Raw genomic sequence first — 135,695 nt, 5'->3', positions numbered from 1 at the left:
GGGTTATATGCCAGATTGCATTTGGACTCTCAAGGTTTACATGTATTTGTTATGTTGCTTTGATAAAATAGGCAATAGTGAAACCAAACTCAATCTTGTATTTTTCTCAAATTATAAATATATGAGCTCAGCTATACTTGTGGATTGAAATACAGCAATAATACATGACCTCACCTTGGAATTATGAAATTGAGAAAATAATAATCTGTCATCGTTTACTCACCCCGTTTTGTTTCAATTTCTTTGTTCCATGAACACAGAGAATGATATCTGGAAGAACGTTAGCAATTGTCAGTTCTGGGACATGGTCCACCTCATGTTTTATTCTGATGAAGACATAATGAGATATATGAAGTATTTAGGAAATCAAAGAGCTCTCAGGCACCTTTGACTACCATTTAATTCTTCCTACTATGGTAGTCAATGATGTCCCAGAACTGAATGTTACTAACATTCTTCCAAATATCTTTCTTTGTGTTCATTGGAACAAGTCATTTATACAGTTAAGAAATTACAAGAGCGTGAGTAAATGATGGCAGAATTTTCATTTTTGGATGAACTATCCACAGGTTCTTATTCTTTGATAACTTATTTACATTATGTGATAGTACATTTTACATTTTGTACATGTTTGGGTATTTTTTTGAAAACTAAAAGGTTTGGTTTAATTTTGTTTCATTGGGTTTCATTTGTGACTTTCATCAGCACTTTTAATGCACAAAAAGGACCAATCAGCAGTAGCTTTATTTGATCCCTATTTTATTTTTTTATTTTATTAATTAAGTTCTATATATGCCACATTGAGCCTTGGATGTCAAACAGCTAAAATTATATTAATAACAACAATAAACATTAGCATGTTATTTCAGCTATAGCTACTGTTGGTGTGTCTTCAAGATTATAGCTGGAATTAGAGACAGAACCCTTTATTTCAAAGCAGAACGTGTTTTCAGATTTAGAAGTTTCTATCTGCATTTGGTCTGTTCCAAAATCCACATTTATACATTTTTTTATATTGTACATTTAGAGTCCAGTACCTGTCCCTATTTTTTTTTGTTGTTGCTATATTGAGCGCAAAAACTTTAAAAAATCCTAAAACTGTAGACAGGAGTTTCCAATGGAACATTATGAATGTAAAGATAAGCATCAAGAAAGATTTGTTGCATTTGTTACAATGAGGGATTTTACAATTTATAGCAAATTATGTTACAGACCCTGGGTGCGGATTAAGAAGTCCTGCCTTAGAGGACAACAACAGGCCAATTTCCCTGAACATTGTGATGACAGGTGGTGGCAATAATGTGCTTTTCGCCTCCATTGAGATGACTGGGCTTTAAACACCCTCTATTGATTATTTATAGACATGTTTACTATGGTGTTAACGGCTTTGCATGAAACCTAAACTAAACCGTAACGAATCACTGGAGGTACAAACCGGATTCAGCTGTCTTTCCATTTGTGAGGCACATTTTTGACCCTGAACAACAAAACCAGTTTTATGGGTCGAAGTTGAGATCTATCATCTGAAAGCTGAATAAATAAGATTTCAATTGATGTATGGGTTGTTAGAATAGGAAAATATTTGGCTGAGATACAACCGTTTAAAACTCTGGAACATGATCTTTACTTTATGTCCTTATATTTTTTTTCCAACAATAATTTTGCCCCATACAACATATTTTTGGCTGGCTTAAAATGTTCCTGTACTACTTAAGACTGGTTTTGTGATCCAGGGTCACATGTGTGGTCATGTTTGGTGAAACAACAAATAAAGATCTCAATTGAGTGTAAAACTACACCTCATCGTATTTAAGAATCTGCACGATCTGGAGATGTTCAAATCACGAGAATAATTAAATAGCAGATGTTGAAAACATTTCCTCTGGTGTCATTTCAAACCCATACGACTTTCTTCTGCAACCCACAAAAAACACTTGGTTTGCTTGAGTTGGCAACCCAACAACACATTTCTCAAAATATCTTCTTTTGTGTTCCACAGATGAAAGAGTCATACACAGGTTTTGAGGCACATGAGGGTGAATAAATGATGACAGAAATTTTTAATTGTGTGAACAATCATGTTTAAACAGCACTTGCTGATGACAAGTTCCTCTGCATGGCTTTAACCATTCAGAAAGATTTCGTTTTTTCATGTAGACCTGACTATTGGTCCAAATGACTTTTAGATATTGCTGAAACCATGAAGCTTTCATGTGTATTTAACTTCAAATCTGTGCGGTTTAACAAATGTTGTGTGAATGCAATGCAGTTTTTCAGACACTCGTGCTCAGACTTTCTCACGTTTCGCATTCACACTCGCAAAAACACCTTTTCTATTATGCCGTGTTGACGAGCCCAAGAGGAAAAAACGACAAAAACACACAGATCTTCTCGTTGAATGCACCTCACTGCTTTATTTACAGCAGTTATTTCCATTGATATCAAGATTAGACATCCAAAGCCCGACACATCTACAATACTCGTGTGCACGTCAGGGCTGCTGGCTGATCACAGGTCCTGGATGATTAGTATGATTTTTGGATTAGAAAAAATAAAGATTCGAGACAAACATGTAAAAACGTTTCTACAACCTGCAACAGCTCTCAAACGACAACATATCAACTATGTACAAAAACATCAATAATAATATTTATATATACTTTTTTTCATCGTCGTCATCATGTATACACTAAAGTATATTAAAGCAGCAACTATTGGTCAATCTGAGGAACTCTTTTAGTCCTGAAAACAGTTTAAATATCCTTCAGCTGTAAATGTGTGAACACCAGGAAAAACAGAGAGAAAAGCACAGATAAGCAAATAAATAAAAAAATAGAATCCAAAATCTGTTCATTCTGTTTGTGCAGTCCGGAATACTGAGTAGCAGGTAGAAAAGCAGAGGCACCCCCGCAGACAGTTTGTTCTTGGAAGGACAGTCATCCTACAGTTCCCAAGTTCAACATGTTTGCCACCAAATCCAGACACGACTCCATGTCGCACTGACGCAGGCCACAAACAGAGTAAGGTCACTTTTGCTTAATTTCTTGTGTTTTCTGTTCATCGGCGGGTCGGAGAACTTGTTGGCGGGCGCGGGGAGAGTCTGAGGAGGTCGTGTTTAAAGCAGCCTTCTGGTTTGAGGTTAATTTCACAGTTTGTTCCATTTGACCAGTCCTTGAAACCTGACCGTATAAAAATTTGACGAGAAAGAAGCAGATGATGTGTATTTTCTTCTTGAAATACAAAAACCACGCCTGCACCCCGTATCGTCCTCGTACGGAGGGAGCGAAGAAGAAAACGAAAGTCCTGAGTTTGTTTTCTGAGGGGCGTGTGATATAGAGCATGATAAAAATGAATCTATAAAAAACATCTGATCTAGCTTGTTAGGTTTAGGTTGTATTAGGAGGGGTTGGATCGGGGTAGAGATAAGATGCGTCCGTTTTTCTTGCCGTTCATATGCGTGTACGGCACGTGCTCCTCGTAACTCCCTCGTAGGCCCACGGACGAGCCCTCGTCCCCGTCGAGACAGCTCTCCCTTTGCGAGTATGAGGACGGGTCCAGCGGGATGCTTTCCATGTTCTCCATGTCCATGTCAAACTCTTCCGTCTCAGGCGGCTTGTTCTCCTCGCTGTAGAAAAAGGAGACCTCCTGAAACGAGGGATGCAGGTCCTCGCGGAGCATCTCGATGATTTCCTGGAAGACGGGCCTCATTTTGGGATTGTAATGCCAGCACATCTGCATCAGACTATGCCTGTGAATGAAGACAGAGAAATTCACATCTTCTGACAACCAGGTATGTTAAGACTGTGAACGTTAGCGATATACTCACACTCTGTCTGCGCAGTTGTCTGGTCTGTCGAGGAATCCTCCGTCCATCACGAACTTAAGGACCTGTTCGTTGGACAGCCCCTGGTAGGGCTGCTCAGCCAGAGTGCTGATCTCCCACAGCACCACGCCAAATGACCTGAAACATTGAAGCGGACACGCTGTTGAAATCTCAAGATCGATTTGGCAAACGTTCTGCGTGCGCTTGTTTATGTCTGTGCACATGGCCGACTCACCAGCAGTCCGAGTGAGCTGTGAAGACCCCGTCTTTCAAGGACTCGGGGGCCATCCATCTGACAGGAAGCAGGCCCTTCCCACCCTTCCTGTAGTAATCGGTCTCGTAGATGTCTCTTGTCATGCCGAAGTCTGGCAGCCAAAGAACACAGGAAAGAAAACATCATTAGAAAGCTCTTACAATAACAGATTACACAATCCGGGTACGATAGACTGCGGCGCATCCTGTACTTCATTAACACTTTCACATACTTCGAGCGTTGTTTTCAACAGCTCGAGTGTTTGGCACTCGCCGAGATTGTGAAGGTTTAGATGGCACGCATAGATTTGAGCAGTTATGAATCCATCAGAGGCAGAGCATTTCAGAAGTAAACTATTAGCAGAGGTCCAGATTGGAAACATTCATATAAACAAACAACACGAGCTGCGCAGACACAAGTCTTTTATATACAAAAAGGGATGCTCAGACACAAGTCTTCTTTATACAAGACGAGCTGCGCAGACACAAGTCTTCTTTACACAAGGCAGGCTGCGCAGACACGCATCTTCTTCATACAATGCGGGCTGCACAGACACAAGTCTTCTTTCTACAATGCGGGTTGCGCAGACACGAGTCTTCTTTATACAACGCGAGCTGCGCAGACACAAGTCTTCTTTATACAACGTGAGCTGCTCAGACATGAGTCTTCTTTACACAAACACAGGCTGCATAGAAACTAGTCCTTTTTATACAGTGCGGGCTGCGCAGACACGAGTCTTCTTTATACAATGCGGGCTGCACAGACACGAGTCTTTATACAATGCAGGCTGCGCAGACACAATTCTCTATACACCGCATATGCGCAGACACAAGTCAGACACGCATCTTCTTCATACAACGCGTCCTTTTTCAATGGCAATACTATTGTGTTGAATGTTACGGCTTACCTCCGATTTTCACAGTCAGGTCATCAGCCACCATGCAGTTCCTGGCTGCGAGATCTCTGTGGACAAACTTCTTAGCGTTCAGGTAAGCCATGCCATCTGCTATCTCGGCTGCCATCTGAATCATCTCCTTCAGCGTCGGAGGAGGCCGGCCTGGATTATTCTGCCATAAAACCAAACGCAACATAGTAAAACACAAACCCTCAGCAGCAGAACAATGGGTGGTAGAGATGGTGAAGCTTTTACATTTTGATAACAGGATATTGTGATTTAAAGGACACAAGTTATCTCAAAGTATGTAATACTAAAAACGTCAAATCCGTGTCTAACCGCCAATGTATTAGTCTTCAGGTAGGGTTTGTTACCTCTGAGTCAGGTCTGAGGGACCGCAGAAAACTCTTTAAATCTCCACGTGTCATCAATTCCATCACCACCAGTGTGGGCTGGCCTTTAGAAACCACACCCAGCAGCCGCACCTAACCAATGAAATCATGTCAGCAACCGTGAGAAAACAGTGACACGGCACTTAAACAGTCAATGAAGCAGATCTACAAATAAACAGACTCGTTGTATTTATCTGGTGCTTGCAGTCTAAGGGTCCATTCACATTTCGCGTCTTGCGCAAGTTCGTAATTTAACTGTAAACATACGTCAGCCGCATGCAAATAGGAAGTTTCGTCACCGCATCGAGATGGAAATAGCTCAACTTGACAGAGTGCCGCATAATTTGTCTAGAGAAATCAGCGCGGCACACATTTTCTGACAAGAAATGTGAATCTCCCTTTAGGTTGTATTAACGTTGCTCGGAAGAAAGCCATTGTCAAGGTCACAGATTTTGTGTGTAATGTTTTACGCCTCATAAACTTCCGACACGGTCCAATTGTAAGAGCCGTGTGTCTCACCACATGATGGCAGCTGAAAGCCTTCATCACGGAAGCTTCGTTCAGGAACTCGATCCTCTCCCTGAGGCTGGCCGACTCATTAACGGTCTTCACCGCCACGCGGGTCTGCGGTTCGCCTTTAATGATGTCCTTTCCGATGCCCTCGTACACCATGCCGAAAGATCCTTGGCCCAGCTCACGCAGCAGATTGACCTTATCACGCGGCACCTCCCATTCATCGGGCTCGTACACTGCGCAGACACAACACATGCATTCTCAATACTATACTAACACAGTAATGCTTGAGACGAAGCAGAACTCCGCCAGTCGTTTGAAATGTCATCATCTCACTGAATCAATATGACTGTCGATGGGATATTAAAACAACCTGAACAAAATATAATCTGCATCGATCGCAGGACTTTCTGCCAAGGATACTCTCCTTCAGTGTATAAAGGGAGAGTTGCTCACCTTCGTCTGGGCTGAAATACTCTGGATTAGGAGAGGTGTAAAGGCGTCCCGTTGGTCCCTCTGTTTGCCTGGTTATATAAACACATGAAATGAATGAAATCCATATACAATGCAGTGCTCGACTTTTTTTTTTATCGAGGAGAAACGTCATACTTCTTTTTGAACATGAAGAAGCCGACGCCTCCCATCAGCAGCAGCAGAAGCGCACAGATGACCGGACCAATCACGATTTTCAGCATGTTGGATGGGTCCACACCTGTTCACACAAACAAGATCAACCTCGTCACGGGCTCACACATTAGATTAAATCTTTATTTGTTCGAAAGCAATTCAATTTAGTCCTATTCATTGCACGTTTCAAAGTACATTCTGTCCCCAGCTTCACAAATCCCCCAGTGACCAACACTTGAATCGTCGTCATGATTGATGAAACGGATAATTGTGATTCAGAAGCATGACAGACGTGTTTGTGGGTGATGAGAGTTCCTTACGTAGGTCCTGCACGTAGAAGTGTGTCGGCTCCGTCCATGATCCGTTCCCCGCCAGGGATGTGGCCCTGATCCGCACTGTGTAGTTCCAGGGTGCACCACTCTCAGCTTGCATCCTCCATCTGCAATGTAGTTCTTTCTGGACACGCAATGGTGCAGCTCCTGAGACGCAACAGAGAAATGCTTTTGAACACAGCGTGAAAACCACACTTTTATCATGTCCTTTATGTTCTAAAACCTATCCCCTACACATTACTCATCCTCGGCTTTTAATGAAACTGAAAGCGGTGCGGCCGAGTGCAAAAACAGTCGTGTTCCACTTTGCTTTCATCCACTGAACCTTTATATAATCAAGCCCTTGTTTATCGGAGGCTTTCGAAAACAACATTAGGAACATTTGCACAGTCTCCGGGAGGATTTCTCCATGGTTACGGAAACACATAAGTGACGCAACGACGCTAAAACAGTCTGTTGATTATGTTGATTTCAACAGGATTGATAAAAATCTGATTTAAAGTGCAGCCAGCGTTCACAGGAGCAAAGTGCCCGGGCTACAACGTCTCACCTCCGTATCTCCCAGTCTCTTGTAAAGGACTTCGTAGAGGATGATCATGCCGTTCGGGTCCTTAGGCTCAGCCCATCTTATGTGTACGGTGTATTCTGACAGCTCACAGGTAATCTTCCCCAAAATATCATCAGCCTTTTCTGTGAGACAACACACTGATGTCATTGCGCGACAAAGCTTTTTTATTGAGGAATAATACAGTCATTCAGTGGAGACGGTCATGTACCTTCAGGCATAGTGCGGGCGCTGACGTAGGCCGCCATGCTGCAGCGACTGGGGTCGGTCGGGTCGTTGCAAGCATGGATTTCTATCTGATAGCTGGTGAAATGCCGCAGGCTGGAGATGACCGTGGATTCCTTGCCGTAAACCTTGAATGAAATCTTATTCGCCTCTGCTTCCTCCTCCGGGCTACGAGTGGCCGTGCCGTTGAGCAGCGAAGAGGGCGTGGTGTAAAAACGAGACAAAGTCCTATTGGCCACGCCCACCAGAGATCTGCGTTGTCTTGACGGCCTGGGCACATCAATAGATACAGAGGCCTATTTGTTTACAGAGTCATGACTTGCCGTAAATATTTGTATATAAATCAATTCTCTCGTTCTTGTTCTTGATCTTTTCCCCCTTTAAAAAATTCACACGCTAGTAACGGTTATAATTCGCATGTAAAGCTTGTAAATCTGTTTTGTCAGATCCATCGTTACATTTGACCGTGCACTATTTTAATTATTTTTTCATGTCTGCATATATCTAGTTTAATGTCTTAAATACATCAGAGTAGTTAAACCGAAATGCGCTAATGTGCATTTGCATTAAAGCGGTAACTCGGGAAGTCTGGTCGCATCGTGCACAGATCAAACCACATGAATTCTCACTGGTTTTGGTAGCATAAAAAAATCCTCTGCCCAACAATCTAATGATCACCTGCACTAAACACAAGGTTGAGTGAAAGTTTACAACCCTTTAATTTAGAAAGTCAAGACCAAAAAGGATGACATCAATAGATGATCCGACAGACTCTTCTTCTTTGGCTTTGTGACTTGAGGTCTTAATTTCCTCTCAGGAGGAGAACAGTTCCCATCGCCACTTTATTGTGGCACAGAGACCCCGAATAAGTGTGCCAAACTATGGTTTAGGAAATAACTGGAGTCTTCTGAGTGAATACACAACAACTTCAGATGTGTGAGATAATACAAAAGCCACCTCTAGAGGGAGCAAGAACGCATTGGTGTGGTTGGATTATAATGATTCCAGTGGTAAACCACCACCAGAGTACCATGGCCTGCAGTTATTTCCTCAAATGTAAGATCTCAGACAGATTCAGCCTTTTACTGTGCACTTCCAAGGATCGTTCATGAAGGCGAATCCATATGATAACATCTGAATAAAAAACAAGAGGCATTTTAAAGGAACATTCCACTTTTTTGGAAATATGCTACTTTTCCTACTCGATACTCGATAATTAATAAGTTGAGTTTCATCGTTTTTGAATGTATTCTGTCGATCTCTGGTCTGGCAATAGCACATTTAGCATAGCTTAGCATAGATCATTGAATCCAATTAGACCAGTAGCATCGCGTTGGAAAATCACCAAAGACTTTTGATATTTAAAACTTGACTCTTCTCTACTTCTATTGTGTACTAAGACTGGCGTAAAATGAAAAGTTGCGATTTTCGAGGCCGATTTGATTAGGAACTAAACTCCTATTCCGGCGTAATAATCAAGGAAGTTTGCTGCCGTTACATGGCCGCAGCTGGCGCAGTTATATCACGCAGCGCCTGGAATAAGTCTCAAGCTATCTAACTTGTATTTGTTGAATGAAGTTAGCCTATTTCCACATGTGCTGTATGACATCAGCAACTTCCTTGATTATTACGCTGTATTGGGAGTATAGTTCCTAATCAAATCGGCCAAGAAAATCGCAACTTTTCATTTTCCGCATGTTTTAGTACACAATATAAATATCCACACCCGGAGATCGGCAGAATACATTTCAAAACGGTAAAACTCAACTATTTCCAAAAACAATGGAATGTTCCGTAAATGTCCGCACGGATCCACGAACAAACTGTCAGAGCCGCTGCATCAGACCGTCAAAATATTTACACCAATGGGGGAGGACATTCGTTTTAGGAGTCGTAGTAGTCAGTGTCCATGCTGTATGTCCCCACTTCACAAACAACATCTGCCCAAAACAACGACTGTAAAGCCTTACCCAAGGACTCTGGCACGTGAATGTTTGTGTGGACGTGGAAGAGAGTTCGCGCGTGGGAGTGGAACGGGATCTTTAGAGCCAGCTGTGAGCTTCTGAAGGCCAACGATACAAAACCCGGTGGAGACGCACCTATCAAAAACATGCACTCAAGGTCTCGGCTGAGTCAAAAACAACCTAGCGAGGGAACGTGGTCTGACCGCCGCCTAGACATTCAACCCTGAGCTGAGGACTCGGAAGAAAACAACAGACCACTGGAGAATCTCAACATGGAGGGTCACGTCAGGTGAGTAAAAGCATATCATCCGTTTATTCTGTACCATCTACATCACTAACACCGTATGTCAGACTTCACCTGAGTTCAAACACTTCATTGTGAAGGTAGTTCTCGAAGGTTTTGCGGTATTCAGACTCCTCTGCCTCTTTCTTCAGCTGTTTCTCGGTTTTGGGGCACGCGCAGCACAGCTTGGCCTGGCCCTGCTCCTCCGTCTGGTTCCACTTGTGCTCTTCTTCGTTGTCCACTTGGGTGGGGGCTCTGGTGGGCAGCTTCATACCTGAACAACACAACATACAGCTTTCTCTCCTGCCAATAAATGCTTAACGCGAGTGCATACGTGTATTCCTGTTTGTACCTTTCTGACAGTAGTCAAACTTATAGAGCTCGCTGGCTTCAGGTTGCTGCTGACAGAAGACCAGGTAGTGCGTGATGTTTCCGTTCGGGTCGTTGGGGGTCTTCCACTTGAGAATGATCTGAGATGAGGAGTTGGATGAAGATATAGGGTCCAGGGGCACGGAAGGTTCTGGATGGACAGAAAAGACACACACATAGGAGTAAATACAATTGCGGGAAGAAATTGAACCCAAAACAAAAAACAGGATTACGTCTCCATCGTCCCTTTAATTATTCTTGAAGAAATATGCACAGACTCAGTTCTGGCTAGACCACATTGTCATAGCGTGTCACAGATGAGAGGGATAATGACAGCTTCCTCCCATGAAGGAAGAAGAGAGGGGGCAGCGGCGATGTCACGGCGTGTGTAACCAACCCTCTGCCAAACCCTGAAGCGCTGCTCTCAGTCCCTGCCAACCAGCTTCCGAAACAATGTTGTCATTTGTGTGCTTTATCAGGAAGTAGAGACAAAATAAGCCTTAAAGAAAGCCAGACGGGCACCTTGCAGCATCCACCCAACTTCAATCACGGCCCGACCAGCGGCACAATGCTAGATGAGTTCACACCGCTAGACAGCACAAGTGACCTCTTATTCCTCTCGGCTGCCGATCCTGCACATGGTGCACTGGAACTGAAATCATCTTACTTAAGGTTGTCTTCAGAAATTACTAATGTGGATTTGATGGATTTTAACCTATTGCTAGCCTCAACAAATTGATTTGGATTTGCCGGCCATAGGCAACAATGAAACAACCTTTTTGAATACTTGAAACGTTAACAAAAAGTTGCTTCATTTTGCTAACGTACCGCATTACAGATTACTAGATAGAACCGCAACATATACAACTTATACATACTGTCTTTTCTAATCTTTCTATCAAAAAAATCAGCGAAAATTCTTTCAAAGTATACTGTGCTGGGCTATACGAGACCAGTTTTTACTGCACTTATGAATTTGGTTGTGCTTATGTTGTTCCAATTGCTTCTATTGTTTACCTCATTTGTAGGTCGCTTTGGATAGAAGCGTCAGCTTAATGACGAAATGTAAGAGAAAATATACAACTGCATAAAAGTAATTGTAGCCTATCTCCAGATCAAAACCAGGTTTTCTGTTTGTGATCGCGCTATGTTTCCCCACCCAGACAGAGAGAGAGACCCACATAATGTGATCGCTACATGAACGTTAATCAAAACACGCTCAGCCTCCCCCTGGTCCGCTTGCGACAGCGCTCCAGAGACGGTGAATGGAGGGGTGGTTGGTGCGCTGCTTTTGACCAAAAGGTTCAGTGTCCCTTTTTAGTCTGTAATCCACAAAACAGACTACAACTGACAGCAGCATCTTGGAAGTTGTGATAAAACATCCCTGCATCTCCGTAGGAGCTATCAGTGACGTATTATAATGACGAATGACAGTGTAGTAGCAATGTTTTTAGCCCTTTCCCTTGCTAATCTTTTTCAAGGGGCGAGGGGTAGGCGTAGGGGTATAAAATAGAATTGGGCCTAAAACTTACTGGTAGCATCAGTGCGGACGTAGACGATGTTGCTCTTTGCTCCGTGGACCTGATGTTCATCAGAAGCAGAGAGCTGGGTCTTCACCATGATGGCGTACTGCGTCCATGGCTTCAGAGGCAGGATGAGGTGACCGGGCTCCTGCTGATTCTTTACGTCCGTGGAGCGAGGTGGAGGATCCACGTCTGCTATGACCCAGCTGTTAGAGCCACATGCGTCTTGACCGTCAAACTCAGTCACGTTCTTGAATGGCCTGGAGAAGATGGCACGCAATTCGTTATACAGAAATCATCGTCTATAGTTTTTATCCAGTACATAATACATTAGGAAACTGCACTGAAAGTTTATTGTGTTATATTTTAATATATAATTAAGGCTATTAATTATACCTTGATATAATTGTAATAAATAAGGGACGGAAAATGAACGATAAACATTATGCCACAAACACTGAAGACTTAACTTAACTTGAACTGATTTGGGAATATCCCGATATTCTGAATGAAGAAGCAAGTCTGAACTGGCATAAACACTGTAGTCCCAGGCACTTCTGCAATGAACCGTACTACACTAAAGTGAAGCACACTGAACACTAAAGTGTGAGAGAGATGAAACTTACGCCTCCTTGTACAAAACCATGAACCCCAGAAGGTCTCGAAAATCCGGCGGCCAAAACGGTTCCCATTTAATGATGATCTTGTCCGAAAGAGTGCGGATGTTAGTGAACTTCAACTCCTGGCTCTCACCTGGACAAACACCAAGCAACTGTCATACCTCATACACGTGCTAAAAAATCATTGTGTGAGGTTTGATCTCAAACATCATTAGTCGTCCTCACATGACGCCTGATCTCCATTGGTCTTGGAAGCGATGTCGTTCTTTTGCTGCCGCTCCTTGGTGCCCGTCACCACCTCCATTCTCTGGATCTCCGACATGCAGAGCTTGGAGTTGTGATGGAAGAACAGGCGGCCCTGTAGGATGGTCAGGTTGTGTTTTTTCCAGTCCCACAGCTGACGCAGGTTCTGGTTATCGAAAGCGTAGAAGGAATACTTCCTGTTGTGAAAAAGACACAATACACGAGTGAAGATGAGAAGGGGACAGTATATGATTGTATTGAATAGCAACCGAAACCGCAAAGAATCCAAGCTCATCCTGTATGATGACACGTACCCAAATTCCTGTGCCTCTCCGTGGATGACTCTGAGCTTACGGAGGAAAGAGAGGGAGACGAGGGCGTAGGAACGTCGCACTGTCAGGTAACCCGTGATCTCCTCCAGCTGACCCAGGTTAGCTTCTAGTTCTGCGGCTATGTTATCTGATGGCGGGAGGAAATGGGAGAAACTTTAGTCTTGTGTAAAAACCTTAACTTGCTTAAATTCATGCGTGACGACTATTACATTTATAAAAAAAAATTTGGACAAAACAATTGATGAATGCTGTTACATAAAATGACAGCCCACCTTATCCGATAACAGGTCACAATGTTATTTTAATTTATTTATTTTTTTGTAATCTACTGTCCAGTGCATAGTGAGCCGCAGAGATGAAGTGTTTTTGTAGGTCAACCCGGAAGTAAGCACTGATAATATTTTATTAATGAACACAACATTTGTTACTTTTGAAGCCGAAATACAATCGGCAGAAGTAAAAAGCTAACACGATGCTTTAAACAGACTGCTCAAAAGGTAAGTTTATACTCGAGCGGCAGACCTAGGGCGTAGCCTCTACGTGTCGGTTTTCATTTATACTTCTACGTTGTTGTCTGGGTTGACAGGCAATGACCACCAGGTGTCAGTATACACGCGTGTTGCTTGTGTAACCAAGACAAGAGCCGAAGAAGAAGCAGCTCGCTTGAGAAGCATTAGCAGTGATAGCGGCAAGTAAACACTTTTGTTGCAGATTTGAGATGTTTTATACAGAAACAGAAATATTTTACTTAGATAATTGATTCGGAAATGCGTTCGAGTAAACATGACTCTTTCGCAGAGTTTCTTTTACCTGAAGGAGGGGTTCAAACAGACTAATCCCAGCACTTGCGGCCGGCATTGAGTTGAAGCGTTGTTACATTTTGGGGGAGGTGTGTGTCAAGCTTCGGAATAGGGTACGCGGCTCTGCGTTGGTGTGACACTCAAGTATAAACTGAACTTAAGGTCGCTCTAAATCAACGTCAGCACCACCAAGACTGCGACAACTCTTTCAAACTTTATAAAAAATCTGTTCCCTGGTGAGTAATAACTCCGTGAATGAATCCGCATCTTTGTGTTAAGAGATTTGTTCCAATGTACCATTATTTTTGAGCATTTTAAGACACAATTTGGCTTTAAAAAAAACAAGTGGGTTTTATGTCACAGAATAAAACGTGAAAATATTTTGAGGTTTTGTATACCATAGACCTTATTTCGGGCAATTAACCAAATACCCATAGACATTAGAGCGATGTATCCGGTAGTCCCAAAATGCTAACTCAGTTCCGGCTTTTGCATGCAAAAAGACATCATCTCTATGCGTTCCTATTACTTTGTCTCTACATTATAACTGTTCACATGCTTTGTTACAGACAACCCAAGCTGCTGATATTAAACTGTGATGCTGTCAGCAATCCCACCTTGGTACATCCGTCAACCAATCAAAATCATGAACGAAATCCAAAGGATGTTAAAAACATTTTGTTCTTACTCCCTCCGCGGATGTTGATGATCAAACTGCCGTTGAGAACGGTGCATCCTCTCAGAGCCTGAGCGGCTGTGACCGAGTCCACCGTCTTCTGTCCCATGCACACTTTAGGACAGAGGCCAGCGCAGGGCGTGCAGTTCAATCTGCGGCACAGAACACAAGGTCACATGTACATTAGCGAAAGTCATTCATTCAATCATTCACATTGTCGAAAGAACATGGAAACAAAGAAAGCGTCGCAAATATGAGGGAGCATTTCTATTTTCGTTGACGTGCGGGCAGATTTGCGGATTAAAGTCAATTATGAATTGTTCCTGTCAAGGACGCGTATCCTGTTGCGCAATCCGCCGCCGCTGTTGTTTTGCAGCAGTGACCTCGCGTGGCAGACCGATGATGCGATCAAAGACGAATGAGACGTTTTCTCAGACGGGTCAGAGACACAACTTAATCGCCGATTGTTTTTGTGGCTGCGTCGGGCTTGGCCGAGGGAACTATTTGTGCCCTGTTCTTTCCCCCTCCCGGTTCCTGTGAAGCTACATCATGCATATTTGTGTGACAACTGCAGTTATTGCCAACCTATGCGCAACCTACAGGTGTGGTCTTCACATCTAAACCATAATATTAAAACAGAACGTCAAAATAGAAACTTTCCATAATACCAAATCTGTTGTTAACCCAAGAACGTGGAAAATTCCAATATTGGCAAGTCGCTGTGATTTACAACCCGTTCTCAGTTTGACACCTGCCGAATAGGACGGAATGTGCTGCACTTCATCCAGCTAATCTGAAGGAAAGCTAGTGCGTGGGTGAAATTCGTATTGCAGACACACGAGAGGACCCAGACTGCTGTGTCTCCCTACGGCAAGGATGCAACTCAAGAGTCGTTTATCTGTCAATGGCCAGACGGCGCTCCCTGTCTACATGGCTGACAGACAGATAGAGACCAGCAGCAGAGGACACGGAGAGGACAGTAGTGTCGAAACTCCTGATATCTCGTTGGAGACTGGCTAACATACAGAGAGCGTAACCTCGGGTGGCAGCACGGGGCTAGAGACATGATCGCTACGTTGTGTCTGTACACACTATGATTTGTGTGTCTGTAGAGCGCACTCCTACTGTGCCCAACCCAGGGGTCATAAAGGGAAAACGCAAGACCTCGGAGGAAAAAACAATTTGTTTTTTCATTTCTAGGTTGTGTAAAGCGTCATCATAATGGGGCCTGACCACCGTTAGACCAAATCGATGTCTGTGTAGATAAAATCAGAAAAAACAATCATGTTTATGGCCAACTGTCCTTCCGCATAAGGCTATGCATGCACATATAGAAACAGCCATCTGGGTCGTATATATTTCTACACCAACAAACAATACAAAACTGTGTTCTGTAGACATCTATAAAATAGACACGCTCTTTGAAAGTCCAGCTCTTCCTGCTCTGACCTTTAAATAGAGACACAAACTGCACTGCCAAACCTCACAATGGGTCAGCGCAACTCACACACACATCCAGTAGATGTGCTTCTTACAAGTTCAAGTGATCTTTCGTGTGTACAACCAGTTGTTTGTGGTCAGCAGCGCCCAGATTACACTAAACCGTCTACAGAGAAATCCTGTTTTCCCAGCTATTTCCATTTAGTGGCAAACCTGCACACAAGGAGACGCCAAGCCTACCTTCATCTTATACAGAAACAGTGAAGTTCATTTCAGCAAAACAATGTAAAGTTTCGACCACCAAAAGTGTGCTTGCAAATCTGATATCGGCAAAAACTGACGATTGGCTAAAAAAGCGCACTACACTGACTTTTTGCTGTGTAGAAAATCTAAGACTGTCACATGGGCAGGCATAAATTGTAAAAAAATATTATTATCGTTTGAAGGGTAATAAAGTGACCAATTGCACCTTTCAGCATAAAGAGTAAATAAAAACAAAGTCAACACCCAAACAAGCAATTGTGTGAATATTTGAAAAAACATTATTGCTGCGTTGCAATTCGTATACTATCCGTCCTGCATAGTATATGACAGTAGAATTAGTATGTCCGGAATCGTAGCATGTTGAAAAGAGTATTCCAAAGATTCCCGAATGGTCTACTACTTCCGGTAGAAATTTGAAACTGCAAAATAATGCAAAATTAAACAGATGATATTACCTATAACTCAATGCAATTAGGCGGAGTTTAGTGGTGCTCGGATGCATTAATAAAATTATAATATATATAATAATTATAATTATAATATAACTGATGCGTCACTAAATTAATAAATGTAGGTATACAGTAAATATAACAAATGAAATAATGAATGAATACATACTTGAATGGAAAGAAGAGCTGTGTTTTGATATGTGTGTCAGTTAATGGGCACAATGTTGTCTAGGTAACAACGGCCACTTCCGTTTTCTGTTAGTATGTCCCAGTGTGTGCATATTGCTTTGCTGCACACTAAAATGTTTATATTTTCCCTTACAAAAACAGTTCACACTTTTAGTGATGAGTATAAGTAGGCGAATTGGGACACAGCTTATGTCTGCACGTAGTCTTGTGTATTTAGCAGGAAAGACACAACATAACAAACTGCAACGGGCGGGGCGTTCACGTTCTTGATGGAGGATGTCAGTAAGCAAGCGTTCAGTATTTTTTTAGGGCGGAGCAATAAAACCAGGGGTGTGTTTCTTTTGGATATGGATACAGGTATGCTTGTTTAAGTTTCGATTTCAAATACGAACTGTGTTTCTCAGAAATCGCTTGCAGTCCTTTGAAGGTAACCCCATGAAGGTGAGATGACGTACAGCACGGTCTTGTGACCAGCGCACCTCTCTTTCAACAAGCCACGCTTAATGCAACAAAAAAAATGTTTTTCAGGCCTTCGCATAGAGAAGTACCCTTCAAGACATCCGTGCACGTGCATTGATGCAAGAGCGCACGATAGCAGGTGACTTACGTAGTGGAGTTTACTGTGGTGTATCCTGAAGGGCACTCTGGGATGCAGGCGCCGTCGTGGATGACGTACTCGTGGCAGTCGCTTTTGCTCTGCTTGCACTTGTTGTGGAGCCCCTGGCAGAAGCTAAAGTTGACGCAGCGCCAGCCCTTGAAGGTGTAGTATCCAGGTGGGCATCGGTCCACACAGGTATTGTTGTGCATGTAGTGGCGGCACGCCACGCATTTGCTAGTGTTGTTGGGCTCCAAGCAGCCACCCAAACACTGTTCATGACAGCACTGGTTGTCTCTGCTGCAGGCACGGTGTTTGCATGAAGACGGACACGCTGTAGGAAGAGACAGAGGAAAAAAATGATTGCTTCTCTTGCATATGAACGTTAAGCAGGAAATTGCTGACACGCTCCCCAAGGAGCAAGCTGATATAGGGCTCGAGTCCTCTCGACCACATCAATGGCCTACTGCTGTTCACTCAAACCGCAGTTCATAAAAACCATCAGAAAACACATTTGCACGTACATAGGAAACTTTGCAGCGCCAGTGCTTAAGTACCTATTTTTTTATTATAGATGCTAAAACTTTATTTCTATTCACCCAAAGGAAAATGTTCCAGCTCAGATGTTGCTTCTTCATAGCTTTCAAAGATTTGATTGAGTTTTGTTGCGTTTCAATTTTCATGTATCTCTTGAATCTGCTTAAGAGTAAATAAATTAGAGAAAAATATTAATGTATATAAAAAAACATGTTTCTTATTTTGTCCCTATGTTTTTATTGTGTTAGTTCGCAGCATTTTTTTTATTTTTTATTTAACTTGCTCAAAACAACCCAACTGCAGTTTGATTGATATTATGTAAAATGCACAGTTAAAGTGGTGAAATTAAAGGAATAGTTCACGTTCAAAATGAAAATTCTGTCCTCATTTATTATCCCTTTGGTCATTTCAAACCTGTGCGACTTTCTTCTGCAGAACACAAAAGAACATATATTGAAAAATGGTGTTAACAGAAAACAGTTTGGTTTTGTGAGCATACAATATAGGTCAATGGGGACCAGTGGCTAGCAACATTTTTCAAAATTTCTTCTTTTGTGTAAAATTATGACAGAATCTTCATTTTGAAGGTGAACTGTTCCTCTAACATGGCTGCACAATCTGCCCATTTGTTCTTCATTTAATTGCATTAATATCAAGTGGGATGCTAAGAAAATGAGTTTTTATCTGTGACAGAAAATATTCTTTTTTCGTTTGTGTTGTTATATTTCACACTTGCTTGGGATTGAAATATCTGATAAATGTAAATGTAACACAAATGTTGTGTAGCAAATGCTTTCCATTCACAGTGACTTCATACACAGATCTCCTGGTTAATGCCACGGGAGAAGCTTGTGTTTAAACGAATTAGAAATATCTAGTTATTTCCCACCTGCTCCAAAAACTAGGAAACATTTTTAAACATTATAACAATGACAAAATGGCTTACTCTGATAAGCAGCTCTTAAAATGGTGTAACCGCATTCCTCTGCCTCTTATGTGATCCCTCTCTCTCTTCCCGTTCACAAACACAAAAACCTATAAACTCACAAAATATAAACAGAGCGGGACGCTGCTGCCAGCGGTTTGACGAGAGTCTTGTTATAAGTCTTTCTCTCCCACTGAAGTCAGGAAAACTCACTTTTCTTCATCCCACCGAAAAGGCGGAGGTGAAGTAAAGAAAGCATGTGTGCAAGAGACAGCAAGACAGAGGGAAAACCCCCTAATGATAAATACCGAGAGCGAGGTCACGGAGGTCCGTATGAAGACTAATGTGGCGGAGAGCAGAGAATATATTGTGACCTTCATCTGTCAAACGGCCACCGTGTCAACAACACGAGTTCATCTGGAATCACTGTATGTTACTTCACTGGCCTCTTTCTAACAACGTGACCCGCGAGCGATTCTCGGTTAAAAATAAACCATGCACTGCTAGCTGGAGCATGCGCCGCTTTGCATGCGCATACGAACCCGCTTGTGTGTGCGTGTGTGTGTGTGTTTGAACACGCACACAACGTCCCTCTTACAAACATACGCAGATAAATTGCAAAGCTGGATTGTGTGACGGAGCTGTAGAAGTGGTCAAGAGTGAGTCAACAGTGAGTCAATACAGAACTAGATTAAACCGCTTCAAAGAGAGACTGGCTTGTGACCACATAGTATATCATGACATGCTACAAACAGTGACACATGTCTCCTATACACTGCAATGCCATACATCAAATATCAAAAGATATTAAATCTGTATCGTGAACAGCACCAAATGTGTAAGAAAAGATTCTGTGGCATATTTCATCTCTCTCTGCTTCACTTTTGTACAATAAAATTGGCCAAACTATAGCAGTTTTCATAAAAATAAATATTATTAATAAGTTTCCTGAAGATTAAATTAATTCTATAAATTAACTACATTCAATTGTCAATTGTCATTAAGCTTCACTTGACATTTCTCTATTTTTAGATCTTTATTTGGACAACTTGGTTAACAAAACCTGTGTGTCCTATGGTGTGACAGCAAAAATTACAGTAAAGCTAAATCTCGCATATGCCATTTCATTTTATTATGTTAATAATTTAACATAATCCATTATTAACAGTTTGTGTTACAGCTTCGATACGTCACCCATAGGACACATGCACAGTATATTGTAAAAAAAAATAAGAATAACTTTTCTGAATCTACTATTTGTGCGTTTAGTTGAAATGATAATTTCTGTCTTATTCTGTGAAATACAAACAATATTTCTTCCAAATTTCATATTCAAATATTGTTTATATAATAATAATAATGCATTTATTTGCAGAACATGAAAACTGGAGAAACGGATCAAAATAACAGAAAAGATATCCTCAATCACTGCAAAGAAAACAAGTTCATATTCACAACACAACAATAATATTTGTACATGTTTTTAGGGCTGGGCTGATAAACTATATCATATCAAGTCGCAATAAAATTGATCTCAATAACGATGATAAGCCCTTGACATTTTGATATGGATTACTCTTACAGCCAATCAGACAGCAGAAATAAAAGCGACAACAGCCAGTCAACGTACGTTATTTACCGTGCACGCCAAACTTCAAAGTTAATTTTATACTGCCCTTTGCAAAGGAAACTCAACACACGGAGGAAAACAGCAATGAAAAGTGAAACTAACCACGCGACGAACGTGAACTCAAGCGAGTTGGCCTCATTGCAAAGGCAAGCACAAACCTTAATTGTTATATGTAACATTAACTTATCCGCTAACGCGAGCTCATACATGAAGTGAAATAAAATTCTCTTCTCTTTAAAGAGCCAACAGCGTTCGAGTGTGAGCAGCGACCGAGTGTTTTTATTGGTTAAATGTACTGAATGAATACCACCTTACTGAAAGAGTCAATTGAGATTGAATGAACTGTCGTTTATGGTCTTGGTATATAAGGTAATATAAATACCTTGATTTCATTTCATTCTAGTTAACATCTGCTTGTCTGCATTTGTTAACAAATAATATTTTGAAATATAATCAATGAACCTTTTTTCTTTGACTTCATTCATTGTTGGGATACTCTCAAAGCCGGCAACATTTACAAATTAAATGAACATTTGGAACGGTCTGTTAATTTTCACGTATTTTTTTATGTGAACGCAATGCACACATAAAACAATGGTTCAATAAAATTAACTAATATATCAAAGCACTTTAACACAAAACCGGTTATTACCAGACAAAACACACACACACACACACACACACACAGTATTAGAGCCGTGCACAAGAGACCAAAGCAAAACTCCTATTAAAAAGCCCAGAGGACAAAGAACAAGCCATTGAGGAAAAATTGTGTCTGTGTGTGTGTCGTAATGAAACATTGGCTCTCACTGTTAACCAACAATGACAAACACAATCCTGCAGTTAGTTTGGCCCACAAACAAGTACACCTCTGCTTCATCGAAACACTATCACAAGATCTCAACCTTCCTTCAGCTTATGGAGAAAAAGCTAACAGTCACGTTTAACAACACTTTTAATCCTCTGACAAGTCTTCAGCGATTTATGTAAATCATTTCAAACCACCAGAACAAGCTCTGACAAACCCGATCATGCAGAAATGTAAGAGACATGAATTTATGTAGAGCTTCGGAAAAACAGAAGGACTTGGAAAGGAAAAAGCTGGAAAAGTGGTCATGGAAAGTGAGAACGCTGGCAGTGATCTGAACTAAAACTCAATTAATATACAAGTTGGGCAGCTCGATGCATTTTTTTCCGAAATGGTAAAGGTGTTAAACAAAGCTGCTTTTCTCACAAGACAACCTTGAACTCAAACGTACAGTGAACTGCGCCTGACACGCTTTCATTCCAAGTAACGATACGGCGCTGGTCTGCTGCGCCAATAAATGTTGTTGGCCACTCTGATGTCAGGTGACGGCAGGTCAGCCCCTCAAGAGCAAAACAACATCACCCTCTGTCCCTTCATCAAAACAATCTGGGGAGGGCCACCTCAACACCCGTCGCCAAAGAAGGAAAAGGCGTGTGTGTTCATGTGTGCTAGCGTTCAGTAACAACAGAGATGCCAAAGTGAAAACAGACAAGCCACATGCTGTAAATCATCTCAGTCGTAAGCACAATAAATTAAAAAAGAGAAACGTCCTCTACTGCCCAGTGCCCAGTAAAAAAACAAGCATGTTGAAATCTCTTTCCATGAAAATGCATCACCGTCTATTCTTCGAAAGGCCCTGTATCTCACCCTCCCCTTCTCTCTCGCTCTCCCGCTGAACGTGGCTGTGAGCGAATCCGCGCAGGCCATGCGAGTCGAGTCCTGATCCAGAATCCGTTTCGTTTTACACTCCCAACCAGATATCCACCCTCGACATTAACCAATGTGTTTGCTGGCTGTGGAAGGTAACCATTCAATGGCCTCCGCCACCGTCTGTGAGGCAAAGCCGCCGTGTGTTAACCCTTTCATGCTCTGGGGTCTGCAACCTTGCCCAGAACGACAAGAAGGGGAGGAACAGTCAGAAGCACTAACTAATACTAGTTCATATGAACATGCTATTATATTGATAAATTACTGGAGCTGAGTGATTGTCGAAATACAGAAACACTGACTTCATTACAATAATAAGAATATTGTCATTAGAAGTCACTAATCCCTTACCCTAACCCCAAAATAAAAACCTTTTCACCATTCTGCACATTTAGGAAAATGTTGGTCTCCATTTACATCCGTCATTTAAACTTAAAAACCACCAAGACATTTCTAATAATATCTCCTTTTGTGTTGCGCAGAAGAGTAATAAAAAAGGTTTGAATGACACAAGGGTGAATAAATGACGACGGACTTTAGGGAGAACTGTCCCTTTAAGGGGTTTCTTTGCAGGTCCTTAAATGCCCTCAAAGCTGTTTCTTGCAGCACTGTGTCTCTGTGAACATAAAGTGTATTGAAAGAGGGAGCCAGAGACATATTTAGCGACTGGAACACCATTGGCTTAGGGGTGGGCTCTTTTGAACCGGCCCAGTTAGCAACCAAGCAGCAACGTACAGTACTAGCAACAAACGCACTAGCAACCGCATAGCAATGCATTAAAAAAAACACTTGCAACTCACAGAGAGAAGCGGTTTTATTTTAGCGGCTGACCAATATGGGTATTTTAATGACCAGCACTAATATATTTAAAAGTGTCTACAAATATTTATCATATAAGATTTACAATTTTAAGAACATAGTTAAATTAAAAAATCTCAAAATAGCCAATATACAGTTTAAATATACAGGTAAATATCTTGTTTCTTTATCGTTTGATTTCTCAGTGTAATTGCTCATTAGCTTTCATTCATTCATTCTGCAAACCAGGAAACACACTGGCAATGTCTTCTTGTTGGACACAGATCACATAACGTAAGACGGTAACAGAGCGTTCAGATATTGTCTTTATGACAGCCACGTCAGCAAGTGACAAACACTCTCCTTATTGACATCGCAAACACCTGGCCGTTGACAACTGAGGTAGGTTACAGTACACACGTAGATATTTGCCTCGTGTAAACCACAAAAACAACAGAAGAACGGGAACAGATTTTTTTCACACCTTGTTCTGTCATTATGCAGAAACAACAGATTTGGTTAAGAAATGTTTGCAAACTGGAAGTTAATTTTTTCTCGACAAGAAATAAAGCCCCCGAACAGATTATGGCAAAACAAACAGATCCCTTAACTGCTGAAGGAAAAACACACAAGCTAATCTCAACACTATTCGACGGTGAACTGGGTCAAAGACCGAGAGATAGATGTTCTCCTTAGACGATAATATTCAGTTCTAGGACAGAAGAACACAAAAGGAGAGATTTGGAAAAATGTTGTCAACTGGATCCCATTCACTTGCTTTGGTTTTGTGACCAATGGGTGCCATTACCAACTTTCTTCAAAATATCTTCTTTTGTGTTCTGCGGAAGGTTTAAATGACAGAGTGAGCAGATGATGACAGAATTTTCATTTTGGTGAAACTATGACTCTGTATACTGTCCTTTATAAATCTTTCAGGAGTTATCAATATGTGAAGAGTTTGGTTACAATGTGAGATAACTCCGTTCTTAACATTTTCAAAAATCATGATTTTTTAATGTTATCGTGTTTCAATTGTGTTTTATTGTGTCAGTTAGCTGAATTTTTTTAGATTTTATGGATTAAATCAAAACAAACCAACTGGGGTTTGATTGATATTAATTGGGAGGCAAATTTAAAAACATGATTTTTTTAAATTAAAAATAATAATATATATTGTTATCTCATCAAATTTTTGAACCAAACTCTTTATATGTACATGATGTAGGCAACTGTTAATGAGCGAATACTGGAGTTTTCAAAGCCATTACAATGTCATTATATAACAAACTTCAATAATGAAAACATTTCGTGATATAATTATTCTAAAATAGTATCATTATAATGTAAGCAGTGTTACAAATGCAAAACAAACTGTATTTAAACAAAAATGATTTAAATGTCGAAAATGGTAATGTGTTTGGATTATACTGATTTAAGGGCAAAATACATCTTGTGTTAATGGGTCAAGCAGGCGCAGATCTCAGCCAATGCGGATAATCTCATTAATGTGTGATTAATGGGCCCGGCCGATACATATATCAAGCTCTCTCAGTCTCTTCACACGGTCTCTCAAAACACAGAGGAGGACGTGCTGCATTAAGCCTCATCTACCATTCCGGTGTCTTCCTCCCATTGGTGTTTATGGTCACTTTTACCCCGACGTGTAATTTCTGTCCGATCTCTGCAAGTGTGATTCATGCAAATGATGCGAGATCAAACGCAGGGATGCAATATTGTAAAAGGAATGCCAGGGGCTTAATCTTGTTAGGTGAATAACAGCAGGATACCCAGCATGCACACGCACACGTACAGTAAACACACACAGACCTGGAGTACACCTCACATGTGTCAACAAGACTAATTCCTTTCTTATGGGCTTCTCCGCCATAGCAACCCGAGACTGATGAACACCTCCTGTCCAAATAACCCATAATTCCAGAGTTAGGCGTTGGATCGTAACATAACGGGATGTTCTGTACTTCTTCGGCTGTTATATTTCCTCGCCTGTCCGCTGAAGAGACATATTTAAATGCATAATGAAAACACAATGAAGAGGAATAGTTGTTGGACTATCAAGCAAACCGTAAATTAAATGACAGTTAATGTAACTGAAATATATGTGAACTAAGTGTGTTTATGGACATACACTACGATGAGGTCATGTTTCAATTTCAATTTCACTTTATTGTTGGAATTTCTTCCAAAATCTGTCTCACGTCCCACTACGCTTATAATAATTCATGTCCATACATTCATACACATCCACATCACAATAACATTGACCATACCCATAGACCCTAATACATTTGACATAGAATCCCAAGATCTATTTTGATTTCAATTTATTTATTGGTTTATTAATTTTTTTATTGACTAATACTCAAGGGATTTACGTGGCCAATTTAGCCTAGCGTAGAAGTTGGTATTCCTGGTACAGAATATGGGAAGGATCAGCCATGATATTAACCGTCAGAGATAGAAAAGATTGATCATACGGATTAATAAAACTTGGCTCCGTCATTTGCCAAACAATTTTATAACACATAGATATCAATCTGATCAGTGAAGTTTTAGTATGACCAAAGACACCTAACCATGTTTTGTTGCTTCGAGTGGAGGAGCCTGATTCGACAACCAATCTTCACAAATACGTAGGGCCCTGCAAGCCTGGGGGCCCCCTAGTCGCTACAAGCGCAAAATCATTTGACGCTTGATTTAGACACTCAGACATGCGCAATGAAGCGCACGTATCTTCTGTGCTGTGAGACAAGTAAAGAGAAGCAGTACGTTCCGCACGTACCCGCAGATGACTCTCAAATGAATGTGTAAACAGTTTCCAAACATGTTTGGGCATTAAATATGAATTAACACCTGCTCTTTAAATGCACGTAGTCCGTTACTTAGACTGAACTCTGCGCTGCATGATACAAATAACCAAAATCACTGCTTAAAGCAAGCACGGCACACACTTTTGGAAACTTGTCATTCTCTGCACTGAAAGCAAGTGTACGTGTCAGGAGGATTGAGAAAGAGTGCGCTGGAAAAAAGGTGAAAGGTACTTCTTGACTGTTTAAATGGTAAGATGCTTTAATGCATTCCTCCTTTAGATGCAGTAAATAAAGTAACTTTATTGCTTGCTCATTGGTTATGAGCGTGCTGTATTCCCTTTCTTTTTTATATAATTTTTTTTTGCACATTGTGACTTGATTCTGGCTTATTTCTGTTTTTTATTTATTTATTATAAAGGTATATTCTGTTCTAAACCAATTCTGTAAATTAATGTGTGCTTGTTTGTTGCGCTGCAACCCTAACCACCTGTTGTTGTCCCCACATGCGCACACATCTGATTCGACTATCAGGTGACTATAGGCAAGACGTGACAATTCTGATTCGACTATGTAAATCCTTAGTCAAGGACAACCCTAATACCACGCACATACTGTATGACACTTTGTATCGCCAATTGAAATAACTAAAGAAGGATCTGTTTGCTTGCACCACAGGATCTTAACCTCCTTAAACAGATTATACGTTGTTTTGACTTTGACTTTTTTAATTGTTACTTTACAGCAAACATAGTCTATATGTACACTCCATGATGAAACGGCATCTACAGACACCTAAATACTTATACGATGACACAATCTCAAACAGTGAATTATGTATAGTCACTTTGTTATTATTTTATAACAAGTGAATTCATGTCACACCACTCCGCTGGTCTGTTTATGCAACACTGATGCTTACTGGAGTCACCTTTAATCCCCAATAAAGACAACAACACCTTGTCATCTGAAAAATTAAATATGTGTTTAAACTGTCAGTTTTACAAGCATCTGTATACGGAGTAAAGAGAAAGGGGGAACCCACACAGCCCTGAGAAGCTACCGAATATGTGACTAAAGGATTTGAATACCTCTGATTGACTCTCACGATCTGTGTTCTACGGTACCTATGAAAAATTAGTAGTACCACTGAATAAATGGTAAATTTACATTTTAATAAAATTTCTCAATAGAAGCGTCAGTTATATCGTATTGAACGCGGACGTAAAATCCAATAAAAGAGCCCCTGTTATGGTTTCAGGCTTGTCGTATATGCAAGTATGTGATTAGTTTATGAAGCGTAGTATAAAATACAAACAGGTTCATAAGGATCAGCATGCTCATTAACTTGATGGGGAACATCAGTCTCTTTAAAGAGTACATAACATGAGTTCATGAAATGATCTCATGTTGCCGTTGCCGTGTTTGAAAGTAAGCAGTCTGCCAAGTTGTAAATCCGAAGGTGAATGAATAACAAAGTGATTGGCTTGGAAAAAAGGGAGTCGACTCCAAATCGCGCAAACGAGTCGACCCGAGAGCGATTCACTAACCGCCGTGGATTTACATCACTACATATAGTCCCCGCCTACGTTTTGCTAGAAATGCCAATGAAAACTTCTCTCCTCTTCCAAACACTGTAGCTTGTGAGCCTCATTCACAGTAGACCAATCACGGCAGACTAGACCATTTAACCAATCACATCAGACTAGGCTAGCGGAAAGAAAAGGAATAGAAGATGAATCACAGAACGAATCATTTGAGTAAATCAAGAAGTAAAGTAAGAATAACTGCCGTGTTTAACCCCTATGTACTTCAACTTGTTGTAGGACACTCCATAAACCAAACTAGGAACTTACAAATCCCTAGTTATGTACTCAGAGAAATCCATCACTGACAAATTGTCAACTGTATGCGGTATAGATCGAACAATCCGGGTAGCTTTTCTCAGCTACCCAGTCGATGTTGCACGCTCAACAGCAAACTATCTTTAAACTGATAACTGACAATATTGACATTTTAATTTAAGGTTTATAATGAAACATTGTTAACGTTATCCATTCACATACTTTGCGATTTCTGAAAACTGTTCCTTATATTATTTATATTTTTGGACTGTTCACAAATCTCTCTCACATTTTCTTGTGAAGCATTCATGTATGAGTAAATGACGAAAAAATACCCTTTTTACTGGTAAATGTATGTCTAAATGTATATTACACCCAGGCAGGTGTGGAACAACTAGAGAGTGAGTAAATAATTTTTGGGTGAACTATCCCTTTAAGTCTGTGTTTTAGGATTAATTGTGGCTCCAGATTGGTGACCGTGGTGTGGCACGTCACGACTGGTGTAACGCTGGTTAGCAGCATTAGCAGCAGTAAAGGGGGCGAGAGTAAAGGCAGACGCTGTAAACAGTTTCATTAAGCAGTCGGCTACCTGTAATGGACGAAAAACACTCCAACATCACGACCGCTCTCGCTTGCTCGCTTCCCCTTTTCTTATTGCCACCTAGTCTTGCGTTGACAGACAGGAAATCGAATTAAGGTATGACACGACTTCAGGATGACAAACAGCACTGCATAAACCGTACTGATTTCCTGATGAATAACAAATAATTATTTTGTTTTCTTAGAATTTGAATAGGCAGAAAAATGATGATCAAATTAAAATGGAAAACCTAATGTCTGCATGCGAGGCATCTGTCTCTCATTTTTTGAACAGCAGAGAGGAATGTTACATCCACAAACTGTACCACACCCCAAAATCAGTCTGGACAACACACCCCTAAGGCTACTGAAACAATAGCATCATTTAGGTGCGCACCAGTGTCATATATTAGTGATTTGAACCATTGAGGAAAGGATCGGTACAGAGTGAGAGCTAAACTCTGGAGCCAAGTGAGGCTAGTTCAAGAGGTTACAACATATTTGATGGACATTTCATGAACAAAAACCCACACAATCTGAATCTGAAGTATTTTTTTGAAAATCTTCAGATTTTTATGCCTTTGACACTGTGTCTACACCGGACGCGACCGACACCATACGCTTGTTCTAATGGGATTGACACATCCACATCCAGTGTGGACAAAATGTAAAATTATAGAGTTCAAATGCGTTTAATTTTATGTTGTAGCACCGCGCCACGTCCGGCTTTGACAAGTCATTCATAAAATTCTCCCAACCCTTCGGTACATCCTTCGGCATATCTTCTGTTGCAAAAAAGAAATTTACTATAGAAGTGAAAAATAACTGAATTTACATTTAAGTGGACCAAGTATTTATATGGGTCAAGTTTAATCATTACAAAATAGATGTTATGTCCATAGAAAGCACATTAAATGCAAGTTAAATGTTTACTTTATGGTTTCAACTAAATTTTGGAGAATAAAAAGGCTAAATTTGGTTGAAATTATGTTAAATTGTCACTAGTGTAACACAATATGTATGTACAAATTCAAATGCTTATTCCGACTTGTACATATAAAAAGGTAAAAAATAATATGGGAGCATATGACATTTTGTTGTGCTTTAAATTAGTCAAAAAATCTTATTGAAAAATGGCAAAAAGAATAAAAATAATAATTTAGGAATAAAATAATTTGGGTAATTAAAGTCATAAATTTACTTTTGTTGTAAATATGCCTGACCAGATTGTTTAACAGAATGACATTTTAGTGGGCATCTTCGGTAAATCAGGGGAAAATGTATAACATTATAGTTTCTCAGAAAAACAAAAATGCAATTCAATTAAACAGAAAAAGTTTTACTATTTTGAACAACAACAATTTAAAGCAGTATCACACTTTTAATTTTTATGCTTAAACCATTTTTCATTATTGACCCATAACAAATATTTGAATTCTGCAGGTAATACCCCAAAATAAATGGCATTGGGGCTTACAATGGCCTCGTAGAAACATTTACACTAAAAGCAATGATTAGAAGCAAAGATATAAAATTGTAATCGATAATGCTTTTAAGAAAACTATAAGATACAATGACAGCGAGCTCGTGAGTAAAAAAAGAAAGAGACTTGAACAGGTCTGTGGATCAGCAAAAACTCTACAGACTTAATATAAAAAAGAGGAAGCCTTAAAAATGTGATTACTGCTGAAGAATTTGGTTACTGCTGCTTTGCATTTAATCTAAAATCAAGTCACTAAACCTGAGATATTGTAAATTCAACCATCCCTCAGTTAACCTCAAATGCCCTAGATGCTCTGACAGTTTCCTGATACATTTCTCTCATGAACATTCAGAGATAACACATTAATTGTGGAAAATATGAGACTATATCTAAACACTAAATCGGTACTTCGTGTATCATGTTTTCCAAGAACTAAATCTTTTGTAAGAACACATAAAATATGGAAAAACACTGCCAACTCCTGGTCTAATATAAGACTCATGTCATCTTTCACAATTCTCAACCAAGCAAATCTGATTGGCACAATTAAGTTAAAATACTATTCATTCAGCATGAAGAGAATCTTTACAGAAGAGCGCTGAATACAACTTGAAAACTTTGATGCAATGCTTGTCTGCAGATGTTTAATGAATTCTTCAGATATCTGAGATTCCAGAGGAAGTGTCCGAGAACTTGAGCTTCACAATGAGTGAACACCTTTGGCACTTGGTTGGTTTGTTCACAGATTTGATTATCAGCCTATGAGAAAGACCCAAACAAGATACTACCTTAATCAAACCTATGTGAAACTGATTAATAATCAATAATCGTGAGAATAGCCAGGTTTCCATCACCCTGGTTTTACGCCCATTTTGAAGTTTCATGTAAGAAATGAGAGATGGAAAAGAATTAATGTGAAATAAAAAAACGTTGATTTGCAGAAAAGTTTTCACGCTCCCTTGTTGTGTTTTTTGGCAAAAAAAGTGATATGGAAAAAATTTGCCGAATAAATTCTGACGTAGCGAACATTAAAGCCACGAGACAAAGCGAGTCTTACCGTTGCTTGTGTCTTTTTCGTGTTTCCAGAACTTTTTCGTTTTCTGTTGGTTACTAGGTTACCAATACCACGTGATCCGCTTGATGAACTTGACGGAAACGCACCAATTTCGCATTAGTCTTTCCTCCTGTTATTGCAAACTTTGAAAAGATTACATTCGGATGGAAACCCTGGCTAATGATTCTTTCAAGTGGTCGAATCAAAAACAAATCCCTTCTTCAAGAACATAGTGACCCAATTATAAGTGGGAAGATAAATATATTCTCGGCTTAAAAGCGGAATAAAACTCTGTCTTATTTTGATCCACAACATGCTGCACAGACCATATAATTACAGTGGATTAATTCTGGCCGTAGCATGATTAATGACCTGATGTAACAGAGGAACTATATTTAGGAGGCACTTCTAGGAATGTTTGTCGAAAGTCATGTTCAGACGTGACCGAGGACAGATGTGATTTTCACAGTGCAGAAGAACATTTTTAGTGGGTAAGAAAAAGATCAAAAGTGATTCATCTAATGGCAATGAAGTACATTTGCCCGAGCTCTCTGACACGTGCCAAGTTTTAAAAGACAACACAATGTAATGCCAACTTTTGAAACTGGCATGCGCTAAAGTTTTGCATGTCTAATGCTCCTAAACAAACTTTTTAGACCCAAAGAAAAGGTCAGTGGAAAATCAAATGCTCACAACACTAAAAAGGACCCTGTTTCTTAACAGCCTTGCTTCAAATGTGTTAACATATTGTAAACAAATTCATACTAGCAACATCTCAATATAAGAGACAGTAGTGACACTACAAACGCTCAGTTGACTGTTTGGTGAATATGCACTAGCATATCTATAAACCAGATGAAATAAATGTCGATGGACTCCACCCATTCTGCCACATTTCCAAGCGTACAAATCCCAACATGTGCCTTTACCTTCCTCTCCAACTTTGGGAGAAAACAATCTTATCTAGCTCATGTTTTGTTGGAAAAATCTAAATGTTTGTTGAAATTGTACAGAGCCTCTCTGGTCATCTGCCGGGGGTCCTGTCTAATAGTGGCAGTGGTCATAGGGCCTGGGAGTTCTGGCTTTGGGACCATTCATAATTTCCTAGTAGGAAACCGTCTAACAATGGCCGGAAACAATTGGGACGAACATTCTGTGAAGTTCGGTGACAGCTATTGTTCCATGCTGAGATTGAATTGGCGCCAGTGTATCCTGTAGTACCGGACTGTCAGGCTACTAAGGAGGAAACGGGAGCCTCGATAGTGGACCATCCTGTAGTGTCCTGTCCTTCCTCTGGGATACACCCCTGTGTGCACTTTCCAAACACTTTCATCCCCCAAAAATGCGCACGTCACCCAGCCGGAATGAAAAACACTGTACTGTATATATCTCTAAAGGTACATAACACATAAATTCTGCTCTTGCGTTGACCCCTATGATCCCTGATGGATTGAATCGGATGGAGACATGTTGGAGACATGATGATGGTGTGTGTAAACCTGGAGTCGCCTACCGTGGATGAAGCAGGACGAATGTTCCCACTCCTCAAGGTCTACACTTGAGATTGTTAAAAATACACCAGCTCCATTAAAACACTTCCTCGTGACTTTATCTTTGTTTCTCATGCTATTTATACATTCGACTTGTTCTCACAGTGAAGAACGTGTCTGTAGGAGAGTTTGCCTTCCTTTTACCCCCTCAGACAACCCCACCCAATTCAAATTAGCAGCCCACTGGGGCCAAAACATTTTAAGCAAATGGAAATTTGCTGAGGATGAATCATGAATCCTAAACTCACGTTCTCTCTCTGTGTGTTTGTCTCTCTCCCTCAGCATTTAGTCAATTGGTTTGTGAATTGATTTACAGTTAAAATGATTCATATGAATAAACCAGTTCAAATAAACCATCACAGATTTCACAGTCTGTCATGTTGTAAATATCTATTATTGTTTTTGACTTCATCAACTGTTGTGTTTTGTAATTTTATAAGTACATATCAACTTATAAAACTTATTAATTTAATGTGGTCATAAAATGAATTGGGCGATTCCAGTGTTATGGATGTGACATTTCGCCATATGGATATGACATAGAAGCACTCAGAGAATGTATTTGTGACCAATATACTGAACCATTTGTTTATATTTTACTAAACCCTTGTTGATGGAGTTAAAAAATCTGAAATATATCAGTCTATGCACAAGTTTTCTACTTAAAAAAATGGATGTATACATGCGTTTTGATTTGACAAAAACTGGACACGGATTTCGGAAGACAACAAACTTTGTAGGAGTTCTGTGAATTAAAACGCACAAACCTGAAACAATTACACCCAACAAACGGAGAAAGGATACCTCTTCATAGAACATAAAATAGTTCATTAAATTAATTTCATGTGCCCATTTATGCGGAATATGTACCGTTGTGGGTGTGACAATACAAAAATGTAAATAACCTGACTATGAATAATCATTCACAAAAAAAATGCTTTAAAAACTTAGAGAGACAAATTATGAGTTAACTAAGCAAAAGTCGTAGTTAATATTTTACTAAACCGAGAACTGGACCTTAATATAAAGTGTGACCAAAATCAGTAACTGTTGAGTAGTTTTACCTTAATTTAATACAGTTAATATACAAGAAAATATTAATATAAATTAAATTGTTATATTATAACCAAACACACACCGGATGTTAACGGACCTGGTGCATGCCTCCGATAAAACAGTCTATAGTTTAGTGGAGACTAATGAAGTGAACTACTTTTTACAGTGCCTGTAACCCAAACTGAGCCGAGCCCCAACTCAAAGGGCTATGCAAAGCTCATTTATCCATTAAAAGAAACATACATTGCAAGCCAATTAAATAAGTCGTGTGCTCAAGCCAAATAAAACATCGCTGAGGAGGTGAAAATAAGTCTCAATATGTATTTATCGCTTGTCATGTCTGCACACACTCCCCATTGTCTTCACTCTGTCAAACTTTCTCCGACTCAGCTGTGTTTCTAATCCCCTCTGTGGACAGATCACAAAGATCATTTTATAATGCGTGCAAAATACTTTGCGCCTGGGGAAGCCCAGCCTCATTCCAAACTGGCCGGGAGCCCAAACAAAAGCCTCGGAGCTCTGCTAACGGATTTAACACAAAACGTGGACTTTACACTGACATCAAACTTCACGGGTCGAAAAGATGCTGTGAGAAATTGTTCACAGGCCAGCGATGTTCTCCTTGAAAATAGCTTGTACTGTACACTTGCATAGCATATGAATATCGCTGTTCTTCAAAATTCGTCCCGCTTAACGATTCTTTTCCTTTTTAATGCCTCAGTTCACCAGAGGACTTATTGGTGTGTCATTGTGCCGGACGGTCTTCTTTAGTTCAGCATAGCGAGTTGGGATGAGTATGTGGCAGACAATAAAAAATACCAAATAAGAACTGATTTACTGCCGGACTCGATTAGTTCCTCAACAGTAACGGACTGAAATCAGCGTTACCACCGGCCAAATCTCCTCAAGAAAAGCAGAGCCAATACTCTCAGAAGTATTCCAAATATGAAACAAAACCTCTTTTGTACAGCTGCCAATGAAACCAAGGAAATCTGCGAAAGAGATAATTGGCAGTGCGTCTTTGTGCAGTTACCACAGCCTTTTTTGCTTTGCTATCTGTTTCTGTCCCTCCACTGTTCTCTCCCCGGGCAGCTGCTCAGTCTAAAGGCCTGCTGATCTCTCTCTCTCTCTCTCTCTCTCTCTCTCTCTCAGGGTTGCAGTTGACCGCTCACAGCTGATCACCTATAGACAGAATTAAGCAACGCAACCCTGCAACTCAGTCCATGTGGATCAGGATCGAGGGCGAGGGACATGTCTGGGTCTCTGATAATATACAGTAGCTGGTCAGATGTCACCCAGAGTGTTAAAGGGATACTTCACCCAAATATTTTGTAAAAATATTGTCATTTACGCACCTTTGATTAGTTGCAGATCTTTATAAATGTCTTTGTTCTAAAGAACGCAGTGAAAGATTTTTGGAAGAATGTTTATAACAAGACATCGACTCCCATAGTAGGAAATATACAATGGTAGTCAAAAGTGCTTCGGAACCGTTTGCTGTCCTACATTCTTCAAAATGTCTAAACAGAACTCAAAAAATGTGTTCCTACTATGGTGGTCAATGGGGGGCAAGATCTGAACTGGGTTCATGAAACAAATACATTTATCAAAGCAAAACAGTGAGCTAGAAATATATCAAATGTACTTAGAGGAATTATTGAGTTATAGTTTAATCTCAAAGGGATTACTTCATCACACTTTTACTAGAATTCGTGAAGGTTTCTCAAAAGAGAGTTCACCCAAATATGTCAGCCACCCTTGTGTCATTCAAACCCCTCGAGGCTATTTCTTTAGAACCAAAATCAAAATTATTTTCTAGGCAGGGCTGCCAACTTTGGCCCTTGGGGTGCTGTGAAGGAAGGAGGCATAGGATTGTTTCTTATAAAGGTTTTAGACACCTGGGCGATCTTGTAAAATCTTTTTTGCAAATACATTTTTACTTTTTATAGCCTTACCAAAATTTATAAGCAGAGTTCACCATGTTTTAGTGAAGTTCTGTGAATAATTTATTTTAATTGATTCACAATATGCACACATTTATTCCAAATCTTATCCTTGATAAAATGCTGAAAACAGCGCTGTTACGGTCTCTTGTCTTGTCACACTTTTAATTGTGAATAACATTACATCACTCACATAAATAAATGACATTTTTCATAAAAAAAGAGTGTTTTGTAGTTTACATTAGTAGATACTGTCGGTCAACATTTCTATAGTTAAAAAGTTTTTAAAAATTGGATGTTTAGCCACTTCCTGTACGTTTTGCGTTGCACTCTGAATCTTAACTGTCTGCTTTGATTTGATTGGTCATTGCTCGGCCCTCTTAACAGTAACTCCCGCCTTCTTACATTTAATTGGCCAGCTTATTTTGACATCGATTTCCCCTACGAAACTGCTGAGATGTAAAAGTTTGCAGCACCAAAGCACAGAAGCATTTATTTAACAAATGTTTTTACAAACCACAGAAAAAAATGTCGGAATTTTTTTTTTCCTGAGAATATGTATGTGGCATGAGAGTCAGTTGGCGAAAGCGTTAGATTTAGCAGCCCTGTTAACTGCGTTTAAAAAAAAAATAATAATAACGTTTCAGAAAAATAGAACAGACACATTTTTGTGTTTGGTTTAACTAGCCTTAAAGTATAAAGCTGACAAAGATAAAAAAACTGATTTGGTAATTAAAAGAGCTAACGATAAAACTTTTCTAAACATCTGCCTGCTGATACTTAAGCATTAAGTATAAAAGCAATTGAAAAAATATACACATTCTTCTATGAGCGTTTATAAGAGGCAGTTTCAGCCATGAAATTATTATATGAGAGGTATTTCAAATTCTATAGGTATCTAAACGCATAGGGGAGGGGCCTAAATACAATTGTTTTATTTCATTGTTTTATAACATTCATCTTACAGTATCTCCGAACACCTTACAGTGCTCTGCGGTTTCATAACTTGCTGCAAATAGTCAGCAAGATCGGACCCCAAACCACAAGTTCTTCACCACAACACCAAGCACCAGGCCAGGACTCACTCTATAACTGATAATGCAGTTTAAATCACTGCCTTTGGCAAAAAACTATATCCTCTTTCTTGCTGTAACTTGCCAAACATGAATTACAGTAGCCAAAACAAGGATTTCATCAAGAAGCTTAGCAAGGGCTTCTTTCTTCAGTGCATATTCAGCTCTAGTTCATTTTGCCCCAAAACTTCTTAATAATCCACTATGGAAACAATATTAAACGGGACTGCGCTTTAACTGGCATCGTCTATTTTGTTCCACCACAGTCTTAAAACGGGCCAATTCTTTTTCTTATGACAATATAAATATTTCTAGCATTAAATTCTGCATCGTTGTTTCATTGCTGTGCCATTGTTCACAGCTAGACAAAATGCATCCCCCTCTCTTTTGCTTCAGCGCAATGTGCGCAGCACAAGCACAAACACAAACACGAACTATACGTACGCATGTTTTAGCTTTTGTGGTTGAAACGCAGACACGCAAACTGGCAAGGATTTGAGACATCGCCAAGCGTTACTGAATACAACATCGGTGAGGTAATTTTAAGTAAAATCTAACTAATGTTTCAGTATTCACTGCAGTTATCCACCACTACATACGACAATTTATCAGAATTCAAATTAAAAGAGTTCAGCTTTGTTTTTAATGGCAAATTAGTCAAATTCTTTTTGTTTCTTTATTAAGTTAATTTAGAAAAAACACGATTATACGTGCCACACAATTTCATGCTGCCTTGCGTCACCGTGTCCTAACTTGTCAATATATAAACTGATAGGTTTGTGCAATGCGCAAAAAAGTTGAAAACATAATCAATCACAAACTTAAACCGATTAATTTTGAGATTTTTTGTAAACATGCATAATTCACTTATTGTTTCATCTAGCAAACGTTAGAAAATGATTCACCATGTTATTACCACTGGTTCTTAATATATGGTAATTAAATTAGTTTAGCTGGTAAACACCTTTTTGTACAATTTTTTGATTGCTCATGCTCTACATGTTTTGACTGTTTGTGAATTTATTAGATTGAGTGACTAAATTTTGCTCTTAAATGCACCAGGTGGCAGCATTTAACTTTAAAATAGCAAAATTTTCATACGGGGTGCATTAACCCGGACCCCCCTAGATGAAAATATGTTTATCCGCCATAGTCTCACAGAATCCTATGGGAAACACTGCTCTGTTTAGGAAAGTTGGGATTAGAAGCCATATTCTAGAGCAAGTTTTTTTTACATGTAAAATAATAAAATGTGAATGAATTTTGCCCTTGATAAACAGTGATGCAATGATAATTTTTTCAAACCAGGTGGGCAAAAAAGCATCAGCTAGAGTTAAGGACGCTTAACCAAATAAAAATGTTCATGTCTCCACACACAGACAAATTCATACAGTTGGTTGAAAGAACAGAAGCTACATGCGTAACATGTGTTGCGTAATTGTGCTCTAGGGCTTTGCACTAATATGCAAAATTCTTCAGTACACTCAAACCTGAGCTAATTTGTACTGCACATTGACCAGATTTGTACTTTTACAGCTTGCCTCATCTCATTGGCGATTCAGCTGCGTGACCAGCTATTAGCTAACGCCTGGTTTTGCTACAAAAGCTAAAACATTCAGGTAAAAACACGCTCGCCCACAAACACCCCCACACACATCGCCGAACAACTGCACAAACAGGACTATTGCGTCATACTCTGGAGCACGGTTCAAGCTTTGACACAGAGAGTTGTCTTACTTAACAACTGAAGATCACCTGACTGTTCACTTCCAGCATGATTGTCGTTGCTGCTATTGCCTAAAAATCCCAGTGAAGGTGCTGCCAATGTTCACGACACACAGCCCCTGACAACTTTCCATTTACTTCTCCAAACATTTCAGGACTCTATGGTAATGTAAATATTATTACCCTACTGCACCAGTGAAAACAGATATGGCCATTTGAAACGATTATCTGAAAGCCAGCGGGATTCCTGGGAGGGTGTGACGGTGATGGGGTAAAGAAGTACAGCTAAAATAACAGAAAAACAAGACCGTATTTCACATTACGTACTTCTCTGGCAGTGCTTCTGGTTCCAGCAACGCTCGCCAAAATCCCCATTGATGGTGGTGAGGGGGCAGGTAGTTTTGCCCTGAGCTGTGCCAGGGCAGATGTCTCCACACTCCCTGTCGTTTTTATTGGCCACGATGTAGTTATCCTCCATGGAGTCGAGGATCTTGGACCAGTCCAGGGTGGAGAGGTAGCAGAGGTCGGGGTTCTTCTCCACACGCACGGCTCCTCGTGTGATGTTCATCAGGCTGTGAAGGCCGATCTCCTTTAGCTGGAGCATCTCGAACAGCACCAGGGCGTAGTTGAAAAAGAGGTTGGTGCCCCGGATGACCGTGAGATTAGGAAACAGGTCGCTGAGGCTCTCCAGCCCATAGACACGGAACAGGAGCAGATAGTCTGTCACCACCGTCAGTTTGGGGAAGGACAGGCCGCGGAAATCTTCGGGTTTAGTGGTGAACATGAGCAGGATCTTCAGGTGGCCTTCGATCACTGTGCAGTTCTCCAGCACCCGCAAGTTGGTCACGTTATTTTTGATGTTCTTACTCGAGCAAACTAGAAAAGAAAACAAACAAAGCGTTATTGACTTTTGTTAAAGTCTCCTGCATAAAATTGATTACAGATGATAACCTTAAAGATGACAACAGCAAACAAAAACACACAAAAATACAAATATTCCATAGAAACAGCAAACGTAAACTTTGCCATAAAAATGACAGAACTATATAAAGTTCAGTGTCGCAAAGGTTTCTTGCTTTGAGCTGATGTCTTCCATATGCCATTACATGCTTAATGAAGACTATAAAAACTTTTCCTGCAGCTTTTGACATTCCAGTCTTGATTTACTAGAACATGAGCGCTTCAGCTGTGGAGATGCTGTCTACGTTTGCTAATCGGCAAGTGAGAAACCAAAACCATCAAGAGAGAAGTGATATGGGAGAAAAACCTTGTTCGTAGTACAAGGAAAACCTTTTGAATATATTAGCTTATAATTCAGTGTTTTAATAATGATAACATTATGGTAGGAACTGTGATCTTGTGGTATAAATTACATTTTCATTTATGCATTTAGCAGACACTTTTATCCAAAGAGACTGACATTGCATTTAAGGGATACATTTTCATCAGTCGGTGTGTTCCCTAGGATTCAAACCCACAACCTTTGCCCACAAGTACTAACTTTTTAGTTCTGACAACATCAACAATTGTTATATTAACTCAATTTTTTTTTTTTTTGTCAGTCGATAAGAATCCATGGAGGACTGAATCGCAATTCATATGTGAATTGATTTTTTCACCCACGTCTAGTATTCATGATCCCAAAAAGCACAGCAAATGCAACTGTAATCAGCCTAAAAAACATTGAAACACTAAAAATGTAACACCAAATTATAGGGATGTAACAATATGATCAAATTCTAGCAAAAAGTCTCAATATTATGGTTGTCACATGACTGTATGAAATGATTGGTCTTCCGGGCCTTTAACATAGAGAATGTTAAATGATATAATTGATATTACATCTATCAAGGTGTTTTTTAAGTTAAGTTTTTAACTCATACCTCAAAGCAACAGTTATGATTAGAGGATAAAGAAATGATATGACATGTACAATGTTCAACTAAAGCAATAAAAAGCAGTGGGTTATAACATTCACTGTAAACCACTACTTCCTATAAAACGGTTATTCCAGGGTTTCATAAAATAAAGTAAATACAATTATATTTAGGCTATGTAATCCAGTCAGCTGTTATAAATCGGTGTATTTTATAATGGCTCAGAACTCGGCTCAGCCAATCGGAATCAAGGACCAGAACTGACCGTTTTCTAAAATTGTTTATTAACACTTAATGGCACTTTTTCCAAGTCTTCATTTGTCATTTTAAATATTGCAATAAATATTGCACAGCAGACAATACACTGAGGTATTATCGTACAGTGTGATTTTGAAATCGTTACATCCCTACCAAATTAATTTTAAGTTACCACATATAACATTTAGGGGTCGACCGATTATCGAACTGGCCGATTATCGACGTCGAGATTGCTTATTACGAACTTATTACGCATAAATGTTTAGACACACAGGTTATAATTCCCGTCTTGGAGTGAATACACGTTAGCACAGTCGGTTGTCTTCAGTAAGTGTCTTCAGATCTGTGTAATAAGTGTTTTTCCTTTATGCCTTAACGCGCAGCCACATTTTTTTTTTTACTGCGGAGAAAGACTAAATACGCCAGTAATTTTGTTCTTACAAATACGACTTATACTTGATTCAAAAGTGTGACTGGTCTGCTGTTATTTGTGTGTGCTCATTATCGACAGTATGTTTTGTTTCTGTAAAACAAGGACAATATACAGGCTGTGTTTTCAGCCGTCTCTCTCCACGTGCATCTCTCTGAAACATGTCATTAAAACGGATTTAAAACTCAGCGAATACTCATGATAGAAACATAAAGCATATGTCTAACGAAAGCTTAAAGTGTCTACTTTTAAATTATCCAATTAATATTAATATTTTAATATTAATATTATATACTATGTATGAAAGACAGGTGCAGTTTCTCCCGCATCAGCTTGTTATACGATCACATCCCTGCGCAGAGCGCTCCATTTCACATGATCCGATCAAGCCAAACAATAGCACAACAAAACAGCAATAATCTTCGTTAAAATTTTTGTTTATTTCCTTACCGTTTACCATGATGTTACTATACTAAACGTGTAGGAACCATGGTTGTTGGGCAAAGTTTTTGTCAGAGCTATAGTTATTCTTAATTTTGAACATATTTTTCATTTTTACATCGGACATATATATCGGTTAAAAATATCGGTTATCGGTTTATTTGACCTGTAATAATCCATTATGACATCGGCCCTGAAAAACGCATATCGGTCGACCTCTAATAACATTTTACATCTGCCAAAACATCTCCAGAACAAATGCTGTCTTTATCCTGTTGGTGGACGCGTCCCCTTTAAAAGGAAAATGGCCCCTGCTGCACGTGACTTTAAAGATTCCACGATGGGATTCATGAATTACACGCATACATGAACTTTGATGCGTGCACTGCATCCCCCCCCCCCCCCCCCGTCTCCCACCACCTTCTATGACTGAGACCTTTTAGACGCAGCCAGAGCAGACGATGCATACCAACAAGAGGGACCAGAAAGGTTGAAAGTCCCCTGGCAGTTGTGCTACTCCATTTCATTCTAACAACGACCTCACCATAGGGATTTGTACAAATCCCAAAAGTTTTGGAGCATGAGTTGGAGCTAAACCATGTAGAGTAAACCTACTGACTTGTTTCTTCCCTATCGCACACACGCACAAACCTCATCTGCAATACCTCATCGCTCCCAGCCGGAACCTTATTTTTAGCTCTGCCCTCCTGATCAAGAAACCAATACACGATGTACGAATGGTTTGCCAGCCAGCAACTGACAAACTGGAACAGTGTGGCAGTAAAAGGACGGCTTTGAACTGACCTAGGTGAGGGGAATTCTGCTCGACTATGTAGTCAATTCATAAACGTCAAAAAAAGAATCACACACTGTTCAACCCTCAACATCAAATGTTGGGCAATGCAAGCAGTTGTTAAGGACAGCTGTTCTCAGATTTCAGTGTGAACGCCCACAAAACATCCACACAAGCTTCTATCCTTAGGCAGAAAGGGAAGACAATAATATTTTAAATCACATTTTATAAATTACGTGCTTAAAAAATGGCTTTACTTTCCCATCTGATGATCTATTGTGTAAAAAAAAATCCGAAATCAAATTGATCCTAACGTTTAAATCTTAACTTTAACTTCAATCTGTGCTTGAGATCGAATGGTTTTATAGTGACGTAATGAAATCAAGCAATATCGCTATAACATGAGATAGTTTGAGCAGCTACGTCCACTTCATTACAGACCTGACACATGTTATTTAGACTAATGTGCAAATGATGATGACGATGAAGATGCAGCGACCGTATATCGCAGTACAAAAACAATATAATACATATCGTAGCGCTTTTAAGATATGTATCGTAGACCATAGCAATATATATATTTTTCAAATTTATCTTAATTTTTTTGACAAATCTATTCATTTTTTTTAGTTTACATAATTGTTGAATTAAGCCATGAATAGTGTCAATTCTTTCACAAAATAACAAATGTTTTTTTTTTTACTAATATCGTGATGCAATCGTAATCATGAACCCATTTTTGTGTATCTCATTGAATCGTGAGCTAAGCGTATCGTTACCTCCCTTATAAAAAGTGTGTGGCACATGATGACAAGATTTCTAATGTAAATGTTGCTTCATGGCAAAAAATAAAACGTGAGTAACTCAAAAATAAGTGTGCACTTCACACAAAAAGAGAACGAACAAAGAGGAACGTTTGAAGCCGGACACAGAAAATAGTTTATGTGCGAACTGTTTACGTAAAACCAGAAGTCTTCAGAGGGGGCGTGTCTCCCCAGATCTTACCCCACTTCCCTTCTGAGGTCGTTTCACCAGTTTGTATTCATCTGCTTCTTGTTTTTATACCACTAAAAGGAATTGCAATTGATCAAGCAAATATCAGTAGCCTACTCAAACATATTTTGCCTCAAAAAAGTTCTACAAGCATCATACTTAAATTTGCACGATGTAGATACTCAATACATCATATCCTCCAGTTTATTGGACAAAAACACTACTATGATCCTCTCACATACCTTTTGCGGGACAGTTTTACAGCATATTTTTATTGACATGATATATGGGTTTTACTTTTGGGGCATAAAAGTGACACATATAGTGACAAGTTGACCACTTCCTTCCACGCCTCACCCCATACAAGAAAAACAGCAACGTGGTCACAGGGAATACGTTTAGCACAGAGGATGATATTGGGCAACCAATAAGACTCCACAGAGAAGAGAGTCTAGACACAGGATGACTTAAAGATTCACCTGCACACCAGCTGCTCACACCGAGAACAATGTCACCGCTCGGGTTTCCACCTCTCAACTGTGTAAGTCCCAGCCCACACACATGAAATTAGATTTAAATATAAAATAGGTCTAGCGGATGTTGCTCAAATGAATCGAGAAAAAGTTTTGGTTTGAGTCTGTGCATATTTTAAAACTTGTGCATGTGCGACATCCCACTCGCTTGCAGGTTGAAAGTAGGGCTGTCACAATTATTAAATAATGGTCTCATCACAATTTTTTGTCGTCATTACAAGTATTTCCGATAACCGCAATTATTGTGAATCCTTAGAAAACAAGGGTGATCTGCAGTATCTATTGCATTTTACATCCAACGTCCTTAACGTGCATTTACTGTTACGCTCAAACGACATCTCCCCATCATCTAAATTGTATTACTCTTGTTTGTTTTTTTGATAGATTTTTATTTTCAAGACTCAAGTCTTCTCTTTTAAGGTCACTCAACAGTCAATAATATTAGTTATTTACAAAATGTTCATGTTTCTATAGTATACATTTTCGTCAGTGAACACATCAATAGCTATATTGTCAAAGCCTTATAACAGACAATTATTCGCTATAATATGAATTATTTAACAGACAATAAATTAAAATTTCATAAGCGCAACTTTGCATTAAATGCGTGAAGAAGTATAATTGCCCACAACTGCACTATTAGAGACAAATGCGCTTTAAAACCTTAAGCAATTTAAGTTAAGATAGACAGACATTGGAAATTTCATAATATATTTAGCTAAACCAAGAGAGTAAATTATTTCACGCATGAATGAACCTATATAATGAAATATACAATGAAAGTGAACACTTCACAAACAAACCACACTTTTAGAGTATAAAAAGGATGTGGCATGCATTGTAAAAGGATATGCTTTTAACCATTCACAATGTGTGTGCATTACTTCGCAACCACTTGACGGACAATCAGACCACCTGAACAGCCATGACAGACTTCAAAACAGGCCAAACAACAGGCTAACTGTAAACTACACTTGAGGGCAAGGTTATAATCGTCCATCTGAATGATTCACAAAAGGAATTGTAATGAAAACAGACAATGTAGAAAAAACATAATGGGACGCAAGCTGCGACGACGTGTTGTATGCGGTGTTGTAGCTACAGGGTGTGGCGGATACATTTGAAATGATTTCTCACAGTTTTAATGGTCGCGTCAACTAGGACTTGACAGTCTTAAAGTAGCAATTAGGAAATTACGTGCGACTCGCTGTCGGATACTAACAATGTAAGCAGGGTGGTGACCGCGTAGAATAGTTTCAGATCTTAAGTCTGCAAAGGCATAAATTATGTTGTCATGTGCTGTCTTTAAAGATACACAAGAGACAAAAGTGCGTTGAGGGCTACAGCGCTCAACAGGTTAATCAAATGACAGATAAATCGACTAGCAAAACTAGACAGTCACATATCACTTTGTAAGTTAACACAGAATTTATAACATGGATTACTAAAGCAAAACATCGAATTTGAAGCTGAAAAATGCTCCAAGAGCTACGATTGAATCCAAGATCAAAAAGAGGAATTTTTATATGGATTGTAAAATGTAGGACAGACGTTGAACTCCGTGTTAATAAATGTTCCGAGATGACTTGAGCTCTGTGCTGATTTTCAGTCCTGGCCAGGCTGAGCGGAGGCCCCAAAATAGTTTCACTCTTCCCTACAGTGGTTCACTAAAAGTCGGAGAGGAGCAAGAAGGGGGCCAACTTAGCAATTACACAACTTGTTTATGTTCAATCGGCCCTCAGAATCTCGCACAAACTGGTTTCACGTGATTACTCAATATTATCGTTTTTTTTTTTATTAAAAGCTGCCGTACACACACCCTCAGGTGTCAACTATCTGCTAATAAACTACACCTGAACAAGACAAAGACGCTGCATTCTTAATATATGTTCTAGATAACTGAAAACAACTCCGTATCTTGCCAATGTGACGGTTAAAGACTCTTAAGAATGTAAGCAAATAATATTTTAAAGACAGAATGCCAACAGGCTACTGATCTGAAGCATATCTTCGCTGCGCTTTTGAAACATTGGAGGTCCAAATTCGCTGTTTTTAAAGTAATTGAAATTACTGTACGTACTTTTTAAATGATTGAATACTTTGTGGTCAAAGTTGAAGCACTTCTTGTTACCTTTTATTGGTTCAATGTTTGCAAAACAAACTAATAATAACGTGATTTATGGCAAAAAACAAAAGTTCGCAAAATATGGATATACAAGGTTTTAGAAAGACAGAAGCGATATGCGTTTCATAGGTATCTATATCTGTAGGCCTTAACTTAGAGCCTAGCATTTGTACACAGTACTCTAGCATACAGTAGCCCAACCTTCAGACACATGGAACAGAGTCCCAAAATGGAAACTGGCAGAACTTTGAATGCATAAATTTAATCCAAAACAAGGCTATATTTAGCAATCTGCAAAGCAACAAGATTAGAAAAACTGCACTTGGTTTTACCAACAAACAAAGCCCAGACTCACTTGAAATATTTCTTACGATGGCGTAAAATCTCAAGGATTTTTTCATAAACCAGTTTGGGATTCACTTGAAATGAGGACAAGACAATGATCTGGTCGCAGCGCAACACAACCAAGTGTGTCAAAAGCATGCTTTCATGTATTTAGCTGATGCAGGAAGTATTTCAAGACCACCGAGAAACAAAACAAGTGCTACTCGATTACACAACAATGCAAATGACTAAAACCAACCAGCAATCAAGAAGCATTCAAACAAATGTAAGTGTCCTGAAATAAAAATATTTACCGAAACAACATTGCAAGACGACAGTCTTCACGTAAACATGAATTAAATTACGATTTGTTCAATATGTTTGTCATGCATTTACAATTTAACAAAATATGAATTACAAAAAGACGTTAAATATCACATGTTCTGCTTCAACTCCTATGCAAAAAGTTGTGACCTGATGACATGAAACTATAATGACTTTATTGTGTTAAATGAAAAACTTTAAAGGTCATAAAAGGACTTGCAGCACTCTGTTTGCCAAAATAATCAACTTTATTTATCTACTAAAGATGGGATAACAGGTCTTCAGCGAGTCTGCGACATTAAAGCTTTCCTCGTCTGCCTTTACGTTGCATTGATTTGATGGGGATGGAAATGCTCGTGTCCCTCTGTCAACGCTGCAAATGGCTGCAACGGGCCTGGCTAAACTTGAAAACCATTACCGAGCCTCACTAACGCTAGCAGTTTGAGCTACAAATAGATCAATACTATCCTCGAACGATCGCTAATCTGGCTTTAGGGTCAAATGCACGCGCTCTGCGCCATTAAAGCCCTGACGAAAAGATGAATCTACACCGCAACGACCGAAAATGTGATTCATTCGGCCCTTGCCCTGCAATGTCCTTCTGTATGTCCGTTTTACCAAATGTGTCACAGTGGTCAACATCGTTTGCCTTTCACGGTAGCCAGTTAACATTTAAACGGCAGAAAAGCGTCCGCGACCTCACATCTTCATGCGCACGCAAGAAAGAAGCAAAGCTCCATAGTTACACTTACTTTCTCCATTTGTTTGTTGACAATTGCAAACGGTGTAGACAGACGCGACCAAAACAAGCAAAGTCCGCAGCCGCATTTTGACCTCAGGCGAAGCCAAAAATCCGTCCGAAGTCCCCTCAGAATACCTCTCGGTTGAGATAACGCTCGGTTTTAATACACCGGCGTTGTTTTGGCAGACAAAATTAAAAAAGAAAAGAGGAAAAAGGGGCTTCTGTCAGCCCTCTCAGACAAATGGGCGGAGAAGAAAGTCCAACGTGTTCAATCCGCTCGAGCTGCTGCCCTGCGGTCGCGCGCACAGAATGCTGCTGATGTTATGCACGCGCACCGAGCGAGAGACAGCTTTCGTCAGCACTTTAATTCAACGTAAAACAGTCTAAAGGAGCAGCGATGTGTCCGCATGGCATCGCGTAAAGCGAGCAGTTGAATCTTCATTTCCGATCGGTCGCATATACGTCGAGCACTTGCGCAGATTGCTTTGAGCCGTGAAAAAAAAGGAGAGCGGCCGCGCGCGCGGAGCGCATGCAAAACTGAGCACTTGCACAAGGCTCGTTAACTTTGTCCAATCTTGGTCCTCTTTTCTGTTACGCGGATTTAAAGATGCACGCAGACTTGCGCGTTTCCAAAATGTTTGTTTTAATTCAGCAGTAATTCCGGGAGTCGCAATAAGGTGATTTGACTCTTTCCAGGTCCCTGCTGACAGAGCACTCGCCGTTATACGAAAGCGCAGTTTTCTTCTTCGCTACGCGTTTTTGTCACACGTTCGTTACTTTCGATGGGTCTGTTAAAACAACACAGCAGAGATTTCGGAGAGATTTCCAGCTCCGTTGCTCCAAAGACACGCCGTCCTTCAGCGTCGCGTTGCCGACGAGCGGGTGCGTGGTACTGTGGTGATGAATGTGAAAAGGAGCCGTTTCAGCAGAAGTCACCAACGCGTCTTTGACATTCAGTCCCTCGTGGATCGCGAAGAACAGGAAAGTAATATTCAAAGGAGAAAGTATGATTTTCCCCACGCTGGTGAGAGCTAACGTTACTAGTGATTTGACATATAACCTCTCAGCACGGATCCCCTTTCCTGTCTGTGCGCCAGTAAACAAGAGCAGGCAGAGAGCGCGCGGGGAAACGCGGAGTGGAACCGCGGAGTGAGCAGAGAGCGCGCATGACGACAGACGAGCGAGCTGTAAAACAACCTTCGTTACAACCTTTTGAACCATCAAACATTAACATTTTTAAAATGCAGGTTATTGAAAATTAAAGCGCGTGATTATCATTTGGACTATGTATCAAATTACGCACATAATATATGAGGAAATGTGGCATTAGCACTCCGAAAAAAAGATGTTATTGATATGATTAGAATATTTTTTTATATTAAGTATGTGTTCTTCGACACTATGGCCCATAAATGTTTGTATTTTAATTACTTTAATGCTTGCTTCATTGCTTTTCTTTCTTGCCTGTATTTTTGTCCACTGTGTTTATTTATTACCTGTATCAGAGTGCTCGGTTATGATGTTGTTGTGAATGGTGTGTGTAGATAGTCTAAACAATTGCACCAAGGATTTCTAGGAAAACACTTTTTTTTCTCTTCCTTGCGATGAAAAATTGACCACAAAATGCTTTTGATAACTGACATTGGTATATCCAAAGTGCATTAAACATCAAATAGCAGCTCGGAAGACATTTGGGAAATGATTTGTTTGCTTTTGAGGATGTAGTGGCATAACTGTGTTGGTTTAACCTGATCCAACAAGTTACCAGCCCGGTACATTTCAAACGATTTGGTGGACCCTTTAAAAATGTCTTCATTGGTTTGGGGTAGAGTTCATTCAGTCTTTATGGATGAACTATACCCCAATTTGATTATACGTATGTGGTCCTTAGGAAAAGTGTAGATAATCTCAACAAACATTCTCGCCACTATAGAAAGTTTATTGTACATGCCAATAAATATGTTTCGTGTTGCTGAACATTCCTGAATGATAAGATTAACATAAATTATACAATGTTGTCTACAGTCAACACGCATCTTTTTTTCTGTGGTCTATGAAGCTACTCTATAGGACTATTTTCACGAGAGACATTTTTCAAAATATCTAAGACATTTGAAACTTGCACAGCAAGAAAGAAATTACGCAACGGACGGATGTCTTCCCTTCCTAATGAACATGAGGCAGGGCAAAAGGAACAATAGCATACCCAATCCTCTCTGCCGTACAACCTGTTTACATCCTTGGTTTCTAGCACAATGTGTTAAACCCTTCCAAATGTCAGGTACACCGCGGACAAAAAACACCTATCATCGTTTCCAGTTAGAGTGAAAAGAAACACCAAAGCCATTATAAATTCAATCAGCAAATTTATAGAAATTGTACCACATTTAAATATAAGTGACTTCTCCCAAGCAGGCAACATCCATTAGTCATAAATGGAAATGTATTCACTGAATAAGTGACATAATCAAATTGTTTGTCAGGAAATGTCATTTATGAAAATTTTACATCTCACGACGGACAGGGTTGGATGACGAGTACCTCCGCAAAGAATCAACAACTGTTGAGTAGTTTTAATTGAATACAAGTCCTATACAATAATGCAAATTAATCTAAATATAAAATAAATTGTTATATTAAAACCATACACTGGTTAACTGCGTCCGATAAAAACCATCTGTCATGAGATTGTGCGTTGGTGAAGCTACTGACATGAAATAATCAACACTCTGCTGACCAATCATCATGTTATTGATTATCTGAGATTACTGTTCAAGGGGGGTTATGTGTTTGCCTGTAAGAAACAATGCGTCACTGTCAGACACGGTCATGGTCTTATTAAACTGTTGTTTCTCATCAGACAAGAAGAGCTGTGGTGTTTGTCATTATATCCAGTATGATTTAAAATAATCATTTCCGCTAAAATGATTCTCTTACCTTTATAAACATTTATAATAAGCATTTCCACAAAGAGGGGAACTGTGAGAGTAAAAGGCTGAAGATTATTCATAGCTTATTTACTATATTTGATGTAGGGTCTCTATGGCAACAAAAGTGCATTTGGGATAGATTAGATGATGTTGTGCATGAAATGGTCAGAAAAAATACATGATGAAATCGGTCTAAAAATGAACATCTTAGAGGACAGGGTGTTGGTTTTTTTGGTCCTTTTTCACGAGACAGATATAAAATCACAGGATATGTCCTTTTAATTGCTTTATTAAATCTGAACTTTCTTGGGTAGAAAGAGAACGTTATTTGTGCAATAAAAGTGACTTTAAGGCCATGTCTTTGATCTTCTCATGCTTGACTTCAGATCTTCTGAGCTTCCAAGAAATGAGTTGGTGGGTTCGAGTCTTTTAAAGGAGTAGTTCGCTTTCAAAAAAAATGTTCATGATAATTTACTCTGTCATCCAAGATGTTTATGTTTTTTTCTTTAGTCGAAAAGAAATGAAGGTTTTCGATGAAAACATTCCAGGATTTTTCTCCATATAGTGGATTTCAATGGACTCCAAATAGTTGTCAGTTTCAAAGGACTGTAAACAACACCATACGATGAATAAAGGTGTTATCGAGTGAAACGATCAGTCATTTTCAAAATAAAATAAAAATGTTTATATACACAAATGCTCACCTTGCTCTGTTCTGCGATGCGCAATCATGACTTCACAAAATACTTTCTAATTTTTTTTTGAAAATGGCTGATCGATTCGCTAGATAAGACCCCTGTTCATCATTTAAAGTCCTTTGAAGCTGCACTGAAACTGTCATTTTGACCTTCAACCATTTGGAGTCCATTGAAGTGGAGTGAATATGGAGAAAATTCTGGAATGTTTTCATCAAAAACCTTCATTTCTTCACAACAAAAGAAAAAATTATTTTGAGTAATTATCATGAAAATTTATCTTGAAAGTGAACTACTACTTTAACTTAATGCGTGTTATTACAGTGAGAATCCAGCTAACCACCGACTCAACAGAGTGTCACAGCAGCTGTATCTGAGTCAAAAGTCCAATAGCAAATGCTTGCCGTCTCTAGCAGGTATGATAAGGTTTAACATCCAAATTAAAACCTAGTTCAACACTCATAACTTCCATTATTTGGAAAATTTTGTCTTCCAAAGAAAATCACATTTTTATAGTGGTTAGGAAACATGATGAAATGAAACTATGCAATGAGAAGAATCAATATTATTAAATGATAAAGAAATGTAAATGTAAATGTTGTTCTCTGGTACAAAATAAGGCGCTACAAAAGATTTCTTATTGAAGAACGGAAGATAGGGTTAAATGGTTAAGGTTAAACTGAATCACTTCATTGTGTATATGACTGATAAATTGCATGTTGAGACACAACCAATACATATCCTGATAAATCAAGCTTGTGAACAATTTATCTGATAAAACAAGAGTCCCAGGAGCTCTGGCTTCTGTTGTCAAGCAGACAATACATGTACTAATGGTTAATGGGCAACCTCTGCCCCTAAAGGGAAAAGGGAGAAATCTATACATATCTGCTTATAGGACAGGAAAGGACCCAGAACAGGAGGAGACAAAAGACAGGTTTCCAGATTCACATTTAAGGTCCTCCATGCGTCAATATTTTTAATGTAAATACATTCGTTGGGGCTGATGCTGATTGTGTTTTTATTACTAAAGTTTCCTCTGTGTACAATGTGGTCTGCTGAACAGATGACAGCAACCTCCTTCTGAAAACAGAGCGTATCCTGTTCCTGACCCGCTTTCTATAGCACTGACCCCAAAGCTCTCTAATAGGACTAATAGGATTACATGTGCTAGACTGGCTTGTTGTGCAGAGTTCAGACGCTATATCTGCCACGTCCAAAACCTTCACAGCGTGCCATTCTCATATCATGCCGTCATCGACCATAGTACTCTATGTTCCTTTAAAACATAACACTTCAAATAAATGAGACAATAAATCAAAAACAATCTTGTTCTGTTGTTGTTAATTCTTTCAGATTAAAGAGGTACCAGCAGGGTAAAAGGGGTATATGATGGGACCAGCAAGGTGACATTTATTAATTTTGAATATTTGTTAAGACAATAACTGCAAAATGGGACAAGAGTTAATTTATACAACACAACGTACAAGCATTGCAACAATTTACCAAAGAAATTGATTTTAAACAGTAATACTAGTCCATTTGTTTTTAACTTAGACAAATATTAGTCAAAGTAGCTTCCCAGAGAACACACAAACTGGCAGTAAGAAAGAAAGTACACATTAATGCACTGCAAATGCGTAAACGTAATTATGTTGGAATGATAAATACACTTTTAATGAGATAATAATGTGACACTGCTGCTCCCTGGTGGATAAAATTGGCCCATGCTAATGCAAACATGATACACAGTTTTAGTCTGTGGTCCCTGACAGGTTGATTGCAAATAATGTATAACAACAATTCATAAACATTATATAAATACTGAGAAATCATGCAAAATCATGTACAAGCAAATGCATATCAGCTCTCAAACATAATGTTACTTCAAATATAAGGCACACAGAAATCAAGACACTGGGTCCAGGTTACGCTATCCAAAAACTACAGATTTAGAAAAGATGAATGTGAAAGATGGTTTATTTTTGTTCTATCACATGTTAACAACTGTATCCACACTAACCACCGGATCTTTTCCTTTAAATTGAACAGTTGCTTATTCCCCACACTTTTAGACTTGGAAATGCATATATTTAGTTACTGAAAATAAAAACAAAATTATAATACAAACAGTAAGTTAAAAACTCATTGTAGTGTCTCTAGTTTACAGTGTGGATCCTTCAGTAGATCATAGAGCAGCTTCACTCCTGAATCTCCTGGATTATTATAGTTCAATTTGAGTTCTCTCAGATGTGAGGGGTTTGATCTCAGAGCCGAAGCCAGAGCAACACAACCTTCAGATCCAATACTGCAGTTATCCAGACTGCAGAAAGAAGAAAATAAAATGATACATTTTTATAACATAGCTTAAATTGTTTATTGTTTAAATGTAATAAAAACAAACTCAGTCTCGCCACAATCCTGCATTTACATAAGATTTGTGTTGCACAAAGAAATGATGAGATCTTGGCTCGTGGTGTAAACAGACTGACAGACAGTCAACGTTTAGGATCTTTGTAGGAGTTCTGTGTTGACTTGTTTTTGTCATGTCTTTTATTTTGAAGTGTTTTGTAATTCATGTCGAAGGTCTTTGTTTTGGGTCTTTGTTTAACTTTATGAGAACCTGTGAGACTTGTGCCATCCAGTGGGGCTTCATTATGACGACATGTAATGCGTTCAAGTGGGAAAACAATACAAAAATATTGTAAACCTAGCAAAAATTTAACCACCAGAACAAACTAGCCAAGCGTGGGCCATCCACCAAAACTCACGGACTGGGCAAACAAGGCATTAATCAGAGAGGCAACAAAGCAAAGCCTGAGGGGTTCCACAGTGGACTGGTGTTTCTGTCCACCACACTTGTTTGAGCCATACATTCCCCAGTGCTGACCTTTATGGAAAAGTGGACAAAAAAGTGACCAGAAACACGTTTGCCGTTCACCAAACATGAGGAAGATGGTATTGTGGTCAGATGAGGCTAAAATTTTGTATCTAATTTGGACCTGTCATTACCCACAGAACACTATCCCCACATTGAGACATGGCAGTGGCAGCCTCAAGCTATGTTTTTCTTTGGCAGGGACTGGGAAATGGGTCAGAACTGAAGGAATGATGGATGAGGAAATTCTTGAGGGAAACCTGTGTGCCAGAGACTATTGGTGAAGGTTCTTCCAGCATGACAATGACCCAAAGCATACTGCAAACAAACATGAAGAGAGGAACCCAACATACATGAAGTAAGTGGAGCAGTTTTGCCTTGATGGGCAAAAATCTCAGTGCCTAGATGTGCCAAGATTATAGAGAAATAGCCTAAGCACCCTAGGGAGCGTCTACAAAGTATTAGCTGGAACTAAAACAAGTCGATATGGACATAATAAAGAATGGCAAAGAGAAAGTCTCATTCCCTTCTTAGGAACCAGGGTTACAGTTGAGACATTCCCTCATTACTCAATACTATACCATACCATATGATGACACTGGGGAACGAAACACACACTGCGCCATACTACTTACTACTAGTGATTGACAACATGTCAAGCACTGTTCAGGACAAGAGTGCCAGGGAAATCCCTTCAAAAACCCCAGGCCAAAACTCTAACATGTATTGCATGCCTCATCCTCAAAGTGCCACTAAAGAAACAAGTTATAAGCTCCCCATAGACCCAGAGATGAAAGGCAACAATGGCGCCCACATAAAATATTAAGACTAGAGGGAGAAACACCAGCAGAGAATTGGTCTTATAGGAACTGCAAGAGACCTATGAGGTCCAAAATCACTGTAGCATCACATCCAACCCTAATGACACTGGATGTCTAAGAAGGAACCATAAACAGTCAATGCATCATTTCTAGATATGCAAATTGATTCCTGAACGCCCGAATGTTCTCAACATAAACTCCACTGTCTGAAGATGGAGTTTCCATTCTCCTTAGCACCTTCCTTCGCAGGATGTCTGCTCTCCATTACCGTCTTCAGGAATGAACATCACTCTGAGCGATAGGAATTTAGAATACATTTTACATTGACAGGGAAAAAAAGCCCTTTGCCCTTTAACCCCACAGACTGGATTTCCCCTAAAAAGGACAAAACCCCTTGGTTCTGAGCAACCGTTGTACAAGCCTCATGTGTAGAAGAGTATAATATTGGGAGCGACTGCTATCGGCTCCAAAACCTTTTGAATACATTTGACCGTTAAGGCCTGGCCTTGCTTGATTCTGGAATTCAGATATATGGTGACAAACCAGTCCTCGGGACTGAATTGGCTCAAAATAATAGGCATCATGAGTCATAAATTTTTTTTTTTTGGAGGTTTAGATGCCCTAAAAGAAAGTGATAAGCATCAGTAAAGGCAAGGAGCAGGTGTTACAAATACAAACCTTATAAACAGTATACATTTAAGGATTGTCTTACTGTAATGTCTCTAGTTTACAATTTGCATTCTTCAGTCCAGTAGAGAGCAGCTTCACTCCTGAACTCTGCAACTTATTGTAACTCAGGTTTAGTTCTCTTAGGCTTGCAGAGTTTGAGATGAGAACTGACGCCAGTGATGAACAACTTTTCTCTGTGAGATTGCATGCACTCAAACTGAGAGAGAAATAACAAGAAAACTGTGTTAAACAACAGATTTTATTATCACACGCAGATATCTAAAAGTATGAATGGATTTATAATGAGAATCAATTTTATTAAATTATGAATCATAATAACATCAAAACCCTCTCAGTAGCGTAGTCTGGTGAGTTTGACTTAAAGGGATATTTCAGAGGCAAAACAAAATTAGAATGGGAGTGAGTTAATGGGGTTAATAAAGGCAGTCTAAAGGAAATCGATGCATTTGTTTAAAATAAATATAAATATTTACAACTTTATTAGCTGTAATGTTTAACTTCAATTATCCCTCAGCCCGAGTGAATGAGGTTGTTGTTTCGGCAAATGACACAATCATGTCATAAATTCCAGTGACGAATGCAGCATTTTTCTTCTCTAAAGCAGCTCAACATGTGCTCGCCCCCTTTATTGTGTGTTTCTGTAGGCAGGCTTTATGTAAATTTAGGGGTTTGTGATGTCACTAACCTGGGAAGAAGATAATTGTAGTCCCCACGAGCTGTTTACTACAGTCCTTAAAAAAGGGATTTCTGCATCGTAACTTTGCAGATCTTTATGACCAAACAGCTAAATTGCCAACTTACTAAAGTTAACAAAGAGAGATCCCACAATATCACCCCTTTAAACCACTTTAAACAATTTTGTTTTTGCAAATGTGGGTCGACTTTCGGTATTAAACGATTGCCTTTCTTACTTTAGCACATGTTTTGGGATTTTCACCCAAGAGAGAACAAAAAATCACAACTGCAAAAAATAAAATAAAATAAATAATGACATTTTCTTGCGAAATTGACACAAATGTTCACAATTTTTCAACAGATATTTAAAAAAGTAATTAGAAAATATTAATTAAATAGTAAATAAATAACTCACAATATTATCTATTTTAAAAACAGTAAATAAATAACTCACAGTAGTGTCTGTAGTTGACAGTGTGGATCATTCAGTAGATCAGAGAGCAGCTTCACTCCTGAATCTCCGGGTTTATTATAGCTCAGGTTCAATTCTCTCAGATGTGAGGGGTTTGATTTCAGAGCTGAAGCCAGATAACCACAACCTTCAGCTCCAATACTGCACTGATATAGGCTACAGAGAGAGAAAAAAAATAGATAAATCAATGTCATAATAGGTTGATTTGGTTATTATTCAAATTAAACAATACTGTATCATGATTACAGTGCCATGATAATGATGTATTTAGGCAATTCCAGTGTTATGGATGTGACAATTACAGTGAAAAGTTGAAATACAAAACTCTCGGAGACTGTATTTTTACCTATATATTGAATTAGTTTATAATTTACTAAACCCCTGATGATTAGTCCAGACCTCATCAGAAATATGCACAAATTTTCTATTTAAATGATTGCGTTTCAGATTTGACAAAAATGGACAGACATTTTTTGAGAGAAGGATTTCTGTGAATTAAAATGTTTAAACCAGAAGCAATAATTCCCCCCAAAATGGAGTGCACATGAACATGCACGACATTGCCATTTGAAATTAGATTTGTATGGTAGGTTTTGCATCAAAGTTTGTAAAAAAAAGCTACTGTTTATGCTCATAGCTCTCTATTCTGTTGAACTATGTGGACAAGAAGCGAAATAGTTTGTGGACAGAATCCGGAACATCCTGGCTGACGGTCCAAGCAATACAGTCTTAATAATAAGTCACCTCTGTACCTCTCTTTGACAGTACGGAACTCTGGATTTTCCAAGAATTAACAAATATATAAAAATCCAAGCTGGAGTTTTCCTGAAACCAGCAGACTGACACATCTCCTTCAAATACCATGCCATTAAGCCCTATTCGGACAAGATTAGTTTTACCCGGGTAGATGGGGTAACGTTATAATTACCAGAGCTTCTCAGTAATAGACCCACAGTTCTAAGTAGCACAAATAGAGATTTCTGCCAGTCAGTTTGACCCATTGAGTTACCTTGTTCCTAACACAAAATGAGCCAAGATTATTGTACAGCAGTTGTGGACAAAAAATGTGAATGCAATGATCTGCACTTGCCCAAAGACTGAAAACTTGGACTGAGCGTGAAGACTTACTACTAACCTTACGTCACATTTTCTCCCCTCTCTACAACTCAAGCCCTTCCAAAGACAAAAATAAGAAATAAGAGAAATACACATTTTCTGCAGCGCCTCTGAACAAACAAATTTGAATCAGTTGCCTCAAATGGATGGGTAAGTAGATGTTATTTTATACTGACAAGATCATGTGTAGCATGATGAAAACATTCAAACTGAACCACTGTGCCTACTGTATGTACTAAACATACCGCTCAACTTGCTCAAAACAGTCCTTAAAACAGAATTGACCTTTGTCGACTGACCCCACTACTGTTATCACTTCGCTGCAGTCCAACTCTTGCCAGTATTTGTTGGAACCCGTGTGGAAGAAATCCAAGACCTCACAGAACAACACAGTTGCTGTTTTGTGCCTTCTGTAAATATTTCAAGGAGCTGTACAACAGGAAATTTCCAAGAAAGAACAGCTCAATAGAGAGTCCATCTGTGATGCGACGACGCCAGGCAGTGAGTAGATACGGTAGCCGGGAAACAGCAGGGGAAAACTTGCTGCCAAAAGAGGTGGATATTCCACCACTCTCTCCCTCCTGCTTATCCTCTGCAGTCCCCGCCATGCTCCCTCCCTCTGAACAGATCCCTCTGTTGAATACTAACCATGCCACAGACACTCTTTGCTCAACACTACCTTTTTGTTTAGACAGCCTATGCCCTCTTACATCTAGGCCAGCCCGTGCATCCCCTACCACCCCCTGGTTATCTGATGTTTTCTCTGAGCATCGCACCAACACTCAGGTCTGCTGAGAGAAAGTGGCGCAAATCTAAAGACCCTACTGACCTCTGTCTCAATCAGTCTCTCCTCTCTTCTTTCTCTGCTGATGTCTCCTCTGCGAAAACTCAGTACTACCACGCAAAAATCAACAACTAGCCTGACTCTTCTTTGCCTGTATGCCCCCTCTCCTCCTTCGGACTTATCAGCTGATGGTTTTGCGTCTTTCTTGGTAAAGAAAACATCCACCATCCGCAGTCAATTATCTGCACCACCGCCTCTTGAACACGCCCAACCCCCTTACACATGCTCACTCCCCTCTATCTCTCTCCTATCTTAAGATGACGGTTCAAAGGTCATATTTCTAACCACCCGACTACCTGGCACTCATCTCCTCCAGGCCATCTCCAGAATCGGCTGCTCTGAACCACATTATCAACTCTTCTCTCACCACTGGTACTTTTCCCACAGTCTTCATGGAGGCCCGTATAACATTTACATTTACATTTAGGCATTTGTCAGACGCTTTTATCCAAAGCGACTTACAGTGCACTTATTACAGGGACAATCCCCCTGGAGCAACGTGGAGTAAAGTGTCTTGCTCAAGGATACACTGGTGGTGGCTTCTGGGATCAAAACAGCAACCTTTTGATTTACCAGTTCAGTGGTTTAACCCACTAGACCACCATCTCCGTATAACCCCGCTACTGAGGAAATCCACTACATACCGGTATCTCTCATCCCCTTAATGGCCAAAACTCTTGAGGTTGTTGTATTTCACCAGCACTCCTCCTTTCTCACGCAGAACAACATCCTGGACAGCGACCAGTCTGGTTTCAAGAGCGATCATTCCACTGCGCTGTTCTCGGTCATTTAAGCCCTGAGACTGGCAAGAGCAGCCTCTAAATTATCTGTCAATGGTTCAAGTCTTACCTGACAGGCAGGTAATCTAGAGTATCCTGGAGAGTTCTCTTAGTCCAAAAATCTCAATACAGTGGTGCCTCAGGGCTCAATGCTTGGACCGTTCCTCTTTTCCGTATACATGACATGACATCCCTAGGTTCTGTCATTCGAAAACATGGCTTTCCTTTTACTGCTATACACAACTCCACCTGTCATTTCAGCCTGATGATCTGACTTTTTGTCTGTGTTTCTGCATGCATTTTAGCATTAATGAGTGACCTTTCGCTATGAATGAAGGACCATCACCTGCAGCTGAATCTTCCAAAAACAGGACTGCTTGAAATCCAGGTCGACCCGAAGATTCATCACAACTTCTCTATTCAACTGGGCTTATCAACCATCACACCTTCCAGAGCTGCCAGAAACCTGGGAGTGGTAATCGATGATCAGTTATTCTTCACAGATCATGTTGGCCTTACCACCCGGTCCTGTAGATTCATCCTCTACAACATTTGGAAAATAAGACTTATCCTGTCCGGGGATAATCAGGGGATTATGAGCGGAGTGAGGGAGTGGTGTGAAAGCCTGGCGATTCCATGACAAAAGTTTGGCATGCTGAAATGACTTAATTTAGAGCAGTGGTTCTGAACCTTTGCATGGTCCACTGTAAACACATATAAAGATCTAGCGTCTCCCCCCATTCTGTATATTCTGCATAAAATAATCTGTAAAATATTTTAGACATCACCATAACAATAGAATCCAACACATACCAGAAGACACCATTATTGTTTCCAATAAAACCAATACAATTCCCATTATAATTAGATTAATTAAATGTTCTGTTGTGTTTTGGGCAGAGCTCTATTGTCTTTTTAGCAGGAAAGGTTTAAGTAGCTCGGTCTCTATTGTGACTTCCAGGCTATTTACTGCTGCTGCTCCTTCCTGTTTTCCTTCGCAAATGTGTTGCTATATTATAAGCGAGTGGCGCATAGAACTACATCACTCTATGGTGCAAGTTTGATTTTATCTAGGGCTGTTAACGTAAAAAATAAAATATTCGGAAATAAAATATTTATGGCAATTAACGCAGAACCCGTTTATAGTGGAGTAGGCGGGGCGCGCACCGGTCTCGAACCACAGTCTCGCCCCGCCTACTCCACTACACCATTTTTTTGTCATCCTTTGTCTAGCGATACTTTATATACTCACCCACTTATTCATGTGAAGGCTTTGAAACAATTTAAGCACGATTTGAAACAGTTGCAACCAAATTTTATAGCTCAAATCTATATGTTATTTCCTGGCCTAAAATATTTTTTATCAATTGTTATTTAATATAGGGGGAAGTTGTAAATAATTTGTAGCACGCATGTGCACTTAAGCATTTGGAACCAGCCCGGATCAAATTACTTCAAACCAGCTGCACAGCATTCTAACAAAGTTTCATCTTATAGATATGTTCTACCATAATATGAAACTCACACTTTAGTCATCAGCTTCTAAACATAAACGTTGCTTAGTCATCGCAATGACTAAGTTACAAATACTTAGGATATGTCGTTAAGGGAATATACAGTTTACAGCTAGATCCATAAATATATGGACAGAAGGACATTTTTCATGGAGAGTATAACATCATCATTCAATACTTTTATCTCATATGGACACCTTGTTTTGTTGCTGACAGCAACAGCGGTGTGATTTTTATTCTCAGAATGTACCAAATTGTTGATTTGGCCGCTCTTAATGTTCCTGGCATCTTCCTGATGGATTTGTTGTGTTTTTGAAATCTAACTTTGGTCTGTTCCATTTGCATCGAGACCTCCCTGATCCTCATGATGTGGGTTCACAGCAAAAGCTTCCAAATGCAAACACCACACATAGAATCATCTCCAGACCTTTAACATGCTTAATTTATGAAGAAATTATTTAAGGAAAAGCCCATACCTGTGAATAAAACAGCTTTTGATTCATCTGTCAAGTTACTTTTGGTCCTTTGAAAAAAGGGGGATCTTAATATTAAACTGCTGTAATCGCTAAAGCCTTCAGCTAATCTGGATGTGAATACACTCAAAATAAAGCTGAGAGTGTGCACTTTAAGACCTTATCCATTACAAAAATGTAACTTTAATACACTTTGATACACAGCTAAAATAACAAAAAATGCTTTTTTGTCCAAATATGTATGTACCTAACTGTACATATACACTGTTGTATGCTCTGTTCAAACTAATAAATCAGCGAGAGAAGTTTCTGCGTTCAGCTCATGCCCTTTGGGTGTACAAGAATACACATTAAAGCGCTATATAAATCCCTAATTTATTCATTCATTTATTCATTAATTTTTTTTAAGATATATCATCTTGCGTAAACATAGGTTGCATTGTGTAAGTGCCTTTTTTGTAAAGCAAGAATAATAAAATGGTGGGTAAATCAATCATATTCATATGGGGCTAATCCCCTCAATCCCTTTCAACCCTAGCAATGCACCTGATTGGATTAGGTTTGGAGCTAAAATATTCAAGACACTGGCCCTCCACCAGGACCATTGACTAGTGCTGGTTTAGGAATTTTCTTACTTTAATTTCTCCAGTTTACATTGTGGATCCTTCAGTAGATCAGAAAGCTGCGTCACTCCCGAATCTCCTGGATCATTTCTGCACAGATTGAGTTGTGTCAGATGTGAGGGGTTTGATCTCAGAGCAGAAGCCAGAGCTTCACAACCTTCTTCTCCAATACTGCAGCTTGACAGCCTGCAGAGAGAGAAAAATGATATTACAATGTAATTTTAATAAGAAAAGTTAGACTTCTGTCCTTTTTAAAGTTCACTTTTCGTTAGGTCACCCGCCTTCACCCGTCTTTTCCACTTTTTTATGTCATGTGGCTGTATACATTGGCTCTGGCAGCTCCCGGGATCACGTGACTGCCCGGCCGTATGTGGTGGTCTCATTGCCGCAAGGGATTCCCATCCCTTCTGTGTCGTTTTCATGCGTCCCTAACACACTCAGGAAGCTATCGATTTCCCCGTAAATTGTAGCCGTTGCCGGTGCACCCTGCTAAACTCCTGCGCCACAGACTAAGGTGACCGAAAACAGAGCGAGTTGGGATTTTCTGAGTCTGATGGCGAAAATGGCGATGCTGTTGCGTGCCCTGGGACCTCCCGCAGTGCGATCTTCCTCAGCTGGGCCGACTGTATCGACCAAGTGTCCGGCTCCGGGGTCGAGGATGGTGCAGCCCTCCTCGGTTCAGATTATGGGGTCTCCATCCTGTCGTCCTTAACTTCTCAGTGGTTTCTTCCGCTGCCTTTCTCCTTTCTCTGCCCGGCAAGCAGTCCAAGTTTGTGGGCTATTTATGGCTCTCTCTGTGGTCAGAGAGCGCGGACTGTGGCTTAATCTGTCAGGTGTCCCTGTTTTTGAAAAGCGACGCGTCACTGGTGCATCTTGCTTTGGCCCATGTGTTCCCCAAAACACAAGAAACACTGTAAAAGCAAACAAATGCACTACATTTGTTTATGAGAGAGAACTTCTCTTCTGTGAGAAAAAGTGTACAAGCAGTGTCACTGCACAGCTCCCTACACCAGTCTCACTCAGATTTAATAAAAGCTTCGGCCCATGTGTTCCCACGTGTTGTCTGTGTGCGGATGCTGGGCTAGCTACCCTAAGAACAGCGGGTCTCAGAATCTTCACTTAAAGAGGAAAGTCTGATTATAGCCGATTCCAGAGAGAAAGTGGTGATTTATGTGCATGGTGTGCTTGCTCACATATTCTCCATCAGCTTTAAAGTGAACCAGAGCAAAAGCAATCAGTCTCAAGCCCAGAATGCAAACAACCCCTTTGAGCCAAGATTTAAGATATAAGATTTTTGAAGAGGAGCCCCATCCAATTTACATGATACAATACATTGTCTTACTGTAATATCTTCAGTTTACAGTTTGTATTCTTCAGTCCATCAGAGAGCAGCTTCACTCCTGAATCCTTCAGTTTATTATGACTCAGGTTCAGTTCTGTCAGACTTGTGGAGTTTGAGCTAAGAACTGATGCCAGTGCAGCACAACTTTCCTCTGTAAGATGACAGCCACTCATACTGAGAAAGAAACAACAAATCAATGTATTAATTTATAATGATTGGTTAAGTCACATTTAAAGCCATTGTAGATAGATCCAGAAACATAATACCGACTAAAAAACGTACTGCTAAATTAACTGCATTAACTTACAGTATGTTTCCGGGGACCTCCTCGCTGTGTAGCAACAGTGCTAATCTCTGACCCATTAAAAAAAAAAATCTAACTTAACTATGCATTAAATTAGGCAGTGCCATCAGATCTCTGGTAATATTTTTCAGAATGCACAGGGATGAGGTTACAAAAGCTCCTCCAATGGGTGCTTGAGACAAAAAAGCTCACAGCATTGGACTAGTAAACCCCGCAACAGGACAAATGGGTGTGCTCTTACATTCTGGCTTAACAAGTTTTTCAAAGGGAGAAGCCCTTTGACCAGGCATAATATTACCCTGCACAGCCTCTGAACGTGAGCGGGCAGTTTGAAGGGAATGGACAGAGCAAGGTCCACGAATGGAGTGTGTACTATTTCCACAGATAAATGTGATAAGTGATGTTGAGCAAATGGGGGAGTGAGCCTAATGGGGATGTTGGGCATGTCTTAGGCTTGCTGATGGTTTACCACCGCGTTAAGACGCAGGCGGAGGACCCAGCACTGCTCAGAAGGAGAGCGACAACCAGCAAGATGCAAGATCTTGTGCCTTTCTCACTTGAGTGAATGAGATGGAGGCTAAAGAAGAAAGGTTAGTAGACTAGATAGAGACCTATGGGTCATGTTTCTCGGTTTTATTTTTGTCTGAGTTTAACAGTGCTTTTCTCAATGCTTTAACTGTCAATTTTTCTGGATGGGCCGGCGTGGAAACTGATGCGGAGGAATATGGTGGGCCTTGGTGTCTTGGCGTGGAGAGGAATCAGCGACAAAGACAAGTGCTTAACAGGGATGCCAGCTGGAAGGGAATCACTCATTGGGCCAACAGATTGTGGAGGAGCTTCTGAAAAGATGAAGGACTCATCTTTGGCAGGGTCAGATGCTACAAAAATGTCAAGAGGTAAGCGACGCGTATATATACATCCCTCTTCTTGTACTTATATTCAAATTACATGCTAAATTTCATGTTAAATATTTAGGTTAAACTGCATTTAAATGACTCACTCAGCTTTTCTGGATGCTTTGATAACTGGCAGAAGCCTCAGAAGACATTCATCTGATCGATCATATTTACTCAGTATAAACTCATTCAGCTCCTCTTCTGAGTTCAGTAACACAAATGCCAGAGCCGACCACTGAGCAGGAGAGAGACGGACTCCAGACAGACTACAGTTATATCCTCTGTTCACATATGTTTGTACTTCCTGCACTAGAGAATGATCATTGAGTTCATTCAGACAGTGAAACAGATTGATGGATTTCTCTGGAGAGAGATTCTCTCTGATCTTCATCTTAATGTACTCGACTATTTCCTGTTTACTGTCAGAGCTTCTTCCTCTCTGTGTCATCAGATCTCGTAAGATTGTCTGACTGGACTCCAGTGAAAGACCCAGAAGAAACCTGAGATAAAGATCCAGGTGTCCGTTCTCACTCTGTAAGGCCTTGTCCACTTCACGCTTCAGTAAATCAATCACACTTGTCTTGTTTTCTTTATCTTGAATCGAAAATAAAAACTTGAATAAAGCGGCGATAAACTCCTGAACGCTCAGATGCACAAAGCTGAACACCTTCCCCAGGTTCAGTCCAAACTCCTCTCTGAAGATCTGAGTACAAACTCCTGAGTACACTGACGCTTCTCTGACATCAATGTCACACTCTCTCAGATCCTCCTCATAGAAGATCAGGTTCCCTTTCTCCAGCTGTTGAAAAGCCAGATTTCCCAGTGACTCAAGACTCTTTCTAGCCTGCTGAAGATCTACGTCACATTTCCCATCATACTTCTGACTCTTCAGTTTGATCTGAAACATCATGAAGTGTGTGAACATTTGAGTGAGAGTCTTGGGGATCTGTGCTTGACTCTCTGCTTCACTCAACATTCTCTGGAGAACAGTGGCTGAAATCCAGCAGAAGACTGGGATGTGACACATGATGTACAGACTTCTGGATGATTTCATGTGTGTGATGATTCTGTTGGCCAGACTCTCATCATTGATTCTCTTCCTGAAATACTCGTCCTTCTGAGGGTCATTGAATCCTCGTACATCTGTGATCAGATCAACACACTCAGGCGGAATCTGATTGGCTGCTGCTGGTCGAGAGGTGATCCAGATCAGAGCAGAAGGAAGCAGATTCCCCTTGATGAGGTTTGTCAGCAGCACATCCACTGACGCTGATTCTCTGACATCAAACAAACTCGGATTCTTTGAGAAATCTAGAGGAAGACGACACTCATCAAGACCATCAAAGATAAACACAACTTTATAATCATCAAAGTCTGTTGATCTCAGATCTTTTGTATCTGTGAAGAACTGATGAAGAAGATCCATCAGACTGATATTTTTCTGTTTGATCAGATTCAGTTCTCTGAAAGGAAGTGGAAATATGAAGTGAAGATCTTGATTTGTTTTTTCTTCAGTCCAGTCCAGAATGAACTTCTGCACAGAGACTGTTTTTCCAATTCCAGCGACTCCTTTAGTCAGCACACTTCTCATGGGTTTGTTTTGTTCAGGTGAGACTTTAAAGATGTCATTACATTTGATTTGTGTTTCTTGTGTCTCTGATCTTCTGGATGACTGTCTCAATCTGTCTCACCTCATGTTCATTATTGATGTCTTCACTCCCTCCCTCTGTGATGTACAGCTCTGTGTAGATCTCATTCACAAGTGTTGAGCTTCCTTGAGCTGAGATTCCTTCATTCATTCTCTGGAATTGCTCTTTAAGTCTGGATTTGTGTTTCTTCATGCATACAGGGGCAAGTTCTGATAAACCACAGAAATATACTTTATGCACAAATAAAACTACACTTATTTTGAAAATACTTTAAAATGTAAAACAAATGTAATGTTAAGATCCCTGGGATCAATACACAAAAATATACAGTACTAAATGTACATTGTTTCTTTATTCAATACAATATTTAAATATTTGAATACATAATTTAAATATGTTGCTATACATTTTAAACCAAGGAAACATTTGATTTAATTTGTCATCATATTTAAGATTGTCTTAAGAGTTTGATGATCATGACATTAGATGAAAACAAAAAGCTTCATGGTTCTATTCTGTTGATGTATTAACTGTAAATGTGTTTTCACTAATAATCATCAGTAAATACAGACACTGTGTCTGTTCGTCTGAAGGTAAAGTGATGTAATAGTCACATGACTGAGAGCTCTTACTGGTCTGTAGTTCGTTAGCGAGGTCTGTCTGCTTCATCTTCTTCAGGACGTTCAGTGTGATCTTCAGAAACATCTCTCTGACTCTGATCTGATCTTCATCATCCTCCTCTTCTCTCTCAGAGCATGATGGGTAATCTGGACTCAGTAGACTCTTGAAGATCTTCAGCTCTTTCTTCATCAAAGAGATGAGCTTGTGCTCAAGCTCCTGAAATCATTATTTAAACCCACAGGGTTGAACTGAATTATTAATGTCCGCATAAAGTGTTCTAATGCACAATTTCAGCAGGATTCACAACAGGTGCACAAACACATTCAGGTAAGAAGCCTTCTGAGATGAGATGACAAAATATACTCAAGCACATTATATAAACACAGTATATGAAATTGAGTATGCACTAATTCATATTGACATTTCATTTGAGCAATATTGTGTTAATGTTATATATAATATTTACGTATTTTTGTGTCTAAATAAAATGCTCTGGGAAAAACGACAAATACTTCTTCATTAAGTGTGAATGGCAGTCAGTTCAAACACAAAATAATGAGCAAGAACATTTGAGGCAGAAGCCCTTCTCTTCTATACTTAACTAGAAGCATATACAGTAACATAGTACCTTCCAAGAGGTGCACAGAAGAGGTGGACCCAAGGGGGGAGTCACTACATTTGGAGCTCAGCTATTGGGGTTCACCTTGTGAGGGAAACTTTACCTATACTGGGCTGGGAATACAGGGCCGCTCCACCCGGCTTGTAAACCAGAAAAGTGCTTAGTGATTGATTGGATGCTAGTACTTCGTCCGTTGTGGGAAGTAGGGAATGAGGAATAGCGCACTGACTTACCTGATGAAGGGGAGAATGTTTTTAGCAGGTGTACACCCAGCCGACCACCATTCTTACTGCACGACGCGGGCATAAATAGGGCTCTACACGAAGGTTCTAGAATTTCTTAGTGTTGTTCATAGCCCAACCCGCAGCTCTGCAGATGTTTGCCAGAGAGGTGCCCTGAGCCAGTGTCCACGAGGAGGCTACACCCTGGGTGGATTGAGTTCACATTTCTAGTGGGCACGGGTGATCTTGGGACCGGGATGCCAGAGTGAATACACGTGAGGGGTCACACGGGACCAAACTCTAGTCACTTAATGGACACAGAGAGTGCATGCAGATCCCTTACCCTCTTGATGGAAGCGAGTGCCACAAGGAGAACCGTCTTCATCGTGAGATAGGGTAGAGCGGCTTCTCGTTGAGGCTCAAATGGGGCCCTTCCCAGGCCAACAAGAACCCCATTGAGGTCCCAAGAAGGTACGGAGTGCTGAGGGTAGGATTCTTCCTCCTCGCACCCCACAGGAATGTGATGACCAGGCCGTGCTGTCCGAGAGACTTACTGTCTACAAGTGTGATGCAGGGACATCCTAACCTGTCTAACCTGTCATGGAGGAAGGACAGCACGACATAGATCGCACAAATCTGGTAAGAACACCAGGTCGAGAAGAGGCACAAGTTGAAGGCATTCAGTTGCCTAGAGGCTGGAGCTCTTGCCTGAGTGATTGTGCTCATGATTGTGGGAGGCAGGTCACTCAGCATCTACTCGTACCGTCCAGACATGAGGTTCCAGAGGTCTGGTCTCTGGTGCCAGACCATGCCATTCCCCTGAGAAAAAAGGTCCTTCACCAGGGGAATCGGCCAGGGGGGAGTCATCGTCAGAAGCATCAACTCTGAGAACAGAGTCTGGTTGGGCCAATAGGCCGCAACTAACAGGACTTGATCCCCCTTCTCTGACCATCCACAGGACCTGACCAAGGAGGCCCATTGGGGGGAGGAGGGGTACTTCAGTTAGTCCCACGGTCAGCTGTGCGCTAAGGCGTCCGTGCTGAGGGATGCCTCTGCCAGGAAGTACCGGAGCAGGGTCTGCCCGAACTGCTCCCAAATGAGCTGGACAGCGCAGTGGTGGAGTTGGCACTCTCCGCAGAGAGTGACCTGCCGAGAAAGTGCATCAGCTGTTGAGGTTGCTCTGGATATGAGTGAGATGGGACCGGAACTGTCTCAGTGCGACTCAACAGTGGTGTTGTGGCTGGAGTCATGCCCGAATTCCTGGGTCTCCCTGGGCTGTCCCCTTCAGAGCCGCTGCTGACGGTGAGTCGATGCTCTCCTCCGCAATGTTCTCCGGCCACGGGGGGCCGTCTGAGGAGGGGGTGCCGGAGCAGTGGCGGGAGAGGCGTGGCAGCTGGGGAGCAGATGGGACCTCGGCGACCTGAAGGCGGCGGCTCACATTGTTTAAGCTATTGAAATTCTAAGTAAGTTTCGAGTATATAAGTAAAAAATTGAAATTGGTTGGGAACTGTAAACTTGTATGAGACCACAATAACATTTCTATTTATTAACCAATTTCAATGGCTTATGATCTGTGGATTAAATGTATATTTATTTTTTTAATCTAGATTAATCTAGATTAATTCCAAAATTAATCTAGATTAATCTAGATTAAAATGGCTCATTTCAATTCTGCCGAAGGCACTCAGAATATGTGTGCTACCCAAATAATGACTAAAAGTAAGTCTTTTAGAACGGGTTTCTCAAGCCAGGTGGCGCATTAGACCAGGGGCTCATCTCCTGTTTCCAAAATGCATCACAAACTGCTTCAGAAAGCTGTTCTACTATGATAATTGGTGATGAAAATTAAATTATGTTCAATAAGATGAACTTGTGTTTACTTCCGCATTAGCTAAGGGATGATTTCCATTTAGGTGGTACTTGAGACTGGAAGAGCTCCTATAGTACATTTACATTTAGTCATTTAGCAGACGCTTTTATCCAAAGCGACTTACAAAGAGTGAGGGAGCAACAAGCGATATGTCATACAGGAGCCATAATACATTAGATCTCAATACAAAGTTACTGGTTTCAACTAAAGCTAGACCGCTACCTGTTGAGAGAAAGTGTTTTTTTTAAACCAATTCCGCATTGCACAAGCTGCAAACAACCTTAGTCTTGTCGATGTTTCTATTGGGAAGCTTCTTAAAAATTAATATTCCCTGAAGCAAACCCGGCGGCTTCGTAGCTGCATCCATGTTAGCACGTCACGTTTGATGAGGTAATTTCACAGTAACGTTATGTTGTGTTCCGACCAAACGCGAATGGCGCGTCAAGCGCGAGTGATTTATATGTTAATGAAAAGAGCCAATAGACCTACTTGCTGCGCGAATCGCGCGAATGAAGCCCTGGTCATGAGATGATGAGGCTGCGCTAAGGACGCGAATGAAGCCCTGGTCATGAGATGATGAGGCTGCGCTAAGGACGCGAATGAAGCCCTGGTCATGAGATGATGAGGCTGCGCTAAGGACGCGAATGAAGCCCTGGTCATGAGATGATGAGGCTGCGCTAAGGACGCGAATGAAGCCCTGGTCATGAGATGATGAGGCTGCTTCTGCTTCCGCGAATCACGCGAGTTGAAAAATCTCGTTCTCGCCCCGTACAGTGCAGTTAAGCTGGTATACATCCGCGCTAAAATATCAGGTGAAAGTCATCATAGCTTGCGTAGTATAGACCCAGCTCCCAACCCAACTTTGAGAATAGATTAACGGCGACAATTTTTTTAACGCGCGATAATAGTCTCACTGCGTTAACGGCGTTAACGCCGTTAACGGCCCAACACTAATATTTATTCTTTCAAGCGGATGCTTTTAATTACAAATGAGAGTGTTTGTCCCACCCTACACCTATCTCTTCACAGCCCTGTCTACACCCCAGCAATGTGTATTAAGCTGTCAGATTGGTTTTGGATTGCTCTTTTCGTTATCATCATAATGCTCTCCACCATTACAGTCTGCAGCAGTAGATCCTTTAACACTCCTACCTGGAAAACAGAATCCAGTTGCTTCTTTTTGAAGGGATTTGAGGCATCTGTTGTGTTGCTGTAATTTAACAATTCATGAAAAGTGGGTATTTGTCAGTAGTGAAAAGATGATTATGTGGACATCATTAGAGATATTCACCAAATCAGAGAATACAGACTAATGAAGTGATTTATTCGTCTAAAACCACCAGACAGTCCTCACCTCACTTCGGCACAATCTCCCGAACTGATGTTAACTGGTTTATCCATTGATTCATCACTCTTCATGGACACACAGCTGGATTCAGGAGATTCTTCATGAGTCAAACTGAAACAGCATTAAACAGAGGGCCAACCAAATTTACTGACTAAATGACCAAATTAGATCAAATGGATGAATTGTTTCTTCTGCAGGCTCACATGACAAATATGAAAGCAATTTTTGCCCATAGTTTGTAGTTAATTCACAGCTCTCCAGAACGTCAGTATTTTAAAAAACAATCTAGTAATCGTACGTTTTTCATACAAGTTCAGGCTGGAGGTTTACAGCACTGTCCAAAAGTCTTAGGATCGTTAGTATTTTTACCCATTAAAATACTTTTAACGTAGTTATTTACATATTTCGATGTAGTTAAATAAATAAAACAGACATTATTTTCGGTGTTCGCAGTACTGCAGCTTTGCATGTTTATTCAAGCCACAGGTCTATGTCTCAGTTTTTTTAATAAAAAACAGACTTGACGATGATGATAATGACGATGATGATGAAGATCTCTTTGTGGACAACCGGCTGTCGTCAGACTTTTTACGGATACAAAAATTTCACTGGATTATTAAAAAATGTCAAATGGAAGTGTAAACTGATATTTCCCACTGACACACTACAGCGGAATATATAAATAACTAGCCTGACACCATTTTATTGGGGTGAAAATACTAACATGACTAAGAGTGTGTGTAAGGTTCAGTGTAGAAGATTTAATACATTTGTGGTCCTGGGCAAAAACACAAATAAAATAAATTACACATTTACCTTGGTTGTCCAGCTGTGTTTTCTGATTGTCTCCATATTCTAGAAAGTGAGTGATCATGTTTTATTCGATGAAAATGGTCAAAACTGTCATACATTTTTACAGTGTTCTGAAAACTTTTGTTTTTTTTAAATCCTTAAATGATCTTACTTCTTTATCTGTCTGGAAAACATAGTGAACACTTCTATCTGCAAACAAAATACTTTGTGTTATGTCATCTTGTAACAATGGAAGCCAGGAGGAAAGAGGATCCAAAAGCAATGCATCAACTTCGTAATTGTTAATCAATGGAACAAACATTAAAATCAAACGAGAGAGAGAGAGAGAGAGAGAGAGAGAGGTCGAAGCGTTAACTGTGCCAGCAATGAATTAACTTTCAGTTACCAAACCGGGGAGCACGATCCGTACGGATCACATCATCCGCGATCAGTTTCACAACTATACCGCAGTGGAGAGGAAAGGCGATTTGTAGAGTTGTTTGTCCGTTTAGGGCTGCCGTACAAAGCATGGCGGCGTATTCAATGTATGTAGGGCCGCTCTGTATGAGTGCTTTCTCACCTGACTCATTTAGTACGGTCGAATCGCACTAGAGTTCGTTTTTCTTGTTGGGGCGGTACGTTTGGGCAGGTGTGAATTCAGCAATCGGTGCGCACCAAAAGCAGACCAAATAAGCGTCCCCTTTAAAAGGTGGTCTCGGTACGGAACCCTGGAGCGGTTCGTTTGTGGTGAGAACGTGATACGATCTCGAACAGACCCAAATGCAAATAGTAGGCCTACAGCACTTTTCTGAGCTAAACCAGTTATTATGGAGTGAGGAATAGTATTTGTTGACAGTTTGCACTACATGGCAGCTCGTGGAGTTTTGAAGAGGTGCAGAGCCTCATAGAAAGCCTCAAAGAAATTTGTCTGATGACCATATTCCATCCTAGGGATGGGCATTTTTCAATAATTTCATATTCGAACATTTGAGATGTTAATGTTGAAAAAAAGGACACAATAGAAAAATACATAAAAACTGCACTTAAACCTGTCGGAACGGTAAAATACCAGAAGAAAACACACAAAACAAAACGCAATGTATTCTGCAGTCTGTGATATATGGTTATCTTTTTTATTTTGTTTCATGTTCTTGATAAGAAAAACAAGCATATAGGTCTATTTTACTCTGGTGAACGTTCCTCAGCCGGTTAACAAGCTGACAGCGGAAAAAAAATCCATCTGTCAAGAATATCTGCCTTTATTGTTTATAATGTTGATAGTAAATAAAGTAAAGGGCTTGATACCTCCATGCCGACTGTTCAGATCCTAAAATTTACCCCACAAAAAGACTCCATTGTAATGCTTGTTTCCCTGTTAAATGCGCGACCGAGCACATTTATTCACAGGCTGTAACTTGAAGGCGACGACCCCTAGTTGAACTTCTTAAAAGGAAAATTCTGGCTTTAGATTTGGGAAAAGGTGCCAGTCTTATGCTATGGCCAAATTGATTAATATTAGTGGCAGTGAAATGTACATGTTCATGTTTAAAGATGTTGAAATTAGCATTATTTCATATATTTTTAAAGAACGAATATGAATTGACCAAAAACAGCCGCTCCGAACAAGTTATGGTAATAAATTAATTATTGTTAATCATCTAATATTACGTTTGTATTTGTATACCTTATTATGTAAGTAATGTTAACTAACTCTGTGTCTCACCAGTTTTTAAACATTTTAATTGTGAGCCGAGCATAACACGCATCCGGTGTGTAAACTTAAAATAGTTAAACTAGCTTTGCGATCTGAGTGAACAAAGATTTAGGAGCACATACGTTTATTTTTTATATTTTCTTTATATTATAAAATCATTACAGTTGAATTGGAAGAAGCATTAAATAAGACGTGACAACTCTAAGGTTTTCTGTAGCGGTAACATCCCTGTGGTGAAACATTCTTATGAAAAATATTCGAATGGCATTTTGTAATTTGTGAATAGTTATTGCAGATCGAATATTTGAACATTCGAGCACATTCCTATTACATCCCAACTTTCGAAAACACACGAACAGCAACATATTTTCATGGCTTAGCAAACAACTAATGGAAAGGGGGTTTAATAGATCTGTGGAACAGTGCCGGGAGCAGGTAAAGAAACTCCGCCAGCAGAACACGCAACTGCGGGATGTAAGTTCCTTGTGTTGTCATGTGACTGCATTTTGGTTCGTTTCAAAGTTACAATGTATCATTTTTTGTAATTGGTCCTAACCAATCATTATGTAAGGTCGTACCTCTGAAGAAATAGTTTTGTATATTATATTGCATTTCCGTCAATATATCCTCCTAATAACGCCGTATTGTTCCTTTAAATTACTTTCCATTCCGCCACAATTCTGTTACATGGCTGTATGCTGAACTAATCTCACCCCTTCATCTCCAACTTTACCTTTAACATGAAGATCTTTCTTCAATGATAGCAGTACTTGTCTTACTTGTTGTTAGGTCTACATTGTTATCATTCTTGTGTGTTTTGCCTCGTTTGCGACATGTTGAAATGTATTAATTGTAATCATGCATGTTATTATGTTCTCTCTCTCTCTCTCTCTCTCTCTCTCTCTCAAACCCTTTCACACAATAACCAGTTGGCCAAAAATGTAGTACAAAACAGTTTCAAACAAAAACATAAAAAATAAAACCACAAAACTAAACTAAACACCTGACAAGGCTACATAAAAGCTATGGGCAAAATAGCTATGACGTTTGTTTATAGTAGCATGTTACAATATTACATGTTAATGTTTTTTGTTTTAAACACACTTCCTGATTTCAAATATAACACATTTATTATATTCTTAAAACCAATAAATTGATGTGAACTAAATTATAGTAACATTGAATAATCGATATGAGATTTGAGATGCTCACTGTATTTATCTCGAAATGTGATTTATGTTCTTGTAGTTGTAGTCTGGCTCCTGCTGTAATAGTTTCACTTTGTCCTGTAACGTCACCTGTGGAGGAGGAGCCTTTTAAAAGTCATGTACCTGAAATCTAAATCTAAAATCTGAAATGGGCACTTCCGCCCTGAAATGACTATCCATCTGAAATGACGTAAACTAGACGGCTTCCGTTAACTCCTCCCCTTCAAATATCCGTCTAATGAAAATCAATTCAACAGCTGTTATTACGCATCCAATCAATTCGCAGTGAAAACGCAAACCACGCCCACTCCTTTTATTATTTGAAATACGGAAGTAAAAACGATGCCAACTTCCGGTTCACTCACTGGGACTTCATCTTGCATCTTACAAGGTCATTTTTTTATAAAATGAAAATTTAATAGAGGAAGACAGTCTTCAAAAAACGTTTTTTCAACATCGCGTTATATCACGTCACGAGAGGGAGGAGTTTGCCTCTACACCGAGTAGGTTGGTAGTCAGTTAGTTATTGTATTCTATTTACATTATTTACACAACACACACGTATTGTATATTTCTGCATGACTATTTATTAAACGCACTGTTGCTTAAATTATGTAACGTTATAATATCATGTTATTTAAATGTAGGCCTATATACATAAAACTAAAAACTTAAAAAAAAAAATAGTACTGTAACTTCAGAGTAAACAGACACAGAGATAGTGACTTCAATATCAATAAACTTTTAATAAATAGTTTCTCATTAGTTCCTAATATTTACAGCCCCCGTTCACATATACACTTTGAGCACATTTTAGGCACAAATTAATTGGCTTTTTCTGAGGCAAACACCAGATTTCATTGCAAATTAGTGGCTAGTGAAAGTCATTATGCAGGAGAAGCATCATCTGCTCCATACTAGGATATATTACAAAGAATTGAATTCAAGTTTGGTCATACAGATCAGTAGAGAGTGATGAAACTTCAACAGAAATGGTCCAAAATGTAAGTTAAACATATTACAATGACAAAGAAACCCGATTTGTCTTTAAAAAAGCATACAAATCCCAGAAAAAAATAAAATACACAAAGAACTAAAACGCACACAAACAGAAATAAAGTAAGAGGTATGGCACCTAAAACAAACAACCCAGATCTTGATTAAAAAACTCAAAGAATGCAGTCTGAATGCACTTAAGGTTTGCTGGAGGAAAATCAAACACTCCTGTTGAGATCTGATAAAAATATCTCTCGTACTAGAATGAAAACGCACCACAAGCAAAAAGCGAAATATGGGGGTCATAACGTACACGGAAAAAGCGCCGTTCTAATTGAAACATCACATTTAGAGTCTAGTATTATACCACAGAACCTTGTACATCCTACGATAGCAGCATGTGAGATATTACATCACTGGATCTAGTGACACTCGTCCAATCACATTTCAGCTATTCCACACGCATCAGTGCTCGCAGTAATATAAAAACCATGTATGATGAGCGAGAGCCCTGCTAGCCTGTTGTAACGTGGCAGTGGTGACTTTCACAGGGAGCTCTGGAAGTGAGGCGGACGACAAACAAGAACATCATATATGTGCAGGCTCACACGGGAGCTACGCGATTACTGACCCTTCTCAGAGCGTAGCCTTCATGTGGGATATAGCAATAAAAAGTCACTAAAGGCAACTTTTTCTCCATCTACGTTTGACACAAACCAAACGTAGGAGAGAAAGCATGAGCTAATTCGTGAGATGTAAAAGAAGAGAAACTGCTTGTTGAGGTTGCAATGATTCAGTGAAGTGATGACTCCGTTTGAGGCCCTCCACATCTGCACAACATCCAAGCTCTCTCTCTTTCTCTCTCTCTCTATCTCTTTTTCACTCCTGTTAAATACAAAACCCACAAAAACCAGTAAAAAGCAGCACATCAAAAGTAAGCCCCTGACATCTCACGACAGATACCTCCCTACAGTTACCAGGTTTCTTTGGATGAGGAACATTTGTGTCATTTACGTTGGAATTCTGAAAGAGAGAAGCGCAACAATAACAATCTATCAATAAAAACCAGGAAAACCTTCACACAAAGTCCTTGTCGGCATTTTCCTCACGTGTGCGAGGCAAAATGTCCGTAGCCTCACTTCCTGTCCCACGAGGCCAAGGGGCAGTTCCCTGTTGGCCATTTGCGCACGTATAATGTGCACCGGTTCCTCAAGTGCCCGCAGCAGAACCTTGACAGGCGTTCGTCAAGCTGCGGGGGACCAAGAGGGGCGCTGCTTTCATCTTCCTTAAGACTTTGGAAAAGGTGCACTGCTCGTCTGCGCCTGGGGACGTGGGTTGGTGAGTGTGAGGGGGTTTGGGGTGTGTCCCCGCCCCCCTCGTCGGTAGGGTTATACGCTGCTGTCCTCCAGGAGAGGCTCTTTGCCATCGCAGGGTCCGCCCTGTGAGCAGTGCGAGTGGCTCTGCGCGCCGTTGTTGTGCTTTTTGTAGCTGCCGCTACGCAGGTTGGGTCCGTTGTGCTCGGGAATGAAGAGGGCAACCAGCAGGGACAGCAGCACTGAGCATGCTCCGAACAGGAAGGGAGGACCAGGGATGATTGCACTCTGAAAACGCACATATAGACAGATTCATGATGTTTTATAAAACAGAGGCTCTGAATAAACCATACAGGTTGTAATCTCAGCCCTAATGCTGAGATTTGAAGCGTTACCTCATCTGTGGGGTTGGCCATGTTGGGTTTGGCACCCTTTTCCGCGTTCTCTGCTGGGTCCATTTCGTTGAGCTCCACATGAAACAGGTAGAAGACAAAGCCATAGAGTGCTGGACCAAGACCATTACACAAGCCTCTGATTCCTGTGATCATGCCCTGAACCACACCTGATACACAAAAAAACACTACTTAGGTACCTTTTTGAGCATACAAACCTTTTGCTTGACTTGAAATTATTCATCCAGGCAATCTAATTGCTTGATATAAATTCAATTGCTATTTCACAGTGCTTATGCTCTGTATTCAGCAAGAGTGATGGGCTTGTGATGGTAGTGTGTGTCTCACCCTGTTGGTCGGGGTCTGCGTTGCGGGACACTATGGCACTGATGGCTGGGAAGGTGATGCTGGACATGGCAGCTACTGCTCCAGCAGCCCACATCATCCTTAAAAAACAACAACAACCATCACACACATACACACACACCGCTGTTAATACATTACAAGTATATTTCAATGTCTTTATGGCTTTTAAATGTATGGATATGTTCTAGTACCCCTCATTTGTTTTTTTTTATAAAATTTATTTTTTATAATGTTTAGTAAGCCTGGTGAATAACAGGAACATAGATTTCAGAGGACTTGCAGCTTCCATGAACTGAAAGAATGAGTTTTGGGGCTTCAGAATGAATATGAAATATATAAACTATACAAACTACGGACGTTATGTTACCATATTAACCACAGAGGTGTTAACGTTTACATAATGGCGTGAAGAAAATGTTACATAAGCAGAATGTAATAGCTTACAAGTGTGCTAGACCCATTTAGGTTTTGGAAAAACAACTACATTGATCAAAGAAGCCTTTGCTGCCCTCTGGTGGCAATACACGGATGTTACTCACCAAGGCTGAGAGCCAAAGCCGTACCACGCCAACTGCAGGATCTGAAAGCCGAGGCCTAACAAGATAGTGTTCTTATTCCCTATGGAGCGCATCAGGATTCCCAGGACAACCGTCTGCACAGAGAGATGAAACATGAGTGTTTTCAAGTAAACTCTTCATCAGGATCGATCAGGATCTGTAGCTTTGGATAAAAGCGCCTATTAAATGACTAAATGTAAATGTGACAAAAGAGATATAAAACCAACCTGAGCCAAGATGGAAAGAATTCCCACCACTGCAATAAAGGCAGCAACCGTTTCTGGTGTGAAGCCAATGATCTGTGAGTTTACAAAACAAAAGATAAAAGCTGAAAGCTAAAACTGTGTCTGCCTGGGAAAACAAAACAAAGGCAGCACACATTTCTCCTCGCAGGCCAGATACAATAATGGTCAAATATTTTCCAAACATTTTTAAACTTTTTAGAAACAAACAGGGGGGTAGATCCATTCAGTTCACAATATGATACAATATACCATAAAGGGTTCACGTTAAAATAGTATCAGACTGTATGAACAACACAATCTCCCATAAACAAATGATTGACTTAAGGTTCTAATAAATCATGTATGCATGTTGCATAGCATTAGCCGCTCGTTTGTCTTTTACACGTCTGGCAGTAGAAATAAAATATTCAGTATAAATCTGATCCGTGGCAATGTGAGCGCAAAGTTGTCCATATACTTCGAAACACAGGCTGAAAGGCAATTCACAAAACTGCAGCCTCACCGTCTGATTTCACAGTGCTGTAATGGTTAAAGAAAATCACATGACCCATGTTTATTCCTAACCGTTTACTCAAAGGGTGAGGGAGCCTATTATACTCGGTGTCAAGCATGACTCACTTTTGAATGTTTGCTTAAGATTTCATGCTTTCATAAACATCCAAGTGTCAAAGTTTCATTCCATATGTAATAACTATCCGATTGTCCACAATGTGGATGTGCAGGTGTCAACTGTACCTGTCTGAGATACAGGAAGAAGCTGGAATATTGACCGGCCTCAGGGAGGTAGGACAGGAAGACTGTTATACAGATCAGGAGGACAGTAGAGTCCTGACCCACCTTCCTCAAAGACTGTGAAAGAAGAGTGAAAGAGTGATGCGTGTAAAATGGTAGAACGACATGGAGAGGAAACAAGAGTGTTTTGTTGATTTTCATTTCTGCTAAGCTCGAGTTCACACGGACAGTAATTTGCAGCAAGAAAGCTGTCAAAAATCACAAACGCTATTGCATCATGTGTGAACATCAGCAATGCAACTTAAGCAACGCTAACATTGAGCGTCATGTGCATTTTTATGCAATGATCAACTTTCCAACTTGAAACAAAACTGAAATGCACTTTTCTATCACATGATTAAGTTCCTCCACCTCCACATTTGACGGATGACACAGGTGCGTGCTCGCATCACGTGAGCGTGTTAGTATTGACATCATAGACTCACAGCGAACGGGTCGGCCTGCTCCCAGGATATGGGTGCACCCCAGGACGCTGGTCTCATCTTCTCAGGCAAGGACTCGGGAACGGCCACCAGGATGAAACAGATGTCCAGCAGTGCTATAGCCGTGGCGAGAATAACCACCAGAGTATCTCCATAAGCCACAGACAAGTACGCACCAATCGCAGGGCTCGTCACCAGGCTGGCTGCGAAAGTGGCCGACACCTACGGAAAAAGATTCGACAACATAAGTCATCTGTAGCAGTCTTGCGATTTATCTGCTGCATCTACAAAGGAAAACATTTTGTTGAAGCATTCGGCCCTGTTGATGATCAGTGTTAAATACTAAACCGCAGACAGGTGTCAAAACCAATTTCCACTGAGTTATTGCTCGAGCATGTACAGTTGCAGCATGCAACAGCTTAACATTCACAGGAAGTCATGAGTCATGCTCTTCTCACCAGGCCGTACGCTGTGCTCCTCTCATGCTCCTGGGTGATGTCAGCCACATATGCAAAAATCACTGAAAAGGTGACCGCAAAGACACCAGACATGGAGATCACTGCAAAATACCACCTGCAAAAAAACAAACAAACATATAAAGTAAGAACCTGCTGAAATAGCCAAGCATCTACAGACTTTAAAAAGCTTTCAGTCCGCAGGCAAACAAAATTCAAGTATGAATATAATTAGCCCTCAAGAACCTAAAAAAGATCTTTAACTTATGGCAGTTGAATATAATCGTTTTATGGTACATTGGAAAGCTTTTGTGAACAATAACTGCATCGATGTAAACAAATAACCAAGTATTAAAAAAGCAATTAAATATCATGCGCAACAGTTACATTTTTATTGTACATAAAGACTTCTTTTAATGTCTTACTATCCCAAATGAAAACGTTGATTTTGACATAAACTATATAAACACATCAACACATAGACTGTAATTTGTGTGGGCAGCGCTTGCGCATCTCTCTCTCTCTAACATAGGAATGAATAATGATGTATTTATATAATTTATTTATTTTATGCTGAAATCCTGTTAAAAGTTGTTTAAGATGTAAAGCTCTCAATCCACACATGTAAGACGCCACATTATGTTGGAGCGAACTACTCCGATTTAATGGGACATGCGCGCCTGGACTGCGGTTAACTTCCAGTCTGTGTGTGTTTATCAGTCAGACATGTGTCTAAAAATATTATTTTATTACTATATAAAGAGGCCGATGTATTATAGCCGATAAATCATTTCCTCTGGTTAAATTTATTCAGCTGCATGCTGCTCACAGTTAAAACAGTGCAGTTCCTGTCTTGATCATTCACTTACTGCTATTAGCAAAACATTTTTGATTTAGGTAAATTATGTAGATAGTATTTATAGATGTGTAAATTATAGGAACAAAAGCATATTGTTTGAATCAAACTGTTGTCTGAATGCTTTCTGTGTTGATACCTGTTAGACGTGTGGCTGTAAAAAACATTTTCTGGGTTGCTCTGGAAGAACATCTATCATTTGTTTATTAAATAAAAAATATACCAGAAAAGTTTGAAGGTTAAAGAAACGTTAACTAGTGTGAAGTAAACTTGGTACATGATTTTCAGGGTAAAACAATAGAACCTTGGATTCTGCAGTCAATGTTTTCAAATAAAAGCAGTTGTCCACTTTTTGCCTTTTGTTTCAGTCTTCATTAATATGTAGATACTGTATATCGGCCATGTATCGGTTATTGGCTTACAATGTTAAGGAATTATCGGTTATCAGCCAAAAGTTACATATCTGTGCATCCCTAATATAAATGTCAACTGGTTATATGATTGTCTGGATCTTCATTCATGTGGAGGACTCACCAAGGGCTGATCTTCATAAGAGGGATGGGAGCGCATGTGAAGAACACCGTGAGCAGCAGAAAAGACTTCCGGCCCCACACATCTGACAGAGCACCGATTAACGGAGCGCTCAGGAAAGACAGCAGACCCTGAAATCCCAATGAAGAGAGATGAGACAAAACCTCTTCAATGCCACCTTCACCATAAACAGCCTGCATACTAGAACAGACCTTTCTGAACCAGAATCTCATTGAGTTTATAAACATCACTAATCGAACACGCCTGTCTGTAAATATTCAAGTAATCCTGAAGGCCTTGATCAGCTGGTTTAGGTGTGTTTCATTACAGTTTGGTTTGCATCATGTTGAGTGTTTTCAGGAGATTGGAGAACTTTGCAATGGAGGTTGGTTACCTTTGCCTGACCTGGGGCCGACGTGACCCTGGGGGGTTCACTTGTTTATCGGTCATATACAGGCTTTAGTTCGAAAGATATCTCCCCTTTCAAGGTAAGAAGGGCACGTTCTGTTCGTGTTTCACTTTATCTAAGGGTTTGACCACGTGACCAGGATTTATTATGAATAAACAGCACCACCGTAAGAGCGGCGTACTACAATCAGGGCTATCGCGGCCCTCATTAGAGAGGAAGGAGGAGTATGGAGTAAAAGGCAGGAGGTGATCTCTTACCTTGACTCCATGAATGAGGCCGTTCATCAGGAATGTGTGCTTGGGGAATGTCTGACGTAAAACCTGAGACACAAACACAGATAAAATGAAGGGGTACGGTATAACCACACACTGGTTTATGATTATCTGGAGTCTATACATTTACTGCGTATGGCAAAGCACCCATATGTATCTATGCTATGTTCAGATAAATAATAAGTGTGATTTACAATAAAAAAAAATATTATTACAAAAACAACTGCTGATGGTTCGACTTCAGAACATTTCTCTTTGACTACAGTCAGATGCCATTACTCATATCGTGTAGTGATTGTTTATCAGTTCAGTCTGGGAATAAGAATAAGGTTCACACAGGTGCACGTCTCTAGCTGGAGCAATGACTCTCACTGACCGGTTAATCATTAAATTCCATGTATACAATGAAGGCAATGGTTTACACAATTATAGGACTGAACAAAAAACAGCTTTGAGTTGGTACACAGTTGAATAGACTTGTTTTTAAGGTCAAAGACTTTGTTTAAATGGGCAACAAAATCCGTTTATGGAAGTCGCATCGCTCGACGGACATGTTTGCAACGCCTCCGGGCAGCTATTTACGTCATAGCAGGTCCACAGTCCTGTCTACTTGAATATGGGAAGGTAGATACGTCTAAGATCGCTGGCAAAGACCACAATTAAACAGCATATTTCCGATCAACAATTAAACATGTCATGAACCGTATCATAACTTTGGTGCGGGAAGCTTAAATTGCGCTAAAAATCAAATTTTTCGAAGTCGCCTCATCTAATGCGCCTGCGCACAGGTTGGGAAGCGCCTCACAGAAGCCCCGCCCCAGAGAATCCTCAATCTTTAATGATTGACTATTGGCTTGTTTAACTGAAAGGCGGGACTTCCTTCGTTAGAGCGGCCATACTGCGTTTTGCTCTTCTCTCCATTCATTGTAACAGAAGTGGCGCATCTTGTTCATAATAATCTATTTGACAAAATTCAGATTTTTGACATTTCCAGTTTGAACTGTCTGAATCTAAACATAGAAATAAACAAGTCATTTTAGGTTTTTTAGCCAAGTGCATACTGAATTTTCCGGCATCGGTTTTGGCCCAAATTTTTTATTTCAGCCGATCACTAAAACAAACCGATTTTTTGTCCTTTATTCCACAGTACTGATCTAACAGAGCATCATGAGACCAAATTCTCACTCACAAATAAAGAAAGCTAGTGCTGGGAACACATTAGGTTATTAACGCCTCTATATAGGCCAAGATAACAAAGAGCAGTTCTATTCAGTGTGTGAAAATAAAACCTGACACTATTATTATTATTACACTGCAATCTCTCACTGTGATCACCATGGAAATATAAACACCCCATGATGCTCTTGTGACAAAACGGTTTAACTGAAATAAACAAAAAGAGGAACCTAGAACTGAGCATTACATTCAACGGTCACAAAGAAGTGTTATAAAGAATTCATTAGTGATTGTGAATTATTTGAATAACTGATCCAATTTACACTACATGTGACAACATGAGAGGATAAATAGATCCGAAGAGATGTACAATGGTAAAGCTCAGGCTACTTTATCCACCTTAAATCTCAGACTGAATGTTATAAACAGATGAAGTCTGTTGGGAGATGAGGGAGGTGTGTGAACGCACATCACACCTGCTGTGATAATCTGATACTGTATTCAGATATCAGGCCATTGTGTAGAAGACTGAGCTTTAGTTAACACTCGACGGTTAGGAGCATTTGTTAGGCATGTTAGCACTTTAGTAATAATATAAAACCTGAAACACAAGGTCACTTTCTATCTCCCATGCGCTCACTACATCCATATTTTTCAAATGAGATGGGTAATGCACCAAATGATGCACATAACAATATTGGAATGGGCTTAAAAAAAAGAAATTGGAGGAATTATATATAATGGCCATGACGTTATTTTAAGACCTTTCCCTACAAAAATCTCATCTCATTTAATACAGTCAAGTAAATAACACTATAAGGGTCATTGGAAACAACCCACCAAAAACTGAAAACCAGTGAACTGACCGCTGTTGCATACATTAAATGCACATTCATAAAAGAACACGACACGGCTCCGAGGGACGGCTGACCAGAAGGGAAAGCCAAACCCAACGTCTGCCACACTGCTTTCAACTCATGCATTATTCAACGCAAGGAAACTGCGATGCCACTTTGCATGCAGTGTAAATCTCAGGGAGATGCTGGTTGGTCTCAGAGCCACAGCTGACTTTGTTGTGACAGGTTTTTTGGAATAGCATCCTGTGACTGGGACAGAAAAGGGTTTCAACAATGCTGATGGCTAGAAAACAACAGACCAAGCTAGAAAATAAAGCAAAGGCTTCATTTGCACTCATGTGGTCTGGCAAACCCTCCATTTAACCTTTCGAATAAAATAGCGGTTATTAGCAAGACACAATGTGATGTTGTGTTTATTTAACAATCCGTTATCCATCATCAAAGCCTTCACTGACACAATTCACCACTCATCAGCTAAGACCGAGTGCGTCATCCTGCTCCTTCCACTTGATCAGGATTCATTTATTCGTGCATTCGCACAGTCCGCTTGAGTCCGAGCGATGGGAAATGTCACTCCTTGTTATGGACACAAAAGGAGCGGAGACAGAGGGCGGCCGGATGAACGCGTACATTCACGTCTGAGGCTTTCCATCATTTGTTTGGATGTGTTAATGTGAAAGAGGGTGGGGGTGTAAAACTGGTTTACCGTAAGCATCGGGGTGGTGAGCAGTCCCCAGGCGAAGAACTCCAGGAAGATAACCACCACTGCATGGTAAACACTGGGGTCGCCAATCCCCTGTGGCTGAAAGAGGAGCATTTACATTACCAACAAGGCTATTACAAACATAACCGTTTACAGGAAGTGTCAACGTGAACAAAGAAATGCATATGGTGTAAGATCATACAAATGGACCCACATTGCAGCCGATAAGGCAGAGCAAACATCAATATTCAAACCAACCATACACTTTAATAATATATGCATTAGATAAACAATATCATACAGGGCACAAAGTACCTCTATGCATCTCACAGGCTTAAGCACTCCATATTGCATCTGTTAAACCACATAAGCTTTGAATGCTGGGTAAAAAGATTGTTGTGTATCACTCTGTGTGGGATTAAGTTGGCGCTCTGAACCCTGAATGCAAGTTATTGTGTTTAATAGGCAACAGACTTAGTGACGAATAGAGAAAGAGCGGTGGCCTGTGTCTAGTGGTTAACTGTGCAGTTTTGTAAGCGATGAACAAACACACCACAGAGAGAAGGGCAGGTTAAACAAACCCCGAGAGAACATAGAAGTTTAAATATAGGAGTCCCACAGATACCACACCCTTAAAGGGATCGTTCACACAAAAATACAAATCCTATCTTCATTTATTCATTCTCATGTCAGTAAAAACCTATATATGACTTAGGGCTGGGACGATATATTGTGCAATTCTTATGCTCAGTTTCTCAATGAATTACGTTTAAATGCCGACGTTTAAACGACTCAGTGATTACAGATCGAGCAGTATTTTCTACTGATCACTGTTCACGAAAGAACTGTGCGTGAACACAGAATCGAAGCCTTTGCGATTTCCAAATCGCCCTAGACAGGTATAAGTGTGAATCGCGATTTATCAAGTAGAACACAAAACAAATATATTTGTACAATGAAAGGGGTCCGCTGTTGTTTAGTTACCAACGTTGTTTAAAATATCTCCTTTTGATTTCCTCAGAAGAAAGTCATACAGACGATGGTGCAAAGACGGAATTTTAATTTTTGGATGAACTATCACTTTAACACAATTCAACTTCTCTTTTCTTCTCTTTGGTAAGGCGGGATGTGCAATACTGAAACTATTGAGGAGCTGCTGTTGATCAAGGAGCTGTACGCCATCGTTTCATACAGAATCAGAAAACTGTCAAGTCTTTTAGCTCACTTTTGGGATTCTTGAGCTTATCACATATAATACAAGTCAATGATACCTTCTGGTTAAATTCTTTCAAACATTTATGTCAGTTAACCCATAATGTTGAAAACACAAGTGTTGTGCTCACATTAGAAATGACAGGTAATGTTAAAATGTGTACTTTTAGAGCAAGCAGCTTTGCAAAACATGTCATTTGGACTGCCGTGCGTTATTTTCCACTCGTGTCAAGTATAGAAAATAGGACAATAAATCATCAAAATACCACGAATAACCTCATTGATGTCTATGACTGGGGTGTTAAAGTGCATACATTTAAATGCTTGTTTGTGGTTAGTGACAGCAAAAATGTAGAAAAAAATACTATGAAGTTGCTATTTTTTATTTAAAAGAAAATTATATCATAAATTGTTTTTTCCTTCCATAGATTTCCTTCCTGTAGATCTGTCCATGTGAACACACACCCTATTAACGTTTCACGAAGTTTAAGTTGACAACCCCTCACCATCTGTTTTAAATCATTTAGTACATAGTACACAACTAAATCTACAAGACAGGACTAAAAGTCAACACTAAAGACTTAAGTTAGAGTCTCGCTGTTATTTCTACTGTCCAAGAGGACACATGTCAAAAACACATGTCTGGATAAGACAAACACTTATATAAACATATGGTACTCGTGATACCATATAAGTTAGTCTGTTTCAAAAGGCCAACTGTTTATTTTACTGATCTTGCATTTCCAAGCATTAAGGTTTCTTCCAAACTATAAATAAGGACGCAAAACATGATCGATCCGCTTGGGTTTCTAGCCAGCTGGCTTGTCATCACTGTTGTCTAATGCAACTGTTGCCTTTCCTAAATCACAGATCCAAGTCCGAAAGTCTCTCTAAAGAGTCAAGATGACGCAAATATACAATTATCTGAAGCTGTCTGACAAGTTGGCAACAGAATCGAACAGATTTCAGACTTGTTAAAGCTCAACGTTTAACAACAACACAGTTGTAGCTTGCTAGTCCATGCTAGCATATGGCTAACAGTGACAGAGAAAGGCTTTACTCACAGTGCCTCCATCTTTTATGATGATTTTCTTAGCCAGAAGAATGCTGCGGTTCAGCCGCTTTTTCTTCTTTTTCTCTCCAGTCATAGTTAACTTATGTCCATTCTTGTTCGTGGGAGATGGACCCGCGAGGTGTGGCTAAATGTTACACTTTAACGTTAGCATCCGCGCTAAGCTACACGACTGCCACTTCCTGTCCTGTCCTCACTCCTCTTCGACAGACCCCGCCCACCTTGCACACAACAGGCGATTGATTTGTCTATGTCACGAGGGAGCGGCCCGCCTCGTGATTTGATTGGCTGATTGCGGCATCCGTAAGAATGCTCATTACCATAATAGGGTACACAAACATATAAGGAATCCCCTCAAACTGCTGACGGGTGTTGTGTTTTTGTTGTTGTCCAAGAGAAGACTGTTTAATAGATGTTAAAAGACGAATAAATGAACACGATCAAATGAACGACAGGAATTCACAAACACATTTTGAGGAGGTTTATATTGGACGTTTTATATATGTGACAACAGCAAAAAATAAACATTTATGATTTTAAGGGATAATAAAACATGTTTTGCAGTGAAGATGTACAGAGAAGACAAAATTGTATGTTAACAGTTTGTAGTATTACAACGCCAGGTAATTTTAAAACACCTGACGTAGCCAACTCTGGCCATAAACTGGCTTTATGGTGTCAATCATTTTTATGACACCAACATGCATCTCTTGAAAATTATAAAGTTGACCTTGTATATAGAGCTTGGCATTGTGTTATCTTAAACGCTTGATAAGATAAAACTTAATGGACACTGATACAAATAATCCTAGAAAACAAGAACTGTATTTAAGGAAATGGTGTACACATGTGTAAGAAGGACGTGACATATGGCAGCAGCTTCACAGTATACTTAAAAAAACCATGCAATTACATACATTATAGCCTCCTATTCCTTTAAAAAAATCTTCAGTAGAATATAGACATTGATATTTACACATTATATAGGGGATAAAGACATCTTTTTTTAACATTGCATTTACTATACAGGAATTTCACAAAAAACAATATGAAGGTAATGATGCCTGTGATAGTAAGCTTATGCATGCGTGTACGATTTCTCAATTAATAAAGGGTTACGTTTATTTTTTAATGCTGCATGAGATACTATTACAGGTCTAAAGCATTGCATATTGGCTTTAAAAAGTTGCACCAGACAGAGACAAACGCATGCAAGTAAACGCCCTCCTCCAAATGTTGTCATGGTTAGACAAATATTTTAAATAATCCTAACACAACATAATACGCAACACAAGTAAAAAATTGGCTTTAATGTTATTTTACAAAAGTATTTTTATAAACAGAAAAGGAAAACAGCAGATCTTAGACATAACCGATTTAATCCATCATTTGATTTATTACTCAAAACAAACTGAGTGTTGATATGATCCAAAAGGGATAATTCCCCTTGAACGGCAACAGAAGAGACAATTGTGGAATGTGTTCCTTCTGGTGTTTCTCAAGCGTCCTCCTCATCTATAAAAGGAATGTCAAGGTCAGACAACCGTCTTTTGCCCTGACTGCTTGGAGAGGAGGAGGAGGCGAGGGATTTTGGGATGACACACATGGACTGGACTCCGTCTCGACGCGATGCAGACTGGTTTTGGTTCCGGTTCCCAGTGGGTTTTCTATTTTCTGTTTCGGGATGACGTCTTGGATCGGGAGGTTGAGGGGGTTCTTCTGACCTGGAGGTCTTCAAAGCAGTGCTCACTGAAACAGATGCACTGGATTAGCCGTTGAAACAAGACATAAGAAATAAAGATCAAAATATAGTTCTGGCAAGGTCACGTTCCTCAAAAATGATTGACAACTAGCATTTAGTTAAGATTGGCGGTATGGTTCTGTTCTGGGCAAAAAAAAGTGTAGCGACAACCACCCTAAGGGCCGATTCACATTTTGCATCTAAAACTTTGCGGAAAACACGAGCCGCGCTCTTTCTCTCTTCAAATGACCGGCGGTGCACGCGTGACACTCCGAAAAGTTTAACTATTCCATCTCGATGCACCTCCAGCGCACCTAAAAAAATGCGAAAAACATGCAAAATGTGAATTGGGCCTTAGAACAAAACAACACAAGTCATTAGTTCTTAATGACATTTAAGCGTAAAAAGAAATAACAAAAGTTGAATCCTGATTGAAAATGTGAAGTGGAGCTGGGGATGGAGGAGGGTAATTTGCTCCTGAGCAAAGCGATTAGCTCCTGTTAGAGAAATTAATTTTAAACGGAAGCTGTGTATCCTATTTCCATAGCATCCTATTTCTGTAGGTAGATGAGGATCAGCTAGCTTGGCTCAAGTGACCTACCAGAACTGACACAATACGCTTGATTAATATTCAAAAATTGAATATAAAAGCAGCACAGCAAGCCTATGGGTAGAGAGATGGCAACTATCTCTAGCTCACCACAAGACCAGTAACTCCAAGCCTTCTGATGCACAGCATGCAAGACCTGCATGTTCTCAGTACTGACCTTCAGAGTCCAAACTCGCATTTTCCGGGAAAAGACTCTCCGCACTGTCGAACAACTCCGAGTCGAAGTTTTCGACATCAGAGCTCTCCTGGATGAGCTCAGGTAGTCTAATGGCCAAAATATTCCTGAACAGCAAACAGTATGAGATTTAAACTGAACAACGTGGTCACCACTTAGCAATTTTAACACACACAACTTATATTATATATAATGCTAGCAATGGAGAGACGAATAATATGCCTTTGTCAACTCACTTGTCCTCCTTAATAGACCTGATCCGCTCGAGCAGGAACAGCTCATCCCTGTCTGTTGGAGAGCCACCTGAATTTGATTTGGGTCCCTCAAACACCTGTTTAAAATCGGAATCATGTATAATGAGAGGCAACATAATGGCACACACTTTTTTTGAGCATTTTAGATAGCCAAAACACTTATCGACCAAAAAGCTTCCATAATCTGTTTCCTAACGGTTTCTCGTTTGATACAAGTACAGTTTATTGCAATTCCAGATTCTCTCACCGTGTTCTGTCTCTTGAGCTTGAGCTGTTTGATGGCCATCGCTTCTGCATTTTCCAACTGTTGAATTTCTTCCATCTTCAGGTCATAGCGCCTTGTTTGCTCTTTAATCAGAATCTCCACACAGCTGCACACACAAACATTGGCAATGAGCTCCATTTGAACTTTAATGCTGTATTTACATCAAACGCGAACAATCGCGTTCCACGCTCTATATAACTTGCAGGAAAATTTCTTTATTTTCATGTGAGTGACGCACAATCTGATCTGACAGATATTTTCAACCTTCGCGGAAGACGAGATTGACGAGCGTTTGCGGCAATCGTGCCACCTGATTCGCGCCATCCGCACCGCCTGCCACGAGTTCACATCTATTCGCGCCTTTGTATTGACTTTGTCTGCAATTCACTTGCGCAAACTGCTTAATTCGCATAATGCTGGGTTTACACCAAACACGAACAATCGCGTTCCACGCTCTTTTTTACTTGCTGGAAAATTTCGTTATTTTCATGTGAGTGACGCAATCTGACAGATATTTTCAACCTTCGCGGAAGACTAGATAGCGCGTTTGCAGCAATCGCACCACCAGATTCGCAGCACCTGCCTTGATTTCACGTCTATACGTGTCTTATATTGACTTTGTATGTAATTTAAATGTGCAAAACTCTTCATTCGCGTTTGGTGTGAACCCAGTGTAACGCAGCGGCCACAATGTTCTTTTTTTACATACTTGTGAAATAAAAGTCATCTCTATACTCATCTTTACTGGAAATCACCATAAGAACTGTTTAACAAACTAGTCCTAAATTAGGATACAAAGAAAGCAATGATTCTCACAGGGTGGTCTTGCTGATATCTTTCATGCTGAGGAGTGGATCAATAGAATCAGGGCAGCGTAAAATGCAGGGCGCAAACACAATAGCCAGGGCGCTAGCTGACATCAGATTGTGGGCTCCCTCTTTCGCCACTCTAAAAAGAAAAAAAAGTTGGTGAGGCAATCGATGCAAGATGTATATTCAGACAGTAAGTCATACCCAGTTGCTTCTTTTGTGTTCCTTACCTCACAAGATGAAAAATAAGCCTTTCAAGAGTAGAGAAGTTTGAGGGAGGTAGCTCGTCTAGCTGATTGTAGATGGCACGTAATCGCTCTGATGGTTCTGGCAAATCTGGAGGAAGGAGAAACGTATTTGTAACATATGCAGCATTAATGAATAGCATTAAAGCTGTGTGTAATTTGTGTTAATGTATTTTTTATGTATTGAAAAAGGTTGGGTATATGAAGAGCTTTAGGGTTTATGGCACAACAACAAAAATTCCAAAATGGATTTAAGTGTATTGCATGAAAAGTGCACATGACCATTAACTCACCAGCAGCATACAGGAAGTCACTGTAGAGTCCGTATGTCATGAGCGGGTCAGGTAGTTCCCGTAACCACTGCTTGACCAAACCGGTGATGATGTGGATGGGGTAGTTTTCAAGGGAGACAGCCTGAGGATCTGAAGTAAACAACAACAAAAATCAACTTCAAAGAGGACAGGCCCGTGAACTTGAAGTTCTGATAGTTTTAAGTGAAATGGGATTTTGAAGGAGAAAAATAGTGGGCATGACTTTCGACTTTCTCTGCGATTTGATTGGATGTTTAAAAACAGCTGTTGAATTTTGAACTGGAACTGGCAGCAGAATGACAGCTGAAGGGGAGGAGTTAACAGATGCTCCGCCCAAGCCGTCTAACATACGTGATTTGAGATCATCTAGTCATTTGGCAGACGCTTTTATCCAAAGCGACTTACAGTGCACTTATTACAGGGACAATCCCCCAGGAGCAACGTGGAGTAAAGTGTCTTGCTCAAGGACACACTGGTGGTGGCTGCTGGGATCGAACCAGCAACCTTTGATTTACCAGTTCAGTGGTTTAACCCACTAGACCACCATCTCCAGGTGATGGATAGTCATTACAGGAAGGAAGCGCATGTTCAGATTTTAACTGAAGTTTATAAGGGCACATGAATTTAAAAAGAAAATGACCCTCATTGATAAACTATTTAACTGAACCTCGCATATTTCATGAAAAAATAGGCATTGTAATTTTTATTTCACTGGGACTTTAAATAATTAGAATTACCAGTAAATGTACACCGAAGTAAAATATACATAATAGTATTAATGCATGATTATACATTAAAGAGATAATAAAAGATAGCAAACATGTTTCAAAAGCAGAGGTGGATGGTACGTCAGAATTTATACTCTCAAGTACATTTCCAAGTATTTATAAGTTCTCATGGACGTTTTTACTCTGGAAAAATTTGTAACCAAATTTCATACATACGTGATGATTTTTTACCTTAATTATTTCTGTACATAAAAAATCTAGTACTTTAAGTATTTTTAATAGAAATGTACAAAGAAAGAAAATGCTAGATTATAATGTAAATAAGTTTAACGGGGGAAAACATTTCATAAAGTGTATTTATATAATGTGGTGGAGCATGAAGTCTGATATACAGCTGCGGAAAAAATGAAGAGACCAAATGTTCATTCAGCATTCAGCATCAGCACTTCCAGTCCAGTGTCAAGATGACAAGAAAACTGATCAAAAATCAAGGTTATCCAAAAAATTATTGTGAACTTTTCCTAAATACATTTACAAATATTACTGCTGTATTGCTTAAAAGTGAAAATAAACTATTAAAGGTCTAAAAAAATACAGAGCATCTTGTCTCTCGTTTTCATTTTCAGAAAGTAAATGCAAATAGAAACAATATTTCTATCTGAAATATTGTTAGACGTTCACAGAAGGAAACGACAATAATCATTTTACCTAAACACAAACACATACGTAGCTGTAAACATTTAATTTTAAAATGTCTATGAAATGGTCTCTTATTTTTCTACCACCTGTCAATCAACCACTGTGCTGTTACATCATATTCTAATATCTGATCATGAAGAGCTACCTTTTTCCAGTATCTTGTGAAGCTCTTTGACTCGGCAGGCTGAGCCTGACTTGCGGTAGATGCCCTCTGTGTACAGTCCGTTCATTTCGACGTGCACCAGCATCTTTTCTATGACATACGGCACAGAGTTGGCAGTGTCGACCAGGCTGCATAAAGCCACACCAAAGTGAAGAGTACTCTGGTCACCCTCTCTCTGAAGAACAAAAGCATACATTAAATATGAACCGTGTCTGTTAGCTGACATCAATGTGCAACACTATTACTTTAAAGAACTCAGATGTAAGAACTAATTCTGGAGTTCAAAACCTGATCAGGTTTGGGACGGTTTCTTTTGGCACAACGAGCCAATAACGGACCGGATCTGTTTTTGTCATATGAACCAGCACTGGGCCAGCTCCGGGCCAGCTCTGTACCACATTTGGACCGAAACAGTGTAGAAAAACCAGAGCTGTTCTAGAGTTGGCCCGGGGCTGGCCAGATGAAGAAAACGGATCCGTGCTGCTATTGCTCCATTATGCCAGAAGACACCGGCCCAGATGATTCTTACTATCTGAGGAATGACTTTCTTCTGCAGAACACAAAACAAGATATCCTGAAGGATGTATGTAACCAAACAACATTGACCCCCCCCCATTGACTTCCATAGGAAGACACAAAACCACTGAGACATTTCATGTACATGTTTTTTATTCGATTTTTTTCATTTATGGACCGACTGTAGAAGGTTTCAAAGTAAACGTGATATGGAAATAAGGAACACCACTAGGTACATCAGTACTGTATAGCAGCAGTACTCACCTTCTTGCCACAGATAGTTGTGCAACGTGTTGTTATCTTGATAATACACTTCCTGTGACACACCATTTTACAAACTGAAACAGAAAAAACAGCTTTAAGTATGACTGAATCCTCCGCACCATGCACCGAACGTTTGATCGGTTGATGCTTACAGCTGCACATGAAGCCCTTTTCCATGGCCCATATGTATGAGCTGCACTGGTCACATGACTGCATGATGGTCACCTGGTATGTGCTAAGTGCGTGATTTAAAGGGCTGTCGGGCTTAGAGATAGACAAAGCAAAAGAACAATTGAAGTTGCAACAAATATATATCATAAATGTATGCAATGTTATTCAAACAACTTACATATTTTGCACCGCCTTTAATAGATTTTCTTCTGTTTCTTTCCTTAATCTGAAATAAAAGTTTAAATTTAATTAATGTCAAACAAAACCCATTGTGTGGAATCGTAAGGAATGTATTTTGTTACACTGTACTTGTTATATGTGTAATGACAATAAATTGAATCCAATTTTGTTACTTCTATTAAACAGAACTGGGACTAATAGAAAAATGTGGCTATCGTATAAACAAATGGGTACAGGGCTAGGGGATGTGTCAAATTCTATAAATGTTGACTCTTTAATGATGGACATTCATATGGGCTTGAAGATTACTTGCTTTACATCTCAAGAATTAGATTTTGCTGAGATTCTGTAGAGACCTCAAGAGCTTGAGAAGTTACCTTAAGAGTGTCAGGGGCCTCTAAACGTTTGAGCTCCCCCCTTATAAAGCCATCCAGCATTGACTGGAAAAGATTCACCACCAGAGGCACCTCAGACGCCTTTTTCATCCCAGCCAGATAGGACACCTTCATCTGGTAGCCTGACATCAGCGTCTTATAACCAATACTGGGATTCTTTTGGACACAACAAGCGCACAGTTGTTTGATATCAAAATGTGATACTAGTAAATCAAAGCCCAGATCTTGTAAAACCAGATCTGGCACCATTGAAGGCATTGCTCTTCAAAGAATTATGACGGTAATGTAAATGATCAGGTAACGTGAAACTAAATTGCATTGTAGGCCAACATGTGCACTAAACATTGATTGTCAAATCTGGCTCTTGCAGCTTTGGTTATAAGGTCAGTGATAAGAAGGGCTGGCCAACTTACGGAGTTGGAGTACATGCTCTTGATGGTTGCTCTGAACTCTGTGGTGGCCGTCAAGAAGATTTTTTCAGTCTCAGAGTGTTCCTTTGATCTGGTGCTTAGATCATTCATCTGGATTCAGCATCACAACAACAGAGCAAATAATTTAACATTACATCCTGACATTACTTTTATCAAATAGATTCGAAGGGAATCACAACTAGAAATGCACATCAAAGCTCACAATAAGAGGAAGATGGAGAAATATGAACATCGACACAAACCTGATTGCCCAAGAACTCATCTAGGTGACGAAGTTCATTAATGTCATTGATCTCTCGGTCCAGTGATGCATTCCACTTCTCCTGGACACGAGTGGCTCTGCTGATCTTAATGGTGGGATTACGACGGGGTACAGTGGCTGCTGAGCCTTTGGCACGAGGGGAATAAGGTTGAGAGCCACTGTCTTCTGGCCCAAAAATAACGACAAGTGAAAGAGAGGCGATTCAGAGCAAAATTCAATCCTTGTAGATTTGCACATGGAATATAAGGACATAATGGATCAAATGGCTCTGTGATATTTACCTAGTTCATCTTTTGCTGCCAGAGTTTTTGCCATGGTAGTACTTCCATCCAGGGGAGTCAGACGCTTCATAAAACGTTGTAGGAATCCCCGCCTGCAGCACACAAATGACAATTCATCATGATGAAAAACACATATAAATTTTAAAATAAAAGCAGTTATTTGCCTTTTGTTTTAGGCAAATTTATATTAATCTTTAGATCATGTAAACGATATTTGATCGTTTTGCAGAAAAATCAAAATCTATGAAAATGCACAAAGTTGATAACTAGACTGATCACCTCGGAGGTATCTCCTCGCTTGTCTGACGTGTCTTGTTTGGGCTAATCGCTGACCCATCACGTTCCACAGGTGACAAAATCTGAAAGACCCAAATAATGTTATAGTCATATCAACAAAAGTAAGAATCAAATATCTTTTTAAGTGATCAAATTTATTTCACCCAAATCTTGATCGGTCCAATCAAATCTGTACATAACATTAAGTCACATAAGCAGCATATACAAGTTTGTTATCTACACTCCCAGCATGCATTGCAATTAATAAACCAACCAACCACAGCCAATCAAGAGGAAAAAGACCATTGTCCATAAGCAGATACAATTTAACTAATTAGCTGATGATCACGATCATGAAGATGTTTTTAAAAAGTTAATTTGCAAAACAGAAGAGGGTCCATTTATGATTTTCTCAAATAAGTGCCACCACCATCATTAGATCTCCCATCCTGCGTAACAATCCCTTGACCTTTTTTGCAATGGGTTACAAGGAAATTTTTGCGATATTTATTTTCTTATATTAAGCTTAAACTGAGTTACAGGTCTTGGTGGTTTATCCATAATACCTGCTGTTGATAAAACATTAGTACACTGGAAAATGAAAATTTCCTGTAGATGCATTACATTTTCAGGTCACTTAAGATGAAAGTGACATCTTCTCTGAGGTAGAGCAGTAAATAAGATAATTCGCTGAAACCGTGGCCCGCACGTGTCATGTCTCTGGATATTTACAAAGCAGATCCAGGCAAAACAAAATGTAACTTATCCCCATAACTCCTAATATTATACAGCGCTATCAGAGCAAATCATTGATTGTTTTTTTCAACATTATAACCATGCGGTTGCCAAATGGGCTATGGGTGATATGGGCTTCAAAAGCGTTGAGCATTTTAATTAATAGAACGTCAATATATTGTCAGGAGGCGCTGGGATTAATTCTGTGTTGCGCCTCTTGAAGGACTTTTATATCTTGCAGAGGACCACGGTTTCAGCTAAAAATCTCCCTTACTGTTGTTTACAGAAGAAGCACTACCATCATATCTTGGATGATCCAAGGTTGAAAAAACGACATTTTCCAGTGAAATAACGATTTCCAGCTCTTACCAGCCACAGTATCTACCAATGTGAGATCATTGGTTTAAAAACAAAATAATGAATAAACCTCACAAAAACAGATACTTCACAGCCTGGAGCCAATTATTAGTGAGTATTACAGAACAAGAATCCATGTTATTATTGAACAGGATGTGAATATGATTTATTATCCGTTACACAGCAAAGTGAAAATAAACAGCTGAATCGGTCCTATAATGATACGAACGGTTAAAAAGACATGAATACCACGCTGTGGTTTTAGATATGGAGTCAAACATGAAACTGATACGGATCAACGCCTCAAAAAACATTCACGCTTATGTCGTTCAAAATCTGCTTATAACTCTTTCTTCTGTGGAACACAAGAGAAGATATATTTGTGATAAATGTCTCAGTGGTTTTGTGTCCATACAACGTAAGTGAATGTTCTCCAATGTTATTTGTTAACAAACATTTTTCTAAAAATCTTCTTTTGAGTTCTGCAGAAGAAAGAAAGTCATACAGGTTTGAAATGACATTTGGGTGAATAAATGTTTTTCTGGGCTGATCATCCACCCTTAACTACAAACCTCTCCATCCCACATTTACAACATTAAGAACACATCAGCATCACTAGCGACAGTTTCCGTGTACAGCACTAGCAAACAAAAAAGGTCAGAAACCAGCTTCCAGTCAGAAAGAACAGGATCAGCGCGGTTTCCAAAGAAAGCTCTTTGAAACCATCCGAAATCAACCCCAAGCTGATTCCGTGCATAAGCAAGGCCCACCGCAGCTCTTACGGCCCCTGCTCGGTCTTTTACCACTGGCTTCATCATCATGTTGCTACTGGACGGGACAGGAGTGGAGGGGCTTATGGGGGGCAAGGGAAAACTCCAGAACTCCAGGTCATCTTGATCCTGATGCTCCAGCTGCAGTCCGCTGCGGGGAGATGCTAACCTGCGCTTGTGTTTGATGTGCTTATGGACACGAAGTGTTGCCTACGATACGTGAACCATTTTGGGTGATAAAGAGAGTAACCTGAGCCTGATGATCCAGTTATTTACAGACACCACACATCTGTGCAATTCAACGATAACACATTTTGGGGACAACAAAGATGCGCTCTTTGTAAAAAAGACGAGAGGTGGGTTTTGGACACGGTACCTCAGTTCTTGAAGATGAGGTGGAGCTGTCTGACTCCGAAGAGCTCCTTGTGTAGATATTTTCCAGGGATTGAGAAATGCCACCTTTCCTAATATTTAATAAGAAAAAATACGAAAAATAGAATGCTAGTACACTTTCAAAATAAATGTTCATGATATTTTACCCCGATGTCATCCAAGATGTTTATGTTTTTGTTTCTTTAGTGGAAAAGAAATGAAGGTTTTTGATGAAAACATTCCAGGATTTTGTTAAGTCATGAACGCACATCGCAGAACAGAGCAAGGTGAGCATTTGTGTTTATAAAGCATATACAATTATATATTTTTTTGAAAATGACGGATCGTTTCGCTAGATAAGAACTTTATTCATCGTCTCGTAGCATTTAAAGTCTTTTGAAGCTGCACTGAAACTGTCATTTTGAACTTCAGGAAGTTTGGAGTCCATTGAAGTTCACTATGGAATGTTTTCATCAAAAAACTCCTGACTAAAGAAACAAAAACATAAACATCTTGGATGACATGGGGGTTAATAAATTATCATGAACATTTATTTTGAAAGTTAACAACTCCTTTAAGGGAACAAAATTCATGTGGCTCCAAAAGCATTTGGACAATTGAGCCACGCTTGATAAGTTTTTCTTGTATATAAAAACAACTGCTATTCTTTAAGTACATTTCAAAGTTTGGACGAAAAGGGAATCAAGGAAAAACACAAGTCTTACTGCAATCCTCTTGTCCTCCGATTCTGAAGCCGTGTGAGCTCAGAACTGATTTTCTCAAAGTGTGCTTCGCTAGTTCTATCCTTCCATTTCTCTGGCTTTTCTTTCAACCTGGTGTTGCGCTGGAGTTGTACATTATTTTCATCTGTCCCGCTCTGGCCCATGTTCAGCTGCAGCGAGACCGGCCGAGGGAGGCCTGCGTGAGATGCTTTGCCTTCATTATAGCCACTCTTGTCTTTGCGCACATGCCCTGTGCGGTCCTCACTATTGATGTTAGGTTGGTCTGTCCAAACAGAAGCAGGTTGTCTGGAGACATCAGGCCTGGTCTTTGGTGTGCTGGTTTGGTCTGGCAGTGGAGGCAAAGGTTTGGTCTGACTTCTCGGGAGACTTGGATGTGGCTCTATCGTCTTCTCTTTTTCAGTTCGTTCCTCTGCGTTCGAACGACCTTTTTCAGTGGCAGATCTGAAATAAATGGCAGGACTACAGTAACAGCTTTATGCGGAATGTATTAAACATATTCATGTGTTAACGATGACCACAACTTAGACGTACGTCTGTCCTTGGAGTTTTTCTCTCTTCTGGAGATAGATGGCTCTATGCTGGGACATTCGCCATGCGGTCTGGATGACATTAGCTGCCTTGAACCGGGTCGTGTTACGGAAACTCCGCCATGATCGCTGAGGGATGAGAGGGTAAAAATCAGCTCAGATCCATTATGATCTAAGACCGGAATTCCCAACCGAACCATGCGATTGGCATAAAAATTCAGCTACATTTAATTTCTTGTCACAATTTTGCATTTACACCTAGTGGCTTTACCAAAAAGACATTTTAGTCATGTATTTAAATGAACAAGAGCAAAATAAATAGCAAACAAAACTTAATGCTGGTGTCCATCTGAAACCTGTCATCTCCATATTTAGTCATTTTTATTTTTGCCATAATTCGTTATTATTAGTCAGCCTTTATGTCAATCACAGTCATTAAATTACTAAAGTGAACAGAATTTTTTTTATTTAATAAAGCTAAACTGACAACAAATTAATCTTATATAGCAACATAAAAATAATTATTTTTTTTGTTGCTATATAAAATTAATTTACTTCAAATTTGAGTTTTTATGTTGACTGACATAAAGGGTGACTTATGATATTGATAACATTAATAAAGTTTTTTTGTACTTGTAGTGCCTTTCAACTAATTTCAGGCAACACTCCAATTTTTCGTTTAGTTTAAATTATTCCAATAATTTTCAGGCCAATTTTTTTTTTTTCGATAAGCAGAAATGTGTATAAGTTTTAGTTTAAGTAAACTAAAATATCCATAGTTTGTCACGGAGTTTTGCAAATATGTAACCAATAAAAAGTATTAAAAATTGCTTTGTCAACTGTGACAACACAGAATCTAATCATCTAAAAAGTGCCTTTCCTGAAATACAGCAAATGAGGACATCCGAGGTTTCAAAAGGACAGCAGCGTTAAGCGGAACCTTTGATAATTTAACTGATTATTATTTTTATCAGACACGACATGTCCTAACATTAAAAGAAAGATAAATGACAAAAACAAATCAGGTTCGAATGTCAAATAACATTTACAACTGGAACACACCGTTATTCTTTTATTAGAAGATGTAATACGAGTCTGGGAAAGTCCCTTGCCAACTGCAGACAAAGCAAACTAATTGTACCTGTATAGTTATAATTCCTTTCCTGTCCTGCAAATAACGCTTCCTTGTTAAACACGCACGAAACCACCTCTGCAGAATGATAATGCGTTGCATCACTTCCTTATGGAGCGCTTCCTGGAGTCTTTGCCTCTCGGCCTCTTTCAAAAAGACCTGTGAAGACAGATTAACACTTGATTACAGAATACTGGATCGCAGTTTGGGATTACAAGTGTCAGGTCAGTGAATAAAACAGGAACCTTGGTCTGGCCGATCTGAAAACTGGTGTCGGGTAATCTCATTTTCCTCAGCAGGATAGCAATGTCCTCCTGAGGTGTTGACATTTCCTTAGGCAGCAGGACTCTGAACTGATCTGTGAACTCCTTCATGTATGAAAAAAAGACAAACCATTAAATGTCTCAAAGCAGCTCATGAAAGGCATTTGCATGCATAGTCCAGCCTATAACTCATTTAGATAAGAGCATATCAATATTTGATAACAAAGGATTTTACTGTATTGTCGTTGGCACTGAATAAAAGAATAGAATTCAATAGACATTACAGAATTTTACACCCCTTTGAAAAACAACATGTAGTTTGTTTCATTTATTATTAATTACAAGCCTTTTGCTGGCCTACAGCCCATAGCAATCTATTTCACAATCGAGTTTAATGTAGATTTGAAGGAAGGTTTTATATTCTGTTCATTATTCTTTAAGACATTTTTTGATGGGTGTTGGATTGCGTCTTGCTCTTGGTATTGTTGTGTTTATTTTATTTATTTATTTAAATCAAACAAAAATCATTACTAGTTGTGTTTATTTATTTATCACTTTTTCAAATGTCAAACAAAAATCCTTTCTCGTTGTGTTTATTTTATTTATTTATTACTTTTCTTAAAATAAAAATAGACAAATTCTTTTTCATTAATTTAGTTTTTTCATTGTTTTTTATTATTTCAAAGAGTAAAATATTTAATACTAAATTAACTGTGTTATCCCAATTCATTTCAACATATTTTTATGTATAACTAAACAACTAAATAGTCATACGACATTACCTTGAAAGTGAATTTAGCTCCATACCCCGAACTCCTTATCTTAACCGTTTGTAACATTCCTGTGTACTTCACCTGCTGCAGAACTAGTCCATCATCAAAGAGTATTTCCTTCTGTAAAGACATACCAACAAATAAAAACTGAATTATTTGCTTGTTTCTCAACCTAAAGACATAAATGATAACACCCCGTCGCTATACCTTATCAGCATTAGACCTGATGCAGCGAACAAAGAAAGGTTCAGCTTTCCTGAGGGTTTCCAGCAGCTTGCTGAGAGATGCCTGGACAGCAAAAATTATAAAAGCATATGAGTCATTGATTTGTCCATCAGCGTCCATTAAACCTCTAAAATCGTATCAAAACCTCCCTACAGCCTACGCACTGCAAGCCTTTTATCTCATTTACAGTTACCACAGGAGTAGTCTCGTGTAGCCAGACATCCACACTGAAGGTCTGGAACTTATCGCCGCTTTCTTTGGCCAAGGCCAGCACAAGAGGCCTCACTGACAGGTAAAGCAACCAATCACGTTTCGTTTTTTTTTGCAGTGCCATGTTTAAAGGCGTGGAAATGTCCCCGAAGTAACAAACCGGTGTAAATTCACGAAACTGTCAAAAGTTCACAGCAACAAAATGATTGATGTCGTGAACCACGCATACTTTTAACAATCAAGCGTCAACGGCTGCGTGTTGTTTCCAGGCGGACCGTAAAAGAACACGACATGCACGTCTCTTCCGGAACTTCCGGACTTCGAACTTGCTTAAGTGTTTCCAGAAAAGTGTGCCTTATGCGTCAGACGTGTAGCCAATGGTCACGTCTGAGGCTCAGACTACCACAGGAGGCTTTCACACAGAGATGGAACAAGTGATCGCCCTTTAATATTCCCCACAAATAAAATAAAATGGAACCTGGAACTGAGCGCTGATGCTCGGAGGCTTCTTCTTGATGTGCAGATGAAGCAGGGACCTGGTCACACGATTGTGCTGCGTGAGGCCCATGATGAGCTTCAAAGATTGGGAATCGATGAGATTCTGCTCAGAAAGCGAGGAAAAGTAACAATGAGGGCAATGGCTTGTGTTTCAAAATATACAAATGATATGGAAAGGTGCTTGTACAACTGTGTGTTGCCATGACCCAAGGGCTTTCTGTGCAGTTGTCAGAATGTTGCTATAAGGTGTCTAAAGTGTGCTGACTGCTTGTTGGCATTAGCATTGCAGCACAACCCTGCTAGCACAAATATATATCTGGTCTACGTCTATTTGACATCTGCAATTCATAGTTTGCTCATCTGAAAACATATTCGAGACGTCTGCTGTCAGACATCATATAGGTATCTATAAGATCTCTGTAAAGTGTTTATGATTCAGAATGGATGTAAAACCGCTCTGAGATGTTTAGCAGGTGTTTTTACAATGCAGATGTTTTCCAGATCTTAAGCAGGCGTATTACAGACGTCTCCGAGATGTACTGGGTATGAGCAAACTATGCATTGGTGATGTCTTACAGATGTAAATGCAGACGTCAAATAGACGTAAGCCAGATGGAGCGTGCTATCAGGGAAAGATCATGGGTTTAAGTTTTTCAACCACACATCTCGAACAGCACACCTGCATCCGGGAGACATCTATTTGATGTCTCCATTTACATCTGCAAGACGTATTCAAGACGTTTGCTCATTTGCAATACGTCTCCGAGACGTTTAGTGTCAGCGGTCATGTAAACATCTAGAAGATGTCTGAAAGATGATTATGATTTAGAATCTATGTAAAACAGCTTTTTCTTGAACGCTTATAGGATGTTTTTCCACAGGAGATGTTTACAGATCTTCAGGAGACATCTTACAGACGTACATCTGCTATCTGGGCATCATGAACTCTTGATAATTTTCCATCAACTAGGCCAAAAGTCCAGGCACATGTCTCCTCCACAGGCCACACAATTCTGCATTATAATATTCAACACCGCACTTCTGAAACAACAAATGATGCTTATATATTACCTTCGGAATAAGCTGTTTGTGTCTGTTTGGCCTGTTCTTCCTAAAGAGTGGTAAGATAAAAGTTAGAAGGAGATTTTTGAAGAAAATAGTCTGAATAACACAAAAAAGACACGTTGACGGAACAACAAAGAGCAGATTTTCATTGACACACAACAATCGCAAGATGAAACAGAAAGTAGTGATGCAGCCACACAAAGCTGATGACAGAACACGTGGCTCACTCACTGACAAAAGAGACGAGACTTCCTCAAAGAATTTGTGGACAGACGCATCTTGTGAGGAACTTCACCACCAGATTGCTGAATGGTGTGGATGACTTTGGCATGCAATTCCCTGATTCAGCCCGACACCAAATGTAGAAAGTTTGTCGAGAAAATGTACACAACACACATTAGGATGAACACAAGTGAAATTAGTCAAACACCCAATCACAGGCAAAAGAACCTCATACTGTTAATTCACACAACAAAATCATCAAATGAAGAAGAACCCAAAGACACAAATTGTGAAGGCACGGGCTACGGGTCGACGGTCAAGGTGAGCTTACTTCTTATTTTCAAATGAAGCAAAAATGTCCTCAAATGCTTCAAGTGGACCCTCTTCAGACCGATCGAAAGAAAAATCAGTCCCGGATATCCGCCTGTTCAGACCGAGAAGCGATTATAAGCAGTTATACCATGGTCTGTTTGATTACTGGATTCTGATTGGCTGGAAGGTGTGCATTAAAAGCCTTTAACTCACGGCTAGCTCAAGTCAGGTTGATTACATTTAAAATGAACTGACAAAATATTCATCATTTTTAACTGCTTGATCTAAAATGATACTGTAAACATCAATAAAAGCTTTAACTTGGCAAATAACCATGGTATAAGCGGGATAATCATCAGCTAGCCGCGCATTAAAGGATTTTAATGCACTTCGCAGAGGCATCCGTGTCTGGCATTAAAACCCTTTAATGCACAGGTAGCCGTGAATTATCCCTTCCTTGAATCACATTTAAAATGACGCTCGAACCAGTTGACTTACGCCTTGAATGTGTCTACCACCGTGCTGGGTTTTTTCATTTCTCCGAGAGAACGTCTACTGTAGCGTCTGATTTGATCTGATATTGAAAAATCACGAACATTAGCGGTCACACGTCAAATTCCACTTCTGAGAGGAGTTACTCTAGAATGATTACCCGGATGTTTCTGTGCCCAGCGTCGACCAGCCTCGTTAAAAACGGCCAGGGTGCGTATAGTGGCCCTGAGGATACCCCATCTGAACACGGCCACAGGATCTGTCCCGATCAGCTGCCGCAGGTAACTGCATTCACTGCTCCTCAGCAAGGCAACAATATCCGGCCTCATGTGGTCTGTGTTCTTCGCCCTGAAATCCTATTAAGCAGAAACATCTCAAATGTTGTTTTGTCACCACAACTGCACACAGAATGTTTGCACAAATGGGTGTCAAGTTTAGTCTGGGGTTTAACGGTTACCTTTATTTGATATTTGACATCTCCAGCAAAATGCTTAATCACAAAGGCAGGTTCATGCACTGTGGTTCGCATAAAGGACTGGTTTTGCTGGTGCTGCTGTTTAAACTTCTCCAGCAGGGTGCTATCGGTGGCGTGAGGAAAACTAGAGTGGGCAGAACAATATAATATTGACACCGGAGAAGCAGCGTTACAGGAGACACATCCATCCTAAATAGCATGCAAGGTATCAGATGAAAACAGATCGTTCCCAAGATGCTATTCATTTTCTGACAGATTTCCCCAACGTGCACGAGGAAAGGCTTATGACTGTTGATGATTTTAATACTTTTAAAAGTAATGTATAGTCAGATAACAAAGAGACTAGAGGAGAGCAAAGAGACAAAAACAGTGAAGCTTTCATTTACCAGAAAGAATGTGAAACATGTTTATTGGTTGTCTAGTTTTTATATTTATAATAATGCTTTAAATTGATTTCACAAACTTTAACCATTTTTGTATTGAATATTACAATACATAAGTTACTAAGTATCAAATTAGTTAATCAAGTTACAAGTTAATCTTTATTGTGAGTTAATTAATGTATTCAAAAATTTGTATATATGTAAATGGGAATATATTAGGGCTGTCAAACGATTAATCACGATTAATCGAGTCAAGAATAAAAGTTTGGGTTTACATAATGTAGGTCTGTGTACTGTGCATATTAATTTTTTATTTCTTAAAACTTACGCATTTATTTAAGAAAAAAAAATACTATTAATATTAATAAACATTTACATATTTAAATTATTGGCAAATATAAATAAATGTTAGCATTTTCTATAACATACTGTACATGTTTGTGTACATGTTTGTGTTTATAAATACAAAATTAATATGCACAGTACACAAAATTACTTTATGCAAATACCGACTGTTATTCTAGATGCGAATAATCGCTTGACAGCCCTAAAATATATAACATTTTCAACAAATTCAATATGAATTAGAATATAATAATATAATATAATTAATATAATATAATATAATATAATATAATATAATATAATATAATATAATATAATATAATATAATATAATATAATATAATATAATATAATATAATATAATATAATATAATATAATATAATATAATATGAATATAAACATAAACATAACATATATATGCATAATTTTTCTTTAAAAATAATACATGCATGCGTGTATATTTATATAGACACATCATTATAATACACATTGCACAAACATTTACCATGAAAGCAAAAACTTTTATTTTGCATAAAATTTGACAGCCCTGATTCACAGCAGTTGTGTGTATGAAGACAGCATGAAATGTGAGGGATAAAACTCACTTGCTTTCCTCATCCAGCAGAAAAAAGAGTCCAGTGGGTTTCTTGCTGAAGAGACTAATGCAGCAAGTGTTGTCAGGATAGTCAACCGTGTGCCATGTGATGCCCTCCGACATGTACTCCTCCTAAAACAGATCGAATGTCTGAGTTCATGTCTGCAAAACTAAAGACGTCCCGTTTCCGTTAAGAGGAGACGTCGTTCACTGCACACTCACCTGCTCCAGCGTGAAGATACGATGATTGCAGTAATACTGAAGCTGTTCATTAGCATAATTAATGCAGAACTGTTCAAAGCTGTTAATCTTGAAATCTTCAAATCCGAATATGTCCAGAACACCAATGGATAGGCACTGCGAAAAGGAAAAATCTTTTATACAAACTGATGATGTCATACAACTTGCTTGTCATCTCTCCCTTGAATGAGTGGAAAACAGCAAATCAGATCTTGTCGATCTGCACCCTCGTCTTGCTTTAAAATAAAATATCTTCTTGAAAGTGAGAAGCACTTCCTTCAGCAGAACTGTCATTAGATTGATAGTCCACTGGTATTTTCCAGTTCATTTTTTCCAAATAACCATTTTTCCAGGAAATGTTTTGATTTTTAAAGAGCCACTTTACATTTTTTGTTCGATATGGATGAACATATAATTTTTTGACAAGTATTTCTTTTGAGTTATGACTTCTGATCTCTGTACCGGCACAGACTCCTCCAGGTCTCTCTTATTGAGTAAAGCGTGATTGATTCGCAGGAGAATCCAGTCAAACAGAGCACTGTACAGAGACTTGGCCATCGAGTCTCTGGCAGTGATAGCCTAAAAACAAGAGCATAAAAATTGAGAAATGGCGTGGATAGACACGCAACATGTTTAGAGGTGCCGTTCACACATTGCGTCAGAAATGCAAATAAATGAATAGCACAATTTGGCACCAGAAAGATATGCAAACGCACCTCACTGAGGCTGTATGGCAGGATCAGCATGTCATTAGCTGTCATCGCTTTTCTTTTAGTCAGTGCATTCACAAGCAGCTCCGCTTTAACCTGTAAATTCATTTTGAAATGCATTTAAAAAATGTTATTAAAAATTTGACGTGGTTCTGATAAACTTCAGATTGGTTAATGCTTGAAATTGCTTAGTTTATAATGCAAAATGTTTAGAGTATTGTACTTAAGTGTTAAAGTTCACTGATGTTAGGTTACTTTAAGGTGAAACATATTATTTCTGAACCACTTGATTATAAAGCTTAGAACGGATAATGTATTTTAACTAGGGCTGTCAAACGATTAGTTGCGATTAATCGCGTCCAGAATATAAATTTGTGTTTACATAATATATATCTGTGTACAGTACAGTGCATATTAATGTTGTATTAATAAACATAAAACATACACATACTTGTCTATATATTTAACAAATATTTAAATGTATTAATTTATATTTACAAATAGTTTAAATTCTAAATAAACGTTTATTAATTGTTATATTTTTCTAAAATAAAGGCATTTATGTGTACGTGTTCATAAATACAAAATTAGTTAGCACAGTATACCGGCATAAATGACGTAAAAACTACTTTTATTCTGGATGCGATTAATCACAATTAATCGTTTGACGGCCCTAATTTTAACATTTAAATTCAATCACACATCAGCATCTTTGACAACTTTCTGTTTCCATATATGAGGCAGAACAATGAGTCAAAACTATTATGCATAAGAAGAAGGGTCAAGGGTCAGTTGACGAGTTGACTATTGAAGTACCTTGAGAAGATCAGACAGAGCTGAGAGCACATGATCTGGACCCACTTTCAGTCCCTCTCCATTTTCTTTTAGCTCATATGTCACATTCCCCAGGTACAGAATTGCAGACAGCACAGAAAATATCCTGAAACACACAAACATTCATTAAACCACAATAATCCACGTATAAAGGAAACATGATAGCACTACTTTTGTGTTAGCTAACAATGCGCATGAATGGCATAGATTTGACAACTAATCACTTCTTCCTGGATTTATTTTGTCGGAACATATGAAGAAACATCACAGCCTGTTAGGCAGCCGGTAATGTTTGAATGTGTTTAAAGTCCATGTTGCATCATATCAATCATTAGCCCCTTTCTCATGTTTCATATTTATAAACTGACTTCCTTTTTGGGGGTCAAATTAATATTTTATGATAATAAAAGGATTTTTTTAAGGGCCGGCCAATATAAATGTTAGGGGGCACAATACAAAACATTTACTATGCTTAAATCGAATGGTAAACAACAGTTTTGGCATTGCCATTAATACTGAGAGCCTAAAGTTATTACTATTTATTATATAGAGCCAAATAGAAAACTGCATGTTTATTTGGAGTGGAAATTCAATTGAAATACGAGTACACAAGAAAAAAAGAATTCTTAACCCCGACGTACAGTAAAAAACTGTCATTACACACTGTCACACACTGCTGAAGTACATTTCAAGAAAAGTGGAAGTCTTGCAACACTGACTCCAAAACACATTTTGACTCCTGGAGGCATTTTACAGTAATGGAAATCGCAGTTGTCTGTGGAACATGCCACAATAGTTATCAGCCCATCAGAGATGTGTCTTTGTCTGTATGCAAGGCGGAACAAGAAAATAACAGTAGAAAAAGTCTTTACTTTCACACGGTTTGACAAGAGGCTAACCGCTCTTCGCAAAAGTGACAGTGTTGCCAGATCTTCATAGAAAAAAGAGCAAACAAAGACAACACGAAAAGAAACCTTAAATATCCAAATCGTTTATATTTTATAAGACCATATAAAATCCCAGAACTGATCATTTTTACAGCACGGACAAAACAAATCATTACCCTTAAAAGACCATATACCGTTGGGTTAAATTCCTATTCACAGCTGCCAGATGATATACGTCGATATGGTTACCAGTGTGTCAATCATCACATCATCGTAATAATCATTTTGCATACTTTTACATGTAAACCTAAATAGTGATCGACAGGACGTGCATGCTGTGGTATTTCGGCTGCACTTGTGCCTGTATTCACGGCATCGCAGCTAAAGAAGAGGGGAATTGAGTTTGTATTCTACAGTACAAATAACACATTATAGAATTTTATTTACTTTTAACGTTAATTTCCTAGGTAATTTATTTGTAAAATAATATGAATATTATTATTATTATTATAATTATAATTGAAAAATGTCTTCCTGGTTGAGGGGACCAATGGGCTGGCCCCAGTGTTTTCTTGGAATGTTGAATGACATATAATATGTTTTCGTGCAAGATTATTATTTAAAATGGTCAGTTCGTGTTGAGAACAGGGATGTATAAATCTTTTATCCACATCATGCGCGACCTTTCCACCATGATTGCGTACTACGGAAGTCATGGCTGCGAAACGCAGTGCAACCAGTGTTTTATGTTTAAAATGTATATATTTATTTTCTTTTGGTGGGGGAAAATGACTAATCGTCTCGCTAGAAACCCTGAATCATCGTTAAGGGCCTATTGAAACTTCAATGGAACGGAAATTTGGACCTTAACCATCAGCGCTCTATTATATGGATATGAACCCTGGGAAGCTTTCCTCATTAGTCTCAATATGTTTTTTCGACTGTTTGACTGACATGTGGGTGAGTGAATTAGCATGAAATTTTATAGTGAACTACTCCTTTAAATAGTAATGCTTTTAGTACAAAATTCCAAGTGTGAACAGCTTCCTCAAACCTTTTCCAGAAAGGACAATTCTGATTTTTTTGTAATTTGTAAAGGGATATAGTACTTCACTGCTTGACCAACAGAAGAATATAAAGAACACAGTACACACACAGAAATTCTTGATGCATTTTTCCGTGTCTGTAACATGCACAGACTTGTATCTGAGTAAATATCATGTTTTGTTAGGTATGCGTGCAGCAGGACAGTTTTCAGATATGCGTCTTTATTCCTCAAGGACATAATAAAACATCTTTAATCCTAATTCAATTTAATCCTAATCATTGCAAATCCATTTAACACTCACATATTGTGCATTTTTGTGAGTACTTCCATACGTAATGGGGTCTAAATGGAAGGTATGACTAAAGATAATACTGTTTCGCTTTTTCTCATTTAATGTAATCGTTTATTAGCAACAACCTCACTTGATTTAAAGACTACAAATGTAATATTTAATCTTCAATTATCATAATTATCATAATGACGTAAGAAAGAATCTTTTCGAAGACAATACCCATTCATTGTAGTACATGTACATGTGATGGTTTAAACAAGACATAATACTGAGATATATCAATTCACACCACAAATTATTTCAGGCGTATTCTTTTTCATTTTGTTTTCATATAAGAAAATACAAGTAATACAATAATATACAAAGCACAGTCTTTTTTTTTTACAAATAAATGTTTTTCAGACAAAGAGAGAAGGTATTTTTTTTTATTATACGTAAACACAAAAACAGTATCTTGATTTGATTGTTTGTAACGAATAGCACTTACTGCTTTTTGGTAGGAGGCAGAAAACCGACCATCTCCATGGCCTGCTGAAGTCTCTTAAACTCATGTTTCATTTCTGCTTCATCCTCTAGAAACATGTTTTCCTGTGAGGCCAATCACATATAGGCACAAATATAAATATTATAATGATTAAATGGTGAGTGAAATGGCTATGATGTGAGTGGACGTTACTTGTTTGAGGTAGTTGCAATCTTCAGGCCTCAGGAGCTTGAACTCATCTCTCTCCTCTTCTGAAGCCCCGATCAACAGATAGTAAAACACATGATAATTCCTTCGGATCAAAGTTTAAAACTTAATAGATTGGAAAAAGATGCTTATTTGATATAATATACCATAATAAAATATCATTATACAAAATATTGTTCTGAAATGAAAAGTTACACCAAGTTTACCTTTCAGTTTGTGCTCTGGACACTAAACGGCATTTCCCTAACAAGTACTTCTCAACAACAGCCCTAAAAATGTTCAGAAAACAGTATTAGCAATATCATTTCTGAATTTGTATTTTCAACATTTAAAACATTTATACCATGGTCTGTTTGAATACTTGATTCTGATTGGCTAGACGGCTAGCCTTGCATTAAAGGATTTCCATGCACTTGGCCTCCACATCGTGCATTAAAATCCTTTAATACACGGCTAGCCATGGATTATCCCTCACTTTAACAACATTTACAGAACATAAAACAGAAGACAGTAAATGATCGAGGGCAGGGGATGATGTCAGAAGATATCATAAAGGTCAGATGTAATGTGTTGAAGCATTCATTTCGAGGCCATGCGTCTTATTCTGGCATTAGATATCACGCTGAAGTATTATTATACGATTTGTATATGTTGAACGTGTTGTGAGCAGTCGTGGGAGTTTTGGTGTGACAGTGAATGTTCACATGTGACTCACCCTCTCACAACGCCATTCTCCAGATAATTCACTTGTATGAACTTCCCAAAGCGGCTGGAGTTGTTGTTGTATGCGGTTTTAGCGTTGCCAAAGGCCTGATGACACCAAACAAACATGAATCACACAAGCACTTTGTTTTGGAAGAAATTTAAATATTGCAGACTTAACACAGAGAGAGGAGAAATCCAGCTCAACACCGAGACCACAGAAACTGACACCACATGGCTAGATGTTACTGACGTTGGATAAGTATAGCAAACTGATTTATGTCAACAACGTGGTTGGCATAAAAATATTGTGTGTAAGCGCGTTAAAACATTTAAAACAAGTTTAATATCTCAAACATAAAATGTCTTGGCTCTACACTTTGAAAATATATAAAACATTAACAATTAAATCCAATTCAACAATTTGCTTTCACTTAATAAGTATAGACAACGATTAAACCACATTTTTTACCCTGAGGGTAAAAACATTGTGCTTCTGTGCAACTAAAAAACATTTATATATATAGTAGCCCTGGACCAACAATTCTCTGATTGTGTGAAACCGTCTTTGAAAAATGAAAAACAATGTAGAAATGACACTCTGCAGCTTTAAAAACAACACAATCCGTATAAAGACTGACACACAAGCAGCAAACATGCATCAACATGTTTGTATGCTGCTCCATATTGATTTGCAATACATCTGACAATCTGACCTCAGCGACTCTGTAGACCTGTATTTTTTGGTCGTTTATAGACTTCTAGGCCCTGTTTTATAGACAAGGCTTAGCCTAAGCAAGGACTATGCCTTAGTTAAATTAGAAACTTCGCGTTTATAAAAATGCCTTAGAAAAAAATATAACTTATCTTGAGAGTCAAAGTAATAGCACGGACATATTAAGATATTTCAGGTAAGTTATTTTCAGTTTAGACCAGTGCTTCTCAAACTGGGTGGCCCCAAGATGGGTCCAGGGGGCCCCAGTTTTTGTGGCATTTTATAAAAATCATACATTTTGTGCAATCAAACAGAAAAATAATTGATGTTCAAGCATTGTATAATTGAATACGTCTTTGGTTGAATTAAAATTCTAAGTTTAAAATATATCTTTATTTGGGGGGCTACAAAGCAATGCGACCCAAACAAGGGGGGCCTTACAACGCAAAAGTTTGAGAACCATTGCTTTGGACAGCCGAAACATTCATTTTAGTCTTGGACTAGACTAGAGCCTTGTCTTTGAAACCAGGCCCTATTATTCCACCTTCACATAACTTAATACGCATGAACCTTCTGAATTGCAGGAAAAACTGAATGTGTGACACAGCCTGTCTTAACATGTTGATGTATGCAGTGATTTTTTTTCTGGTATTCTGACAAAGGCAACGCCCTGCGCTTCAACAAATGGAACGGAGATGTTCAGACTTATTAGCTTGCACTAGTCTGCTACGCTATGAACCAGCAGGTGTGTTTCTCCCGCAGAGTTCTCCCTTATCCTCTTCTTTATTAGAGAAGTGAAAACACAGGTACAAAGGTCACAACCGCGATCCTCAGATGCCAGAACAGCATAATGTAATCACATCTCACAACCGTACGTCAAAACCACTATCACTAAAAAAAGAGTGCAAGAAACTAACTACCTTTTCTAATTAATTAAAAAGAGGCAGATGTTACCGTTAACATGTTCAATTTCATCGTTTTAAAGGTCTGTTCCATAGTTCAAAGCTTTGGGAGATTTACACTGTGTATATACCGGACAGTATATCTTACCGTACCGCACCACGCCACGTCCGGTAAGGACAATTATTTTATTTATAATGGGTTCGAATGCGTTCTATTGTCTCTTGTAGCGGTAAAACTGGTGTTGACACGGTGTTTAAGGAGCAGTACAAACACTGAAACAAATAGGATATGGAAGTCTTAAGATGGAGTCTGAGTTTTTCACTTCCATTATTGGGACAAGGGTTAAGCCTTCAGAATCAAAACACAATAACTGAGGAAGTGGAGTTTTTGAAGGGGATACAGTACACAATAGAAACTATGGATGAGTGATATTCTTACAATTTGATATCTCAATATCTTTTCGATGTTTTTGCCTTTGCTTTCAAAATTAAATAATGATTTCGTTTTACAACATTTAAAACATGTTAGCCATATCAAAAAGAGCCATTTCGTGCAAGTATATTTTGCTAGTTTCAGCCTAACGCGGCTATCATTTTCACGTCCTTCACCACGTTGTTTAAAAAGCAAATGCATTTGCGTGCATTTGTGCACCCATGGGCGTGCTGATCTGAAACAAGATGTGTTCAGGCATACTGTTATAGTTCTTTCACCTTCGATTTCCTCATATACACAATAAAAACAAGTTACGGTACAAATACAATAATAGGAGTGGAGTATTATACTACCAAGATGGCGGTGCCACTGCAACATACATCATGGGGCGTGACGTCAGCTTCACATTCTCTATTGACCGACTGAATGCTGGTCTAATGTCAATGCCGCAATATTTTTTTGTTATTTAAAGAGCGCGTTAGTAATATATGCCTATAGCCAGGTGCTCAACGCGCACACATTCCGCTATTTTACTTGGTTTTTGTCTATTTTGCACATAAAACTTGTAAACTAAATGCTTCATGCATCATGCATAAACTGAAGTTAGTTGCTTACCTTTGAAATCAATCGTTCTATTTTTATTTATGTTTCTTATTTATATATTTATATTATATTGTATTTTGAATGTAATGGGTTCAGTTTTCACAGATATTAATGTATGGAATTTTGGCAATAACCATTTTAGTATTCCTCTCTAATAAATTAAAAGTACTTATTACCCAAATACTTGATTAATTGATGAAATTATTGGTAGAATACTCGATTACTAAAATAATCAATAGCTACAGCCCTAGAACAAGTGCAGTCAACGGAGTTGACGCCACTCTATCTCTCAATGGCTCAGTGAGGTTGTGAATTGCAACCAACGGCTCTTTACAAATAAAAATCTTTACACACCTCTGAAGACATAGTTATGTATATTATATTGCATTTCTGTCAATAGATCCTCCAAATAATTACACACTGGACCTTTTAAAATATCAATTAAATCATAATCTTAAGAAACATGTCAAACCCAAAGAACGTGAAGGTACATAATTATAGTTAGTGCACAATAACCAACAGCCATAAATCTTAACAAATCACACCAATAACGATAGCAATAAAGACAACTGTATTATTATCACCAACACTTTGCATTTTAATATTGTTAAATCTAAATTCAGGATTCTAATTTGTTATCGTTCAACAGCTTGGAAAAAAAAATGATATCATTCCTCTGTGTTGTTATCATTATGGTTGGGGACTTCACTAATTCTCTTCAATGTAGGAACAATTATTCAAACTTTATAGTTTAAGTTATCGTCCACGGTGTCAACATGCCTTCAGTGAAATAAATATAAAACTCTGGATACAATAGCATTGCAGTAGATTTATTTAAGGTTAATTCAAACTTTGAATCAAAACACAAATTAAATACTGTATTAGCCTAATGTATACATTAGCTTATGGCCACATGATGAGATAATGTCACCACATTCTGTTTTCTATCCACAACACATCTACTACTGATAACTCAGCCTACACATTTTCCATTCCACTTGATTGAAAATAAACTATCTACACCAGCGAGGCATAACACAAGCTGCTAGTTCCTTGTTGATGTTTATTCTCTTTGTATGCGCTTCTAAAGAACTGAGAGGGGCTAAGACAACGCTGATAAAACAAAATGCCTGGGAATGCAGAGAACTCGTTCAACCTGTTTAGAGTCAGACTGAGATTCCTCGTAGGTTAGCAAGTGACAACTGCGTTTGGGGGTGGAGATACTTCGGGCTAACGTGTAGAGAAACCCTAAGGAAAAAGTTACTCGCACTTCAACTTCTCAACAAATTAAGAAATTAAAATACCTTTCGAAAGACCTTGAAAATATTTACTGGAGAAAAGCCATAAGTACTTGCTTACTACAGTGTGATGGCATGAGGAAGAAAAACTTCGAAAAACAAGGTCACACGATAACAAACCAAACCTCAGACCCCAGAAAATAAACATGCATTTGACAAAACTCATTTAACGGAAATGTAACTCTTCAGCCTTCAGTTCTTCCAAAAATAACAACACACAAACAGTGAAAAACTCCCTTACGGACCACCGATGCCGCTGTTAATCTGTCATTCACTGCATTGTTTAAGTGGAAAGCTCAACCGAAAAATAAAAATATTCATTTATTCTCACTCATATCATTTAAAACCTATTTGTGACTCTTTCTTCTGGAACACAAAAGAAGATATTTTGAGAAGCAAGTGGAGTCAAATGGGGTTTGGTTGCATTCTTCAAAACACGCTCTTTTGTGTTCAGCAAAAGAAATCACAGATCGCACAGTGACGAATAAATGATGACAGCATTTACACATTTGGGTTTACTACGTCTTTAAGAAATTACTATAGAGCATCCCCCAAAGTGTTCCAATGCAGACTGCTAACCGCTTGTTTATTCTGATGTAACGCACGTTTCCAGGTCCCATCGCTATACCAGGAGCCATAGACGAACAATAAAAAAAGCGTTGGCATACAATACATTTATGGTTGGATTAAAAAAAACAATCCTAACCTTTATCTCTATAAGGAAATCTCAGATGTCCCTGACAACGGCTGTTTAAATAGTACACTCACTTAAAGGGACAGTTCACCAGCAGTGGGAAAACGTGACTATGGTAGTCAAAAGTAGACCAGAATTGTAGTCCACTATTGTAGTCAATGGTGGCCGAGAACCTTTTGGTTAGATGCATTCTTATAAATATCTAACTCCGTGTTGATCAGAACAAAGAAATGCATACAGATTTGGAACAACTTGAGACTGAGTAAATGATGACAAATTTTCATTTTTGAGTGAACTGTCCCTAAAACGAGTGGAGGTTGGACACGGAAACAAGATTCCTTGACACGACATTAAAGTGACACACAAAAACAGTTTCACAACGACTCTGTGAGTTTCATAATGTATCAGCTCTATTTATAGTGCATGTGGAGAGCGATCATTTGATTTAAATAAGCAGAAGAAGCAGTGCCCCGTTCATGTGAAGAGATTCTAGATCCTTATTCTTATATGTAAGCATGATTGGTAACTAACTAATGTCCTACAATTCACTGTCCTAGATTTAGGGTCCGTTTCACACCTTGGAGTTATTCTGCACCTAAATATGCCGTAAAAGACGTGTGAAATGTTTCAGAGCAAAAGCCACTTCCTGAGCAGAGGTCATCGTTTCCGTCTTGAACGGGATTGGTTATAACAAAATCACAAGATACAGCGATGACTCGAGCATTTGAACGTGAAGAATAACCAAAGACAGTTTCGAGAAATTAAACTATGTTTACAGATTAGTGCCAGTAATCCAAGGATGATAACACTTTTGTGTAATCACAACAACAACGGTCAGGCCTTCATCTGGTTCCCTCGACCTACCGTCCCGTCATCCATTTTTACATCCTTTCTCGGTTTCCTTATTAAATCAGAGTAACATCAGACAACGAAGAACAAGAAACGTCGCACTCACGGCACCATACATACCTCCAGAACCGGACCTGTCCCCAAGATGGTTCTCTCCACTCCGCTCGTGTAACCCTTCTGACTGAGGGCGGTCAAGCAGTGGATAAGGAAATTGGTGCTTTGCGTTTTGCCAGAGCCGCTCTCCCCAGAAATGACGATGCACTGGTTGACCTGTTTGTTCAGCATCGCATGGAAGGTGGCGTCCGCCACGGCAAAGATGTGCGGCTCTAGCGTTCCCAGCGTATGGTTCTCGTACATCTTGACGTATCTGGGATTATATATGGGCAGAAACTTGAAGGGATTCACGGCGATGAGAATGTTGCTCGCATACGTGTAGATCTTCTGCTGGTTGAAACGATGTCGTAGGGTCGCCATGATGTTCTCCTCCGTTACCTCGGGTAGTTTACATAAATCATAGTACTCCTGGGGTTGGGGTGCCACGAAGCCCCTCGTCACAAGTCCCCGAGCTTCTTTTTCTCGACGAAAAGACGGCATGACGTCATACCGGATGGATCCGTCGGGGCTTCCTTCCTGGAGGACGAAGTAGTATCCATCGCTTTGAGGGTGCTGGTCATGAGCCTTTCTAGGCCACAGCAGGACTCTCTGAATGGGCAGATCGCTGGCTTGAAGGACCCACTCCTCTCCGCCGTACTCCTGCACCTCCACGAGGACGTAGGGCTTGGACCTGTCCAGGCCGAGCCTGACCAGAGCGCCTTTGATGACGGTGGCGGCCGTGGCCTCTTTCGGGACCTGTAGGACGCAGCATGGTGCGGGTTTGATGGACAACCTGGGGTAGATTTGAAGAGTGCAGTGCTTTTCATCCTGGCAGCTCGTCCCCTTGCCGTTGATGACGTTCATTCTTTAAACACATAGACACACAATAGCATACCACACTGCAGTGTACAGCATGATAAGAATCATCTAGGGCAGAAAAAAAATGTGAGGTTAGAGGAAGACCAAGCGAATTCATGTACACACTTGCCCCGTATGTAGGAACAGTTGCACCAAGATAACAAGAACACATAAGCTTAGGTCTAAAATAAATAAGATAACGCAGGAGTGACGCGTTAAAACCTCATTTAAAGAGAAAATACATGTTAAAATTAAGCATTAAATGTTCAGAAAACGTGAAGAGCTAAGCCCTGTCGTTATAGAGAAACTACAATGTATATGAACTCCCTAATATGACGTAAGCTATTTATCTCCTACACACCACAACAAACAAATATTTAACAAACAAATATTGAGCAAACAAAAGACAAAACAAGTGCAACAGGGTTTGAACAATAGTAACACAACTTCTAACTTACCGAACGAAAAAAATTTTACGATTCTGTTTCATTCAGGGCTTGGAAATGAAAAACGAAACCATCCCATAATAACGTCAAAACATCACCTACCTGTTTCAAACCACTCCTGTTGTCCAGACCGCACTCATATCCAACATGGGAACAACAAGTCCTGTGTTTTCCAGAAAATCTTTCTATCACTTCAGCCACTCGTGCGAGTCGTTTACCTGCATTACCGCGTAACCAAAACGCGACGCTTCGACATTCACGACAGGTAGAAAGCGCACGACGCGTACGTCAAACGGGCACGAACCTCAGTGCGATACAAAAAGAACACGACTGCCTTTCTACAGAGACGCTTGACGACAGTCAATCCTGTCGGCGTTTTACTTCCTTACATCGGGGTTTGGTTTAATTGTAGTCGTTGTGCGCGATGACGCGCCGCCCTCAACCGCGCTCGAGCTGCAGTTGCAGTTGTGACGTCACGTTTCGGAGGCAGGTAGGCCTGCTCACCTGAGCTCAAACTATTAAGACTTTTCTTTTGTAACACTGGACATGCGTTGAAAATCGACCTTACGCATGCAATCATTTTAAATAATTTAAAACGCATTTGTTTGTTGAATAATGTGGTGATTGTTTTGGTATGTAACGTAAATAACACAATAAGTAACGTTAAGAAAGGTACATCTGAAAATAGATGTTGCGATGGAAGTGCATGGTATGGATGATGTACAACAGATATGCATTGAAATTCGGCAACGTACGTTTTAAAGAGAAACTGGGATGATGCCATTACAAATGTGTACTTTATTTATGCATATTTACTGTAAAGTACCCGATTTAACACTGTTGAGTGTCAAGACGAACAAAGATTATACACCTGTTATAAAAAAGTAAACTCGCTTTGACTTTAAGATTAAGAATTATTATTATTATAACCAATAGGGGGCGACAAATACCAAACAATTGTTTCAAACATTGACGTTTATTTGACACACAGTAGCCGAGTTTTATACTGGAGGTACAGCTTGCAATGAAATGCATCATACATTATATGTCTTGTCAGGTTTTCTAAGACTGTGCAATTATAAATGTAATTGAAGAGCGGTAATTATAAAATACAGAGAACAAAAATAGGAATATGAAATAAAAAAATAGGAATACATTTATATTTAGTCATTAAGTACCGGAGTTTTGGGGTAACTGGGGTCCAGGTTGCAAGGGGTCCTACAGAAATGTTCCTGGTTAAAAGATTACGCAAAAAACGATAATAATCCATCTGCTTTTTTTGCTATGAATAGTTTCCATAATTTGATATATTTGAATCTTTCTGGTTAGTTTTTCTCACTATAGTTGTCCTTTTCGAAGTGAAATTATTGCCAACTATTTGGATTTAGAAACAAGTTGTTGTCTCTATGATATCCTATTATTAAATTTTAAATGTTTCTTTACACAGATTGATATACACAGTATTTTACAAAAGGGTGTTCCTCACAAAAGGTTTGTCATATTTGGGGGTTCTTGGCCTTGTAAAGTTTGAAAACCCCTGATTTAGTAGACGCTTTTATCCAAAGCGACTTACAAATGAGGTAAACAATAGAAACATTTGGAACAACATAAAGACAAGAAACTGCATAAGTGAAGTAAAAACAGGTCTCATATAGCCCAGCATAGTATATAAAGTTAAGGTTTTTTTTTGATAGAAAGAGTAGAAAAGAGATAGAAATCCAATGAAGGTACGTGGGAGAGATTTTTCCCTTTTTTGGATGACACCACAAGACGTCGTTCCTTTGGAGAGCGTAGGGATCTGGCGGATACATAAGTCTGTAGTAGCAAGTGATTTGGGCCGGGGGTGAAGAACCAGTGGTGGTCTTGTAGGCCAACAACAGATTTGAATTTGATGCGAGCGACTCTAGGGAGCCAATGTAACTTAATGAAGAGAGGAATGATGCGCGCTCTTGCCGTTGCATTGTGGATCATCTGTGGAGGTTTGGTTGTGCATCGATCACCACTCCGTTCTGGCCGTTCTGGAAGGCGTGATGGTCGATGAGCCCAGTTGAATTGAGAGGTTGTGATGAATCTTTGGGTCGGCCGGGATCACAAGCAGTTCAGTTTTTGTAAGGCTCAGCTGCAGGTGATGATCCTTCATCCAGAGCGAACGTCACTCAGGCCACAAACTTGATCAATGAACCTAAAATTATTATTATTGTTATTATTTTGGCTAAATACAACATTTTAACGAACATTATCACAGACAGCCTAGCTGATTATATGTACATTTTAAACATTACATTTAATATTTTTATATAAATGTTCAAAAGCTATAACCACATTGAGCTCATAAGTACCTAAAACACGAAACAATGTTTTCAATTACGTTTTTATTCATAGGCTAGATTTGATAACAGGAAATAATGCAACATAGCACATGTGTCATGTCTTCAATTGTGGTCAAAGCAAGCTTTTAAAGAAACTGGTTCCTAAAGTCTTATTTTATTAGACTGTTTGATAAAGAAAATGAATAAATATTTAATCCCATGCAAAACGCTCCAAAACTGTCCATGAAATAAGGAAAGTAATGAGATTATTATATTGATAGTGCATTAGTTGTGTTGTTTAGTGCAGCAGATTTAAAAACTAAGTGCCAAACAAATTGCTGCAGCTGTTGCAATAATTTTCAATAATGTTGAGAATACAGATGGGGCCATTCAGAATTGCACTTTGTACGATGGACAGTAGCACTATATATTTGTGTGTGTTTGTGGACTTTAGTTGAAAAACATTTGTCTCTGGATTAATTCTATAGTTTTTTTAACAATGAACTTTTACTTGTTTTCACAACACATACAGGACTTCACAGCAATAAGACTTATTTGAAGAAGATGCATTTTTTTATAGGTATTACTCAACAACATTCTCCACCACACAATCGCTCTCTCGCGCTCTCTCTCTCTCTCTCTCTCTCTCTCTCTCTATCTCTCTCTCTCTCTCTATCTATCTCTCTCAGTCTCTCTCTCTTTCTCTCTCTCTCTGTCTCTCTATCTCTCTTAGTCTCTCTTTCTCAGTCACTTTCATAAATTTTCTATTTTAGTGTGCTTTATTTGCATGACCAAATGTGCATTCGTATTGCCAAAGCATTTGCAGCTGGGCTGCATTCAAATAGTGCTAGTAAGTATAAAAAAAACGAAAAGAAAGATAATTACAGTAATGAAAAAATAAACTACAATAAAGTGTGATGTATGTAGTGCAACTTTATATGTAAATATATTAAATAGAAATAGAATGTAGTTTAAGCAAAGATTTACAAAAGAAAAATATAAATTTAAGTAGCTCTCTCTCTCATTTTCTCTCTCTCTCTCTCTCTCTCATTCTCTCTCTCTCTCTCTCTCTCTCGCTCTCATTCTCTCTCTCTCTCTCTCTCTCTCTCTCTCTCTCTCTCTCTCTCTCGCTCTCATTCTCTCTCTCTCTCTCTCTCTCTCTCTCTCATTCTCTCTTCCTTTTCTGTGTCAAAATGGCAGCAGCAGGCTATGAGGAAAAGGGAGGGGGTATCGCTGTTTCCGGGGTTTGCAACATTTTTGCAACAAGTTTTTTCGAATCACACACGTCACTAGACACAGCTCAGCAACAAAAAAAAAACATCTGGTCTCCTTAGTAACATTGTCTCTGCATCCTAGCAACAGAGATAAATATGATGGCACACATATTATTCAACAATAAGTATAAACCATCCTTTTACCAAAAACATATTTCTGTTTATCTTGTGTAGGCTACTGGTAAGTAATCAGACTGATGGTAAAGTTTGTGAGTAAGAGCTGTTACGCACATATTTTAACTGTAATTTGGACAATATCTGGACTTAATGCAGGAACACAAAGCGCCTATTCATTTCTATCATGTCTTCTTTCTTTGTATCTTTTTGTGTTAGTTTGTGTTGTGAACAGAATGAGAGAGTAAGAGACCATTGGGCGGTAACTCTGCCGAAAGCAGTTGATAAATGGGAAACTACATTTTTTCCCTCACGCTCATAAATTCTTGTAAAGAGCGCTTTCTGTTTATTTGGTGGGGGCAGACAAAGCAGAAGGGAGCGAGAAAGAAAGGGTATTTGCCCTAATTTGGTGTGCTATAGGCGGATTGGGGGTGGGAGGGAGGATATCCCTCTTAACTCGCAGGTTAAAGTGTCTCGCTGAGTGAAAAGTCAGAGGCAGGAGGACCGCGCCTACTTGTTTCAGCCCGAGCACTTCGACGCAAAGATAACGGGACACTCCGGTAAGTAGAACCACATACTAACTTATTTACTGACCATCAAAGATAACATAATTGTTTTTTCTAATGCACACTAACACATAATTGATTGCGTTTTAACTCAATTTCATCGATAAAGAAAATAAGCGTTTTATTTATTTAAAACGGCGTTTGGAAATACGCACAGTGCGCATCTCTCATAATTTATCTGAGATTTATTTGTTTGATGGGGACGTGTTAGACTGCGAGAAAAAGATTTGAGAAAGACAGTAAAACAAGATATGAAAACGCACTTTTAATCATGCATTGCATTTTAAATGAATATGTTTTCTATGTATTATGGCTGGGTGCGGCACGTGGGGAGGCACGCCCACCACGACGGGCTCGTCTCTGTTAAGATAATGATCTAATGCGTGTTTTAGAGGAAATGTTCAGATGTTGTAGACTACTTTTTAATTGATTTAAATTTTCATAAGAAAAATGAATCTGTTTAGATTTCCTATGTTTTACTTTTTCCCCCTTAACTATTTAACAATAGTATTTTGTTCTGCTTTTAGTAAAACCACAGTAACCATATGTTTAACATGGTCTCACCACAATAACCAGTTTCTAGTTATATTTGTAGTAGAACGATGGGCTATGCAGATTAAAAAAAAGTTAGCCTACCACACTTTTACTATAATAAAATGAAAGTCCAGTGAAGTCTTATTGCCTCTGTTTTGAATTTAAAATAGTTTGTGATAGGTTAGCATACATAGAAACATTCTCCTCTCTTTTCTTTTCTTCTTATTTTACAGCAACAGGTAAACGCTGTACACGGCTCATGTTTTTCAGTCTTGGTTAATAGTACTTTAACCCGATTAAGGGAGAAATCGAGTTACTCGTGGCATCACTCAGTTATCCATGTGACCTCTTCTAGCTCTGTGTCCATCTCTCAGAGCTCATGTAAAAGTTCTGTTTTTACATAGATTTGTGTCTTTGGGGTTCTCCTTAAAATGGACAAAGATCAATATGATGCAAATGGTGATATTCTGCAATGACTTCAGCCGAAATGTTTCATCTCATCTTATTAAGTCATGAATGGATGACAAAGACATGAAAAAAGTGAATTTCCTTCCTCTGATGTTATTCGCTTTTCAAATAGACAGTTCTTAAAGTGATACTTTACCCAAAATATTTGAAAGAATGCTTATAACCACACAGATCTCGCCCCCTTTGTCTCCCATAGTTGGAAAAAATACAATGGTAGTCAATAGTGTCCTACATTCTTCAAAATGTTTTCCTTTGTATTTTTTCCTGCTATGGGAGTCAATGGGAGGCAAGATCTATCTGGTTATAAGGATTCTTCCAAATATCTTTCTCTGTGTTCATCAGAACAAACAAATGTAGACAGATTTGGAACAACTAGAATGTGAGTAAATGACAACAGAATTTTCATTTTTGGGTGAAGTATCACTAAACACAATGTAAGTAATGTAAAAAGAGAACAAGAAAAAAATGGGCGGTGGTAAGAAGGGCGAGACCATTAGAAGTGGAGAGACAGTGAAGTCAGCGAGTTGGGGAAATACAGGGTGGAAAAAAACAGCAGGCACATCCCCCTCGTTCTGCAGTTTGAAGGGATGGCAACTTCGAAAATGTGACACTGAGAGGCAGGGCGAAAAACGGGAGGGAGCTGAGGGATAAATGACTCACGGCTGTGCTATCCCCGCCGGCTGTGTTAAAAATACAAGCCTCTGTGAGGTGAAAGGACGCGCATTTTCAAAGCCCTCTGCTGTCTTTCCATATGTGATTCTGAATCTGCCCCGGCCTCTTTCCTTCGCTCAGTAATTGCTGTATTTTGAAACCCTTTCTACGTTCTCTCGTTCTCTTCCATCCACTTAATTTGAAGGATTCACTTGACAATGTAAACACTCGAGCCTTCACTGTTTACTTCACCGTCTAGATGTAAGCCAGGCGACGAGTCAAGGGAGGTATTCCTGACTGTTACCGAACTGTGAAGGCGAGCTCGGGGGGGACGGGGGTCTCAATGCTGCCATTGTAAGCCTCTCTGGCCCCTCCCACATGAGGATGATGACTGATGGACTGTGGGGTTGAGTAAAGGTCTCGGTTGTTCTGTGTTTTGCTAAGAGACGTTCCCTCGCCAGTCTGGAATCCAGACTGACACACGTAGACGATTTGTTATAGAGCACCGATGGTATTTAGTCAGTATGCGAACATCAGATTTGCATGAATGTATTATTATCCTATAGTTTTGAGCCCACCTCCGTTGACGATTGCAGGGAATTCCTTAATTCAGATTGTATGAGTCATGTTCTGAGGCGTGGTTGAAATTCTCGTAAACGTACAGCTGACTGTATTACACAAATATCACTGCATGTTGTTGTTTCTGTGTTGCATGGCAACCGCTCTGTTGTTTCTCTGTTGCTGGGTTTCAATTTCAGATTTGCTAAATATTCAACCTATGGGAATTCATACATATTTTACGAGGTAGTTTATTCGTAGGAATTTGTACGTTGTGTTTTGTACAACAACAAACGATTATGAGACTAAAGCACTGAAGCCCCTCCACTAATCCCACCCCTAAACCTAACATCACTGGAAACAAATCGTAGTACAACGTACGAATACGATTGCACAAATTCACACAAATTACCCACCTCATAAAATATGTACGAATTCCCATGAGATTGTGTTGAAATATTTCTTTATCAAAGTGCCTGTAAAACATCTCATGCAAGTGTAAATGCGTAACAGCTTTTAAAATATTTCAAAGTTTTTGCAAAATTGATGTATTTCCATTGGGCGTGTTTTCAATTTAATTTGCACAATTTGAAGGGAAATTAAGCTTATGTTTCTGATGAATTAGATTGTTTGGAGGATTTTTTACTAAGCGTTTTACTAATATCATAACATTTTATTTACTGTGTTTTATTTTATGAAACTTTGCTGCATACAGTATATGGTATAACCGATTTATAAAAGCAAAAAGCCCTGCAAAGTTTTGGGTGGTAAAGCATGTGGTTAAAAAAACACAAAGCCACAAAAAAACAAAAAAATGTTTTGCCTTTGCACTTTGGTAAAGTTGTCACAAAATCACTAAAACGCTATATTTTGCATGCCAGGCCAGCATTATATTTGATAAAGAAACACCATGTGTCTGCGCACATACAGGTTTTACCCCAAAGTGCTTTTTGTCGGCATATAACTTTGTCAAGAGTCTCCACTGGTTGTGGTGATGCTAAAAAGTATGTTGAGTAGCACAAACAGCACTTGTAGTCCGCCATTGTTGATTTGGTGATACTTGCACTTGTTCATCCGCATGACATCACTTCATTTTTGCAGAGCTGTGTTTTCAAGGTTTACACTGAAACGATAGCGCTGTCGTTTGTCAAAATGTTCACTTTAAAACTCGTTTTCAATCAGGGTCCAAAAATGCAGTTGTTGCGTAACGACCCGATAAAGTTGAAAACATCGTTGTGTACATACCAACATCCCCTGTTTGTTTGGGTATCTCTTACAGCTCAACACAATCTCATTCACTTCATATAAATTCATACAACGTAACCAACTTATAAAAGGTTTTGCCATTAGTGCCAAGATCATCTGCTTTACGTTTATGTTTCCATGGACTGATCACTTTTGTTTCTTTTGCTTCTAGACAAGAACCCAGTAAGGCTCAACATAAGAAGGACATCAGCTGTAGCGGTTCTGCAGTAACTGACATTCGTTGTCTTCAAGTTGTGAGTTCATCATGGCAGTGGTGTTGCGTTCATCTCCGCTCTTGTGGGCCCGTGTGGCCGGCATGGTTTTCGCCTGCGTAGCGTTCAGCGTCGCACTGTACGGAGCCATCCTGACTCACGGCACGGGTGACTGGTGCATCTTCTGTTGGAGTTTCAGTTTCGTCGGCACTCTTTTGATAGTCTTAGTAGAAATGTTCGGCCTGCAGACCCGCGCCCCCGTCTCCTGGAAGAACTTTCCCATCACGTTCGCCTGCTACGCCTCCCTCCTCTGCCTGTCCGCATCCATCATCTTCCCCCTTTACTTCCTCAAAGGCTACGCGGGTCGCAGCGAGATGATCAACTGCCGTATCGTGTCTACCGTGTTCTCCTGCCTGGCCACCATTGCGTACCTGAGCGAAGTGAGTCTCAGCAAGGCCCGTCCGGGAGAGGTCACCGGCTACATGGCCACTGCGCCGGGACTTCTGAAAGTGTGCGAGACCTTCGTCGCCTGCATCATATTCGTCTTCATCAGCGAGCCCGTATCGTACGACCAGAACGGGGCAACCAAGTGGTGCCTGGCAGTCTACTGCATCTGCTTCATATTGTCGGCCGGCATCATCGTGATGTGCGTAGGGGAGTGCACAGGCTTCCTGCCCTTCTCCTTCGCCCGCTTCCTGTCCTCGTACGCCCTCCTGGCGGTGGGCTTGTATCTGTCCGCCACCATCATCTGGCCCATATATAAGTTTGATGAGAAGCACGGAGGTCGAAGCAACAGACCCAACAGCTGCGGCTCCAGCAGCGGCCTGTGCCCGTGGGATAAGCTCCTGGCAATCTCGGTGCTCAGCGCTGTCAACTTCATTCTGTATCTGGCCGATCTCATCTACTCGGCCAGACTGGTGTTTGTTGCCGCTTAAGGTGTTTAGCAAGACAGAGGGATACAGGAAGTAGACAATTAAAGAAAATATATGGTAGAGAGAGGGAAGTGGAGAGTTGAGATAGGTCTTCAGTATATTCAGTGTTATTTGTTTTTTAGCTTTGTTTTAGTCATCCTTGTTTAGTGACTTAATCAATCAAGCGTACAGGAAGCAAATGAAGTTTGACTTGACATAATGTTTTTTTTTCTACAAGATAAACAAAGTCAACAGTTGAGACACACCACTCAATTTGTATGCATGTTAACTTTAGTATTGTATGGAATCAGCTATGAAGGAGAAATTGAAGATATTGTGTAATCGCCAAAACGTGTTCATGAGTTTTTTAACAGAATTGAAGGAATTTCAGTATATGCTGGACACTTGTTGCCTTTTCTTTTACAATCAGGTCTAACTCATCTTTAAAAGTTGGATTTGCACGCAGAACTAATTTTAAATTGCACGTAAACAAATAAATTAAAGCATGTTAACATCACGAGAAACATGCATTCAAGTGTATCCAAACATTTGACTGATGCTGCATTTACTCATTTTTTTAATAAATGATTTTTGTACATTTTGTTTGACACTGCTGTGCATGAAGAATTGTTTTGATAACTAAGTTCAAATGTCACATTTGTTTCAGGTCAAGTTAACGATTTGCTTTCACTTAATATGTGTGATGCTTGACACAGCTTTATATGTCAAATCATGTAATTCGCTGGACTAAAAATTGTTCATTAATCAAGGAAATATAAATGTACATTTAGACATATCATGCCACCATATGGCATCGTCTGTCAGTCTGAATATACTATTATTCTTATATGCATATTGTATTGGATGCGTTTGTTTTCTAGATGTCCTTTGAAAAGTATCTGCAAATGTTAAAGATGTTTTTGCTGTCGTGTACAGTATTACACAAACACTCCTCGAAAAGAAAGTGGGAAGCTGGTTGCCGTATTTCAGGATTGCGCGTGCCAGCCGGTGACTGTTACAGTCATCAACGCTCGAACGAGAATGTTTCCATTGTGTTTCCAAAGACTGAGGAGAGCATGTGTAGTACTGACTGGAGAACAGCACACTCCGGATCGCTGCCCGAATGTGTAATCTAGCTCAGAATAAAACCGTGACAATGAAACAAGTGTGTGTTTGTGCTCATGTACATCGTTTACATGTGAGTCAGACTCACCTCCCATTGATTCATGCTTTGTTTAAAGTTATGCTGGTGAGATAGAGAACATATGTTGACTCCCTCTGCCTCATGATTTGCTCTACTGGACAGCGGTTAAACTAGATTATGGTACAATATGTATCATATTGCAGTTAGCACGCAAGTCTGAGCTGTGGGCCTGTGTAAACACACAAATGGCAAGGATTTGAATATACAAGTTTAATAGAAATTTACAAAACAAATCAGATAGCAGATGGAATACAGTACAGGGTTATTTAATTAGTGGAGACAGTTAAGGTCGGATAAGATTGGAAGAATCTTATAAGAAATGTTAAAATCTCAGACTTTTTATTGCAGACATAGTACATTCCTAAAAAAGGTGCTTCATAAGCTCATTTGATGCCATAGAAGTACCTTTTAGTTCCACAAAGAACCTTTAACATGCGAAGAACCTTTCTGTTTCCCAAAAGGTTCTTTGTGGCGAAAAAAAACCTTCTTCATATTAAAAAGTAAGAAAGAGATGGTTCTTTAAAGAACCTTTGGCTTAGTGGTTCTTTGTGGAACCAAAATTGGTTCTTCTATGACAGCGCTGTGAAGTTTCCATGTGCTCTCCATCTCAGAGCTGTTTAAGACAATCTTTTTCAATCCAGGGCCGCAGTGTCCATTAGGGCGAGACAAGATGTCTTAAAGGGAAAGTTCAACCAAAAACTTACCATTTATTCATTATGATGTCATTTCATACCTGTGTCATTTTTTTATCTTTTAGATTTCTGTCATTTGTTTGGGGGGGCAAGAGTTTTAGCCAAAAATGCTGGGTAATTTCTAACACATGTTGCATGAGTCTAAAACAGGACAAACCCAACTGTTAGGTTAAATTAACCTAATCTATGTGAGCAATGTGAACATGTGAACTATAGATTGAAACAACCTTTGGCTAAATCGACTGTATTCCTTAAGTCATTTAAAGTTATTTAAACATGACATCTGCTAAATGCTCACACATGCATTTCTAACTACAGTATGTATGGGTGTCAGGAAGAACGTTCATAGCACTCAAACACACAGAGATTCATTTACCTATCTCTCATATGAACAGGAAGAGATGAAGGGTGTGGCCCATCATGCAACTCTAAAAGCTGACTTTCAGTCTTTTATCATTGCATTCACTTTGCTAGACGACAAAATGGAAGGGTTCCTGAACACAGGAGAGTTTTGTTGCCCAATTTGTCTGGATCTGCTGAAAGACCCTGTGGCAATTCCATGCGGGCACAGCTACTGCATGGACTGCATTAACAACTACTGGCACAAAGATGAGGAGAAGAAAATCTTCGACTGTCCCCAGTGCCGACAGACATACAGTCCCAGACCTGTTCTCAACAGAAATACCACACTGGCAGAGATGATGGAGAAGCTGAAGAATCTGGAAGTACCAGACAACTCTCACATTTACAGCAACAACCTGCCAGGGGACGTAGCCTGTGACTTCTGCATCAAAAGCAAGCAAAAAGCTGAGAAGTCTTGTTTGGTGTGTTTGGCGTCTTACTGTCAAAACCACCTTCAGTCGCACTACAGCTCACCTGTGTTGAAGAAACACAAGCTGATCGATGCCTGCGTGAACCTGCAGGAGAAGATCTGTCCTCACCATAACAAATGTTTGGATATTTATTGCAGAAGCGATCAACAGTGTATTTGTCTTTTGTGTGTGATGGACGAGCACAAAGGTCACGATACGGTTTCAGTGGCTGCCGAGAGCGCAAAGAAACAGGTAAAGATACAAATCATCTCCCAGGGTTTCCACTAAGACAGATTTTCTTCAAAGCTTTGTTGCTTTACACAACCGTTAATTACTTAACCTTAAACGCGAAATGTCAAGGAATAAATACACCAGTGTGTGTTGATTCCGCCTCTGAGAGAATACTTCTGAAACCAAAAGCATTTTCCACTGAGGCGATGCACATTTTCCAAAGTGCACCCAACCTCAATATGAACGAGTTTCATTGTACAGAAAACTTCACTCAGTACTTGTAAAAATAAACGGGGACATTATGTTTTAGGACTCCAGGGTTTAGGTTACTATCCAAAAGCAATGAAATACCTTTAATAACAGTTTAAGTTTTAAGGTTTTAAGCAAACAATATGGCAAACAAACTTCCTGCAACGCATTCAAATTCTGACCTCTGTAAATGTCCAAAATGTCCTGGTCAATATTTCCTCAACCAGAGATTCAAATCTTCATCTGTTAACCAAACACAGTCTGTCGCCTTTAGCATCTACTACTTTGAATAATTCTCACTTTTCTGTTTGATAAAGTTGACACCATGACATAACAAAAATCAAACAATGTAATGTTTGTTAAATGATCTTTAGAGTTGGGCTATGTTAAAAACGGTTGTATTTCCTCACAGAAAGAGCTTGAGACCACACGACAAAACTACACGCTGAAGATCCACAGTAAGGAGAAAGAACTGCTGGAGCTTCAACAGGCTGTGGACTCCCTCAAAGTAAGACCTCCTGAAAATCCTCTTTCACATAAATCCTCAGCGCTTCTTATGAATGTTTCATCATTTCAAAGAGCTCTGCGCGGTCTGCTGTGGAGAACGGTGAGCAGATCTTCAAGGAGGTGATGCAGTCTATCGAGAGGAGGTGGTGTAAGTTCAGAGATCTCATCAGAGATCAAGAGAGAGCCGCCGAGAGCATGCTGCAGACTCTTGAGCAAGAAATCACTGAACTCAATCAGAAACGTCACGAGCTGGAGATCCTTCTGGAGTCTGAAGATCAGATCCATATTCTCCAGGTAACCACCAGAAATATGCTCTATTATAATTCATCACGTTTGGATTTAAATCATCCATCTTTATTTCGTTGTAGAACTGTTACTCATTTTCTTCCTCTGGACTTCCCGATCAACCCTTCACAATAGCCACGCTCTCTGACTTTGGGAAGGTGAACGATGCGATCTCGGCTCTCAGGATGAAGCTCGAAGACGTCTTTAAGGGTGAATGGCTCAGGATCTATCAAGCCGGTAAACACCAGCCAGAACGGTTTCAAGCGAAGCCGAAATTATGTTTTCTCGTTTAATGATTTCCTAATGATGTAAGCACGGCTTTCATTTCCTCTCCAGCCAGATCAATGAAGATCCTCCATTGCACGGTGCCCAGGATTAGATCAGAGTTTCTCTACCGTAAGTCAACACTGCAATAGGGAAAGGGACAGAACATTGACTTTTAAATCAGATGTTTATAAACAAAGACATACAACTCAACTGTACAAATTATAACATTGTACAGTAGATTATCGCTTCATCATTTAGCGGAGATATCCAATTCAGTTCAATTGAATGTATTTTTTTTACAATTTTGCATTTCAAAGCAGCTTTACGGTAAATACATGAGTAGAAATAATGTGATGAAATGTATCAAATGCATAGAATATGTGAAGTAGTGTATTATCACACTTTTTTACTTTTCATTAACAAAGGGATGAAACTATAAAAATTGCTAAAAAAAGTATACAAAAACTGCATAAAAATGCAGTGTTCATCCCATAAATTTTTTATTTGAGTTTGGTTCCGAAATGAGATACGCTTTTTGATGTTATCAGGTTTTTATTGTGTTTTAATGTGTTAGTTAGCTGTATTTTTTGAGTTATTATGCCTCAAATCAAAACAAACCAACTGCAGTTTGATTGATACCAAGCACAATAAAAAAACATGATTTTTGAAATATAATGAGTTATCTCATTTTGGAACCAAACTCTTCATATATAGTCACAGAAAAATGAAAGAGACCATTCAGATATTTCTTTTAATCAGCATTTCTAGATGTATTGTGGTCATTCCAGTCCAGTTTCTGTTGAATTTCAACAAATCAAACCACAGGAGTGACATAAAGTCATGAAAACTGTTTCAGTTTACCTTAACAGTAAAAGGTTAAAGGATGATACAATAATTTCGGAACGTTTCCTAAATGTGTGTACACATATGACTGCTGTCTTGCTTAAAGTGAATCTGAACCAGTTTTCTTTGCAGTATTTGAGTTCTGAAAAAACACAGAGCATCTTTACTGTTATTTTCAGCTGTCTCTCCTCTTTTCATGTTCTGTAAAAATATGGTTAAAATATTGTTAGTAGTTCACAGAATGAAACAAAAGTGATCGTTTTACCTAAACACATTAAAACACTTTATTCAACTCAATTTTATTTATTTAGCGCTTTTTAAAATGTGGATTGTTCCAAAGCAGCTTTACAGGAGGAAAATAGAAAAACACAGAAAATGTAAAACCCTGTTGCGAGGAACCCAAACTCCAATGATAAATGAATGCTGGGATAAATCAGTCTCAGCCGGGAGGACCAGATCTCCTCTGACGTATCACAGCTGCACTCAGTTACTTTGACTAAATTCGTGAAATGGTCTCTTAATTTTTTCCGCAGCCGTATACAGAATAAAAGTAAAGATTCCTTTGAAGCACATGCAAAGTTCTTAACACGCTTCTTTCCTCTATTTCCCACCTCTCCTCTGTTCCCAGATTCCTGTCCACTGCAACTAAATCCTTTAACATCCCATAAGGACTTGAGTTTATCTAAGGAGCACCGAGAAGTGACGGTGCGGAGCCGGGTGCAGTCCTGTCCCGACCACCCTGAGCGTTTTGATTACTGGTGCCAGGTGCTGTGCACAGAGGGCCTGACGGGCTGCAGCTATTGGGAGGTGGAATGGAGAGGAATGGGTGTAAACATTGCCGTCGCCTACAAAAACATTGCCAGGAAAGGGGATGGCGGTGAAGCTCACTTCGGCTACAATGATAAATCCTGGAGTTTGTTTTGCTATAGGAAAGGGTACGCTTTCTGGCACAATGGGATCATCCGCAAGATCCTTCAGCCCGCTTCGTCGACCATAGGGGTGTATCTAGATCACAGGGCAGGGACGCTGGCATTTTACAGCGTGGGTGACACCATGAGTCTGCTGCACAGAGTTCAGACCACCTTCACACAGCCTCTCTATCCTGGCTTTGCGTTCTCCTGTTATGGAGCTTCTGTTAAGTTTCGTCAGTTGGAGTGAAGAGGAAGGCGGTCGTGGGTTTGTAAATGCAGTCGTTGTGAAATATACCATTTAAAATATTTAAAGAGTTTGTTTCAGAAATGAGATAACGTGTTCAAAGAGCATGTTTTTTATTGTGCATTCCTCTTAATATTAATGAAACTGCAGTTGGTTGGTTTTGGTTTAAGCCATAATAACTCAAAATAATACATCTAACTAACACAATGATTATTTTTCAACCAAAATAAATGTATTTCCATTTTAGTTATATTCTCAGTGTATTTACTTAGTCAATCTTTTTTAAGGGCCTTTACTACCTGTATTTATATTTACTGTTTAAGAATAAAGACAATTTCACCTTGTAATTGTAGTGTTTGCTGTGGTATCTGATGGCATCTTTATAAAAGCGTGAGCGGTCCCCAACACTTCTATAGGGGAGGGGCCATGCATGCTCCGTTTCGTCATCGACCCCACGTTTTAGCCACGCCCAAAACATCTGGTGAAAAACTGCATAACGGGTTAACTCCACAATTCACTAATACATACTTCTGAGTCTATACATACTTAATTTATTATGTGTCATGTTTATGTTAGTATAGTTTCATTTATTAATTCAGTTACGCATCATGCATTTTATTTATTCATTCTGCGTAGTGCTACTCAACTCCGCCCTCTCGCGGTGGGTTGTGGGTACTATCAGCAGTTTCAGTGTTCATTGATTGATTTTCACCATAAACAGTCTATCATCCGGGGATTTTATGGGTGCTATTTTTAACATAATATGATTTGGGATGTACAAACTGAATTTTTGAACACTATTTAAGACGGATGGTATGCAAAATGGGACGCGGGGTTGGACTTCTCAACAGTCTCCAACCTCATGCGAGTAAATGAACGAAAACAGCGCCCTCTGGTGGTGACTGTAACGTTTTAAATAATGCAACAAAACTTTAATTATTTAAAATAAATAAAATAAACATATTATATAAAGCTATGCATATAAGAAACATTTAAATATACGATTATTTAACAAAACATCATTAAGAAAGAGCCAAGAACCAAGTTAAATGTTTTGACACTGAGTGACTCTTTACAATTTAAGTTTTAATTTTTGTTGAAAAAAATGTTATAAATCCGTGGAAAATGGATTGTATGGGAATTAAATTAAGTCTGTAAAAATATTAAATTATTTTTTACCATTGCCTACGTGACAGCTCTGCACAAATACATTATTTTGTATTTCGTAAGAAGAAATTGTCGCAAAGGCCTACATGTCTTAAAAGACAGGCATGGATGAATAAATGAGGAATAATTCCTTTAAGTCAGGCGACGGTACTATCATAGACTGAAGGATATCTGATGCTGAAGAGTTAATATGGGTTAATACACAGAGGTTAACCTCACCAATCTGGCAATGTTACCAGAAGAAAGTTTACCAGCTCCAAGTTTTGGCCTGAAAATATGCTGCTGTTTGGCAGAGCACCAAGATGCAGACCTGCTTTTTTTGGAAACAAAATAACATTCCCATAAAGACAGATTTTCACATATTTACCGAGATGATTCAGATTAATAACACTGAAATTTACTTAAAAAAACAATTTGTTTTATCAGCTTTAATATTTGGGGTTACAGATTTTAAGGTTAGCTTCTACTGAATGTTTATCTAGACAGCAAATCTCATTTACTTCTTCTTCCTGCACTCTTTTACTTTTTCATATTTTAATAACTGAAATGAAAACAGACACTGTTAAACATCTTGTCATTCAATTATTTTCTTCCAACTTTTCTTCTGCTACCTAAGCCTTAAAGTGTTAGTAGTTCACCCCAAAATGAAAATTCTGTCATCGTTCACTCACACTCTTGATTTCAAACCTTTGTGACTTTTTTCTTCTGTTTCTGCAAAACACAAAAGGAGATATTTTGAAGAATGTCGGTAAAAGAAAAACGTCGGTCCCCATTGACTTCTATTGTATGGACACAAAACCACTGCAAATCAAATTTCTGTTACCAACATTTAGCCAAGGTTTGAAATGACATGACGGTGAATATTTGATGACAGAATTATCATTTGGGGTGAACTGTCCCAAATAACACATGTTGACTGATTTGCCAGCAGGGGGCAGTGTCCCTCTTCTAGGTCAAATATGTCACATTTTATCCTTCATGTCAACTCTCCACAACAAAAACTAGTCAATAACCACAACAGATCTCACTGACTGTGATCATAAAATATATTCCATGACTATGAGGCATAAAATTCAGCCTTTACAAATATTTACATGTTTGAAAGGGCTGTAATATTTCCTGTTTGGAGGCGGGGGTAATGTTACATCTAAACTAGCATCCAACACACTCTGTACAAGGGGCACGTT

General features: G+C 39.3%; 6 protein-coding genes across 7 annotated transcripts; 2 read left to right on the top strand and 4 right to left on the bottom strand.

The window, feature by feature from the left end:
• Positions 1–2,369: 2,369 nt before the first annotated feature.
• On the bottom strand, positions 2,370–48,866 carry insra (insulin receptor a). Its single transcript, XM_056743856.1, is given in 22 exon segments — positions 2,370–3,748; positions 3,827–3,961; positions 4,059–4,188; positions 4,984–5,143; positions 5,346–5,456; positions 5,883–6,112; positions 6,333–6,400; positions 6,486–6,588; positions 6,824–6,910; positions 6,913–6,982; positions 7,386–7,525; positions 7,612–7,895; positions 9,948–10,146; positions 10,225–10,392; positions 11,774–12,024; positions 12,391–12,517; positions 12,610–12,824; positions 12,942–13,086; positions 14,448–14,587; positions 17,385–17,706; positions 38,457–39,005; positions 46,980–48,866. Coding segments are annotated over 22 exon segments (4,062 nt in total). The 5' UTR covers positions 47,056–48,866; the 3' UTR covers positions 2,370–3,396.
• A 3,690-nt stretch (positions 48,867–52,556) lies between these two features.
• LOC130417982 (NACHT, LRR and PYD domains-containing protein 12-like) lies at positions 52,557–74,171 on the bottom strand. Its single transcript, XM_056743879.1, is given in 13 exon segments — positions 52,557–52,917; positions 55,006–55,179; positions 56,113–56,286; positions 61,492–61,665; positions 62,822–62,995; positions 64,126–65,693; positions 65,695–65,879; positions 66,303–66,507; positions 70,154–70,211; positions 70,356–70,460; positions 71,166–71,204; positions 71,314–71,351; positions 74,068–74,171. Coding segments are annotated over 12 exon segments (3,057 nt in total). The 5' UTR covers positions 71,337–71,351; positions 74,068–74,171; the 3' UTR covers positions 52,557–52,739.
• Positions 74,172–74,789: 618 nt separating this feature from the next.
• Positions 74,790–86,891, bottom strand: mfsd14a2 (major facilitator superfamily domain containing 14A2). 2 transcript variants are annotated; one of them, XM_056743904.1, is made up of 12 exons: positions 86,682–86,891; positions 84,409–84,504; positions 81,655–81,717; positions 80,992–81,119; positions 79,605–79,719; positions 79,150–79,368; positions 78,668–78,781; positions 77,915–77,986; positions 77,670–77,782; positions 77,113–77,210; positions 76,768–76,934; positions 74,790–76,660 (listed from the first exon to the last, which is right to left on the bottom strand). In XM_056743904.1, exons 1-12 carry the CDS (start codon positions 86,763–86,765, stop codon positions 76,448–76,450), a joined length of 1,482 nt encoding a protein of 493 aa, XP_056599882.1. In that variant the 5' UTR covers positions 86,766–86,891; the 3' UTR covers positions 74,790–76,447. The 2 variants fall into 2 exon arrangements, with proteins under 2 accessions (XP_056599882.1, XP_056599883.1); XM_056743905.1 differs by having other exon boundaries at positions 84,409–84,498.
• A 264-nt stretch (positions 86,892–87,155) lies between these two features.
• Positions 87,156–118,690, bottom strand: myo9b (myosin IXb). The gene is made up of 42 exons (XM_056743855.1): positions 118,357–118,690; positions 116,978–117,877; positions 111,377–111,471; positions 110,868–110,930; positions 110,647–110,746; positions 110,458–110,558; positions 107,726–107,849; positions 106,916–107,005; positions 106,662–106,778; positions 106,182–106,316; positions 105,970–106,091; positions 104,619–104,760; positions 104,322–104,517; positions 104,168–104,243; positions 103,689–103,781; positions 103,367–103,474; positions 103,142–103,181; positions 102,051–102,173; positions 101,345–101,425; positions 101,147–101,257; positions 100,347–100,469; positions 100,111–100,260; positions 98,974–99,098; positions 98,425–98,883; positions 97,704–97,791; positions 97,361–97,537; positions 95,469–95,548; positions 95,190–95,281; positions 94,889–95,073; positions 94,629–94,736; positions 94,198–94,371; positions 93,819–93,866; positions 93,622–93,733; positions 93,470–93,543; positions 92,672–92,864; positions 91,082–91,210; positions 90,774–90,879; positions 90,551–90,682; positions 89,717–89,840; positions 89,452–89,546; positions 89,198–89,322; positions 87,156–88,438 (listed from the first exon to the last, which is right to left on the bottom strand). Exons 2-42 carry the CDS (start codon positions 117,812–117,814, stop codon positions 88,188–88,190), a joined length of 5,904 nt encoding a protein of 1,967 aa, XP_056599833.1. The 5' UTR covers positions 117,815–117,877; positions 118,357–118,690; the 3' UTR covers positions 87,156–88,187.
• A 3,511-nt stretch (positions 118,691–122,201) lies between these two features.
• myadmb (myeloid associated differentiation marker b) lies at positions 122,202–127,697 on the top strand. Its single transcript, XM_056743950.1, has 2 exons — positions 122,202–122,511; positions 126,146–127,697. Exon 2 carries the CDS (start codon positions 126,239–126,241, stop codon positions 127,118–127,120), a length of 882 nt encoding a protein of 293 aa, XP_056599928.1. The 5' UTR covers positions 122,202–122,511; positions 126,146–126,238; the 3' UTR covers positions 127,121–127,697.
• Positions 127,698–128,662: 965 nt separating this feature from the next.
• On the top strand, positions 128,663–133,587 carry ftr66 (finTRIM family, member 66). The gene is made up of 6 exons (XM_056743901.1): positions 128,663–130,056; positions 130,697–130,792; positions 130,864–131,085; positions 131,160–131,313; positions 131,413–131,472; positions 132,815–133,587. The coding sequence occupies exons 1-6, from the start codon at positions 129,283–129,285 to the stop codon at positions 133,342–133,344; spliced, it is 1,836 nt and encodes a 611-aa protein (XP_056599879.1). The 5' UTR covers positions 128,663–129,282; the 3' UTR covers positions 133,345–133,587.
• Positions 133,588–135,695: the final 2,108 nt, after the last annotated feature.

Source organism: Triplophysa dalaica, chromosome 3, assembly GCF_015846415.1.
Source record: "Triplophysa dalaica isolate WHDGS20190420 chromosome 3, ASM1584641v1, whole genome shotgun sequence".
Classification (NCBI taxonomy): domain Eukaryota; kingdom Metazoa; phylum Chordata; class Actinopteri; order Cypriniformes; family Nemacheilidae; genus Triplophysa; species Triplophysa dalaica.
This window is presented reverse-complemented; position numbering and strand designations above follow the sequence as displayed.

Bases quoted from the DNA above. Each gene is read 5' to 3' on its own strand.
- mfsd14a2 (XM_056743904.1), bottom strand. From the start codon at position 86,765: ATGACTGGAGAGAAAAAGAAGAAAAAGCGGCTGAACCGCAGCATTCTT. The intron at 79,369-79,604 runs GTGAGAAGAGCA...CTTTTTCCGTAG, and splicing joins GGAGCACAGCGTACGGCCTG to GTGTCGGCCACTTTCGCAGC. The intron at 76,935-77,112 runs GTGAGACACACA...TTTGTGTATCAG, and splicing joins CGCAGACCCCGACCAACAGG to GTGTGGTTCAGGGCATGATC.
- myo9b (XM_056743855.1), bottom strand. From the start codon at position 117,814: ATGAACGTCATCAACGGCAAGGGGACGAGCTGCCAGGATGAAAAGCAC. The intron at 104,244-104,321 runs GTAATCATTCTA...TTTCAATATCAG, and splicing joins CTGGGCACAGAAACATCCGG to ATCAAATCAGACGCTACAGT. The intron at 103,475-103,688 runs GTAAGCTCACCT...GGGCTGAATCAG, and splicing joins GCTTCATTTGAAAATAAGAA to GGAATTGCATGCCAAAGTCA.
- myadmb (XM_056743950.1), top strand. From the start codon at position 126,239: ATGGCAGTGGTGTTGCGTTCATCTCCGCTCTTGTGGGCCCGTGTGGCC.
- ftr66 (XM_056743901.1), top strand. From the start codon at position 129,283: ATGCTCACACATGCATTTCTAACTACAGTATGTATGGGTGTCAGGAAG. The intron at 130,057-130,696 runs GTAAAGATACAA...ATTTCCTCACAG, and splicing joins CCGAGAGCGCAAAGAAACAG to AAAGAGCTTGAGACCACACG. The intron at 131,314-131,412 runs GTAAACACCAGC...TTTCCTCTCCAG, and splicing joins GCTCAGGATCTATCAAGCCG to CCAGATCAATGAAGATCCTC.